Raw genomic sequence first — 121,896 nt, 5'->3', positions numbered from 1 at the left:
TTAGTTTGCTTATTTACAAAGTCTAAACCAAAGTTGCTTGTCAAGCACGTTAAACAAAACTGAACAGTCAAATCAGACTTAACTGACTATTTTAAGACATTCTTAGAAATAATACCTACTGATAGAATGCAAACCACGTGCTTTGGGCAATAAAATATATTGCATTGATCTAAACCCGTTACATAAACAAGCTTAACCAATCACTGCACGCTTAATAAATTTCCAAACCCCATGACCCCAAATTTAGTCCTAATTTGGAAACAGTACGTACAAACTAGTTAACTAAATTGTGATTTAATTAACAACTGAGTTTAATGTAATTAGCTGAATTAGACACCTTTTCTCTTTGCAAAACTACTGAACACAGCAGCAAGAAACAAATTCCATTCTTATAACTGAACAAATGTGGAGAAGTAAAATACATATGGGAGGAGTGTGTATGTTTCAGACTGCAATAAGTACAGTACATAATTCACATAGATAGAAAAAAAAAACCCAAGCCAATTACCCAAATGTTTAATTGGTAAAAGTTTAATGTCAACTTACTTATAAAAATGAAAAAATATTTTAACATTCACCATACAACTGAGCAACCTGGCCCTACTGACTATCAGCTATAGGAAGGCATTTAAGGAAATGATGGTTGTGTCAAAATAAAGGCTAACTGGCTAACTTCAGGCATGTATGCTGCTTTTTTTTTTAAAAAAAAAAAAAGAAAACAAAACAAAACTCAAAAAACTCTCATTTGCAGGAAGCTAGATGCTTAGCCTAGTTTTTAAAGCTAATTACAAAATCCTCTTTCATACTGGTCCAGATGTCTTGACAATTTCTTCTTCTAACAGAACTGTCAAAAGAAAAGAATTTTTATGAGATCTTCATACAGCTTATTTCTAAATCTCTGCAAGAAGAAACAGAAACACAACACCATATTTAAGAGATGGAAATCACTAGTTAAAGCACTTGCTTATATCATAACCATTCCTTCATTCAAGCATCTCTATAAGGACACTTTTGTAACCACCACCTTACAGAAGGTTCAAAGGACAAATAAACTTTTCCAGGTACTGCATCAAATGATTTCTAAGCTTTATAAATTATTTAGTTCTCTTGGAGTATATATTTGAACAATATTCAGTAATCAGATATGTAAAAAGATGCATATTTGCTTTTTTAATGCAGTAATTTTAGCATAGCTGTGCAACATGGTTCTGCAGAGCTGCAGCATCTTTACACACACACACCAAAAAAAAACACCGAATGAGAGTATCATGCTTCATATTGCATGCCATCACATGTTAAGTTGTTAATTCTACAGGCCTTAATTTCAGTGTTTCTCCATTTTACTGGACTACCAGTGTCCCTCAGAATCTTTTATAATTCCCATTTCCTGAACTTAAAAAAAAAAGTAAATTTCAGTCAAGTTATCACTGCCCTACACTTATCTTGACACAGGAATATGGCAGCAGTCATCTCTTTTTTTTTTTTATCCACTCTTATTCTCAGAGTAAACAAAAAAATTCAGATAAAATACAACAACAAAAGGTCTAAAAAGGCCTATTCTACTCATCGAAGCAGAGACTGAAAATAGTTAGAATATCTTTGGGTGAAGAGAAAACACAGTGACTAACTTGCCACTGCTTTGTATGGCAAAGCAGTATTGTAACTTAATGTCACAATGACTAAGTCAATGTCCTAACTTCTCTCCCCCTTTGCCACCACTCTACTTGCGTGATCTCACACCTTCAGTCAAGAATAATTTTCTAATCTCAAGGTATTTTGCAGTATCAACATGTAATATCACTAATGTGCTAAGAAATAACCAAAAGTAAACAGAAACTCATTTGTCATTTACTGTAAAACAAAATTAAGCACAGAGCCTGGCTGTCTGCTACCAAATATGCAGAGCAGTCTAACAGTCTTACCTTCCATCTGTTTCCACATTCATTACAGACAACAAATGTTGTCATGGGTTCATCAGCACTGCGGGTTTGAACCTTTGGCAAAGGCAAAAGCCAGAGTGGAAAAGGAAAATTAGTATCCTGAACTTTTGTTAGTATGTGTTCAATGTGAAGGTTTAAAATCAAAGTTTAAGGAAACAAGTTAAATTTCTGAATCAATTGAAACTGTTTTTTTTATCTAGAATATAAAGCAATCATAAACTTATGTTTTGACAGATTTAGAAGCACTAAAATATCAATTCCAGCATAGAAACTGCGCGCATACTTGCAGGAAATAATTCTGCAGTAGAACTACATGTTCAGTACAGCTTTACATATATTTACTGATGCAAAGGCTTAAAAGTCTCATGATTGAAAAAGTTTTTTACTTAAAGCATCTGATGCACAGTATTAAATTATAAACACAGCTGATCCTATGATCAAAATTACGTGCCCAGAAGCACTACAAATCAAATTAAATCCTTTCTTGCACATTTCTTAATTAAAATAGAGAGTTTGTAGAAATTATTGTATATCAGTGTCTATTGTTAGTCAAATAGTAGGTTATATAAATACGTTATTTTTGTGTGTGTATCGTTATTTTCTGCTATTTATTCCCTCTGTAAAGAAAAGTTTTCACACACTAAAACCAGTATAGTAGCTCTCCTTCACATAAAACCACGTTAGTAAGATGTAATATGAAGAATTACCAAAAACTCAGCATTGCAAAGAAACTGATGTTTCAGGCTATATAGATACTCAGCTAGGATTTACATAAAATCTTTGGTAATTTATTACAACAAACATTCTTTACATAAGCACACCTATGTAGATCCAGCCATCTTCACATATTTTGTAATTGGTTGGCATTTTGTTAAAAAGGTCAATTTGTAATTAAAATATCTTTTCTCTGACAGTTTTTATACAGGATTTAAGCTTTGAAAAAGGAAAACTAAGAGTCTGGATAGCCATGTACCTGGGTATATGTACAGTTCTTCTTTTTGCACTTGCCACATGTAAACAGATCAGTTTGGGTACCTCCCGTTTTAGCCATCTGGTGCTCTCTGATAGCTTCTTTGGTCAGATTTTTCCGCATTTCTTTCAGCTCATCACTTGCCATTTCCTTTTATGGACAAAACCCAGACAGTTTACTACAGAGTTTGTTTTAAACAAGTCATTACCACTGTGTAAGCCCATACCATTTTTCATTTAGAATTGATGAACAACAACTCTATTGAAAGGCAAAGTAATTCTACACATTTTTATTTTTGTAAGACTTAAGTTGGGATATTTCACAGCACAGAAGCTACAAAAAGTTTTTTTGGTTTTTTGTTTGGTTTGTATCTGGGTTTTTTTTTTTTACACAGCTGGAAAAGATCAGTAAAATTTATATTATCACACACCTAGAAACATTTCTATGTGGATGCATTTCTGAAATTCAGAAATGTAATACCAAGACATGGTAGAGGAGGATTTAAAAGTTCTCCAGAGAGAAGGAAAATGTCCTCTCCCTAGGTTAGATCCTTGCATAATTATCTAATTCACCTACAAAAGATTATTATAGGAAAAATTTACACTATTTTGACTATTTCTATATTTCTACTGATAAATATGGTATAGCCATAATTTACCATGTTACCAGAAGTCATATACACTTAGTTTCAAAACACTAACCAAAGAGCTCAGGCTCACATTTTCTTTTTTGTTCAATACAGTTCTAGCATGCAGGATCTCAACAATGTATAGTAATCAAGTGTGCACAGCAAAAACAAGTTGTTCCATTTTTCTTCAACAAGGTTTTACTCCACATCCCATGTAGATGTGGAATGCAAATCCTGTATTATTGCTGTTTCACTTAAGAAGTAATTTTAACACTAAGGGGGTTTTTAGCCATTAAAATTTTAATCCAAGACATTAATTAAAACAAAGAATGGGCACTGAACAACACGAAACGTATGTTTGCGCATATGTACTTACATACATGTAGAACCAAAAAACTCAAAATACATACTGAAGATACAATCTACATTTCTTTACACATTCCTTTATTGGCCTCAGTTTGCCCTAAGCTTTACATAAAGCTGGGGGGGGGGGAGGGAAGAAATAAACCAGAAAACCAGAAATCTTTCCTTTAGAATAAAGCTCATCATAATTTTCATTACTCAATCATAAATTTAATTTCTTTCAGTCTCCAGGATAGTCCTTTACACCTGATTTGGCGGGGCAGAATCCAACACATCCAAGCAGAACCAGAAAACTGAACCCAGATGTTAACCATGCTTTCACTTTTCTCTCCTATAAAATCCAATCAAGAAATAAACGCTGAAAATGCCAACAAGAGCGGGAATGCTCTTTAAAACTACAGTGCTATACCTTGCATAGGAGTATAACAGCAGAGGTTAGTGTTTGAAAAACACTTAGCAAGACAGGCTAACACTTACGCATCCAGAAAGGTGAATGGGTAAGAGCTTGGAATCACTAGCCCAGTCATATTTAGATCTTCCTAAACTTAAAAAACTATCACCGATATATCATGTAGCCTTTTAAAAACAGCAAAAATACCATGTTTCAGGAAATATACATGCAACAGCTTACCCGCCTTCTGACTTACAGATAAAACCAGGTATTTAGGAATCTGTAATTCAGGCTGTGTAAGCCACAAACAAGCCAGTCTTTCAAAAGTGCGGGCAGCTTACAGGAATTATTTTTACGGCTAATAAATACAGGCCCAGATGTAAGACCAGTAGGGAAAAAGTTCAAGACTTATGCTTTACTTACCTCTGCTGTCATTTTGGCAAACTTGTCAGGAGGAATGTTCCCACATAACACATTTTTCCTTAAATTAGGATTCTTTGCATCCTTCAAGTTTGCTATTCTACTTCGTACCCTATTTTTGTATTTCATATCAGTGTTTTTTAATTCTTGAAAAATAGGTGCTTTGAATTTAAGGAACAAAACATTAAAACAGCAGTATAAAGGATTCACTTTTTGGGGCAACTTCTCTAAAGCAACATCTACACTGTTAATCAAGTCCTCCCCCTGACCCCAATCAACAGTTACTTTCACATTCAACACAGCAGACCTCATGTCCTCCTGAAGCCTAATCACAGTTTAACACATGGTCAGTGAAATCTGAATTTTTGGGTAGTAGGATCTCAAGTTAAATTGTGACAATTCACCCATAAATAGATGTCCAATTCCTTGACCTCAACTTGAGGATTAACTGGTTTCTAAATCAGATATTCAAACACTGGCAGCTCACTAACAGATTTTTAAAACAGTTTTGCAACAGAGACAGGAAATTCCTTAACACGAACGGTGGCTGACTGTAACTACTGAAGGACATTAACATGTTAGAATCATGAAGTTCCGACTATTTCTATGCTTAAGAATATCTTCCTGCCCTGTCCCCCCAAAAAACCTAAAATAAAAAGAATCCCAGACATCTGCTCTGTAACAATTAAAATACTGCTACCTGAACGCTTTTGAAAATTTCAAATTCATTTAGAAATGATCTTGGAGAAAATGAAATAAAGACATTAGGAAAAGATTAAAACTGTTAACAAGAAAAGATTTAAAAATAACACAGAATAGCCCAGGATTTAATGTCAGCATTCTTCAGTAAGGTATAACATTGCTGCTGCAAGGAAAACATACTAAACTGAAAAAAAACCCACATGCACTCACCTACACACATTCCTACATGTTTTAAGGCAAACCATTTAGGTTGTGCTAGTTTTTTAAACATTAAATTTCTGCACTGATATGTTGAATGCAGTTTCCTATTTTTGTTTTAAATGAAATTCAATATATAGATCAAATTAATTTTAACAATGCTTTTAATAATACTCTTGTTCTAGAGCACATAGATGCACAACAAAGGATATCTTCTTCAATCTGAGAACCCAGCTCTTCTTCATCAGCACCAATAGCAATGTAATCATCTGAGGAAAACAAATATTAATATATTAGCAACCTGATTATGTCATCAGTGTTCTATATTCCTGAGACCCCATTCAAATCTCTGTAACCCAGCAACTGCAGCAAGTTTTCCTTTTGTATAGGAAAGTTTAATCTATTGTATACTTACCCTTTCAAAACCTTGTTAACTTATTACTTGGAAAAATAAAAATAAGTGAAATGAAGAGCAACGGAAGTTTAAAAAAGTAGAACCAGCCTAAGTCTTTCAAAAAACCAAAAAATCTACAACTAGTTGCAAACAAATAGTAACAAAACCCTCTATTATACAGAAAAATTTCAAATATTCTAATAGGCTTGGCAAATACCCATCTCCACAGAATATCTGTGCATAGAATAGACTATTATAAAAAGAAAATGTTTTCTTCTGTGTTTCATCAATTCTTTCAGTCCACAGAATGCAAGCATAAGTAATTAATGTTTTGCATACATGAAAGGGAAAGACTTCACTAGAAACATAGTAATCAAAGAACAGAAACAACATTATTGGATATTTTTAAAAAACGCAAAGCAGAGACATGTCCTAAAACACTTAATTAGAAGAAAAATCATAGCAATCTTGAAAACAATGCAACACTTGACCTAAAATGTCTCAAGATAGTTGTTTACTCTTTCTGACCATATCCCTTCCTCATAAAGACAGCTGCCTTTCAAAGCCAGCTTAGGACAATTAGATGCAGTATGTGTTTTCCTCCTCATTTTAACATGGGTGTACTTCAATGAGTAATCCAAACACAATTTCTACTTTAATCTCATGCAGGAGGCCAAAAAACCAGAAAATAACCTTATTTTTGAGACTGACATTCAATCCATGGGTGATCAGCTTATATGTGCTGTAGAAAGTAACATAGCAAAAAGTGTTATTGGAAAACTAGCTGAAAGTAAAACTACATAGAATCATGAATACTAAGATGCTATATGCAACTTCCTGGTCACAAATTATTTAGAAGTCTATGAACTACATATCCAGAGGAACAAAAATTCATGTCGTTATTCAGCTTCGATTACTGTCTGTATCTCAACTCATGATTTATGTGAATTAAAAGAAAGAGTGAAGAGGGTAAAAATGGATGACTCAAATCTGCTTACACTGGGTCAGGTTACACTAAGCTAAGAACAGAGGAACGGGAGCTGAGTCATAAGTTCTTGTAGAAGGACCCACATGAAAAAGCACAGGTCATTCTGAGGAGTCCAGCTTTCAGTTTGCTTCTTACCTAGCATATAATTTGATTTGTCCGCTTAAAGACACCCAAGTGTACATGAGGGGGGAAAGGAAAAAAACCCCAAAACTCTCAAGGAATTTACAGATGCTCAAAAGGCATGAGGATAGAGCAATGCAAGACTGTCTTATTGCAAGCTATCTCAATGAAACTTCAAGATTAAATCAAAACTGAAAGGCAGCCTTCAAAAACCAAAATCTGAAGGCTGCAGGATCTCTGGTGTAAGAAAGGCAAGCATGTATATAGTGGCACTCTCAGTCAGCTATTAGACAAAAAAACCAAGGAGCTCCCACACAAAAATTTAAATGAGGCATTAAGGAGGCAATAACCTTCCTGAAAAGAAGTTCCACTGTAGGCATGATATCAGATGAACAGAAGCCATAAAATGTCCCTAGAATCAGCAACAAAAATGTACTTCAATACACTCCTATGCTGTCAAGGTCACTCACTACTTGCCACTTGGGTGAACTGGCCTATGGGTATATACACACAAATGGGCACAAACAGGATTTATTCTACCCTACAGGACAGGATAAAAATAGAGTGGGAAGGACTGAAGTACAGAAGGAAATAGTTAAACGTGAAAATACAGTCTACAAAGCTCACCTCCTGTTCTCAGAGCTGCAGAGAGCATTTCTCTACATTTCACTCGTACAGAATCCGAAGTGCTTGGAGCCCGGGGAAAAGAAGGGATGAAAGAATTTGAGGGAGCACTACCCTCCTCCTTCCTGCTGCTGGAATTGCTACTTGAACTGCTAAAAAAAGGCAAAAAGAGAACTAACATTAAAGGGTTTTTTCCCCCCCCCCTTCAAATAACTTTGTTCCAGGGCAAAACACAGGTCTTTTGTTATTTTTGATGGCATTCCAAAAAAAGAACATAGGCTAATAGAGAAACAGCAGGTATTCCATTCCATTAGGTGGTATGTAAGTTTTAGTTCTCAGTTCTCTACATTTACATGAAATCTCACCCACCCGCCCCCATCCCCCAAACTTTACTTTAACAAAGTGAAGATACATCACACTAACAGTCACTCTGAAGCGAATGCATTGCATTTGGTCTGTTTACTGTACTTTTGTACTAATTACTTGATGTAGCTTTGCAAACTGTTGCATCAGGACAAATGGTTCAAGGTTAAATTTCAATTTGAACATGGCTGCTGGAAACAGATTCACTAAAACCAGAAGCGTACAGAAGAAATGGGCTTGCAGGTATTATTTTGCAAATGTTCTCAGTTTCATGTCACTGTAGTGTCATTGACATGAGCTCATTTCTCTGACAACATGTATTTTGGGTCTACCAGAAAAAGTGCAGAATGAGATTGTTTATTAAACATAAAAGCTAACAGACAAAAGAAGTATTCTAAACCTCTAACATACGCAATTTCCACAAAGCTGTGACTGAAAGTTCTTTTACAGTCCTCAAAGCTCAGTGCTAGTACTGAGATGGAGTATTTGACTGATGAGACAGATGGCATAAACAATAACTAGTCTAGCTATATCTTGACCCATGGCTTTCATCTTTTTTGTAATGGCAGCAGCAGCATGATTTACTTCCCTAACAACACACATTTCTTGTACAATTCTATGTAATTCAGAAAAGAACGTGAAAGCTGTCTCTAATATGACAAATCTGGACCAAATAGTTTAATGTTAATTTATGCTGAGTGAGGTTATTTTATAGTCATGAAGAATTAAACACCTTTCTTCTCTTGCTTCAGGGCTGTTTTGTGAGGAAGATGCAGGCTCCTTTTTCTTTTCTTCAGAATCTTTATCCGTTGAAGGTCCATCTGGAAATACAAAACACAAGAAACACTTTTACCCAGAAATAGTAACTGATTTAAAGCAGTGGTAAAATATCTTTGATGAGTTGGAAATGTTATCAGCTCCCACTCTCTGCTTTGACCTTCTCTTGCAGTACAGCCTTCTACTCCCCAACACCCTCCACAACCCAGCAAATGGTAAATATGACAACACTTCAGATCCTTTGAGTCAAATCCAGCATCTGCTTAAACTGGTAGTGAAGACATAATGAAAACATAGACATTTATAATTTATTTTTGCCAACACTGCTGCATGAGGTAGACAGTAATTTCTTCAGCTACTACATCAAGTCTCTGGAGTTTGTCTTCCATGTTTTAAATAAAAGTTCCTACTAAATGCATGCCATTTTTTAAAAAAATTATTTTCACAGTATTTCTAACAAGAGACTGAACCAAACAAAACTGTGGTGTGAAAGCTACCATGATTGCCAAAAAACATGAAGATAATTTTCATATGCTTTTGAAGGAGTTTAAGACACGCACAGAGTATTTTCTGTGATAGCTTCTTAAACTATTTGCCTTAGTGTTTAAAATATTTGAATTTGCCTTTACCATCCAGGCTATGTTTAATGATTATTTTATAAAGAATAGAAATGAAAGCCTTTATTAAAAAGGGCAATGACAACATTAATTTTAGCCTAGCAAGAACACTACACCCTTTTATTGTAAAATGGAATTTGCAGTGGCTAAATTGAACTCCTGCTTTGATTTGCTCTCTAGAAAGGCTGATTCTCCACTGCCTACAGAGAAAGCCTAGCGAGATTGGCATCACTCACCAACAGATTTTGTGAATTCCTTCACGAAGCTCTTACAAAGCTGCCATTACACTTCTAAATCTGTAGACTATATTATTGGGATAAGCACGTACCACAAACTTTTAAAAGAACAGATCAAGAAAAGGGAGGGAAATCTGATAAGTCTCAGTCTTTTTAAATCTACATTTAAAGCTACACAGAAAAGATATGGAACTGAACAGGATTTTGATCCTTCCCTGAACTTCTGAGTTAAGGAATCTATCAAATCAAATACCATTCTGTTAAAAAAATCCACATTACAAAAAGGAGACAAGAGACAGCCATACTGGATCAGATCAAGCACCCATCTACTATCCTGTCTCCAGCTGTACCTAAAAAGAGATGCCTACAGCACAGTTTAGGAACCAGGCAAGCACACAAAGATACTTCTGCAGAATATTTCCCCAGCATTCAAGGTCTTAGAAGTTCAGTGACTTCCTCACCCACCGTTTGTAACCTTGTATTCAATCCTTGATAAATTTCTCTATTAAAGGAAAAAAGAAAAACACAGTAGATGAAGCACTTGGACTGTCTTTAATAAGCTACTGTTCAAAAAAATCCTAATAAACATACCAATTTAACAGCTATTATTTATAAAAAAGTAATTTCATTAAGAAAGCAAACGAAGCTATAAACTGAATGGATCACACAAGTTCTTTACTATGATACCAGAAGTGCCCAATACTAACAGAAAGAAAACAAATCCCATTTTCCACATGCATATTCACATGACTATTCTCTATGGCAACAAATGCTTATATGATAGATAATTTTAAAAAATATTCTAAATATGCATGTAATTCTGCGTACATTCATCATTCTTTAGGTACATAACCATTTTTGTCAGAAGCTTTAAGCAAACTGATAGGTCAAAAAGGTATCTTGGGGTACAGCTCAGGTTCTGCAAAGCAGCATAGCTGCCTTAGAGCTGAAGTCTGCTTCAGCCCATTTACCTCCATATTTTTTTCTAGCACACAAGTTGTCAAATTCAGAGCTGACCTAGGTATCTCCTGCTTATTTTGCATCAAATACACCGCTATGGTATAGCTGTCAGCTAGTTTACCAAACACTTCCATTTAGCCCAGCATCATTTCCTCAGAGAAGACAGGCACCTGAGAACATCTGCCAATACCCCAGCTGCTTCTTTCCCTTATGGAGGGCAGGATATACATTAGGCATGGGGATAAAGCAAGATATAAAAGCACAGCTCTTCCTACACCTGCAGACCAGTCTACACAAGCATGTCTCAAACCAAGGTCAGACTTCGCAGCTGAGACAACTGGACAATCTTCAGCAACTATGTCTTCAAAACTACAATTTCTTTAATCACTTCAAGAAGTGTTTATAGATACTTTTGTTTAATCCAGTTGCAGAAACCCAAAAATAATGTTAACAATATTCTCTACTTGCTAGAAATATTCTCCTAAGAATTTAAGTCATTCACTCTTATGGATCATAAACTGGAAAGCACCAAGGAAAGGAGATCCAGTGTCAAGTGGTACTTATTCTTAAACTCACACGTTAATAAGGATTTCTTATTTTATTAAAATACTGTACTGACAACAGAAAATGCAATTAACAGCCTGCTAGACAGTGTTTCAACTGTCTTCTGGGGAAGGGAGAAAAATTATCCTTGAGAAACTAGAAGTCCCTAGTAATAAACCTATTTTACATTCAATGGCCAGACACTAATGGAAAAGAAGAATGACAACTAACGGGAACTACAACCAAACACATAAATTCTAACAAAATAAGATGGAAAAAATGGCGCTTTGTGAAATATATTTAAAAATTCCAATGAGCAAGTGATTCACATCAGGAAGTCCACAGAACATCATAAATGTTTATATAATATTAATTACAAGTTACTTTTAAGAGGCACAATTACTTTTTCAAGTTTATACAGCTATTAAAACTTACGAAAACTTTTTTCAGAAACAAGTTGAAATTGTCATCAATTTTAGGACTGCAAACTGTAGCTTCACAGTTCTAGCTACTGCAGCTTCAGAAGGCCATAAAAAAATTTTGAAGCCTTTTTTCCCCCCCTAAATAAGAGAAGCTAATTTATATTAATGCTTCGTCTTAAAAATACAAAGAACATGCTAGTAACATGAATTGACTATTAGCCACTGGAGTAAGACTATCAAATTCTGACTACTTCATTGCAGTTCTGTATGGGACTTGCAATTAATTTAAAAGATACTTCTAGCTTTTCCAGTGAAATAAACTCTCCAGGGTCAAACACAACACGACAGTGTTCTTCATTAACAGAACAAAATTTTTAATGTAATAACATATGGCCAGATAACATAATTAATCTGAACGTTAGAAACTATTAACAACATCATCATAAATTTTTCTAATTACAATTCTATTACAAGTGAACTCAAGACACTTGCTAGTAACAAGAACAAATTTAGAAAATATAAAATGCAACATTATTAATTTACAAATTTGTAAGAATTTTTAATTAAGAATTTTTCAGAAACATTAATGAAAGGTGGCTAGTTATTCCCTGGAAGCACATGAGAATTTAATTTAGCGGATTATCGTACATTACTGATTCAGGTATCACCACTAAAACTTGGAAAGTTTTTCAAGTATTCAATTTAAATAAGTTAAAGGAAAGAGATACAGTAACAAGTAACTGACAGCATAGTCATTAATTTAACAAAACCCCTCATATTTAATAATTCTTTAAACCCCATTTTCCAGACTCTGACCAAAATAATCTCGAGACGCACAAGCAACTACACATCTCAGCAATTCCTCTGCAAGATGTAGTAAGATATGAAGGTAAGATCATAAAAGTTTCTTCCTAGGAGTAGCATAGGGAGGAAGAATATCTAAAATGTATAAATAACATAATCATGAACTGTCTGCCTCTTTCAAAGACTTTTTTATTATTATTCGTAAGTCACAAAAGAACATGACACATGAACTTCTTTGCTATATGTTTTTCTCCCGTACAGTATGAATTTGTATCACGTGTTATTATCTATTGATAATCCTAACAAATTATAGATCTACTAAAGGTACATGGAACAGTTCCAAACATACATTTCACAGGAGGTGATTGCTACAGCTCATACCTGACATGGAAATGAAACTATTGAAATTATTTTTCCACTTGGTAACTTATGAAGACATGTAGTCTTCTGTCAAGAGTAAAATCTTAAACACTATTAGACTGCAATTTAGGAACTTGTTTTGCCAATAACAAATTTTTTGAGCAAAGCCAGTAGATTACTAGATGTCCTTGAACAACTTCACCTAATGCAAGCATTAACATACCTGTAAGACAGTCCTAGACCATACCAGCTTGCTCCTGTGGCATCAAACCCAGGTTCAAAATAACAAAGGATTATATGAACAAAGTAATCCAAGTAAAACACTTCTGTGAAGTCTGGCTGCTGTTATCTTCTCCTGACAACATTAAGCACTTAAACATTCTTTTAAAATAAATTTTTTCAGGCATGCACTTTCTTGAAATAGGCATTTAAAAATGTTTATGGCCCCATTATTAGTTTTTAATACTGGCAATAAATGATCACACTTGCATTTAACATTAAAATTAACATCCAACCATTCTACAACTCCAGTTCAGTGCATAAACTTATTAGACTTAATTTTACTTAGTTAGAGGTCTGGACATTCTTTTTCACCATATACTCTTCAGAGTTCAGTAAGTAATTATTTGTTATGGAGAATGTTAAATTCCCTAAAGAATTTTTTGCGGTGTTTTTTTAATATAAAGGAATACTCCTTACAACCTAAATGGGTTTGCATAGATTCAATATCTGCATAGCAGGCTCTGTATACTCAGCTACTTGGAACACAATCATTATTCGCAAATGCCTTGTTATAACTGAACAATAGTTTATTCTGAAGGCCAAATTTGCTTCCTTATGTAAATTGCAACCAACTTGGCCATGTGGTTTAACGCTCTTACAGCAACATCTGAAAGCAATCTTCCGCTGTAGGTCGCTCAGTGACTCACCTCGGACAAAGACTGCAAGCCCTGTGCTGGGCATCTTCCAAACCCCCTGAAGAACCACAGGTAACCTGGCATGGCTCTAGTCAAGCCACAAACATCTGGTGATTCACAACCTTACTTTGATTTCTTTTCATGTTTCCCATGCATTCTTAAAACCTAAGTTCTGATAGCACTGAGCTTAAACAGTACATGCAGCCTGAACCGTCAACAATTCTTGCCTAAATTCAAAATGTCATTTATAAAAATAACTCACAAAGACTTCAGATCTCTGAGTACAATGCTTGGTACGATTAACAGCTGTCCACTTCTGTTTCCATCTTTGATCCATACCATTTTACATGCACTATAAACAGCATAATCGAAACTGATTTCTCAAGCAGCTCAACATATGGTATTTCGTATTCTTCTGAGAAAGTCAAAACTAATGATAAAACAGATAAGAGTACTTTGTAAGATTCCCACCCATACTTTGCACACCCGAGATACCCTATCTTCCACAGTTATGAGATTTTACGTTCTAATGAATTACTGAGCAATGAAATGAGAGATGAAACATTTGCCCTACTATGCTTTATTATAAAGATTTACATTACAATCAAGGAGAATTTAACTACGTATATTTTGAACACAAGCAAAAATTATTTTCAGGATTAATTTGATTTTATGCAATAAGTGCACAACCACAACTATACTAGACCTGGCACAATAATGTACATGCAATATCTGCCCTATAACAAAAATTAGAGACTGATGTCAAATATTTGCTATTTATTTTCCAGTTCCTCATATGTTTGACTTCACGTGATGCAAGAAGCCTTAGCTAGTCTCCCAACTGTCTTAAAACCACCTGAATGTAGCAAGCCATCAAAACGAAAAGGTCCACCTTGCCACAATATGTTACTGCCATAATCCCTGTGCAAGAAACAGTAACTGCAAACAGGCTGGGCCAGAAAACTAATACAGTTGAAACTTAAGCCAGAAGAAATGAACAAAACAATTAGTTTCCAACTGGTCAGTTCCCAGTTCTCATCTCCTGGATAGCCACTTGAGCACTCGTGGTAGCACGGGAGGGAGCAAGAGCGCACCCATGCATATGGGAAACCAGGACCAGTCCTTTCCACAGCAGCCTACATCCAGGTTGACTTGCTGTGACCATCAGGCACCACTATCTCATTCCAGGCTTCTACAACATGAACTCAGGTAAGAATAATACTCCCTGTGTTTCACAACATTGGAACACTTAAAGATCAGTCAGCTATAAGTAACAATATATTAAGACAAGTTTGACTGACAAGATGCTTGCACTAAAAAAAGAATAAATAAAAGATGACTACTTTTACTGTCTCAACAAATAAACAGCAATTCCTTTGCTCAAAGGACAGCAACACCCAGAATGGCTAGCTCCCCCCCAAAAAAGTATCTGAGGGCACTCCCAAAAATTCAGAAGCCTGTGGGGTAAAATAATAAAAAATAAAAATAATAATAATTAAAAAAAAAATAAAAGAGTACTTCCTCTACTTTATTGACTACACTAAGTTGCAGTTGCAAAAATTTTGAACTTTTCAGAAAAAAGAAAGCCAACAACAACCATCTTTGATAGGGGCTTTTTTTTTTTTTTTTTTAACCTAGATTAGTAACTTGAGAGCTAGGTTACTCAAACCATCTGCTGCTTTTAAGTCTTGGGGCAACTCAAGTTAATATGCATGTCTAGTTTTCCACTTCTGTATCTTACCACTTTTATACATGGATATAATACAGTTGGACTTCAAGATCTAACTGGAAATTTAAACCTAAAAAAGTACATAATTTTCACTATTTACCAGCAAACTCTGATAAGATCCTTTATAAAGTATGCATTTAATTTATAATAAAAATAATTTCTTATCATATCTAGTATTACCCAAATTTCATTACTAAAACTAACCTAATGAGTATCATCTACCTTTTTAAAGGTAGGTCAAAAAAAAAAAAAAAATCTGCTGCAGAGGCTGTTGTCTCTTACTAGAACACAGAGGTTGAAAGCTGTGACAAATTGTCCACTTCTATACACATATACTGTCAAATGGATACAAAGTAATTTCTACACCACTTACAAGAGAGCAATAAAGTATCTGATAAAAAACTTAATTAGATACAAAGAAAGAAAACAGAGTACCACACAGTGTATGAACAAAAATACCTGGACACCGTTTGAAATTTGAGTATTTTCAAATACATTAAAATTAAGTACTATAAATAACCCTTGAATAAAACTCTGCTAACAGAAAGGTTTCATTCATTCTATTCACTGCTTTAAGAGAAATTAAACAAAAAGTATTAACTAATTAAAATTTGTTTAAAACTATGATGGTTTTAGAAAGTGCAGATCTATTTCTCGCTACCTGTAAGTCCTAACAGATTTTTAATGTCAACTTTTTCCTGTTTTTTTCTTCACAAATCACTTTAAGACCAAACTTCAAAGCCTCCACAGCCTCATATGAGATTTTGCACAAGTTCTGCAGAGTACCTGTTATATTTAACAGAGGAAATAGTCAAGAACAGGTTCGTTAGTGCTAAGTACTGCAGTACAGTCACTCTAGCTCAACAGCAGGCAATGAGATTTCAGAAATGAGTCATGTCACAGAAGCTGGCTTCCTACTGCTTGCCAGCCCCAATAAAAATGTATTCACTTTCTCTCTGAATACACTTTCACAGTAATGCACTGATGATAGTCAAAGAGTAAAAACCAACTACATCAGTGCAGAAAGTTTCAATACTTGCACAGGAGCACAAGTGTACCTAAAGCAAAGCTGTGTCAAAAATTTGCATCAAGACTGCATACAGTTAAAACATGCAAGAACAGGGAAAACAAAGTTTGTGTTGCCATACCTAACAGTTTCTTCCAAGACTTGATAAGAGATTTTGCTAAAGATGTAACTTCTTCATCTGTGCTTTGCTTGCGTATGGCATTCACTGACATTCCAATTCTGGTAGACTGCAATAGAAATATTAATATATACTATAAAAGGTGATACAAAAAACAATTTAGTAAGTAAGCATATATACGTTTGTACTTTGACATAATTTTTTTAAAGTTTTTCATTGTTGTTTTTGTGGGGTTTTTCTAAGAATATCAGGATGAAATGCTGCAAGCCTTTACAAAACTTATTTTAACACCACATATTTTTAACTAGGAATACAACAGTATTACCATTTGTCTCCATTACAGAAGGGGGGGGGGGGAAGGCATGGCAGGCAGGAGGTTCAAGGGGAATCAATCAGAAGATTTTTGCTCCTAAACTGTTACAAAAACCTCTGCAGAACTACTAACCTAAACTAAGTACCACATTCAAAAAATCTATCAACATGAAAATCATATATACATCTTAATGTTATATAATTTTTTTAGCAAAGTTCTAGCCTCAAAACCTTATCTTTCTGTGAAGCAATGACTGTATTTATATTTTGGCATGATGAGAAGCTTGCCAATTGCTTCAGTGACTTCGTACTCTTAGAATTCCCATTTAGTGGCTGTGAAAGAAGCTGTAATAGCAGTTGGGAGCGACCACATTTTAGATTCCTAACAATTTCAGCAATACTGAGATTCTCTAAAGTCTCAAGCATAGAGCGTTCTGCTTTTAGATAGAAACAGTAAGACTAGCCTACCTCTCAGTCAAGATAGTGGACAGGCTTTAAACCTTTGGCACTACTGCCACCAATAGAGTGAAAAGGAGATTAATTTACAGTCCACTCCTTTTACTACTCAGAACATGAGGACATAAATTTAGCTCAACAGCAACAAATTTCACTTTAGAAGACTTTTAACACGCTAATCGAAGAAGCAGAACATTTCCACACTTTTAGTTTCACAAGAGAAGAAAACTGTTTAACAATACAAATAAGTATTTTATCATAATTTCATATTCTGATGACTAAATTTTGTTAAGATGCTCAGTTTTGTTGCATTTACCATTTATGGGACTCACCAAATATACATTTTCTATTTACTTTTGCAGTAGTTCATCATAAATTTCCTTCTCCTTCAAAGGAAAATTTAAATTTTTGTGGCTTGCTAAAAATGGAAAGTATTTGTTCCTGTAAATTACTGTTACAACCCACGCTAAACTTTCTGGGGCATGGATGTGGTACATGACTGGAAATGTACTGAAATATTCAGTAGATATTTAGCAAAGGAAGCACATCAAATAACCTCAGGTCTGAGTGTCAGCTCTAAACACCTATTTTGGATTAAAGAAAACAGACGGTTACTCACCTGTAACTTAAAGTGTTTCAAGATGAACTCTGCTCACCCAGACTAAGAGTACTGGCCAACTCTCTTGACATTTTAAACACATACTCCTGACATTATGCTCAGACAATAATGAATAACATGTGCTTGGAACTCCATAAAATACTCACCATACCTGAATGAGAAAAACATAAAACCAACCCTCCATTGATAACTGGGCACAACCACAGCCTACTCTCATCAGCAAAAAGACAAGACACCAACTTACAGACATAGGTAAGTAAAACTCAAAAACTCAAGTAAAACTCAAAATTAATTGGATAAATTAACTTCTTCTTCTGATCACATAAGAGAAACAGATTCTAGTAACTGGCTAAACTGCCAGCTTTATTAAGGTAGTACATAAACATAGTTCATTTGTTTGCTTTTACGGAGCACTTGATATAGCCTCGCCTAAAGAGAGGGGAAGGAATGACCTACCAATTTATTTGCCAGAAAACTGACACGGGTAATCACATAAGACCAGTGTTATATTCCCAAAATGACTGTGCTTTAATGACAAACCAGCTGTCAACATTTGAAATTTCCTCAGTCTCTCAGCCTACAGAGCTGTTCCTGTGAGAGCCATTTTAAGTGGAGAACTCTGGTGTTTTCGCTCAGCCCAATGTAACCTGTAGAACTGCTTTATCTCTGTGCCAGTTTATAAGAGTGCAGGCATATGAAAACCTTTCTCACCCTGTCCAAAATGCATTTTTAATGGATCATTCTTCCCCACTTCAAATTCTACACCACTTTTTATCTGCTTTCCAAGAATCAAGAGGCTCAGACACAGCGTAAGACAGCTGTTTTCACCCCTGAAGCATTCAAGATACAGGCCAAGCAGCCTTCAGCTGGTATGAGCAACAGCTAGCCTAAGTATCCTATGACTGAACCCAAAACAAATCATACAGTGGCAGCTAGTCTTCTCTAAACCTAACCAAATGAGAAAACATAAGGCACATAGTTGGTGAAAAGCAGCTACCCCTGAAGCAAGCAGAGCTGTTACCAACTTTAAATTCTACAAGTTTGGTCCAGGTGAGCACCTGGACCAAAGCAGAGCCAAATCAACCCGTGAAGAATAACCACCTCCAGGTTTCCAGGTTTCCCTGGCTCACCAGTGAGCTGGCAAGGACTGTACATCACAGCCTAGTTCTGCATACGTACATTTAATTTCCAGTAAAACCTGTCTGTTAAAATTAAGATGGTCTGTCTCACTCACTGTTTAGCTGGGCACTACCTACAATTAGCACCAGGGGCAGGATGCCTTTAATACAGTGTGGCTGCTAAACAGATTTGCAATTCTGACCACCGGATAAATCATGTGTGAGGAAGGCTTCTGGCTCCCTGCCTAGCTAAGCAAGGATAGCTTGCTTACATAGATCTCATTAGATGTAACACAGTGGTATTATAGTCTGTAACCACTTCAGTTTTCTGTGACAAAAATCAGGCAACAAGCACACGCTTCTTATTCCACATACCTGTAAATTGTTCAGAGGACCTCACCAGTTCAGACTGAAGGAACAGTTGTATTACAGCAAAAATCATCATTTCTCTTATTACACAGGAATAATGGAACTATCGTATCAGCTAGCAGTGCTGTTCAATGTAGCCAGCTTTCAAAACTCCTTTAAAATGGGAGTGGAAGTATGTTTTTCACTTGTGTCCTGCATTCCATCAGTTCAAACACATCAACAGATATCTCAGTCTACATAGAGGAAGCTAGTGCTCCCACTTTCTCACAATTACCACCCTTCCTAACATCAGCACACTACTGATCCACTACCAGAATGACACATATGATTACTCTGCATTTCAATTGTTGCTCTGAGTCCTCCACTGCTTAAGCAAATTTGGGAGACAACATAGAAAATTTATGGCAGACTTTACATATTTGTAAAACTATCAACAAAAATAATGTAAAATTGAGTCTAAATATGTTGCTAACTGTAATCTTAGGCAGTGGAACTGTTGAATACAGCAGTGGATACTTCAAGAAAGACTTCATTACTAAGCTACAGTCAATCTACTATGCAAGAGTATGCTGAAACACCTGATCCCTTCAGACCTACTATAACACAAGGAAATCTTTCCAAACTCATGTAGTGTCTACCTCAATACAGATTAAAAACAATCTTTTACTGCAAATATTATCTCACTCTAAAAAACAGGTACCTGTCATATGGATGGAAATAAGTAAGCTTCTTTCAAGCAGGATAGAAAACTGGGCAGAATTAATATGCGTGTGTGTCTGCGTGTCTGCGCGCGCGCGTCAGGGTCACACAAGTGCCCTAAAAGGCAAACAGTTCAGTTTGTTTGTACTTAGCAAGACATAGTTAGTACTCTTATCAACAGAGTCCTCCTCTGTTGATAACATTATGAAGGTTTTCATTGCAACTAAGAAAAGATTAAGTTATTTACTTATACATTCTTCAGATCCTTACGGTTCTAGGTAAAATTTTCTACTGTTCTGTGTAAAGCTTCTCCTAGCCTCATTCTTCATACTACGCAGAACAGGGTTGCATAGCAACATTTACAGAATTTCTGGAGTACTTGCAGAGATATTTTTCTTTCCAAAGGCAAAAAACATTATTATACAAATACTGTGTATTAAGACCTGCACAAAGAACTTCAAAAGAATAAGGTTAAGAGAGGTTTTTCCTGGGTTCTGATGTCGTTCTGGGGGGCAACTTCAGGGGTTTTTTTCGGTGGGAGAAGGCTGCAGCATCATATCAGCCATGCTTATTCACGCATGAAGGTGACACTTTCAAATTCCTATTTTAGGTCACATACAGCATTAGTAATACTGTACTAAGTACCTTCTGCAAATATATAGGATGCATACATCAATAATGACATTGCTACTTACACTTAAGATTTGAACTTTATAGCCAATTCTGTACCTGTGACAACTGTCACTTAGAAAAAATTCACTTTTCAGTCTCTTCCAATTTAAGTGGCTACCACAACAAATCAGGTCTTACATTTACCTCTGCCACTTGAAAATTTCACAGAGATCTAGTTACTTTGGAACAAAAGGTGTTCATTGATGAATTACATGACAAACTCTGGAACTTGACATGCAAATAAAGTTCACTGAGTTACTTTTTGAAAGATTTTATAAAGAATATATATAATACTATGTTAGATACTCTCTACTAAATTACAAAGAGTATGCATGTGAGAGAGATTGTACCAAACCATCACTCCTGTTCAGGGGAGTAAAAATGGAGGAGGAGGAGTATAATTATCTATACACTACCCAGGGTCAAATACAACTTGCCTGAAGGTATGAGCTATGTTTTTCTTCACTTACAATCCAAAACAACAACAAACTACATGAGAAAAGAAGGTAACAGCTGTAATCACTTGCATATTTCTTCAGAAGGAAGGAAACATCACATTTGTGTTAGTAAGAGCCTAAGATTATATGTAAGGTGAGTATAAGCAGCTCCTCCCCTTTGTTCTTGACAAAATTCATTATTTTCAACTTAAACAGAAAGATAAGCTTTAAAAGCTTGCTACTGGAAGGAAACACTTAAGGTAAGTGCCCTAAATCAGGGTGAAATAAGACTAGTTACCCTGTAATAACACTAATTCTTCCAAGGAGTTTCTACATAGGAATCTACTTTAATAGTGCAACCTTCTTCCAGATTTCCTGGCTTCACCTTCATCATTGTGGTCTTAAAATTTAGAACATAACAACAATAAGCAAATAATACCTGTAACAACTCAAGGGTCATGGGAATATTCTTAAGCTCCTTCAATAAATCAAGAGCTCCAGCCTGCAAAAAAGAAAAAAAAAAAAAAAAGTCAATTTAGAAGCAACCAGATACTTAACATAAAATATCAACAACATATTCTTATCTGCCTTCAAGGTCCCAGCCCGCATTCAAACCATCAGTTCCCAATTCATCCACTAACAACTCTAAGCCAAGGAATGTTCTGCATCACAAACTCTAAGCGTTAACAGGCCTTAACCCAGAAACAAACCTATTCACTCAAAGACCAGAAAAGTTTTATCCCTTTTAATTCAAATGTCAATTAAAGCACACTGTCAATTACTACTTAACCAATATACATCCTCAAGAAAACAACCTCAAGGGTACTTGACAGCACCAGAAACAAGCCAGACAACAGCAGTGATTTTCAGTTCAGAACAGCCTCATCTGTTTTAGCACAAGAACTTGGGAGTTGAGGAGCTCTGCACAGTCCATCAATAATGCATATATATATATGTATCCGTATATATAAAACATATAGCCAACATTCTTAACTATATTCGCAGTGGTGTGGTAAAGCCAGAAAAGTTCACTGGTTCAAAAACTGTCATCACGTTACACTATTTTACTAGGCACTGCTATAGTTTCTCCAATCAAAAAAGACAACTTTGCAAGTGTGTCTACCAACAAATATCCAAAGAAAAAACGCAGAACAAGACATGCTTTCAAGTCTTATTTTCAACTGTTAAGTATTAACTCAATGAAATATATAGATTAGGCTGCATAGATTAGTGCAGACAACACTTCTCAGCCTATACCAGGCTAGCCAAGCATCAGCATGTTCCAAACCAGAGGCCAGAGCCCATCCTCATGTGCTGTAACACCTGAGCTTATGCACTTGTTTATTATTCAGTTGTTGTGGGTTTTTCTTTTTTCCTTTTCCCCTTGTAAGACTACAAGGAAAGGTACAAACTAATACTGTGTAACCAGATGCTTTCCAGATAGATAAGTTAATTTCAGAGATTGTACTGTCAGGTATTAATAAACTCTATACACAGCTACTCTAACAATTCATTCCTTGGCAATGTTGGCCATACGTTAAAAACCAAGTTTTCCTAAACACGAGCTCCATAATTTACTTTAACCTCTACATCCTCGATGATTTACCACCTCTACTTCACCAAAGTTCTGCACTATCCTCTTCTTACTGTGCACAGAGGTTGTCAAGACTATAGCAACATTCTAAAGGCTGAGATGACTTTGCAACAGCAAACATTCAAGTGCATATGGTTCTGAACCTGTGAGCTATGAATAGCAAGAAGGCAACTGCCTTCACATATAAAGGCCACTCAGGCTAAGCCTCATACCTCCCCATTTTGTTTGTTTTTTTTTTTCTTTTTAAATCCATGAGATTTGGAAATAAACCCCACAAGATTTCCATCTTGCAGATCTTTGGAATGATTCCTTTCTCTTTCCTTACCTCTCTCCCAACTCATCCTATTTTGTTTACTTTCATATGTATTTTGCTTGCCTTTATTTTTAAATTCTCCCTAATCAACTTCTAATATGACACCTGTTGCAAGGAAACTCTTGTAACATCCTGCTGCATCTGCAGGTCTCACAACATAACTACTGAAGATAGCACATAAAATAACCACCAAGAGGCGAGAAAGATGAAAGTGCAACTTCTGTGTCACATCCAAACAGGCACAGCTCTGGACACTTGCAAACACCTGCTAAAACCTGTGTTTCTTAAACACATTTGACAGCAAAGACGCCTCTAAAAACAAAAATTTCACTACATCCCACCTTACACAAGCCAAATTCACTTATAAAACTAAAGTTTTACTATTTTGCCATCACAGCAAGAAGTCTTATTTAACTTTTATTCATGATACACAAAAATTCTCCAGTTTTAACCACAGAATTTTAGCAGCAGTGATGCAAGACTGGGAAATATCATGCTGTTTTCAGGTGCTAAACTGAGTTAGCACACTAAATTATTTCCTTCTCTAAGCAGCCATAAGTGGTTTCTTCTGTGCAAACACAGATTCAAGTAAAGCAAGTTAATTATCTTCACTGCTACAAGACAAAAATCAAATTCAAGGAAATTTTCTTAGCTGAAACAGAACAAATTACAAAAGTCAATGTGCTGTTTTCAAAAATATAATTCAATAATACTTACCTCCAAACCAATTAAGTTATTAGCAAACTGCACACAGTATGTGATTTCAAAATAAACACAGGTTATTGTAGTTCGCAATTTCAGCATCATGATACTGTAAAGCAAAGTAGCACTCTCTTCACTTACTTCATCTTAGAAATACAGTCTAGTAAAAAATTCTGTGCCTCTGTAAAATCCCTTTCCAGTTGCACATGGCAAAACAACTTTATTATTCCCAGTCTAAACATTGTCCAAAACTAGTAACTTGACACATAGGTTAACAAACCATGTAACCAGTAAAAAAACACAGGTACTCTCTACAGAGATGTTACCTATGTTTCATATTGTTTTCTGTACTGAATTACCAACATTTCTAATGCACTAATGCTTTCTAAGCCTTCACTCTAATCAATTAAGTGTACCAAGAATTAGACACTATAAAATTAAATTTAAACTGAGTTTAAACTCACAGCAACTGAACTGTTTTTTGTAACCACTTTTCTTAACATAAAGTCAAATGCCCCCTTTTTCTCAAAACCAGAGTGGAAGTAAAACTTTTAATTCCTATTTTTCCAATATAAGACTTCTCTGTTTAAGAAAACCCAACCATAAAGAACATTATTATAAATTTTCTTTTGAAAGCATTTCTATAATATCATAGAAAATGAAATGCAATGCCCCGTTCCACTAGGCCAGTTAGCTTCCAGTTTACCTTGTAACTTCAATTAACACAAGTCAGCTTCATACAGATTTATTACTCCACTTCTCTCAGCTGATCAGATCGTAACACAAGAATGATGTTCTATATTCATATTTTAAAGCTATGCTTCAAGCAATAGAAAATGGAATACATTTCTGAAGACAGCAGAGCTATCCAGCTCTAATTCTGTCCTACTGAAGGAAGCAAACATTTAATAATGTGAAAAACATTACACTTCCTTCTCTCAACTTACTTAACAGTTCTTGATTTTTTTTTAATTCATGGGTGCAACCTTTTTCTTCATACCTATTCATTACAGCAGCTTAATAAAAGTGTACTTACATACAATAAAAGCTATAAGGAAGGCACTACATGTGTTTTAATCCAATCACAGTTATTCTGAAGGAGTAATACCTATTTCAAACATGCAACCAATATTTAAAATAACATCAGAAATATGTATCTCACACTGTATTAAATGCAACATTGCATTATTATTTTGTCCTTCAAAACAAAAGAACTACATATATCACTTCACTGAAATAGTTACGAAATCTGCAGAGCTACAATTAAGTCCTTAGTCAAGGCAAATCACCAAGACTCTGACTCAGGATGGGTGTCTGCACAGCCTGCCTTTTCAACTCATCAAAAGAAATGCCAAAACAGCACTTTGCCACAAGCCACACAGTCACCTTCCATAGAAGAGATGAAGCATCTCTTGCCATCTGAGTCTTCCTAACTTCAGAGTAAAAAGTTATGAAAACTATTTTTTTCTTTTATTGATGGTTTCATCAAATCATTCCCATTCAAAGACATACACCAAGTACCTGTTCTTGTATTCTTTTCTCCATTTTTACTCAACAAGAGATTGTCAGCAGCATCATTATCCAGCAGATAGTTATGTAAGAATGCATTTCTCAAACCAGCTTGATCATTGTGAGACAATGTAGTACCTCTTCATAGACATGATCTTAATAATTTCACTAAAGTTAGCATTTTAACTGCAGGGCATGATCAGGTAGGAAATCACATTGTGCAATTAAAGAAGAAATACCTTACATCTGACAAAGCCTAGTATGAAAAACAGAGACACCTCCTGGGTTAAATAATGATGTACTTCCTCTCCTATCATACAACTAAGTGTTTTTATCAGGGTACACATATGTGCTTTGGATAAAGCATCAGTTCTCCACTATCAGCCACAGAGGCAGCCTTACAAGGTTTTTGAGACTGCGTCAAGCTAACAACAGAGCCACCTGTGTGCGATAATAAGCTGGAACAAATGAGTTCTGTTCCAAAGTACAAAAGCACAACTGCTTCTGGTGCTGCCCACACTCTGGTTTCTGGGATGGGGGTGAAGGTGAAGACCCAGCTGCTGGCTCCAGTCACACACAGCCTGGCCCAGCTGTGCATGCTGCATTTGGCCACATCAGACCTACGCTGACCCAGTGAAGACAATGCACTAGAGCTTTGACAGTTAATTAGGTTACACACACGTCCCCAGCTGCTGCTAGGAATTACATCCGAATTCCTAAGCCTTCCAGATCACAGAGAAATACACCGTAGTCACTAGGTGCTTCTGTAGTCACCAGGTGCCTCTCTGGTATCGCTGTAGTGCTGCTCCACAACATCAACAGCCATTCCCACCTTACCTGGGAGCTGCTATTTTCTTTCTATTGTCAGAAGTCTTCGAAATAAAATTGAATAGACTTCACTTTATGATTCTCATTACCGTAATATTTAAACGTTTCACAGTCCACACATTTTCACCTTTTCAACACCTCATAGGAAAGAGACACCGCTTCAGTTTTAGAGTCAGGAAAGTGAGACATTTAATTAATTTGTGCTGAAAAGCATGGGGAGTAGAAATAAAGAGGGAGGGGACAAAAAGAAAAATATAACTAAATGAATAAATGCTGGTTGTAGAAAATTCTTTCCACTAGACAAAGCTCCTGTCTCCTCAATGTATCATTAGGGAGTTCAAATGTATCAGACCTAAACCATACAATATTATGGAACAGCAAGCATTGTGAAACACAGCAAAACACGGCCTGTGTGTACTTGCACTGAATTTTTTTGGATTCTGAATGAAACAGATTTCATTGGTTTAATACAATCAGTATTTCTATATGCATGCAAATCTTCTTTAAAATGTTATTTATAATTTCCACCGTCTTAAACAGCAGAAAAGAGACTTCTATAAATGGAAATTCCACACTGCTCAGTTCTGAACTACCACTAATATTGAGCGTTTAATGCACTGTCATAATGTTATGTATTAAGTAGTAGTTGCAGGAACAGCAGCAATGACAAATACACAAATTAGAAGAGAATAACAACGTGCCCACCCGATAAAGAAGTAGTAAACAGAGTTTACAATTGTATGCTATTTTATGCGTAAACCATCAGGCATTTGGTGGCTGCTGCACACTCTGATTTTACTTAGTTTGATGTTTTTGTAGGGATAGTGTAGACATTATATGGTAACTGAGTAAGTTCTATATCGAGAGTATACATGAGAATAGCACTTGAACTAAGCTCAGTGGAATTTACCTATATTCCTCCTCCATTCGGAGGCAGAAGTCATTCCCCAAATAAACACACTTGAAGTGATACTTTGTTTCAGGTTAAGAAAACAAACAAAACGCAAAGTGGCTGCCATCTAGTATCCGCTTCAGCAGTTTGTCCACACAACCCCGGGCACCCTGCCGGAGGAGCAGGGCCAGGGCTCCTCGCTCACCTCCTCAGCTCGCCCGCCCGCGTACGGCGCCAGTTTCGGTGCCCGAAAGCGAAGACAGCCCACCGCGGGGGGGGCCTCTCCTCTAGGTCCCGATCACAACCCGCTCCCGAGCGACGCCAACATCGTGACTTTAACGCGCGGGAAACGGACAGCAACGCCGCTCACAGCCAGGGTCGGCGCTGCGGCAGAGACCCCCCCTCGGCCGAAGCCGCGGGGCTGGGCCGGGGGGTGCACCGCTCCCCGCCCGCCGGCGCTGCGCAGGGCGCCCGGGGGCAACCCGCCGGTGAGCAGGGCCGGCTGACAGGGCGAGGCCCCCCCGCAGCGGGCGGGCCGCGCCGGCCGGCGGCTCCACGTCCACTGGCGGCGGGGCGGGGGGAACCGCCGGAGCCGCCGGGCAGCGGGGGGGGAAATGGAGGCGGGCGGGGGGCCCGCGCGGCGGGAAGGAAAAGGCCCCGCACCCGCCGGATGGGGGGGAGCGCGGGGACGGCCGGGGCCCGCGGGGGCTCCGCACCGCCCAGCCGCCTCCCGTCCCGTCCCCGCTCACCGCGTTCTTCTTCTGCACCATCTTGTCCATCTTCTTGGCGATGCGAATGATCTCGTCCTCCGTAGTCATGGCTGCGGCGGTCCGAGCGGGGCCCGGCGCGGCGCTTGGGAGCTGAAGCCGGCGGAGCAGCCCCGCCTCCCCTCGGTGCGCGGGAAGCGGCCGGGGCCACCGCCGAGCTCTACGGGCAGGAGCGGGGCCAGGCCGCGGCGCAGCGCTCCGACCCAGCAGCCAGAGCGGCGGCGGCGGCAGGCAGCGCGCGTCGAGCGCCGGCCGCAGGAGCCAGGCAGCGCTGCGGCAGGCCGAGCCCGCGGGGGCGGGGCCGTGCGGCGGCGGGAGCGGCCTCGCCCCCCGCAAAGCCGGACACAGCGGAGGCGCCGTTAAACGGTCCGACCTCGTACAGCGCCTCGCCCGCCCCGGCTCGCCGCGCTGCTGCTGGCGCTGGCCTGCGGGCAGCGAGCGCTGCCGGCCCGGCTCGGCCCACCACCCTCTGCGCGCCGCCGGAAGGCTCGGCTCACGGCCGCCCTGCTTTTGCTAGCTTCACATGGATAGAAGACCCCCTCTTCCCCGCAACGGAAAAGGTTTTCCCTGAACGTCTGTCCCTAGGAGAGTTACTTCTGTATAAAATGGAGCGAGGATCCCCCTTTGCAATCTTAGAGCGAGTGTGGGGCTTACGAGTTCAGAGCCAGCACAACGGAGTTGGGGATAAACTTTTCCAACGGGCAGGTGTCACACTGTCATGTGCTACAGTGCTGCTAAGTCTTAAAGCTAGTCTAAATCTCGTATATGTTCCAGCAGGACATAACACATTTTAAAAGTTAGACAAATTTATATTATGTACCATCAATTAAATTCTGTTCATCGAGTTATATGCCTTGTTACTGTGATTGGCTGTTGAGAACAACAGCGTCATTAAACCATTTTCGCTGTAAAATAGGCATGTTTACTCCACAAGATGGTAAGCATATCTTCAAGGTTGCAGAAAGATTATCTCCTACTAAGATCCGGGACGGTGCTTATGCATGCTGCTCAAATCTATTATTAGCAAGCAGCAGAATGCTGTGGGTGCCCGAGTTGTAAACTGAGGACTGTAAAATATGTGCACTTTGGAGAACAGGTGAGATAGGTGTTTTCCTTGAAACGACACTCAAAGAAGTAATTACAGCAAGAACTGCCACTGCATTTATGTGTCACATACTTCACAGGAAGACTGTCTTGTATTTTGAAGCCATATAGAGACAGGTGTGTTTCAGGTACTTCTACATTACACTCAATGCACACAATGGTCACAGCATCTGCCAGCTGAAAGGCCTGCACATACAGACGTACTAGAAGCAATTAAAATTATTAGGGACCTAGACAGGATCTTCCCACAGGTTAGATCTGGGCCATGAACTGGCCAAAAGCATACAGAAACTTTTGTCTGCAGCTTTTTTGTTTCTTCTGCCCAAAGGGGGAAAAAAAACCCCAAAACGAAAAAGGAATGATTCTTTAAGGAAAAGAATACCTTTCAGGGACAGACTTTGGGGAGAAATAAAATACAAGGGATCATGCCAGTTCAGGTTTAATTCCATTTTGTCTAGATGCAGTAACCTAGCACCTGTAATGATCAATTCAAGTTAAATAAGAAGCTAATCTCAAATGAAGGCAATCATTTTTCCCACAAGCACATCAATGATAACAGCAGTACACAGTGTATCAGCCGAGAGCTGTTGCACACTAAACTGTAAACAAGCTTGTACGTGTTTCTACAGTAGGTGCAAGTTAGGTCAGGGATAAAATTATCAGAAAATTAGAAATCTCAAATCAGTCAGTATGGTCAGTTTGAACATAATTAAGTTCTGGAATGAAGACTTCCAGTATTAATTTATTTTAAAAATACAGTTCTACACCTTCTTCATTGGATATGCCTGGAAAGAGTTTAAAAATGCAGATCAAATGTATTAACATCCAAAATATATCAGGTAAGGAAAAAATAATTGTAAATTAAATGATATATAGCACTAGTAAAAGGCCTGCTACAGGACCATAAGGGGAAAGCACATCATGATTGTTTAAGACCTAAACTAATAAAAGTAGCATCAGAGAAGTATTTCAGTAGGGAAATCAAAAACTAACTAGATGGCAATGCATATCCTTTCTTTGCGAATGGATGCATTAAAAGAAAACAAAATACAGCTCACATTATTTGTACTGTATGAAAGAATATCTGAATGATTAACTGAACCCATACTAACCAGATTCTTTATATTAGCTGCTCTATCATCCTCGGGACAGTAATTCTTTATTCCAAAGAAATACACAGCACTCTCCATGGTTATTCTCTTTCAGCTGGTTCTAAACCAAGCAGCTTTGTACAGCATCAATCTCTCCTGTAACATGCCTCTGTAAGTCCGAAGAACAGTAGGAGAGGGAAAAGACACCAAACAGAAGTTAAACTATGCAAACTTTTCCTTTCTGTTTAGCTTCTCTGATAGAAACCCATTAGTAAAAAGAAAAAACACACTACTTGTTGCACTGCATTCACCCGTTACAGCATGTTCTCACATTTCTTTTGTAACATTTTCTAAAAGGTACCATATACCTGCTGCTGCAAGGAGCCTGCATTTAACTCAGTAGAGTCTGTCATTTGCTGGGCCACAGGACCTTCCACAATGGTAAGGCTTAATAGGCAGAGAAGGCTTTCTTAAGAGGGTGCACATACTACATGTTTTGGATTTTTACTGACTAGTCTCATTTGACATGGACAGCATCTTGAGAAACTGCGGGGGGAGGCAAACAGTAGCAGACACAAAATTTGTAGTGAAGGATCTCTGAACTCCTATCAAGGCACCTGAAATCCTCCATTTCCAGGACTAACACTCTGTATGGAAAAAGCTTCTCTAACCAAGTGTTAACACAACCATGCAAAATATAACATTCACAGCATTCCAAAAGGTTTTATGTAACCATGCATTATACCTATTATGCCTCTCCTCTTTATTTGAGCCCTCAGCGTAACAATGACTTAGGTCTACCAAAACAGAATTTCAGTTGGTTTGAATCAGCCAAATGATCCCCAACCTTTGCAGGGGAAGAAGAGATGAGTCCAAACACAGATGCATAAGGGGAGCTGCAGTAAATGGAAGTTCTGATTCCTCATTAACAGCAAGATTTTCCTCAAAAATTTCTGAAACAGTAACATGTATCTTGATTAGTTGTTTTGATGGTTATTCAACAGATGGGTTGAGGGTTTTTTTATTTAATTCCTCACACTAGCTCTAGATCATAATGGTATGGCCTGAAGTTATACCAAGTATCATTTTCAATTTCTGGTGTTTGCAGTATGTTATTAATTTTCAAAGTGTCTTCACTTCTTTCAACTTAGAAGCAGTATCTGGAGGCATTTAAATATAAAAAAATACTTAAGAAAATGTTTTGGTTTGGGTTTTGGGTTTGTTTAAGGTCACATTATGAGACTATTCTGGGGCAACCTCTACTTGTTTTTTGTACATAGCCTGAAAATATTTAAGCCTTTTAAAGATACCCCCAAATAATTTTAAATACTATGACATAGCAAATGATTTCACACAGAAGCTACTTTAAGAGTTTAATCACATTCACAACCAGGGAACATTCAGACTCCAACTTTAGACTCCATCTGTTAACGCTGACAAGCAGCCTTAAAAACAAACAAACAAACAAAAAAACCAAACCCCTCCACAACCCCTGAGTGAAGTTTACCTTCCCCACACAGAAGCTAAACCTCCCACTTATCCTGAAGCAAGGTTCCACTACACCTCAGCAAACTGGCTAGAAGTTTTAAGTTTTACCAGCTTTGCAGAGAAAAAAGGAGGCAATGGGTTGCTCTATTCTAGTAATTGGAACAAAGAGAAAACCATTATCTACCGATTCACTGTGTGGGTGCCCATTAAATTATACTTCATTTAAATCAGCTTTAATCAGCTACAACAAAGGTACTTGTTCCACTCAAAGATAATTAATAAAACCTGTTATCCCAAATCCAGAGGTAACAGGAGAGTGGCAAGCAATGAAAATGGGGGGGAGAAAAAAAGAGAGGAGGATCTGTTCTACAGCTATTATTCTTCAAAGATTCCCATTTCCAAGTTAATCAACCGACATTCTGAAAAATACTGAAGAGTCACCTTCTTCATTTACACCAGTGGTCTCATACTATATTTGACAAAGTTTAATACAATAGTACATTGTAAATTTTTTTACTATGCTAAATCCAGCCAATGTTTCTCCTCACAATTATCTCCCCAGGGATGCCAGGGCTGAAAATAAATAGAAACTGAACATTACTCAAGAAGTTTTTCATAAAATATAAACTGACAAATTACTCTGTATAATATTGCATCTTTATTATTACTAGCTATTCTTAGACTCTTATTTTGCCATAATATATTCACATACAGCACTGCATCGATCGTGTATTTCCACATGTTCAGGAACTTCCTAAGTGTACTCCACAATGACTTTTAGACACCACATTCTATGGAGACAAGCAGCCTTTTAGTTGCCTTAAACTGCTTAAGGCAGGAAGTCTACCTTTACTACGTGTACACCTCATTCCCTCTCAGGACCCCTTTACAGATAATCTCAAATTTTTTCCCGAGTGCCTCACACTACGTATACCCCTGATCAGCCTCAAATATTACTTAACCTAAAGAGTGTACATAATGCCTGACATGAAAACTGCTTGTTAAACAAATATGTTAAGTGGTATGTATGCCAAACCTCATGTAACTTCAAAGGCTGTCCGACACAGCAGAACCTTCAGAGCTTTAAAGGTGTAGCAATACACAGTGAGAAGACTTTGGCTCTTTAGCGTCCTAGAGTAAGGCTACTAGAAAATATTTTAATTTCCTCTACCTTCCAAGATTACTGCAAATACCAAGAAAGCAAGTTAAAATAAAATTAACCCAGAATATGAAAAACAATGAGATCACACTTAGCATTCTCTCAACAAGGCAGCAAGACATAACATTTTTTTTTCCTTTTCAGTAACTTCAAATCATCATTCCTTCATATTATAGAATCATGCATACATTACCACATAACATATTTGCAAGAAGCCTCTAAAGTGCCTGTTTCACAGGACATGAAAACTCGATTTCTTTTAGGTAAGTATTGAGTCTTCAGTACTTGCCCAAATGCTGATTGAAATTTATTTCACAATGATATAAATTTTCACATTTTCCCTACTACAGAAATAATTTCCAAAATTAAGATTTCTTACAATAAATAATATGAGTAAACTAAGTAATTACATCTTAAATGTCTATATTAAATATAAATGGCTCATATTTCATAACACAAAGAGTAAGCGTTCAGTATTTCTTTACAAAATTTAAGTTACACAGGCCTTGTACATATGGCTTCATTAACATAGTTTGTTCTCAGTCATATCCATGAACAGAAATAGCACCTCTACATAAAAGATGCAGCCTAATGATTTCAATGAAGTGCAGTATACTCCATTAGAGAGAACATGTTTTAATTAACAGTTCTAATACCAGTTACAGTGTACAGTATTTTTACCAGTCTACTGTGTTGTAATTATACAAGACAGGAAGAAGAGACCAAATTATACACCCCTCACCACAGTATGGAACCCAGCACAGGTTCACCCCAAGAATGGCTAGAAGATTTGGCTTATAATACATAATTCAACACGTCTATTAAGAAGTGGGCAACATATTCCAACAAGAAGTCAGACTTCTGACTGCACAAAACTACAGTCAAATTTAAGTACCATTTTGAAATTTAAAACGGATTAGGGAGTTAGATACCCATTGAAACAAACCAATCTGCAAGCAAGGTATTTCATATCAATGCTTTTGCAGGTTTGACAGACATCATCCCATTTTGGGGAAAGTCTAACGTTACAAAAACCAAACTTAATTATTGGACAGTTTCAAATTGTAGTTTACGAAGATAGGACATTCACATTTAGAACACTGACAATCCAACTTCTCCATTTAAACAGAGTATTATGAAAACCACCACACCAGGCTGAGCCATCATTCAGCCTAAAAATACATGCAGTTATGACAACAATCCCAGCATCAAATCACTTCAGGTAGGGAAGCAGTTCAGCTACAAGATTATACACACAGCCTTCCAAGCAGCCAGGAAGTTAAGGACAGAAGCTGAATATACACCCTGTAATATGGAAGGACACATTCTTGACATTTCCTCTAGCTTCTGGGCTCTTTAAAAACCTCCAACTACAACACACACATACACTCCCCTCAAAAAAAAAAACAAACAAACCAAAACAAACTTGAGGAGACTTTTTCCTAGAATACAGAAATTCAGAGTAAGTTGTAACATTTACTTACATTTACTTTGGTTACACAGCCCTTTCCAGATAAAGCAAGGAGCAAAACAACAGTATAAAAAAGAATCTGGTTATGATAGCTGAATATTTGAATGAAGTCAGCTTATAAAGCATTTCTAGAAAAACATATGAAAACGTCATAGAGATAGTTGAAACTGACTTCAATTAAAATGTGTAAATACCAGAAACTGACTGCAAGTTGTGAACACATTCACCAAACCGAAGAAACTGCTATGAAACTAACACAGAATAAAGCTAAAACTGATTTCATTTTAACATCTCAGAAATATCTTTTTAAACTCATTCTAACAGAAGAAAAAAAATATGTGAAATGAGCACAATTAGAAGTTGAACAAGAGAGCCAAACAGCATTATCAAACAATTTACAAACAGAACAAGGAAATAATAAAGGAAAAAATTAGAAGCTTGTGCAAGAACTCTGGAAACATGCCAATATTCAGGGAACCATTTAGACAACAGGAATGAAGATAAATCTAAAAGCTAGGAGAAATAACATATAGTTTGCTTACCAAGTTTGCAAGTCAGCAGGACTGCAAAACTACCTAACGTAATTTGGGAATGACTCTAAGGTAGGACATATTGTTTTCTCAACAAAACTTTGGCACAACTACAATAAGAATATTATGCTTTCTTCTGTGAACTAAATTAACTGAAACACAAATTGGCAGGTCTATAGAACAGAGCGACTGAGAGAAAAGACTAATTAAAACTTCAAAGTTAATAAACATGCCTTCTCAACCACACAGATGGAATTCCCAAAGAATTTCAATACCATTTAGAAATAAACTTCTTTTCAATTTTACATATTGAGATGTTTGAGTTCCAGAGAAACTGGATTACAAAACAAAAACAGCTTCCAAAAAATGAAATGCAATACATATGAAAAAAAAAAATCACTGAAAACTGAAACTCACACTAAATGAACAAGTCAGATTTCTGGCAGCAGTTGTGTTTAAGAAGGGATATAAAGGCATAATTCTCCATTTATGCACTTGTACTGTTAGATGCCTCAGATGTAAATTCATAGACACTGTGAGAGGACCGCTTGATTAATGATTAAGCTGGGAGAGGAGAAAGTACCTTAAAATGCAGGTACAAAGCACAGTGCTGACACCACAGAGGCATCCCAAACAGGAATATTCTTTGTTTGCAAACATATTATAGTATGGAGCACTGTTATGCAGCACATTATGTAGTAATAACTGCTGTGTATTTTTTAAACATTCCTAGTGTGTGACAACCTCTGAACTCTACAGAAGAACAGCTGTTTCCAGAAGTAAATTATGTCTCAACTGCAAAAAACTCTCGAGTGTGCATCAAATTCTGTAATCCAGTGCATCCTACAATTTTAAGCTTCTGAGATAAAAGACATTCTATATCTTGCAGATTTACTTTTTTCCTATAGTAGGTCTTCATATTACTACGCTATACTGATCTAGGGAAATGTAGAGTGATATATTTGAAAATAAAATGCTCTGTTCTTTTTCAGAAAAAACTCAAGTCTCAACATGCAATTAAAAAAAAGTATTTGAAGGGATCAATTTAAAGTTTAAGTTATATCCCAAATGCACTTCTATTTCTATTAATAAAGAATTCAGATTAGTCAACGTCTGTGTTACAGGCAAGACTTCAACAGTACACAGCATTATTTTCAGTTAATAATTCCAAAACAGACAGAAAAATCAAAACTATATGCTGGAATTGCTCACATGAAATGTATCAACATTTCTGCACAAATGAAAGCTACAAAGACTAAAAGCACAAGATGAATATTCAATATGAAAACAGGAATTTTTAAATGAAACTCAAATTAATCCTATGCACTTCCTCAGAATTCTGTTTCAAGTCAGCATTTGACATGAGTTTATGGTAGTTTTTAAAGAGACAGACAATAAATGACAAATGACAGTTTAACAAGAAATAAGTCCCTTTAGAATTTCCAAAAAATATCTACCTATACGAAAACAATTAAAGATTGAGGTGGTTTAAATATAAGAAATACTTCCACTGACTTCTAGCCATTACAGCAGAACAACCTTTCTTATCTGGAGTAACAATTCACATTTAATTTTTAAAGCTTTGTCCTTGGTAGCATTTATTCGACCATCATATGCCCACTACGTTACACATTGTGTACTTCACGCATCCTTTACATAAAGGAAACATTTTAACGTGTTTTCAGTGAGTATTAAGAACAAATCATGTCTCAAGTATACCTAAACTGGTTGCATTTATGTTGCTCACCTACAATTAGAATTTAAATTGCTTGTACAAATACTCTAAAATTCTGCAAAAAAAAAAAAAAATCAGACTTCTTAAAACAGTATGCTTAGGTTACATTCTGCCATTGTTACCTAGCTGCCGCATTCGTGTAGTCCCAACAGTGTATGATTAATACTGAAAAGATGATCAGATCATTTCTTGTACACGTGTATTATTCAACCCTCATCTTAAGTATAAATTTGCAACACAGTAGTAACACTGCAGGTATAGAAGTAATGCTTCTTATTGGGCATATGAAAAGATTAACACTCTACCACAGTTGATGCTGGTGTATTTATATAGAAGGCTTCTCACATATCATTTCAGTCTACGGGAGGTAGATGTTTGTCTATGAACTGTTTTACATCCATCATTTCCTGTTTAAAGATAAAAGTATATATTAGTTGAAGTTCCCTATTAATATATATTCAGCTATACAATCATGTTTCAACATTTCAGTTATAATGTGCAGCCCAGCTACAAATATTGAGTAATTCGATACTTGATAGAGTCATACCACTTTGCACACAAGTCAAGGCTAATAACTCCTCTAGGTACTCAGAAGAGGCAAAATAGAGGAAAAAGAGCAAAGACTTCTATCCTTCTCTCTCTGAGGTTCAGCAGGTAAGCTACATATTAATCATCAAGTGATCTGAATAGCAGCAGGCTGAGCATGGATAGGATTGAAATGTAGCTACACCCATAGCTTAATCTATACTTCAAACTTCTGCAAGTTAGCAGCAGTGTGAGAAGCCAGCAGCTCCTCTTAACTATTCCGTTTCACCCTTATGATGCTTCCTTCCCTAAGGAAAAGCAATACAGCTAACTAGACTGGGAAACCAATCCATGTTAAAAATATTTTTTTTTTAATTAAGTCAATGTTGTAAGAAAGAGCACGTTATTAATACATTTGTGAGACAACTCAATGCTATCACTACCTAAATGCAATACAACTGTGTAAATGTCCCAAAGGGGCTGTCCAAAGGTACGGCTCCCACAAGATGCAGCAATATCAACAAATTACTGCTGCTGACAAATGGCAGATCTGTTCCTTGCATGCTCTTCTGTTTCTTGCTCCTAACACTTTGTGTGAGTTCTGATGCTTCAGCTCACTACAGCTGCAAAAACTGAAGCCAGCAGCTTTTGCCATTTTAGCAAGTTCAATGGTTGAAAGAAATTTCTGATCAGTCCCAGAGCTGATGCAAGGAAGAGGGCCACGGGGTCATGAGCAGAGGGAACTGATCCACCCCTTTCTGGCAGGAGCAAGCCATTACATCAGCTCGGCTGCCTGCTGAGCCAGGACTAGAAATACAGGTTCTGAGCCTGCCTCTTCCACAGTGTCAACCCTCTCTCCCAGTTCCTTCAGTGCCTCCATCCACAGAACTAACAGGATTCTTCTCTCCAAAACACCAAGCTGGATTTATGCTGTGAGAATGTGCCTTCCAAGTCAGTGATTTTTATTTTTTTATAGTAAGCAATTAATTAAAATTAAGTGGGAAGGGGGGGAAAGAGCAATTTATAGACTAACTAGTCTAGTCCCAAAAACACAATCTTCTGAGGACATTCCCACTAGTCATGCAAACTTTTGCCTTGGATGCTTTTTCAGCCATGCATTCAGTTACTTACGAAAATAAGTCAGTAGCATCAAGGACTTATTAAAAAAAAAAAAAAAAACCCCATCAATAACAACAACAAAGCACAACACCTAGCCAACCCCCAAAACCCCACACCTAATATATATGTTTTGAGAGGAAAAAAATTAAAATACAGACCCAGCTAAAACACTGTATCATCAGAAAATTACCTCAATACATGAGCTATGCATCATGCCAGAATAAGTCCTGAAGGTTATGTTGGCTGGATTTATCATGCTCTTTAGCTTCTCAACAGTGAGAGAACCAAACATTAAAGGAACCAATGGGTCACAGTCCCCGTGGCACTGAAGAACAGCAATCTCCTTGTTGACACCACTGATAGGACCCTGTTAGGGGTGGAGTTAGAGGGCAGAAGAGAAGAAAGAGAATGTAAGTGGAGGTAAGGCTAACATCTTCACAATAAAATAACCCCATGGCACTGTGCCCTGTGGCATGACAAGTAAGTAGAATTCTTAAGGAAAAAACCCCAATGTAAAGTCTGCAAGTTCCTTGTGAAGCAACCTCTGTGTCTGACAACACAGTTAAAAAACCTGGAAGTAAAATCTTGGCACTAATTTCAGAAGAATTTAATTTCTGGCCAAGTAAAAAAAATCTGATACTTTGTTTAACCTAGTCTCTAATAAGATAGAGCCTTGCAGATGGAACAACTGGCAAATAGTAAACTTATCTTCCAGGAAAATCTGCTATATCCTTTAAGTTTCCTAGGAATGTCATTTTAAGTAGCGATATCTACAGAGTATTTCCTCATTTTCCCTACTTGCCAAACTCTAAAACTCTAGTGCCCTATTTTAAAAACTTTTAAGTTATCAAACAACTCTTAGTATTTGGTAATAACTAACGATGGCCCCTAATTCCTGCACAAGATAGAATCTGCAGATATACCCATTCCCCAAGTGCAAATTAGCTTAGGAAAGAAACATAAATACCTGAGGAAAAGAAGCCCGCAGAGGAAGCCAACAGCTGAGGGCTACAACACCTGCTAATTTTTGGTGTGTTGTAAGAGCTGTATACAATGATAAAGCACCTCCCTAAGATGAAGAGATGCAAGTATTAGAATGGTAACATTCCTTTTAATGCTTGTTTCAAGATATCTGGTTCTCCTTTAAAAGCCTATTTCTATTTCAATCTATTCTTCCTCAGAACCTATACTAAAACCAGTATTCCTGTATAACATTTATTGTGCCTTGTTTCCCTCTTCAAGCCCACGTGATCAATTCAGAAGTAAACCAGCCAATTTACTGTAACTAGCAGCTGGGGAGGGGGACCAAAAAACCATTAAATGAAGCATGATCAATTGTAACAGTATTATCACTGCTTTAATATTTTAATTTATTTGCATGCAGACTGGGGAGTTGGTGTATGGACCCTACCACAGATGTCTTACAAGTATGAAGAGAAGAATTTCCCAAATAAATCCAGACCATCAAATATCTATCAAATTAAACTAGAAATACTAAAAAGATTTTCAAGCAGAGCTATGTATGTTATATGCATAAAGACTTTACATAGACTATTAATTTTAGTACTTTTTTCCACACACATGTTTATTTTCCCGTGAATACTAATTATTTGCATAAAAAACTTCATTTGATAAGGCAAAGGAAAATACCATCTTACAATTTTAGAAGCACATAACATCAGCTCTTTTCAATTCAGGTATCTGGGTTTCCCACGTTAGGAAAGGTAGGTTACTTCCTTAGAAAGACACAGTTCTTTCCAACCATACCTTACCTGAGAAAAGCCTCCCAGAATAATTCGATTAGAAGGAATTCCATTTTTTACTTCTTGATCTATCAGTGCTTTAACTGCAACATAAATAAAGGTCCGTAGTAAAAAACTACTCCATTCTGTAGAACGTCTAGAAGAGGAAAGAGACCCTCTCCCCGATGTCAACAGAAAGTTAGCAAAAGGAAAATCTAGTTTGCTATACATCAAAAAGCTTCAAAGGATCTAGAGCATGATCAGAAATTCCAGTGCCACTGCATCATTTCCAAAGAGAAAAACATGCAAGTAAGTCTCACAAAAGCCCCACTGGCAGGAAGATGGTACCCCTCTCCTAACTATCCAGCATCATAAGTGGATGCTCATACAGCTCTAACCTGCTGTGTTACTCAGGTGGTCTTAAAAACAAAAATACACTAAGCTTACCATGTCCCTTTCTTATTTGAGATATGAAGTGTTTATACTGGTGAATTACTCTACTTACTCATGAAGTTTAGAAGAAAACAAAACAACAAACAATGCACTTAGCTAAAGTTTGATCAACAATAATACAGTATATACTTATTACTTTCCCTAACAATTCTGTCAATGACAAATCTGTTTCAGACTGATAATTCATCTTTAAGAATGCATGGAAGTACTTTTAAGAGATAAAAAGCATTCCTAAGCATACCATTCTCCGCTGCCTGCTTGATCCCAACTTCATCTTCCTGTGAATCTGGAGAGAGTCCAATGATATCAAACCTTACAAAAACATCAACAAGAGCATTACTCATTAGAGCATCCATTCCACTTAAAACACAAATAATAAAATTGAGATAATTTCCACACAAAAATGTGTAGCTAACATCATTTAGTGCCAACCATGCACAGATTACAAGAAATAGCGAACAATCTGTGAATGTGGCTAAAAGGCTAGATCTAGTAAAAAAACCTTTTCTGAGTTTTATCTTCTGTAATTTACAGATTAAACAGCTCAGTTTTGATATTTGCTCCAAAAATATCAGCAGGAATTTCAATTTATCAGTTGCAGGTACAAAATTAGAATACCATTTGAAGAAATATATGAAAAACAAGCACAAGTTACTTGATGGGAAAAAACCCCACAAACCTAAGGAGGACTAGTTTAAGACCACTGAAATCTACCATATTTTTCTTGTTCTCTATTCAGAATAGATGTTCTAAAGAACACTTTCTAGATATCCTACTGCCCCACCAAATATTACTCACTAGTAGCAATAAACTCTACTACTACTGACTATGAATTCATACACAACACAGACTCCAGACTATACTTGTAAAATAAATTAGGGTTTATATTTTAAGACATACAGATTAGTCCTGAGGAATAACCACTACCACAGACACACAAGTAGAGAGCATACTCATGAAAGCCCTTTTATAGTAACAGAACTAAAGCAAAAAGCTTTTATACTTCCATGTGATTAAAACCAGCCCTTCTGGTTGTTCATGATTTTTAATTAAGAACAATGAGTTCAAACGCCTAGATATCTTTTCATTAGAATCATCTGCAACTGAACAAATACTTACCACGATGGCATAGCCATGTTCATGTTCAAAGAAACTGGCATAACTGGCCTAGAAATGAGAACGAACACCACTGACTTAAGACATATACTGAAATTTAATAATGAATATGCAGCTATGTCATGAAATTACATATCTCTAATTTTGTCTTACTTTTAAACCATAATTAACATTAGGTACTTAGTAGCATCTTTTCAAGAAATCTCTCTTGAAACCTGCCAGCCCAAACACATTTAATATTCAGGATTGAATTACCATTCTATGGAAAGCAAGCAAAACATTAATGGACAGCTCATATATATGTGTGTGTGTGACTGCACATATATCACATACATATTTTATATATACATACATATATATATATCCACCTCATTCAGTTATTTCTAAGTAACAGTTACTTATCACAGTTCCATACACATGCTCAGTGGATGAAGACACCTTATGCAGCAGCAGCAGCAAACCTAAGGAAGCAGCCAAATGCAGCATAGTGGTGGATCAAGTCTGGCCACACGTGCTTCTCACAACAACTGAATCTGCTTAAGGCCTGCCTTCACTGCAGGACACATTCCCACCCTTATGGTGCATTTGTCTTACCAAAACAACATCAATGGACCATGCCATGGATCAAATCCAGCTATAGTTCTAATCTACTGAAACTGAGGAACTTATGTTCTGCGGGGAAAGAAAGAAGACAAAGGGCAAGCAAAGAGAACAGCAGATATCACTAAGCTCTTTTTGTACGGCTCAGCAAAGCGTGGCCATGTGGTAAAAGAAAGAAATAAATCACAGCCCAGTAATCAGTAATACACCAAAACATCGCTTACTTATCTCCCTATTATCCATGCTCCATGTCTCCCAAGACTGTTGGAGCAAAAGACAATCTGAATTTTGTGTTAAAATAAATTCAAGATTATACTTAATTAGTTTTTCTATCATTAAGTAAATACCACATAGATCTTAATTTATTTACTGATTCCTGACACTGCTCAGAAGTATTTCACTTCTCAAACTGCACGAGAACAGCTCAAATTGCATTATTTGCTGAAAATACAAATATTCTGTGAATCTTTGAAACTTTCTGTAGGTAACAGGGAAATTTCATCTACGCACCTAAGTTTAAGAAGTACATGTATCTAATACAAAGTATATTTAATGGTCAATAAAATACAAAACCTGCTCCTTGTAACACTGGCTTTTCACAATTGAATGTTGGAGGGAAAGAAAATGCAACAAAACAACTCAATCCAGTGAAAACAAAGTCAAAATAATCTAACTTTGCACATAAAACTTTCCAAATGTTTTCATTCTGAAATAGTTACAAAAGCAAAATATGAATAAAAATGCAGATTTGACCTAAAGTAACTCACACACTAACAATATTATCAACATTTTAGAGTATTTTTTTAACATATAAACAAAATGCAGAGACATCCAAATCATATTTGACTTCATCATCTGTGCAAGTGTGTTAGTGCGTAACTCTACAGAAAAAGGTAAAACAAGAAAAATTACAAACTTACGCATGTGGGCAAATGTATTTCACATGGGGGCTCTTGATACCTGCAAGCGCTTCTGACCATCCATGCCTGTTAACAAAAAATACATTAAATGGCATTTATGTTTTGCCTCAGCTCTTACTTCTACGTCAGTGCAACAGCACAGACCAAGTATGAAATGTGCTGGATTAGATCAATCAAAACACATTTCTAGAAAAATTTTATATGAACTGTAGCATGCTACGAATATAGTATGAAACTTAAAAGGTTTGTTCTGCTTCTGAATATTTGTTGCATACACAAAGCCAGGGAGACTTTATCTAATTTGACCGTCATAGTTGCAGCACAGCTGTTTTGCTGCTCCTGTGGAGTTGAGGCAGCTTCTTTCACAGCCAACTTTGCTTATTCTGAACCACATTTCTTGATATAAGAGAGTGGCGAACTGACATCTAAGCTAACTCTATGTGGAGCCAGCCTACTCAATCAGACCTAATAACTTTGGCTCAGTTCAAATGCTCTTAGATTCATGCAGTCCTGAGCAATGCTCCAGATTGCAGCTATCTTTTTAAACTCAAGTACACGCTGCATGAATACCCAGATGAATGTGAGATCAGCATGGCAGATGAGTTATCAAGCTTCCTACAAACCAGAAAACTGGAAAGCATAATTTAAACAAACAGCTCTGAAAGACTCACTCCAGGGCTCATACAGAGATAAGCTGAGCTGGACCCAAATCTGAACCTGTGCAGAACCACTGCCTGAGCCTGTATTTGGTGTTCCAGAATGCTCAATAGTACCTGTATTTCCTGATTTTTCTCCCTGCTCAGTATTCTATTCCAAACTCACCCACTAAACTAGATACTGGGAAGTTTATTCTAAGCAGAAAACATGTTTAATGACTTCATAAGTGACACAGCTGCACCAATCAGACCAACAGCAGACAAGCCACAAAAGCATGTTTGGTTTAGTTTGAATTTTAATACCATCCTGAAAAGTTAATGTATGCTACCTAAAGTTAAAGATATTTCAAGCACACAGACAGAACGGACATTTGAAACACTGGCTGTATATCTCAGCCTGCTTCCTACCAGTACTTTTATACATACAAATTGTGGGTGATATTGCATGGTATTTGCAGTATTAGGAGAAGGCCAAATAAGAAACTGAAGCAGAAATATGACTGACAAAAAAGTCAGATAGGAATTTGGGGACTTTTTTTAGACAACTGTAAGATTAATCTGACAAATTTGGAAAGCAACATTGTATACACATTTACGCAGACTCCTTAGAACAGGGGTCCTCAAACTTTTTAAACAGAGGGCCGGCACGCGGATGCAGTGGCAGGCAGTCATCTGCGGCTGCTTGGTTTCCCCCCCAACCCCCGGGAGGGGTGGTGGTGGGGTTCTGTAAATACTGGGGGCCGGATTGAGGACCCTGGGGGGCCGTATCTGGCCCACGGGCCGTAGTTTGAGGACCCCTGCCTTAGAACAATCCTTTATGTTGTATATGTTGTACCTTTTGTTCAGATTTTGACAAGTATGTAGCAATCTTTAAGTGCCATTTATATAGGAGCTAAGAGAGAAAAAGAACATAAGCTCTATTAGACACTTCTCAGAGCAGAAAAAATACAGTTGGTAAACCGAAGTGAGCAATTTAAAAATTCATGTGAAGTAGAACTGGTCAGTTTAAACTGTGGGAGATTACAAAATTGCTAATTACTTCTCAAAATGGCAGTACGTCAAAGGACGTTTCAGCTAATCTGATCTGCAGTGGACTAAAGGAACAAATATAGCTAAACCACCATAATTCCACAGAGGTGTTATGACTTGTTCATGCATACATTCCAGTACACTCAGTGTATTTGCAAGCTTGAGACTGTGAGTTAGCTTTGTCATCAAAATGGAAATACATTTGTATAATGAATACAGTTTATGTTAAAAAAGCAAATCTCTGTGGTTTTTTCCCCTTGCCAAAGCCACATCAGCCAGACTTACAAAGACCCAAATTCCAAAAGCTCAAAAAAATTCTATAATCACTTGCTGAACATTTGGTGCCAAGATGCAGGCAGTACTGCTGCTTCAGCTGCATCCAACCAGCAGAAAGGAAAAAGGATAACACAAACAGGGTGGTGTGTCGGCACAACAAGTGAGAGCAAACATCCTCAGTTGTACAATACTGTCGAGTGCAAGGACTTGACCCTTTTTAAGTATCCCAGTTACACAAGTTTCAATTTTGACAGCCGATTTTTTTTTTAGCTCTTCAGGAAAAGTTTGTGCCTTAAGCATTGCAAGTTCCAACCTAGAGACAATATTCATGTTCCAGGTAACAAAACCAAATTTCTTTAAAAAATATTACACAATTTTGCCCATAAGGGAGCTAAATAGACGAAACATTAACGCTACTTATTTGCAGTATCTAAGTGCCAATTCCTTTAAAGTCTCCCACAAAAAAAGGTTTCAACACACTCCTAACTTGTTAATGTCTTTAATGAATGTGTGCTTACATCTCGGCACACACAAGCTTCAAATGGAAACATTACGCCACTCTTAGAACACCTCCCAGAAATTCCCTACTCTCCATCTCTACTCAGATGTGGAAGTAACAGGAACAAGGCAAACAGGGTATTTCGCAGCTATTGGCTGGGAGTGGGAGGCGCAGTCAGAAGATCGCATTTCAGACACAGAAATTCATAGACATCCGGTGACTGCTTCGGAGCTCGCTTAGATAAACCGAGTGAGTCTGGATTTTAATGTATGTATGATATACTGAAGAAACCATGGATTAACTGCACCTAGTAGCAAAACAGCAATCCACAAGTCTGGGGGACGGGCACACAACACACCAAACAAACCAACCCCAAAAGAACTCCCAAGTCTAGACAAGCACAGGAATAACCAGGACCCCACTCTCATGAAAGCAAAAGATCTAAAACCCACAGACTTCTTTTCCCACCAAATTTGACTCAAGAACAAAAGAGGGATCACATTCAGACCAAATTAGGTAAATGATTGAAAAACCCGAAGAAAAAGCTTTTGAAGACATGCCGGAAATTTTAAATGAATAGCTGTCACCATTATTCCAGCACACATGAAATTTCATCTGTCGTTAGCCGCTGCATTCAACTGCAGCCGAAGAAGCTCAAGTAACTTTTAACTGCTCACGTCTTTACAACACGCAGCCTTATATCTGAAACTGTAATAACTATTAAGTATGTAAGGGATCAGAATACACACCCGGTATCTCCCAATCCATGAAGAAAAATGACCTAAAGGAAAAAAACAAAACCGTAGCGGTGTAAGATCGCTACCCAACAAACGCGCTAACCCACGTACCACAGCCGCCCGCACAAGACCGCGCACAGTTCGAGCACGATACGACTTGCTTGAAGGAAATCTCTGCCCCGTCCCGTCCCTTCCCGATCCCGCTGCCCGGCCTCCCCGCCGCCATCAGCGGCCGCGCCCGCCCTCGGCCGGCACACGGCGCCGCGGGCCTCGCCGGGCGACACCGATGACCTTCCCCGGCCCGGCGCAGACTCCAGCCCCGGAGCGGTCCCAAGCGCGGCCCAGCTCCGGCAGGCGAGTAACGGCGAAGAGCTGTCAGGCGGCACGGGCCGGGCCGCCCCGCCGCACCCCTCCCGCCAGGCGCCCGCCCGGCGGCGGCGGCGGCGCCCGCCCTCAGCCGGGCCTGCCCGTGCGCCTCGCCCCCAGGCCGCGGGGCCGCTGCGACCGGCGGGACCGCCGCCCGCGGCTGGGACCGCAGCGGAGAACAAAGCGGGGCGGGGGCCGCTGCCCGCCAGGGCGGACCCCTGACGGCCGGCGCCTCCCCGCTGCTCGCTCCCTGCCCGCACTCACGGCAGCCGTCGCCTTCCTGGCGGCCGGGACGATGGCGGGGAGCGGCGCCGACATGTTGTTGCCGCACATACACCGGGCTGCGAGGCGGCCAGTGGGACGCCAGCCAGGAGCGAGGAGGCGGGACGGGCGCCGGGCCAGGAGGGCGGAGGAAGGCGGGCGGCGGGTGGGAGGGGCGCGGGCGGCAGCCGCGGGCGCTGCGGCAGCCGGGGGCGGGGGCCCGGACTGGCGCCCACCGCCCGCTGCCCCGCTCCCCGCTGAGGGCAACCCCGCACCGCAGTGGCGGCCGCCGGCGGGCGGGATAGGCGGCCTGCGGGCGCGGAGGGCTGCTGCCGCCAGCGGGCCGTGAGCCCGCCCGGGGGCGGGAGCCGCTGAGGTAAAAGATGAACGTGGAGCTGGCGCAGCCACCCTTGATTCCGCCCTGGGCTTTGTAGGCGGCCTCCCGGGCCGGGCTGCTGACCGCGAGAGGCGGCGGCGGCTGCGACTGCGCTGCGGCCTGGGCCGGGTGCGGCCGCTGTAGGCCCCGGGTGTGCCGGCGCCTGCTGGGGAAGCCCCGCGGGGGAGCCCGGCTGGAGCCCGCTGAACTGGAAGGCGCCAGGCTGCGCAGGCTGGTCACAAGGCAGGCTCTGCAAAGCTGCCTCTGCCTTTGGGTTTCCGGCGGTTTCGAAAGGGTTTGAACTAAAAAACCCTTCACTGTTAAAGGTATTTTTCAAGTAGCCAGACACATCTGCCAGATTATTTTGCACTTTTATAGTATAATTTTATGTGTCTGTGGTTTGAGTGTTTTCTGTAAAAATAATCTTTATATTGTATTATAAGGCCTAGGGGAAAAGGGATATGACAGTATTCTTGCATAGGTAAATATAAAACAGTAAGTCATGGGAAACGGGAAAACCAGCACAAATAAACCAAAGTGCATTGTTAGATGGAACTCATTTGTTCTCATCAGATCAGATGCCTTCATCACCAAAATAAATCTCTTGTCTTACGGCCAAGGAGCTAATGATTCTTACTCATCTTGAAATGTATTAGGCTATTCAGGCACTCTGTATTGAAATTACTGGATCATTTCAGTCTGTTCCAAATACGCAGAGCAACTCTGAATGAGTATGGGAAACACATTTCGATCAAAATGGAATACTTTGTTCTTTGTCTTCTATCCCATACATCTTTGTCAGATATTTACTCACAGAAAATCAATCTACTCATTGTATTTGCCAGGCAGTATCTGGCTAGCATGGATGCTTTTTTGGCAGCTCAAACAGCAGCTGAATGCACGCTATGCTTCTTTCACATCCTTCCCACTGGCATGTTCCATACCAATCCGGGTCATTTTTTCACAAAGCTTTTGCTCAGCAGCTTTAATGTATTCATCAGTATGCATTCATGAAATACATTGGAGAAGCCTTTGCACCAACTGTGTAACATTAAACAAGCAGCCTCAGGCTGCTTGGATACATAGTATTTATGCCAGGGGATCCCTTTTATTGCTAATATTAGGTCATTTTCACAGGTAGCTTTTTGTGTTTTATCTCTAGTGTGCGTTCTTGCCTCATGTACTGTACCCAATTCAAATCTGTGTAAGAAAATACAGTTTATGCATAAAAGATTCCTAATTAGGAGCTTCACATTATGCCAGGTGCTTATCAAGTATGCTGAACCTGACTCTTGCTGTAGAACATCCTTTTGGGACACGAACAAAGTTTTGTCTTCCCTCTCTACCGTGCTATTAACCACATAAACGTCAGTTCCATAAGGTGGCGTGCTGATGAACCTCCAGCTAGGAGATCAGTAATCTGCTCATAATTAAATCAAACTTTTAATCTTTTAGCCAATATAGCTGGAACCATGTTACCTGAATTCCCAGTGGCTGCTAGCATGGCTCAGGGTCACTGGAGAAATGCGAGTTCTGCATGGATTGCGCACAGGCGAATCACACAGTAGTGGGATGGCCTGTGCGGGCATGGGGCAGTCTGCCAGTTACAAATGTTCAAAGAACTGAGCTGCTGAAATCCCGAAGGAATTGCTGAAAACATCTGAATTATGAATCTTTCAAAGACCTGTAAGTTGGCTGTCTCTTTACAGTGAGATATCTATCTTAGGAATGATACTTTTCTACCTAATTTCAATGTTCTGCTTAGTGTAGTGACAGCTTTACAAGGCAAAGCATACTCTAAACTTACGTATTTTTCTCTGTCCTAGTGACCAAAAGGGACTTGGGTAAGATGGTTGTGCATACCAGCATTTCATGTGTATTGTTACATTGTAATTGTTAGTAATCTTTTCTGAAGGGGGTAAGAAGCTATACAGATTTCATACTGAAACATGAATTTCTGCAACGTGATTCCCATTTCACCCCTATTTACTCTCAGAACTGGCAGAGCTATTGGCTGACCTTTTCTCCAAGATGAAACCTGAAGCAGACATTCAACATGGAACTTTTTGTTCATCTTGTTTTCATCAAACAAGTTTCAGGACTGAAAGCAGGTATCACACTTAGGAGCATCAAGTGACTTTCACAACGGGAACCAGCCTTTCTGCTCTGTAACTTCTCAGCAGCAGCTTCTAGAATTCAGTTCTTCGCTCCAGTGAGCCTACCTCCACCAGCGGCATGCCCCCTCCACCAGAGAGTACCTGACTTCCCACCCGACCAATGTACCGATTGAAGCTGCTGTATGATTTTCCAGTAGGTCCACTTTTTGGATTAAAATAATTGAAGTGATCAAGTACTGCACCAGTACAAGGAAAAGCCTCTAATAATAATGCACGTTTCCAGTGAGTATCCACCTTCAAACGTTTTTGGTTGACGCAGGGCACGGTGGTTCCAGTTGCTCTGCGCGCTGCCGCCAGCTGTGTTCAGGTGCGGGCTGGCGGTTTGCGAGGCCTGGCGTTAAAGTACTCGGCTGAGATCTGTGTGAGGAACAGAAAAGCAGATACGGGAAAACGAAATGCGGTTTGGGACCTACGCCTAATCCGTTGGTATTCTTAGTTAACGCACGACTAAAAGGACGGATCCGTGTTCACCTGTAACCCTCCGCGCCTTCCCCGTTCTCCCAGGACGGCGGTGCGTGGCCGTCGGCCGGCCGGGATGCGGGAGGGCAGCCGGGCTCCATCCCCCCCCGCCGCCGGCCCGCAGGACGCCTCAGCCGCACCGCGCCCCTCGGCGGCCCCGGCCGCGCACGCCGCGCCTCTCCCCGCGCCGCGCCTCGGGCGCCCGTGAGCCCGGCGCCGGCTGGAGCGGCGGAGCCAGCGCCCCCCTCCGTCCGCACCCGCCCCGCCGGCGGGGCAGGCTGCGCGACACTGTTGGGAGGGCGCGGGAGGTGCGGTTTACGGTTCTGCCGTAAAGCAGCTCGCCCGCGCCACCCTTAGTGCTGCCCTTGGGAGGTGAGCGGATATGAGTGGGAATGGCGGGACCAAGGCCTTGGAGCTGCTGCGGTCGCTGCCCAGAGTTAGTCTGGCCAACCTAAGGCCCAGCCCGGGCTCCAAAAAGCGGGTGAGTGCCTGCAGCTTGTCGGGTGGGTGGCGGGCGCGCTTTCCCTGCGGCGGCGGGCCTCTACGTCGTCGTCGGGCATGCCCGGCCCCGGTGGCGGTTTCTTCGGGGCCTGTCACAGGCCTTTGGGGAGATAGTGGCAGGTCCCAGGAGAGCGGCCTGTGGCAGCGGGTGGCACTGCAGTGTGTGTTGGCCCTGTTCTTGCCCTTTGCGTGCCCTACAGCCGGTGCGTGTGGATGTCCTCTCGGAGGACTTGGCTGATGGGTGATCCTAGCGAAACCTCGGGGCCGTTGTTGGAAGGTGGGTGGAAATAGGAAAGTATGGAATAACGAATGTTTATGGGATGGGGTAATATGCCAGAAAAGGCAAGGAAGGTTAAAAGGTTTAAAAGGAAAAGGGTTGTGGTGCCAGCCACCGTTTCTTGTTACTATTGCTTTCTCAAAAACAAAACTAAATCTTCCCTGTCTCATTGTAAAGTGATAGACAAATAAAGGAAAGAAACCAGGAGGAACCCAATCTGGGGTGTGTGTGTCGGATATCTGTGTACAGGGGGATGAAGTTAAAGGGCTAAAGTCGTACGAATAGGGGACTGACAGGGGACTGTCCCTGCAGCACTTCCCTGTCAGTGCTCAGGGCTCCCTAGAGATGCCAACAGAGCTGGTGAGTGCTGCATAGTGGTAACCCCATAAACCTGTGACAAGACAACAGAATGGAAATTCTTCCCCCTACAGCTGTTGGGGTTCTGCTGTCAGGTTACTTCACTTGGAGATGTGAATGTCCATCTTGGCCAGGATCAATTTAAGGTAGAAGTAGCACTGTTCAGTGCTGGAGTGGTGATTCTTAAGGTTTTTCAAACTAATCCAGCCTCCAAAATGGTATTTTCAAGCTTAGCATTGAGAAGTTGAGAGATAGTCTGAACTTGCGATTTACTGGAGCTGATGCTTACCTGCCAGTGTCTGTCCTCGGGACTCTGTTTTTCAAGGTATCTGTTGGGTTTAGGAGAACATTATTTTTTTTTTAATCTTGAAAGTAGAAATTTTTGTACACTCATTCAGCCTTTAGCAAGTAACTTGCAACTCCATCTAAGAAATGAGCAATGTTTTCCCCATGCTGCTGCTGTTTGTCTTCCATTAGAAATTGTACAAGTGACCTCAGCTCTGTTTGTCTGGTTGTTTTGATTTTGGTGTCAGACAGCCTTATTCTCAAATAAGCAGATTTAACAGCATTTGTCTTCACAAACAGAAGTTGTATAAAAAAATTTTGATTGGCTCCTCCAACAGTCTAAAATCTGGTCAATGTACTGATTACATTACTTGTCAGTGAGCTTGTATTTACTAAAGTCATGGTGCAGTCTGGGGGGGGTGATGAGCAACTGCCAGAAAGGGTGGGTGTCCCTCTGCCACCAGGTGGTCACACCTGCTGTGTATTTCCTACCACTGCTAGAGGTTGTGCAGTGAGCCGAAGCAGGGAACTAAACCAGCAGAAAAATAGTTAGACAGAAGTTAGGTTTCATCTAGTTTAATTCCATTACCTGTCCAGCACAGGGCCCCACAACTGCTTGTGTCAGCACAAGAGACACTGAGTAAAGCAGCATAGTGCGTGGGCTGGGGACAACTCAACTTCCTTTGGTGACTGGGATAGTCTAGTCTAGCTTCTGATGTATGTCTGTACTGACTCTTGTACCAATATTTCAGTGCACATTAAGTACTCCATAACTTTGGAAAACCTACGGACACAATAAAGAGCATGAAGCATCAAATTTTAGGTCTTTACGGTGTTAGGCTAGTAATCAAATACCATGTTGTAAAGAGCAGTTTTCAGACCTGAGTTTTACTCAGTATTCTGGCTGCAGTCTAACTGCATATAGCAATTTGTGGGATCACGGTGCTTGAAGTTTGGTTATTTGAATGTTGAATAAAAAAAAAAAGAGAAATTGAAGAGGCTTACTGTAGCCTGTTTAATAATTATTTACATTGTTATTGATCCAGCAGTGACTGTGCTGCAACTTAACAAAAGTTAGCTTATAAGCAGTACAAATACTGTTCAGAACGCATTGCTTCACATATCTCTAGTGACTGATTCACACTGAGGAACTCTGGAAAATAACAAATGTGTGAATTGTGTTGTGCAGATAAGAGACTGGTTAGCAATGTGACATTGCTCCTTCCACATGTGTTCACACTCCAGTAAATGGTAGCTTAAATGGGAAAAACTTTGTAAGATCAAATGGATCTATCTCTTAATTTTTCCTCAAGGATCAGCATTTTGCTTAGCTGTTCATATCTCTGAAATCATGTTTTAGAGATGCTTATCTCCAAAATCATTGACTAAATGTATCAATGTATCATTGATTGTTTTCAAGGAGAGAAGACGTGGCCGTGGAAGATATGGAGGTAGGAAGTGTGGTCGAGGTCATAAAGGAGAAAGACAAAGAGGAAATCGCCCCCGATTAGGCTTTGAGGGTGGTCAAACTCCGTTTTACTTGGCCATACCAAAATATGGGTTTAATGAGGGACATAGGTAAGTTTCTTCACATTTACCTGGAAATTGATCATTGTCTGCTTTTCTTGATCTTCCTTCTGAAGCTAGAAGCCAATATGCCAAAACAGGCCTAACTGAAAGTGAGCTATTCCTCTCAGATTGTTAGCTTCCTTAACAACAGCATCTCCCACTTCTTCTGAGATTATTTTTTTAATGAATTCACTCATTTTCTGTTACTTCACAGCTCTGCTTATTTGTACTTTTCTTTGCATAATCCTGCATCTGTAGCAGGCTACCCTTCCTTCTACAGCTGAGTGCGATTCTTCTCTGAGACCACTCCTCTGTACATGTTTGTTTCTCTCTTTGCCTGCCTGCACAGCGGGTAACATGCTGAACTGACTGGGAACAGGCCCATTGACTCAAGTGAGCATGTTAAGCATGGAAGTGTAATGCAAAGCCTTGCTTTGTTATTTCTGTTAGCTTTATTCATGTGAAGCTCTGATCTGCTGCTAGCCAAACAATTCTGCTTCTTTTCATGACTCTACTTTTTTAGTCCTGCAACACTGCAGTCTTTGTCTGTACTCCACCTGTTCCACCTAGGATTTTAACAAGCTCTTTAATATCAAATCTCCTGGATGAGGCCATGAAGTCATCTTTCACCATTGTTCTCCTCAGGTGCTGGGACTGGTTTGACGCTTTTGTCCTCTTTTCACACCCTGTTTGTTTGTTCTGTGTCCATCTTCCAGCTTTTTAATTTTTAAAATTATTCATCTAACGTGTCTTGTCTGCAGTCACTGTTCTTAGCTGGAGAGCTGTATGCTGGTGTTTTATTAATTTCCTTCACTTATATTGATGATTACAAAACTGGTTTTTAATTTTTTGTTGTTGTTTAAAGCTGGTTTTGTTTCCTAGGATAGCATGTATGTTACCTGGGTCAGTAATCATTTTGTTGCTTTTAGGTATGATCGTGAAAACTTCTGTACCTGTATGGTGCTGTTACAGGCAAAACATGCCACACTTAGCAGACAGTTCAAGAATAAAAAGATAAATATGTGTGTGTTTGTGAATTGTTAAACTTGCAGGTTGATTTCATGTTTCATTTGCTGATATAACTTCATCAAATAGCTGTGCATTTTTATATTTGCATTCTTTATGCATGCAGTATAACTTGCAGACCTGTACTGGTTGCTAAACATTTTCTCTGTGAGTCTTACTAATTTTGAAGTTCAAACTCTATTTCCAAGTACTGTCATTGCCTCCTGTTTGTTTAAGTTACTCTCAAGAGTAAATGAGAAAAAATTTCCATAGCTGAAGACAAGAGTTTAGATTTGCAGTCCTACAAAGGAAACACTGCAGAATGCAGACACTGAGCTTCTTGTGTTAACAGTGGTTACGAGTTCATGAATTACCAATAGCAAAAATCCAGGCTTCTGCAGTGACAAGAAATTAGTAGGGTCTTGCTGTTTTTAACCAGATCTGACAGCATTTGGAAACAAAAAAAAATACTCCAATTTCTTTTCAATGTTTGCAGAATTTCAGTGTCATCTATTGTAAATGTTTGTCTAGTGAACATTGAAAGTGTACTTCAGAGGCGCTATCATGGCAGGATGGGAGTATGCTGAGCAATGTCCCTGCCTGTTTATCTTCACCTCCTTCTTTCTGTCTACAGTAGTGTTCCTCCACTTCTTGAACTTCTCCTTTCTTAAGAGCTGTCTGATGGTGTAAATTCTGTTGTTTTTCTTTCTTATTTAGCTTGCCAATAACAGAGATAAGCTCTCAGTTTTTCTGCTACCACACACAAATTTCCTGTAGTGGTGGTCAAACCGATTGTATGAGAAAGCTTTGAGCATCAGTGTAAGTTATGTGCAGTAGCTATAGACATTGGGATGGGGAAAACTGTTCTAAGGATCGGTTTGTGTAGTAAAGTTAGAACTTCATAAAATGCAGTAGTTTCTGCTGAAGCTGATGGCTATTGACAAAATACTCCAACTTCCTTTGGGGGTATGGGTCAGTATGCATTTTCTCGATACTTCTCTTCCTTTGTGGTATTTTGAGGAACATTCCATTCGGTACTTGTGAGATGTCAGGTACAGTGGTAATAGACTAAAATATCTTGTTGGATATAGGCAAACTATGCAGGAGCACATACAGGGTTGGGCAGATAGTCTTTGACTAAATTTGTATGGGAGGAGAGGCTATATTTGGTTTTGATTGTGGTTTATTTAGGGTTTTTTGCTTGGATTTCCTGAATGAAATTTTCAGTGAAGCTACCAAGCTGGACTCACTTTGAAGAAGGTAGTTATTTACAATCTAGTTGAGTTACCAAGAAATGCTGACGTTTTGATTTCTTCATCTTTTTAGCTTCCTTAAACCAGTCAACAAGTAGAGAGGTATTCTGGAGTAAATTGAGCTCAGCAACAGCAAAATAATTAATATATTGGAGGGGGTGTGTGTGTGACCAACCTGAAGGCATAATGGAGTCTTGGCCTGTGACTAGGGCTTGTATTTGCATTAAATTAAACTTAAAATTTTGGTTTATGGATAGGTGCGTTTTAAACACTTACTTGGTAATTTTAAGAGTAGGTAGAAAACAAAATATTATGTGTTGTGCCTTGGTTAACTAGTTCCTGTTGACGCTTCAGTGTTTGAAATTTTTCATTGTTTTGTTTGTTTTCTGTGTTCCTCTCCCCAGCCTCAGACGGCAGTATCAACCGCTCAGTCTTCAGAGGCTGCAGTACCTGATCGATTTGGGTAGAGTTGACCCCACACAGCCAATTGACTTAACACAGCTCACTAACGCCAGAGGTGTAACAGTGCAGCCTCTCAAAAGGGATTATGGCGTCCAGCTGGTGGAGGAGGTATACATGCAAGATGCTTATTACCTCGGGCAGTATAAAAGCTTGGGTTTTCTGTTTTTCCATGCCAGGCAGTCAGGTTGTCCTTCTCATGTTTTGGGAGCAACTTTGCTTTTCTAAATCGCTTTGCTGTGGGATGTTATGATGATAACCCCGCTAGAGGGCACTGTGGATTTGCAAAAAAAAAAAACCCAAAAACAAACCAAAACCCAAAACAAACGAAACCCCAGTATGATGTTTTAAGACCTGAGACACTACAGAAATTGCAGATAAGAAGCATGTAACAAGAGGTTAAAGTATTTGACAACAGAAGACTAGAATATGCTGAAAGAAATGTGTGAATATTTTTTGGACAGGCAAAGGGTTTTTTTCATTCAATCTGGGTGACTGAGCGAGAGCAGTTTGGTTACCTGTCTTGATGCAGGGAACAGACAAATCATAATACTTTGCAGGATTTCACGTTTCTTAAAATTTTGCAGAGAGGAATAAGTGTATGTCCTAAAATACTCATTTTAATGTTACTCTGATTTGTGTTGAAATTTACAGGGCGCTGATATTTTTTCAGCAAAAGTAAATATTGAAGTGCAGAGGGCATCTGAATTAGCAATTGCAGCCATAGAAAAAAATGGAGGTGTGGTAACAACAGCATTTTATGATCCGAGGAGTCTGGGTAAGAATTCCTTTCCATTTCTGCCTCTCTTTCTCTCTGAATGTGCAAAGATTAAATGATCCAAATAAAAGTTTCAAATATAGTTCTTCTGGAAAATCATCCACTTTTTCTCTTCTAAAAGCTTCAACAACACACTGTTACACAAATGTTGAACTGTAATGCATTCAGTTTTGCTTTTATTAACCATTTGCTTGTTCAGCCCTACCAGTGTTAGCAGTCATTTACCAGTCAGCCAATTAAAGAAATCCAAGTAGCTTTATAAACAGAGTAACTCATAAAAGATTGTTTCTTTGAATATTTGTCTTCCAACTTTCTCATGTGTTTAATAATACTTAAGAAAACTGGGGGGGGGGGAGGGGCAGAATTAGGTTTAAAACCCACTGTGGATATTTCTGGTTTTAATTTAAAATAATTTTCTAGTTGAAGTGAGGAAATAACCGAGTTACAGAAGCTCAGAATCATTCCAGTCAAAATGGCTATTGTTTTCAGAACACTTTCACTGAAGAATGAGGCTTTGCTTTGCTTGAGGCTGCATCCTGCCTAATATTCATTCATGCAGGTTTTATTGACAATAATGGAGCTTTCATGTGTGAATGAGGCTGAGAACAAGAGGAATAGACATTTTTAGTTTGCAAAATGTGTTACTCTGGAGTGATAAAAGTCCTTTTTTTCCAGTCCAGAAAACAATAAAAATACTAAGGTTAAAAGGATCTGGAGTGTAATTTGCCAAATTCAGTAAAACTTGAGGAGAAGATAGTCTTCACAAACGGCTAGATAGATGCATGTGCCATTGATTCTTCATTTAAAAATATTTATAGAAACACTACATTTGACATTTGTTGGTACACTATGTAAATAGCCGTGCAAATGTGTTTCTTCTAACCTGGAAGTCAGTCCTTTAAATATATGAAGGCATCTATTTTAGTTATTGTATCTTTCCAAAGTAGGTATTCTAAATGCATTAGAAGTAACGATTCATCCAGGTTGTCATTATAAATACCAGTTAAAACAGAGTTGTTTGTTTGGTTAAGTGAAACTTATGAACCACTATCTTGTTCTGAATAAGAATAACTTAAGCCAAGAAATACAGGGTTCTGCTTGATACTTTTTAATAATAAGAGTTCAATAATTTATGTGGCACAAAGTACTAAATAAAGATATTAAATGACACCTTCTTAAATATGTATTGTAAAGCATACTATCTAATTTTCTTTCATGTTTGCCCACAGAAATTTTATGTAAGCCAGTAGTATTTTTTCTGCGTGGCCAGCCTATTCCAAAGCGAATGCTTCCACCTGAAGATCTAGTGCGTTACTACACTGATGCCAGGAATCGTGGGTACCTGGCAGATCCATCTAAGGTTGCAGAAGCCAGGCTTGAACTTGCCAAGAAATACGGCTATGTCTTACCAGACATAACTAAGGATGAACTCTTCAAAATGTTAAGCTCACGCAAGGATCCCAGACAGATATTTTTTGGTCTTGCTCCAGGATGGATCGTGAACATGGCAGACAAGAAAATTCTAAAACCAACTGATGAGAGTCTGTTAAAATACTATAGCTCATGAATTCAGCACTGGAGACAACTGCAGGTGTACAGGAAACATCTGGGTATGAAATAATGGATATGAAGTGGTGTTTGGTTTTTTTAAGACTCCTGTTATACTAGGCAAAACATAAATTTTTGTTTATGTAATCTTCTGGTGTAGCTCTTGACTTCTTTATTTTCATAACACAGTGTATGAAAAGTTCACATTTGGAAACAGCATAGACTCTGACATAAATGTGTGTTCGGGCACTTTCTCTTGTGATTATTTGCCAGGGTTTGGAGACTGTTTTTTTCAGACAGAATGTTTCCAAGTTGCATTTATTTCAGGGGATGATTTGACCTACAAGTTCATTCAAAGAATAACTTGACCTAAAAATTAGTTAATATCTTTCCCTCCCTCAATTTAAAATTTGAAACATGGCTGTATAAAATTAGTATTAGTTTTACAATCATATTACATAATGTTACAATTGATGTTTTGGAAAATTATATCTTGATATACCTCTAAGAGATAGACCATCTGGTTTTGGATGGGGAAAATTACAAACCCAACCAGAAATAACAAAATACAGAAGGATTCATTAACCTCTTCAATTCCATAGCAATGTTTTGGATTTTGCCACTACCATCAATAGCTCTAGAGCTTAAGAAGTCTTCATTTTGTCTTACTCTTTCAGATGGAATTGAGAAAGACAGCAGTTTTAGTTTAAAAGAGACTTTGTTTAAAAAAAAGTTTAAAAGGACTTTTAAACTTTTTGTGCAGTTTAAAAGAACTTTCTATCTAAATTTGGAGGGGAAAAAATGATGGCCATCTTAAATCAATGGCTTTTATTATTCAAACAAAATTTAAAACTTGTCCAGACACAAATATAATGTCATTAATAAAAGTGCATAGCAGAATCCAGAATCAATGAATATTAAGACAGTGACAGTAGATTGTGGTGGGGATTGTAGATGGGGATGTGGTGGACAGAGTGCACAATTAGGATTCAGCTTTCAGCTTGATCACAGTTTGCATATGTAACAGCGGACAAATGAATTTAGATTTTGCGAAAAGTTATGAACAGATTGGTTTTATGGGAAGCAGTATTTTAATTAACTCTGACTTGATATACTCTTGAAAATCATTTTCCAGCAAATGTTTGTTTTATCAATCTCTCCAGAATACTGTGTTATTACTATGCAAGAGTATTCTAGGTTTCATGCAGAAGCTTAGGATTGGGCACTTCGGATGATAAACCAAGCAGTAAATTGAAAGATGAGAGAGGAAATTAATTACCAGAATTTGCTCTGATTCCTCAGAAGTTAATGAGATGCTTCATTAAAGTTCATGTAATTGTGGAAGCTGAATTTGGCTTTAAAGTAGGGATAATTTGATTATTAGGGTGCAGGAAACAGGCCGGAAGACCAGAACACAAGAAGTCTTGCTTTGCAATTTTTGTTTGTGCCCTTGGAAGTGCTACTGACAGTTTCCTGTAGCTGCCAAACCGTCCCATCTCCTAGGGAAAGCCCTCTGAGTGCCAGAATCTCCTGTTTCTCCTGTATGACACCTGTATTTTGCTGGTGTGCCATGGAGGGGGAGGGGGAAAGAAAAAAAAATTACAAAATAACCTTGTTTTTCTTTCAGAGAATAAGAAAAGGCAGATGAATTTTTTTGTTGGTGTTTGTTAACCAACCCAGATTTTTGCTTCATTCAACAAACTACCTTTTCAATTAACATGAACATCTGTAATCACAAAACAAAATAAAACAAGTCTTCTATTCTTGTGCTGATTAAATAACCTGAAATCCAGAGATTAACATTGGAAAGTCACTGATTTTTGACAATTTTACTTTTCAGCTTCTGTTGTTTGTTGTTAATGTGTGTTAGATGCTATCAGCAATGGTTGTTCTCCTGACTTGTGGTTTAAGTATAGGTGAAACAGCAAAACAACACCAATATAAAATTGGATTGTGAATAACAGGAATTCAGTCTTAGTGGCGTTAACATTCATATTTTATAAGGTGCACAACACTGTTTTGGCACATTAAGAATAACACCATGTGCCAAAAAAAGTATAGCTAGTGCTAACTTGAATGTGAAGTAAATAACTTTCTCACTTTAGATGTATCCTGTTCTGCATCCTGATGATTGTTGGTTTGGAACCTTAAATGACAAGCAATATATTTTTTTTTAACCTTTTTTTTTCTTTCTTTTTGTTATTACAATACTACTGCCTCCATTTGGGAAGGAGTTGGAGCGGGGGGAAGAGTATTTATTGCCTTCCCTTATTTGTGCCATAATGTTTCTGTTTTTATGAATCAATTCACAATTGTATTTTGTGGAGGTGGTGGTACTCAACAGGAAAGCTACTTAACTGGAAGTGAAGAAGGAAGTTAGTCATATTAGTGAAGACCAGAAGACAAAAGTGTTTATGTATCATTGTGTATTTTTGGGAGGAGAAGAGGGGGAAAGCAACTTTGTTTCCACTCCTGCTCTTTGTATTAAAATGAACAAATTGGTCTTGGCAATTTTTTTCCCTAAATCAACTTCTTTGATACACACACGCATGCATGCGCTGGTTTCGGTAGGTTTCTAAATGGTTTTCAGGTGAAAGGGTAACTTGGATAAAATGATAACAGTGAAAGAAAGAATGAAAACAGGAAACAGATGTCTGGTGACGTTGAGGGATTGGATAGCACTTATTCAGTGAACGACATCTTAGTCACAAGGCAGCTGTATCCTGGCTCTGATACTATAACACTACAAATACCTTGGAGCCGAAACAGCCACGTTCCGCAAAATCCGGTCATTCTACTTTATAAAGGTGATCTTTTATCATCTTGTAATTGGAGAGGGCAAGAAGGGCTATATGTTGCTTTATTTAAAATATGCAATGCTTGTCTTTTTTTTTTTTTTTTTTTTTTTCTTCTTCTCCTTCTCTGTTTATGGTAGCTAGTATTTCATAATGGTTGTTATGATTTTTATTTACTAGTGAAAAAAGTGGCAAGGCTGTAGAGGATTTCCTGTTCATTTTATCTTGTCAGGAACACAAATCTCCTGGCGACCCAATACAGAATTATCAAAAACAGGAGTTATTGACAAGGTTTCTAATAAACCCCTAATAAGCAGCCTCCCAATGGACTGATGATTATGTGAGGGTTAGGCTCATTGATGCAAGACTGTAAGCCAGCACTGGCATCTCAGGCCATTCTCTTCACTTAAGAATATGTATAATGTTTTCATGTTCATGAGAGAAATGATTGCCTTGGATATCCTGTTTTGATAGGGGGTTTTCGTATGCAACAGTGTATTACACAGCAAGAAACACCTAGTCTGCTGTAAGCAGAAAAGAATTATCAAGTAGCTGAGGAAAAGAAATGTTATTTGTGCCATAAAATATTGAAAGCCATATCAATTTTTATTGACATCATACTTTTAAATAGTTCCTTGATAAAACTGATTAAATGTGAGACTGCAATCAAAATAAAGGCCTCTGAGCAAGTATATACCTTGTTATATCATAACTTGATAATTAGAAATATTCTGTTTCTTATGACAGACTCTACTAACAGCAACCTTCCAATGCTATACTTGCAGGTGACTGACTGCAGACTTGAAATAAAGCAAGTTAAAATAGATGCATTTTCCATTTCACTTATGTACAACAAAGTCATGCTAGTGCTTAATTCATTATACTTCATATTTAGTGTTCATGTTTAACAACCAAAAACTGATCGTACCATTCGCTGATTCCTAAACAGGAATAAATGAATAAAATGGTGGCCCTGATCTGAATCTTCACTGGCAGTGTGCCAACATTGTTTTGACATTCAAGCATAATTGATGTTAGTGCTCCAGGAAGTCATATAAAAGTGATCAATTACGAAGATAGCTTCCCATTGCTATTTTGTGTTTTCTGTTTTATTGCTAAAATGTAAAATGGTAATGCAAAGCCAATTTTGCACTGTTGGACACAAGTTCTGTAAGAATTTCTCTAATTTGCAATTGTTGCAAAAATTCTGTATTTTAAATACTTATGTGTTTAGTTTGCATATATCTAAAATAAGGCTGCTGTGTCTGCCCAAAATGGCCATTTTAATACTCCATATGCAGACTTATTTCTTAAAATTTCCTGCTCAGTGATCAGGTGGGAATAGATTTATGTAACTCAGTCTGTACATCAGCGTATTGTTATGGTTTAGTCTGTGAAAAGATGAAGTCAGAAGTCCAGGCTTGACAGAATTCTTACCAGAGGAAAATTACAAACTTTTTAAGCTACTTCATCTACGAGGCCAGATGGTTTGGGCTTTTGTAGCAGAAATACGTGGCATTGTCTAAAGAATTACTGGCTTCTCAGTGGAAGCAAGCTACCCTCAGATCTATTCTGTCTCCTTTGGTTAATATTCCCTCTGTTGCATCTGCATCTTTCCGAGGTCTCTTCTCACTTCTCCTGTTGTAGTGGTGGGAACTGCAAGGCTCAATCATTCTCACAGTGTCATCCTGTCTGGCCCACTCTGGGTTTGAAAATCTGGTTGTTTTATGTGCCTCTCGAGCAGGAAAAGTGTTGATCATTCCTGCATCTGTTTATAAGAGGGGGTTTTTCGTGGCTTGAGTTTCCTGGACTGGTGTTGCTTTTGTTGTTAAAAATGTCAACGGCAATGTTGTTTACTTGTTAACCTTGCACATTTCAAGACGTGCTGATCAGGTTGGAGAGCCCTTTGAGCAGTGGATTTGGAGTTTATTCAGAGTCAAGGAGCACTCCTAGAAGGGTGTCTGTGCACTTAACTCAGATTTACGCACACTAGGTACAAGTCTGAATGGACAGACAAGTGTGCATTCCATGCATCAATGCCCAGAACATCTTTCCTTGCACTTCTGGAAACCTAGCCTCTGTAAGATTCATCCTGTCTCCTGAAAGGATTGTCCTGTCTGGTGGGCATGTCAGCCTGAAAGTCTACAATTTCCTGATGCTAATATATTTATTGTTCCTCATTGGGCAGGTGATTACAGCTAGGGGTTTGTGTACATAGAGCAGTCTATGAAAAATTATATGTAAATTTACAGTAAACTAATTCTCTGTGGATTTTCTTTGGATTTTTTAAATTTTTTTTTAATTTTTTTTTTTTTTGGTGCTGTTGTAGTTTGCCTTGCTCCCAATGTGGACTACTTTAAGAAAACAAATTCACTCTAACTCTCTTCCGAGGGAGATGCTTTCTTTACTTGTTGAATGTAGCTGTGATTCAGAGCTTCAAAAGTTGGAATCCAAGTTCCGTATAAATAACAAAATGTTGTCTTAATTTAAAAATTAACGCAAGTCTAAATTTACATTGCTCACAGGCAGACAGTTGTTTAAGCTCATTTCATACTCAGTAGTATTCTGGTTGATACGGTCCGTGGAACCTGGGGAATCGCAGTTGTTTAGCCTGAAGCAGATGATAGCTGAGCAACTAAATTGCATTCGGGGTGTCACTGGCTGTGATAATAGATACAGCACACTTGTGTACACCCAAAACTCAAGTGTGTGGTGCTGAATCCCTCTCACTGTTTTCACTGGCCCAAGATGCTTGAAGTTGGCGGTTGGAAGTTCTCCTTAGGGATCCACGTATCGCCAGTGTGGATTGCCTGGCTCACCATTGGGAACTTCTGAAGCTTGATGTACTAGGTTGTATTTGTCTTTGAAAATAAGCATGCTGATTTAATAAAAAAGAAGTCTTGGTGCCACAAGAGGTGAAATGCTGGCAATTGGACAGTCAGTGTTATTTTACAACTGTCAGAGACAGCAGCTTTTCCAGGGTCCAGAAATCAGGGGCATCCCTCCTGGAAGCCTCTGACTTTCAAGGTGAATGACTCCCAGTTCCCAGCCCTGTGCTGGTATCGCCTGCCTACCTTCTGTGGCTGTCATGTAATATGTTGCTGATATTTGTGCTAACTAACCTATGTGTTTCCTTGTGTAAGCGAAGCGTGGAAATCGGGGTCACTTGAATTTGCAAAAGGAAAAATGGGAGAGGAGGATAGTGCCCCTCTGAGGTGTCCGCTTCAGCAAGCGGCGCTTGTAATGGTTAGAGAAGGTGACCAAGATGTTTAAACACCCACTGTCTCACTGCTCTCTGAGCACATGCAGTCCAGTGTACTCTTAGGGTCCCCTTTTCAGCTACTGTGATGAGTTGTTTGTATAAAAGACAGATTTGTGACTGATCCTTCTACAGAGCTGGACTTGCAGTTTCTCCTGTTTTCAATGATTTCTGGGTCCCTGAAAACCTCATAGGTGTGTTTGGTTTTTAGTGCACAGGCAATCATTTATCCCTTCTTTTTTTTGTCAGGGTGACTGTGCTAATGACCACAGCAGGCAGTCTGGGTATGGGACATGTACTAGGCTTGAGACTGTTCCAGTCAAAATATTTCTACTGGTTTTATGTTGGGTTTGGCTGGTATGACATTGCTGCCACCCTAACTTCTAGGACTTGTGAAATGACTGGCCTGATTGTGACTTTGTTGTTGAGTTTTGTTGTTATTGGAAGGCTCCAGCCTCTCGAGGTTCATCGTTAGACAGGTGTTTACTGTGGAATAATCATTAAATGAATTACAGTAGTGAGGATCTGAATGTGTCGCAAAATTCTACCTGTGTCAGGTTTTCTGCATTTATTTGTATGTATGTATCTGAGTGAATCGAAGCACTGGGATGCAATGATTTTTGTCTTTAGCATGGAAAAGCTTATCTGTTCAGTAAGAGAACCTAAGAAGCAAATGGGCGGTAAAAAGCTTTCAAGTAGTTTTTGCTCTGTCTTGTGAAAAGTGCCCGTTTTGCCACTTTGAACAGTTGCTCTCAACTGAGCTGGATGACTTTGCTTGCAGCATATTAGGACACCGCTATGGGCATGCAGCTATGGTACTGTAGTTGGTCCGAGTGAAAGAAAAGATAATCAGCACAGGCTTGAAAACATGAGAATCAAGGTATGAAAGTCTCCATCTGGAGAGATTCCAAAATCAGAAACGTATGAGTATTCTGTAGACACCACTGAAACTCTACTGCATGTTTAATCACTTTGGTTTTGCTGACTGTACTGTTATGAACTGTAACTATTCAAGAAATTATTTAAAGAATACATTTTAGGTTTTCTTTGTTGTCCTTAGAGTTGCAGCCCTGCAGGGATCTTTTTCCAAGCATTGTTCCTGTATCTAGCAAGGCTAGAAGCAAATTTAAGAAGCGGGAGCCAGCATTTTCACATTATGGCATTATTCCAGGGACTGATGCTTTAGGATAAACAGTAAATACTGTGAAGCGTGCAGAACAGTTACTGATTCATTGCTTATACCCTGCCGAGTTATTCGTTGTTTGAGAGCGTAACTCTCCTGTCTCTGCAGTTAACCTCCAGTCACATCTCCTCGGCATGAAAGAAACACGTTGTTTCCAGCATCCAAACCAGAGGGTAACAAATATTATATTACCAGGTACAAAAGCATCCCACACAGGTAACAGCCTCCTCTGCTCCTTTCTACAAATTACATCTCTCAAAGATGCTGAGAGTCGCATCTGCTGGCTGGGATAGGGAGAAGGTCCAGCGTGTCCTGCTGGTGCAGGCAAGGCTGACACCTAGTGACCAGACACATTTGTTCCTATGGGAATTCACAGAATTCTGGTTCGAAGTCTGGAGGGTTTAAACACCAAAGTGAGTCGTTAATTTATTTCATCATCACTTTCAGCCTTTGTGTTTGGTGTTTCTAGTGTTCTAAAGATGAAGTTAAGGTAGCCTGTAAGGTTGTTCAAGCTTAGTATTGGAGCCATGAAGGTTTGGCATGGAGTCTCCTGGGAGCTGTGCAGTGCGGCCGCTCTGAGCGATGGCGGGTAAACTCAGCATACGGTTCTCTGTGGGTTTTCCTTAATAAAATCATGGCTGACCTTGGCATTTGGATTCTCTTTGCTCATCCTGTTTTAAAGAAGCCAAAATCAAACATAGTGGGATATTCTCAGAGTAGCAGAATTTTCTGCCTGCCGATCGTCTGCTGACCAGGAGTGGTGTCTTACAATGGCGCTGCCACCTGGAAAGTGCTGCCTGTGCCATCGTCATTGCAGATCCTGCTGGAAATGCTTTTGAGTTCTGTGCCTTGGCAAACTGCGTATTAAAGAGGAACAGTAAAACCTAGCTAAAATATTCTGCCAGAATGCTTCTGATTTTTCTTCGCTTATCTTCAAGAGTATAACAACCTTCTGAGAATTATGTGTGACCTTTACCAAAAGGAGCAGCCATATAGATTTGGGGAAACAACCCCCCTGCAGTGTGAACCAAAGCAGTCTTCTCTTTGTAAGAATAATCATTGACTCCAAAAGTAGGCTGCAGAGGTTCTCAGTGGTTGCCTGCATTAATGGGTTTCGCATCCAACCCTACATAGAAGCCCTAAAGAAGCCTCCTTGGAGCAGTCCTTGGGACTGGAGGAATTTTTTGTCTTTTGAATCTCTCTTGTCATTTAAACGATTCTTGAAATATTGGAAAGAAACATTTTGGTTGATTCAGCATGACTCTTTGCTACCAGCACTGCACTTGGCTATACGAAGACTCAGAGCTCAATGTTTTTGTGTGGCTGAAAGGAAACTTTGATTCTTCCTGAATGAAATAACTAGGAACTTGCACAAGCCCTGTGTTGTTGAACGGAAAAGGCAGGCTTTTTTCCCTTCAGATAATCTTTTATATCTGACTCGGAACTTTATGTATAGCTCTGGTTCTGTATCTGTAGCATGTTTCTAATTAGCCTGTGAAAAAATACAGGTTCTGTATTTTAAAATCCACTCACTTTCCATCTGCTAACTGCCTCTGATAGGATGTGCCTCTGGAGAGAGGGCTAACAAATTCCTGAGGCTAAAATCTCCTTCAAAGGCAGCAGCTTCCAGTCTGAGCAATACAAGCCTCCATCATAGCCACCACCTTTCTGTAAGTCTGGGATTCGGGTGCTCAGACACTGTGTACACGCAATTTTTTAAATTTTTGTGTGTGTGTGTGTGTGCGCAGGCTAGTCCACATCATCATGGCCTATTTTCTTCCATCATCACAGCTTTCACAGTTTTGTCCCAGGGCTGCAAGGGCACCACCGGACCTGACCATCCCTACCTGACCCACCAGCCAGCGCCCTGTTCCCATGCCCAGGTTGCCCTGGTGCCCCCAGCTGCCCTGCTCCTGGTTGGGGCAGTGGGACAGGACGGGCTGCCAGCCCCTGCCCTGCTGCCCCCTCACGGTGCTGTGGCACTAGGAACAAGAATAGCAAAACTGTCCACACACGCACATAAAACGTGGTTCTTTTTTCTCTGCCTGAAAACCTGACAGTGCAATTTGGTGAGTGTCTGAAAACTGTCACCCAGTAACATTTGCCTGAAGGGAAAGCAGCATTTTCTCACTGGTGTTTGCAGCCATCCTTGGTGTCTGTCCAGAAGGAGCTCACAGGCAAGGTTAAAAGGTGTTCATTTGCATAGTCAGTTTGAATAATTGTTTTAAAAATTCACAAAACGTGACTTCTAAACTTAAATTAATTTCCACTGCAAAGCTAATAATCAGTTATGAACAAGAGTCACAGAACAAGTAAATATGATTTTGACCAGGTGTGAGTAATAGACTTCAAATTCTTCATTTTGAAAGCTAAATATTGGGGACCCTGAAGGCCTTGAATGTGATCTTTGAGTTTGAGGAATGCAGTACATAGTGATTCCCTGTTTTGGTGGGGTTTCTTTAGGTAACGGGAGTTTTGTTAATTTGGTTAGATTGAGCCAGTTGTTTTCATTATGTCAGACCACAAATGCAGGATTCCTGCCTTTGTTCAAACCAGCCTTGTGGGGAAAAATTAAGCTCTCCAGTATCAAAGTAACTTTTTGTGCCTACGAGGAATAGCACAGGAATAGTTACAGCTCTGTCTCCACGGACAGATAGGTGTCACTTCTGGGAAACCTAATCAGAGCCTCAGGCAGCTTGAATAGTCCTTGTTAATCCTGTGCTGCTCTACTTAGACTGGTAGTAGTAGTACCCAAGTAGCAGGTGCCTTAGGGTAAAGCTAGGCCCATATGTCTGCTTCAAAATAACGTATGGTATGGAGCTCCGGCAGGGCAGGTGGGGGAACATGTGCAGGCACAGCCAGGGGAAATCACTGAGCAACGCTCCATGCTCAAAACTCCCCCTGAAACCCCCATCGCGGGGTGGCTACAGTCCTCCAGCCATGTCCTAGCCTGGAGATGATGGCACAGAGTGAGCCCCCTGACCCTATATTTTATTCACAATGCAACCAGATTCGTCGTATACTTGCAAATATGAAGTACAAAGGCTATTCCTAACTTCAGTCACAGCCAAAGTTAAAACTAAATGAAAGTTAAAGCTAAACGTATCTATGTGATGTTAGTTCTTGTGATTCAGGATGTCTCCCCACTTACATTCACTTGAATTTTACACAGCTGTGTTCTAAAAATACTAATTGATGAAACCTTAGGTAAAATATTTTACGCTGTTGAGATTGTTTCTTGGGGTTTTTCTACAGAAAACCACCAGGGAATGCATGATTCTATACTGAAACACTCTGTGTCTCTATCCACTAATACCAGAAGCCATCCGCTGTTTATCGTTCTTGCCTGTAGTGTTACTGGCTCCTTTTTGAATTGTGAATTTTTGAAAATTTCTGGTTCCACTTCCCTATAAAATCTTATCAGCTAGTCCAAATAAAGACATCACGGTGAAGTATAGGCTCATGCATTAAGCTATACAGCACAATGCCATTTAAATGATGGAACTTTTGTGCTCACTGAGAAATGACTGAATTTCTTTTTGCATGTTTGCACAACTTGTTCAAATGATTAATGAACAGAAAATGCTTACTAAAACGAAGAGGTCAAAGGGAGAATATAAAGGTCTCATATGAATGAAAAAGTTAACAGCACATGGAAGAAACTGTAAAGGCTATTTTGTTTTCCTGTGATTCACATGTTTTCCCTCTTCTCTTTGCCCATTTCAACTTCTTCTGTGCTGGATGCTAAAGCCTCTGACCACATGAAAGACATGTCTGAGGGTCCCACAGGACACAGGTCATCTTGAATCATGGTACAGGTCTTCTTTGGTTCTTTTCACATCCAATTGGAAAACAAATCTACACCAACGTCCATTATTTACTATGAAAATACTGTAATTTGTTTCTCCTTGACCGACAATCAGAAAGCCGCTCCCTGGCTATAAATTTGTTTTGGTAAAAAACATAGTGAGCATAAACTGCTGATTTCATAAAACTGCACACCATCCCTGTATATAATATGAAAAGTAAAACTTTAATGTGGATGCATGACAGTCTATAATATTTCTGGAGGGATGACAGTAGTAATCCATTGGTCACAAAATTTGGGAGGCATAGGTAGGGCAAAAGCTGGTGATGCTGGCATAGCCACTTCTTCTATAGGTAGCAGAGCTGTTGACCTCAGGCCCACCCAGATAAATATGATTTGGTAGCTAACACTTATGCCAGCTGTCGTTCCTAGAATGTGACGGCTTCTTATCGTAACTGGATACGGTTGGAAGATGATTCCCTTAATGAGATTCAGGGAATGCTACAATCAGGTTTTCCTGTGGTTTAGCCTGATTTCCTAGGGAAAGAATCGTGCAACAGCGCACGCTTGCCTTCTGTGTATCCATTTGGCTCCTTCACCGTTTCTTCTGAAACCTGTTGAACTGTTTCAGCTCTCCTTGACAAGGAGTGGAAGTGTCAAAGAGAAAAAAGTCCCACAAGTCCCATGAAGACAAGCAGGTGGACTGGGAGAGGATGCTCATGTGTCCCCAGGGGTAGATGGGCTTAAATATGAATTCCTCTCATTAAGACACTAGAAAATGTAGCTCCCACGCTTCAGCTAGAGAAGCCAGGCTTCAGCAGGGGTGCTGCCCATAAGCCATGGGTGAGAGCTCGTGTCTCCTGCCCCTGGTGCTGTTGGAAACATGCGCATGAAGGTACTGACTGGAGAGGGAAACGATGAATTCAAGTCCACGAAATATCTTGTTAAAATGAAAAGAAATATTTTTCCCCAAAATATTTTTTAGTTGCAGCAGTCTTAATACTGCCTTTAATAGTAGTAAGAGCAACCCTTTCAGTTGTGGTGTGATATACACAAAGTTGACAGCCCTTTAAGGTTAGAAAATGTAGAACTATAACTTTCTGCTTTCACATCAACAGGTCTAAAACTTTCAAAACTATTCCAAGTGTATTTAGTTTGAATTCAGCTCAACAAGTTGAATTTTTACATGCTGCTTTGTTCCAGTTCTGTTTCCACATACTCTCTGTGGGTTTTTTCACTTGCCACTCCCAAACAAGGGAGACAGATTTTGTTGATCCGTGTCAGAAACATAGATGTCAAGCACAAAAAATACAGAGAATAAAAAATATTGGAAGCTGCTATCAGCCTAGCATAAGATTTTCATTAACAAGATAATGTCCTAACTTTTTGTGAGATGGACATTCACCCTTTTTCCTAATTTATGCCATGTGTGACTTGGCAGTGACTTTTATTGATTACTCAGGCAAGCATAAAGAACAACGTTTTGCACAAACTTATTTTGCAGATGTGGACCGTCTTTGAATTGCCTAAAAAATACCTCTTTCTGTGCTGCTCGTTTTCTCTTGGAGAGGAACCAGCTCCTTTTCTGCCCTGGCTGGAACTGGGAGAATGCACCTGCCCGTGTGACTCAGCGGGAAACAAGGAGGTAACTCAGCTACGCTTGGGGCCAGCAGGGCCAATGCGTGTCCCGCTGTTCAAGAGGGAGGCTGGCTGGTACTTCCTGGCATCTCCCGGGAGGATTTACCCACCAAAATATGCTCGTTGCTAAAACACCAGCACCAGCGAGGTTCTGCACAGTCTGGGGCCGAGCTGGCTGCCTCCCCTGGCTGCACGGACCGAGGGGCAGCAGCAGCCGTCTCCAGCTTGTGGCCGTGTTCTCCAGCCCTGTGGGGTTTGTGCCACCGGTGAATAAAGCAGTCGATGCCTGTTTCTCTCTGACTCAACAAAATCCGTCTCTCTTGTTTAGGAGTGGCAAGTAAAAAAAAAAAAAAAAATGCAGCGTGTAAATGGGGACAGGTACAAAGCTGGAACACAGCAGCGTGCAAAAATTCAGCTTGTAGGACTGAATTTGTGGTTAATCGACTGGGAACCGTTTGCCAGCCGCAGTGGTAATCTCCAAAGCTTTGTGAGTAGGGCAGCACGCACCGCCAGCGGCAGGAGATGCGTACAGAGCTGTACAGCCACAGGTACACCCGGCACCTCCGCCGCCTTACAAGAAGTTAGAATGACGGCTGAAGTGTGTGTGGCAGGGCCGTGGTGGGTTTCCCCCCCTCCCCGATGTTAGGGTACAAAACCTTGGCAGGGCAGCGGCAGCCCAGTGGCCGCTGGGGGGAGATCTTAGCCCGGCCACCCGGCCCGGGGCGCGCACGGCTGCCGAGCGGCGGGGCCGGTGCGGGGCCGGTGCGGGGCCGGTGCGGGGCCGGTGCGGGGCCGGTGCGGGGCTCCGCTTCTGGGCCGGCTGCGGAGGGAGGTGAAAAGTCTCTAATGGGGGAGAGAAGAAATCTCGGGGGTGTCCCGAAGCAGGAACACTTCAGAACGGGCTTTGCCCCACAGCAGCGCGAGCTGTTTAAAACGCTGGGAGATGGCCCCAGGCCTCTTTTTGTAATTAATTGCTCACGAAAAGCTTTCAACGCTTTCAGTCGCGCGCGGAAATGAATGAGGCAACAGCGCTGGGGTGAAGGAAAGGAGAGTTTTGAAAGATAATGGTTAGTAAATGGGAAAGCCACTACTCTATTACCTTTACATTTCCTGGTGTTAAAACCTGCAGTCTTTGAGAATACCTGTAAGTCAGTAAGATGAATACTCTCATTACATTGAAATAATGAAGTGGGGGTAAACCTTTCAAAAGCACCAGGAAAAGAAGTACTAACAGGTCTAACAATAAGCAAAGGACTCTTGTAAAGACACTTTTTCTTTCTCTTGATAGATTTAAACAGTGATGGGAAGTATTCATTAAGCATGGTATGTTTGGACCAGTTTTCAAGGGGTTTAAATTCCATTATGCTATATCACTCTACAAAATGCCCCAGTGAGCTGCCTATAAAGTTTTTGTTTAGCGGGAGTAAACTTATTTCTCTGGTGCTCTGCTTACAAATTCAAGAACTGAAGGTATGCTGAGATCACTAGTGTTCCAGGTAGGAAAGCAGCAGGCAGCAGTCAAATACTGGAATAAATAGCCTTGGGAAATCAGATGCAATACAAATACACAGCACATTCATGTTCATTTCTCCAACCAAATTGTTATGGGAAACCAATTTTGTGAGGTGCAGTCCATGTTTGTAACATGGCACTGTGTTATACTGAACGGGAAAAGGACATTTATTCTCCTTTTCACCCTAAAATTAAGTAACGTACCATTCTGTGGAGCCAAGCACCAAGTGGCCAGTTTGAGGATCACAGAGTGAGAGCAATGTATTTCTGCTGTATAAATGTGTCACCTGCTGGTTGTCAATAGACAGTGTTAAACTAGGACAGAAACCAAACTATCTTGCTTTTACCATCAGTGAGCCATCTAATTCTTCCTCACCTTGCATTAGAAAAGATGTGAATGTATAGTGAAGTAGGATCTTCAGATTTCCTCAAGCTTGGGAAATTTTTAGAACAGTATTGCGACGTAAGTGTATTACAGAAGGACCGTCTTGTTTGTAGCTCTGCTGAGGACAAGATTTGTGTTTTGGCAACCTAGTTGTTCTATAACCTCTGCTGCTTTTCTAAAGCCCGCTGCTGTCAGATACCTTGTTAGATGGGAAATATGCTGCTGACTCTGGGAAGTTCTGTTGTCTTCCAGAAAGCACAGCAAGGGCTTCAAAACTGGTTGTCCTCAACCCCCTGATTACAGCCCTGAGGAAATAAAACAAATGTGAAGGAGAAAAGCGACCTATGTAACATTAGACAACAATCACCGCTGTCTTCCGCCTGTGCCCCAACACAACTGACATCTCCTGTGACATGTTAAAGATCTTTCAAAAGAGATCTTCCACCCACAACAAAACTAGATTGAAGTTAAACAAACAAAACTAGATTTGAAGTTAAGAATAACTTCAATAATGTTCAAAAGCAAGAGCCATTTTGTTTGGCACCAGTCTTTTTCCCCGTGCACACTGAGTGTAGTAGGTGCAGGAATCAAAAGGATCATAAAGCTTATTATGCTCCTTTTTGATGGAAATAGTAATTTACCGAAGTCAAGGTATTTACTTTCTCCCATGACGCACCCATGGAGTGGTGAGCCAAGCTCCAAGCCAAGACCTCCTTTCCTACACATTCACTTGGTGAAAGCTTTTTCCATAAGTCTAGCTTAGATTCTCAGTGGAAGTTTTGTGATTTAATTTTGTTAGTACAAGCAGGGAATCAGTATCTGTGTTTTTTCTCTCCTGCATGGCACTAAGAACAGACTTCTTAAAGTTTCTTGTCACATGCAAAGGCAAAAACCACTGACTTCAAAGAGTGTTGTCTGCTTGCACCCTATGAATTGCATGAAGCTTCAGGAGACATGAAGCCATCTTGGATCTTATTCTGGAATAAGGTGAACCAAACTGCTCAAGAAGCCCCTTTGACCCCTGTGCCTCTTAATTATAAGACTCAAATGCGTAACTGAGGTTGGATTATTTTATTTCTCATGGATGGTAGCTCTAATTTGCCCAAACACATCACAAACAATTTCGGATAGAAAATTATGTTGTTAAGCATACTCAGAAGATTCTGTCAAGGCTTAATTCCAGCCTTGTATGCTAAAGTCAAAGAGCAAGCATAGTGTCCACCTTGAAGAGCCTTTTCCATTCTGTTTTACCTTAAACATCTGTGGAAGAGAAGAACAGAAAGGGGTCCTGGCATGTGGAAACGTGTAAGCCCCTTCTCCAGCATAGAGGAACTGGATAGCCATAGGAAATATAATGTACTCTGCCTTTATGTGACAAGTCCTGTGTGAGGTTTTTGTGTTACACTTCAGTAAATTAATTTTATTTTTTCAGAAGGCAGAGGCGATTAGTGCAGTTTCTGTCATCATCTCTTTGAAAAGCTCCATCAGAATAAAATGCTGAGCAGACTAATGAAGGGCTTCTCAAGCTCTCCCACTACCTGATGAATTTTTTATGGTTTTGAGGTAAAACTATGAAACAGCACATGAGATATGGCCTAGATTAGGAAAGGAGTTCCCAGATATCAGTGAACCTGCTCCATGAACTAAGCTGAGATCTTACTGTTCAATTGCTCTGTTCAAGTGTGGACAAGAAAATAAAGTCCTGTTAATTTCAGAGCCCTCCTCAGCATTTCCATAGGCTTTGACATACTGTGCAGTGGATGGAGACTTAGAAAACAAAAGCACAAGGGCAAGTTCAGCTGTTTCTGAATTTAAACCTTTTTCTATGCAGTCTCTCTTGTAATATAAAGAAAATCCCTGCTGAGGCAATCTTCTGCTTATTTATTTCAAGATCGATCACATGAACTGGCAGAGAATGTCCTAAGCTTTGTTCCTAGCTCCCATTTTGACAAGCTGTCCAGAGTCAGAATAACCCTGGCCTCATACTTCTTCCTCGAGCCTCCTGCTGAGTGTAAAATATGGCTGTCTTGCTTTTGAATAAGGCTTTTAATGTGCCATGGGATGTCACGGTCCACAGAAATGGAATACAGTGTTCTGCTTGCTGAGAAACAGAAAAAAAGCTAACCAAACTGGTTTCTTCCTCCTGAGTACATAGTGACTGACTGGAAATTCAGTCACTGAGACTAAAAAGATCAGCCTCGATCACCAAAAAAAAAAAAAAAAAAAGTGCTTGACAGATGGATTTAGTCTTCCCTCAGCACGAACATCTATTTGCCACTAAAAGTTTGGTGAGTACACTGAGGCCAAATAATGTGGTCTTGTCTCCCCATGCATCATTAACAGACTGTGGGGTAAGGCGGATGTTATTTCTTTGAATGAAGCCCTCCAAGAAGGAATGGTCAGAGCTCTCGTAGAAATCATGCTGTTTTAAAGGTTGTACACGTCCAGGGGGAAAAAGAAGAGTTTACCTGAGAATATAAGGAGAGAGGACTCTTAAAAGCAAGGCTTTGTTCCTCCCCACTGCTATGCTTAAAGGAGCTGAAGTGCTGACCCCCTGGTCCTCACACTACATGCGCAGGCACAGGCTGTTCTGACCAGGCAAGTCAGCAATTTCAGGACAAATGTCAATGAATATAGGAACACTTCAGGAACAGCAAGCAAGGAGTGCAGCATCAAACATCTCCAGTGTTGAATATTCCTACAAGTTTCCTACTGCGTTTTTTTCCTTTCTTCTTCCTGATGTAGTGCTATTAGTTGCAGAGCAAGGCGAGATTTGAGATACCTGTTCTATCCAGCTCTGGTGAAGACTCCACTGCGGAAATGGCCACTAGCTGATGATGAGATTTCAGATGCAAAATTTTTCAGCATTGCTTGGGGTTGAATTTTGTCCAGTGGGCAGGAAACCTGCTCAGGAAGCACACGGTGAAGGCCATGGCTGCGGGCTTTGTGCATAAGTGCGGGAGTATGTGGAGGAGCTGGTGAGACAGCTTAAAGATACCTTCTGGAAACCTCTGCTCTCTCTTGCTGCCTCCACCAAGGAAGACCCTGGCATGGCTCTTAATGAGGATGCTATTACTTTTCAGCACTTCCAAGCCAACGCTGAGCTGTATTTTCTTCCAAGCTTTCCAGCATGCTGTTTTACCATGCTGGCCTCAACCAAGCCTAGTCTCCATGTTAATAGATGTATTTTCCACAGGAAATTAATGTATTGTTTCCCCAAAGCTATTTCAGTCTGTAAACTTCACTGCAATCTGCCCAGTTACACGTTATTTCAGCCAACCAAACGATTCTAGTACCCCTGACAGTCCTTTCAGTCCTTTTTGCCAAAGGAATTGTGTCGGGCTCGGATTTAATGCTTGATCCTCCAAATGACAGTCCCCTGCAAGAAATCTTGTGGCTGGATATCCCTGTGCTTGTTTCCCCAAGGAAACCTGTGTACAGAGGGAGTATGGTGTTTTCATAATTGTTCTGTTAGTTCTCTGACTGTACGCGTACTACAGTACCTATAGATACCAGGATACATGGTATATATGGACTGTATGTGTATCATGGTACCTATAGATACCAGTATGTTCTGTCTTCGACTGTGGATTTGTGTATTTTTAAAGTCTTCTCAGTCAATATCAGTGGGATTTTTTAAATTAGCATGGGTATGGTATCTTGAATTCTTCCTTTTCTCAGGAGGCATTAATAAAATGGCAGTGGGAGTGCAGCTTCACTTTTAAGGTGGCAAATGCTTACGAACGACGATCCCTTCCCTGAGCCATTCTCTGTCGGGATGACAAGTAGCTGGCGGCTGTCAGGTCTGTGTAGGAAATCTCCACAGCGGCACTGAGAATGTTTATTGTAGGGAGAGAACTTTTGCCCTGTGAAGTCACCTCCTACTAGTCACCAGTAGGTTTCTGATATTCTATCACAGGAAATTCCTGGTGGACCACAAAAGCAATCCCCTGAGTCCAGCTGCTGGTGGGGGGGAGAAGCAGTGCACCACACCGCCGGGCTGAGCTTCAGCCTCCAGTGTGGGGCAGAGCACCTGTGCCCTGCAAAATGCAAACTCTGTGCTCCTCAAACAATGTTAAAATGAACTATACAGGGGGGCAAAGGTCAAGTGAACCGTTATTGTGCTGCATTTTATGCAAACAAAAAAAAATGTATTAGAGGATGTGCTTTGTATTGTAACAAGGTACTGTAAGATTATATTTAGGCTTCATTTCTTTGAAGCCCTTGGTAACAAAACTGTATAATCACAGCTCTTGATGTTAATGAGGAAGTTATATTATAAGGTACTCCATCTAACTGGGAACAGTGTAGGAAGAATTAATAACCTTTAGGGAAGCGTATAAAACCAGCTATCAAGACCTCAAATGCTAGCTGTATCAGGTGAATATATATACATTTCTGCAAAGAAGAAGAAAAATAGCAACTGGCAATTATTGTTCTCACCTTTGAACGCAAAGCCTTGCTTGTCAGACACCAGTTCTTTTTCTTGTACACCTTGGAGGGCGCACCCCTCATTAACACTCCGTTTTCCTCTGCTCTTCTGCTGGGGTTTCAAGCCTTCAGTCACAGTAGCTACCTTAGTAAGCAAGCAAGACTGAATGCACCTTTACCTGCGAGACTGAGTGCACAAAAGGGAAGCAGCTTTGGAAAGGACAAGCACCGTGTGTGTGGTTGGATGCTATAGGGCAGTGGGTCCTTTAACTAAAAGGCATCTAACTCCTCCTTTCTTTTAAAGATAGGGATGCTGTGGAAGCAAAATACTGACCGCTGCTAAAGATAGATCACGCGGTTCCAGAACGGTGCTATTATCTTCTAACGAATGTCTGATTTTATCTGTCTGCAACCTCAGGATGTGTACATCTTCTGAAAAGGGCGCTCTCTGGGGCTTGTAGGATTTTGATGCCACACTCCTTGTTTGCTGCTCCTGAACTGCTCCTCTATTCATTGCCTTTTGCACCACCACGCCATCGCTGACTAGCCTCATCAGAGCAGCCTGTGCCAGCAGGTGTGGATGCGAGCAGCAAGGAGCCGCCACTTTAGCAGTCAGCTCCTTTAAGCAGAGCAGTGCCGTGGAACAAAATTGCATTTTAAGATGTTGTGTGTTTGAGGGGGCTGGCAGTGATGGCAGGGGTTTTTTGAGTTAATGAGTGTGGCTGTCTCCTTTTTTTGCAACCAATATTCTGGGGAGGAGAAAATTAGTTGTGGCTGATGACAGTACTGTGGCAGCCTGCAGCAGCTGCACCAGGTTCTGGTATTCCCAGAACATGCAGTCTCTAGGCTTAGGAGTAAAGCATTATAAAGGCGTTCTCTAGAGATGCCCATGTAGCTTACTTAGGAGCATATGCACCATTTTTAAAAAGGAACTTACTGATGGGCTCAGTAGGGCCTGTGGAGAAGTCAGATGGGCATTTTTGAAAACTGTACCCCTTATTTCAAAAGAAAGGAAAACGTGAGGCAATCGCAGCTGATTCAGCATCCGGCAGTCTCAGCCAAGTCATATTTTACCTCTTCCCTTCCCTCCCTGCAAAAAACTTCCAGGAAAACCTGCAAAGAAAAGGCATATGTGGGTAGGAGGAGACCTGCTTTTAATTTCTGTACCTCCTATTCAACACAATGCCACACAATGCACAGGATGCGAATATCCCAAGGCACCTTATACAATACAAGTAACAAAAGCACACACACATGCACAGGAGAGGGGGGAGCAGCAAGCATGATGGGGTTATAAAACAAAACACAGGTAAAGCTGCCTGTAAAATGCTTATGTAAAGAAGATTCATGAAAAAAATCCTCTTTAGAAAGGGGGAGAGCTGAAGAAATGGTCAGGTGATCATGAGAATTTGATTTCCATTTCAGAGCAGGATTTATCTGGTTTTCTCTATCATGTTGAAAGCAGTGACCAGATCTTCATTATCAACAGAACAGGAGTCTGGCGCAATGTGTCCTCAGTGCAACATCCACTGATGCTTCTATGATACCTATCTATAGAGCAACCTGGAGCCAGCACTGAGTCATATAATGGCCATAATGATAGCAAGTAGCAATTGCTGTGGTTAGAAGCATATCATGGCTATTCCTTATCTCTTTTGGCTGTGGAGAGGAGAGCTGCTCACTCCCACAGACCCACCATCTCATCTGGACAAAAGAGATCATTCAGAGGACAGGACCAAAACCAATATTCTGATGAAGTGGTGCAAAGTATTTGGAGAAACGCCCAGCATTAAGGCTACCGTCAGCCCTAAATGAGTGCATCAGAGCCTGATCAAAGAAATCCAGGTTTTCTTCAACTCTCTTGCTGATGCATTGCTCTACATTTCCATTAGAAAGACAATGTTGTGGGTGAAGCACCTGAAGCCTTGCCTGGCTTGCTTCTGCTTGCAGGCTCGTGCACAAATTACTGGTGAATAAGCTCACAATATCTACAAAAACCCCATGTAGCCTCGTAGAGGTTTGCAGCAAGAAAGTGTGCTCTGGTTTCGAACAGGAATAAAAGCAAAACACTTTGAATAAAAAGTGAGAGACAAGATCTTTGCATACTGTATTAAAAGGACCATTTTTGAATGTAATGGGCTTCAAACACTAGATGATTTTTAGTCACAGCAGTGTTAGCTGGAGCATCAAAATCAAATGTGAACATACTGAGGCAGAAAGTAGAAACCACAGGAAACCTGAATGGGATATAGCCATGAATCACTTCTCCCTATGGAATGTGGTCACTGAAGTAAACTTATTACATGTTATTTCTGTGTTTAAGAGAAAATTAAGTTGACGCTTTTTTATTACATTTTCATGTCGATGGACAGTTGCTATTAGTATAATGTAATTATAGTGGGCAAATAGGATTGTTTGCAATATCTTAGCTGCCTAATTCTGAATAAAAAAAAAATGAGCAATACAAAATGCTCCCTTAACAAAGGTTCGGTTACCACATCAAATCTGTGCTGGGTGTAATGTTACCTGTAAATTCACTAGGAAGGAGGAAGAAGAACAACAAAAATAGCAGAGAAGTTTGTGGGGTTTTTTCATTACACAGTGAGGTAAGGCAGAGATTTTGTGTAATGGCTCTTAAAATCATGACTGGTAGAAAGAACGAGATGGCCCAGACCCATCAACAGGCACGGCACGGCACCTGTGCCTTCGGTCGGTTGTAGAGCTGAAATTGCTGTGTTACTTAGTGTTATCTCAGTTGTGTGCAGTGGCATCTTTTACAGTGAGAAGATATTTAGGGTTTTTAGAAGGTACACATAAAACTGATTTTGTGTCAGGTAAGTAAATGTTACTTTAAAAATTAGTTTACCTTTTGTGTGTGTTTGTGCGTTGTAACCAAAGTATTGTGTTTTAATGAGAGATGGGATAAATAAATAGCCCCTCCTTCAGCAGGGTCCAGCCCAGCTCCCTGGCAAGATCCTCACCTACTACTCGTGTCCCGTTCCCACGCAGCGCTGCAGAACCTGGCCTTGGCTGGCACCTCGCAATCCTGACCAGCTCAGGAAACGGAGTCATTTACTGCCTGGACATTGGGCTGAGTGGTGAAAGTGATCAAAAGTGAATCAGTAGGTTAGTTCCAGTAAGTGGTTTCTTTTTTCTTATATTTAGAAGATTTTACTTGGCTAAAAGCCAGTGATTTGCCTAGAAAGACGCTGAACACAAATGATGCCTGCTCTGTTAAAACTAGCCGATACCATTTTAGCATGTTCTAGTATCTTTAAGCGTGCATTTATAGATCTATCTTTTTATAGTAAAATAGCTCCCAAACTTATCCCATGGATACTTCTCAGATAGTTTTCTTGCAGAAGATAGAATTCTTATCTGTGTGTGAAATATGCCGATACATTTCCAGTCATCCAGAATCCAAATTCCTCTGTGGACAAGCAGTTAGATGCAGTCAGTTTTTGGAGGGCCTTGGCTCTTGGACAGGGATTGGGTCGACTGCATGAAAAATGGTTTGCTTACCACTAAACTTTTCTGCAGTTTAAAATTATTCCTATTCTGCACTGATGAAACCAAGACCTTGTGGGGGGACTAGAATTGCTGAGTTTTGTGTATGTAAAATCAGAAAGACTAAACCACTGTGAAGCAGCCCTAAGATATGAGATGAGGAATTTAAGGAGTATTCCAAGAGTCTGGCCTGACCAACAGTTTTGGCTGCTCTGTAGGGGAGCTGCACCTCTCACTCATGGGCTACAATACCAGTAAATTACTTGAAGCAAAAATGTATTTTGTTGACCAATTAAACCTGTTATTTTCCATGAATCTGCTTTTGAATGGCAGGATAGTCTTACTCTGCACAGAGTACGAGCTAAACTACAGCTGCTAACCTATAATTCCCAATTTCCTCCATTGGATTCTGGGGGAAAAAAGGAACAAGCTACACAATGTTGAATAAAATGTCTAAAACCCACATAATTAAAAGCTGATACATTTAATTTCTCCTCTCTTGAGGGGAGAAAGGGTTTTCTGTTGGGGCAATCTGAATAGAAAGGAGGAAGCTTCATGTGAGCAAAGGTACAAGGAGAAGCTTGCTGAGGTCTTTGCGGTGTAAGAAAGCATAACCCAATCACAGGTGACTACTTCACACCACAAAACAGGTCTGGCACCCCAGTGTTCTGTGGCACACGCAGAGCTCTGATGGTCTCCCTGATGAAATATAGTCTCATAACCCAGATGGACAATAACCACCAATATTGACAGCCTCAGCCTGGCAAGGTAGCGGGAAATGTTGCCAAACCCCAAACTCTAATTTTGCAGTTAAGACTTCTCTTTCATTTCACAAACACAAAACACAAACAAACAGCTCGATTTTTGTGTGTACACAGAACCTGAACTGAAGATCAGAGCCATCTCCTTCTCCTCCTTTTCTTGTCTGCAGTGGGCTCCACCTGAATCTCACCTAACAGTGACAACAGTGATGCTTTCAGCTATCTCTAATAATGTCTTCAAAGTAGAAATACCACATCGGCGGCTTGTGACCCATATCCAGTTTTGACTCAAACTTGTATTTCTAACTAATCACCTAAAAAAACCCAAAACCACCTAAATCCTTCTATTCCTACCCCAGCACTGCAGCACAAAGAGGTCAGACAAGTGACATGTTCTTCTAAAGCTGCTGGTAAAGCATCAGGCGGGCTTACGCTTAGAAGCAATACACAACACAACTGGTTGCTGCCAGGGGTAATGAGCAGGTGACCATATTACTGACTCCTGCATCTTCCAGAAGTAAAACTTATTTTAACAGCTATGCTGTGAATTTGAATCTCCTTTCCCCGGTCCTGAATTTCCAGCAACAATTTATCTTGGGAAGTTGGTATAAGAACACCGAGGTATGTCTCTTAACTGCAGGTGGTGAGCATGTACCACTCTGTTTTCAATACAGGTTTTGGCCAGGAAGCTTCATATCCAATGGACATTCTCCTATTTATATCATTAGAAAAAAATCACACTATCTATCTACGAGTGTTTGAACAAGACTTTCACGTTATTGTCTCAGTGCAGCAGGAATGTCAGCTATGAGGACAGGAATTCTTTACATCCCACCCAAGGGAGTAAAAGGGAATCTCTGGCACATCCCTGTGCACAGTCCAAGGGCAAGACAGCTTCCAGCCATTGGACACAGCATGACTTAAAAGTGAACTACAAAGTGGTGGTGGTGGGAGCATGGGTGTGTTGTGCTTTGACTGTGCTGTAGTACACAAAGGATGGCTAGTCTTCCTCCTGATTTTTTTTCCCCTCTCTGCTTGTGTTTCTTTTGTTTGTTTGTTTTTTAACATCAGGAATTTGGATTTTGCTTGTCCCTGGAAGACTCTGTGACTAAGCTGAAATACTAATAACACAGGAGGGAAAGCTGAGAAATCAAATGGAAAGGATTTAGTGGTAGACGTGGTAGTGTTAGGTTAGTGGTTGGACTCAATGATCTTAAGGGTCTTTTCCAACCTAAATGATTGTATGATTCTATGATTTCTGCAACCGGGGCAGCATGCACATTCCTCACAAAGTACGGTACAGCATATAACCCAGCCATCTCTGCCATCGCTAACATCGTATTGACAGCTGAATGCTAAATTTCTTGGCCATGTACCTGTAGGGTGCTGGGGTAGCCAGTTCTGGACACTGACAGTGTTAGGTAACCCATGCTGGATCTATAAGGCATTTTTTATTCATGCATCCTAGTGTTGGACAAGAGAGATGAGCATTTTGGGTAGCTTTATATGGATCAACTTCCACCTTCAAAATTCTTATAGTTGAGTGTCCTTAATTTTCCCCTGTCTGCTGCTTGCCCTGCACTTGAAATGCTGATTTACATTTAGGGAAGCCAGAGTAGCTCTTCTGCATCGAGCTTGCCACTGCAATGCTTGACTTTTCTGAGAGGCACATCACCACTTTGTGGGGGCTAGACACCATTTCCCTTTCCCTCTGTATTTATCTCTCAGAAAAAGGATGGTCCCAAGCATGATGTCCAGCTGCTGGCTCTCACTAGAGAAATAGAAACAGGGAGTCTTGGCATTTCTGATGCCTGCGCTAAGCCCTAGTGTACTGAGCACAGGGCTGTGTGAGCAGGGCCCATCGCAGGGGCTGTGGGGGTGGCTGGCTGGGAGGGGCAGTGCACCCCATAGCAGCTGCCCCCCAGCCCAGATGCACTGCAGCTAGGGCATGTGGCTGAAGGAATCCTGCCACATGGTCTTCTTGCTGGCTCTTTGTGGAGATGCCAGGGGGTAAGTCTGGTCTCTGGGATGCAGACTGTTTCCACGAGAAGGAGGTCTGGGTGGGGGTGGTCTGAGGAGCAGCAGACACCACCTCCAGATTGATGGGGGAAAGAAAGCCTGGACAGGTGACATTGGAGAGGGACCAATTTCCAGAGTTTTCTTTCTCACAGCTGTAGGCTGGTAAGTGCCATCTGTTGAGGGGTCATGGGCTTCTCCTGCAAGTCGGTGCACTGCTCCTGCTGGAAGAGGTTAGAAGGTTAGCTGGATAAAAGTGTGTGTGCCAGAGCAGCAGGAGCAAGCAGTCTTGTTATGGGTGCTGGACACCTTTATGCAAAGAACAATTTCCTTGGACAGATCCTGGGGCAGCCAAATCTGTTGCATTGCAGCCTGGGGCAGGCACCAGAGTCCGTAGCACTAAACAGGGTAGCAGAGAGTCAGCGTTGAGGTAGTGACATGGACTCAGCTCATGTGTGGGTTCTGGAGCCAGGCTCAATGCATGTGCCAGTGTGGATGTCTTCAGATAGTTCTCCGTTCCTCTTTAGGGCCTTCATTATTAATTCACCCCTGGAATTATACACTAAGTGCTCAGGGCAGGGGTGAAGCCTTTACTCTTTGCAGTACTACCTGGCAAGGTGATAGAAGGTAAGAACAGCAATATACAAACATAGATTTGGAAGGGACTTCTTTGGCCTTCATTTCAGGCCTCTGAGTTTGCAGGTATTCGTCTTGTAAAACCCCTTTCTAGCTGATGTTCGTTTCTCTGCGGGAACATTTAAGCCATAATGAAAATAGAGGCATTTTGGTGATCCACTTTCTATACCAAAAGAGAAGAGACAAAAAGATGATGCAAGTTCACTTTAAAGAAAAATATGTGAAGGAGTCTAATCGATCTCTGTAGCCTTAGAAGTGATTATTAGACATAATAATATATTTTCTGTTTCTGCATCATTAATTGTAGGTCACAGCAGCACCCATAAGTATAAATCTGGCCACAAAACTCTGAAAAGCATCCCACAGCAGGGATGGCAGATGTGAGGAATCCATGGGTGAGCAGTGGCTGAACTGGCTCAGCAGTTTAATGAGATAAGATCGATTAATGCTTCTTCCTAATGCTACCTGTATGAAGCAAATAGACCTCTGCCATTTAATTTGGTGCCCATTCACTTGACGTTAGTTTAATGTCAAATTTAAGCTTTCCCACTTCACAAGCACTGCCTTTATTTATTGTATTTTTTTATGCCTGTGGATTTTGTTGTTTTATGTACCTCCAGGTATAATGCATCATATCTTAATTATTTTCTTAAACAGTGCTTCAGGAAAACTTACAGATCATCTGGAGGATGGGGTCTGTCACAGAAATATCCAGCTTCCAAAATCCTTGCATATAACCACCATTTGAGCTTTCTATGTGGTTTTTTCAAAGTTTTAGCCATGAGATTTTTCAATTTTAGCCCTGCTCTTTCTGAAGGTACTTGTTGATCTCATCTACCAGGAGTGAGTTGATTTGGGATCTTGCTTGCCCTGTGCATCTTTCTTATCCTGATATTTCTCTTTCTAATTTAATGTCTTATGTAATGTAAAGCTCTGAATACAAACGGCATCTCATTAATAGATTATTTTTTTCTTTCCTGTACCCTGTTTTTAGCTTAAATATGGTAACTGTGGGTCACTACCTCTAATGAATGAATTCATAGTCCAGAATATTGGTTGCCAGATTCAGCTGACAATGTATCTGTATGGTTTTTTAGATGTGAATCAGTTGTATGGTCATTGATGACATTTGTGACTAAAAAAGTTAGGGCTAGAGTGATGAGGTAGAGGACACACTTCCTAGTGTCTTGCTGGTTTTCAGTGTTCAAACTTATAATTAGGGGTACCAAACCCATTATTTCTTCCAGGTACAGCATTATGCAGTTGAATAAGTTATCGAGGGAGTACTAATTTAATAAAATTTATTTATTGCCAGCATCCAAAAAGAAGTTATTGAAGGGATGTATGGTGTCTGCTCTATGTGTTGGGAAAAGAATCATGTCCCCAAAAGAGAACAACCTTAATTTATGTAAATCCAAAATACACCACTCTGCCATATCCCTTTGAATTCAGTTCAGTGGTTTCTGTCTTTAGTTCACAGCCATGTTACCGCATCCCAAGCTGGCAAGGTTGGGCCACCTGGGAACCAGTGGGCGCTGCAGGAAATGTTGGTGATTCAGTGTGGTGGGTGGCACACTGCCCTCTGACTCACTGCGGAGAAGTCCTTCACCACCACACAATGGGCACCATCCGCCGAAGGAGGTATCTGTCAGATGAGGTATAAAACCAATCCTTGGAAGCTCCAGGGTGTTTTCTCACTGGAGGCAAAACAGTGTTCTACCTAAGGAATATTTTTGTGAATATTTCAGCATTTTTCTTTAATGCCTGAAATATACACCAGCATGCTTCTCAGTAGCTTCGCTGTTCTTGTGAAGGCTGAAGTCAGACAAATGCATAACGCTCCTGTAGATGCACATACTTGCAAACCATTTGACGGTTTAGCACTATTCCAACAAGTATCATTTCGGTTGTGAGGATATACAGGGCAAAAAGCTTTGTCTTCCTCTATAAGAAGAAGCAATTGAGCTAGGTTTAACTAATATACTAATAAAACCCAACCAAAATTCCTCTCTTTTAATCAAGACAATATTCAAGGGCTTAGATTTTAAAATGTATCTCCTAACTGGACTGCTGTGAACGAATGTCAATAATAGGTAACGGGGCTCCTTTTTATGTGTATTCAGTAGTGAGCTTGTGGCAAAAATTTGAATGTCCACAGCACATCTCAAAGGGACTGGCACAGCTTACTCCCCAGTTAACTTTTGCAAACTCTTTAATTTTTGGAAAGTTTGGGTTTTTGGTTTTTGGTTTTGGGGTTTTTTTTCAAAGGTTTTGATTTCTCAGCCTGCTCTGCCAAGGGGAGAAGGGCACCTCTGGTCCAGCCCCAGCCCTGTGCCTGTGGGCCTCCTCCTGCACTGCTCTGCCTCTGTCCCCATGGGCTGGCTAGCACAGAGCATGGTGGTGGCAGGGAAGAAGCAGGCAGGGGGTCATGGAGAGGCAACCCCTACCACCCCCCAGACCCTTCCCTTCTCTGGGGAGTGCTGCAGGCAGGAGCTGGGGAGAAGAGAAAGGCAGGAGAGGGCAGCTAGGGGAATGGCTGAAGTTGGTTGGCTTTTCTGGCTCGTTTCCCTCTCCTTTACTGACTATACGTGAGCTTGGAAAACCTCCTGCACCATGGTAGGCACAGAAACACGAAGGGGCCGGCTACAGGGGCAGCCTCTGTAGGAGGGAGCAGTGCTCTTTGCATGAGTCAACAAAGAAAAGGAGGAAGGTCCTGCCCCCTATGTAACGTGTACATTTTTCAGGATGTTTCTGAAGTGTACACGTCCCAAAAGTTGCATATTAGAGCTCAAAAGTTAGAATAAAGATTAAAAAATTAGATATGTGAAATAAAAGCAAACTTAACACATAGAAAAGGGGGTTGTGCTTTTTATTTAAGTTTTTGCTTTTTATTTCAATTTTTGCACAGTATCTGCTGTGCAAGTACAATGAGTACAATGAGCCGAGAGATACAAAATACCTGAAAAGGCAGAACCTGTGTGACCCTATATTTGAAACGGATTCTTCTCTCTTTTATCTGAACTTTATTTATCTGAGTTTGATGACTCCTGTGGAAATAGTCCTCTGGACATCAATCCAAAGTGAGAGAGATGGTCCCGATTCCTCTGTGCTGCTGGTAGATACAAGCACGGCTTCTGAACTGTAGTCTGGCTGTTGTATTGTGGATAATACACCTTTAACCCTACCTCCGCAGAAGGGGTTTGCATTATTCATTATTACTTGTCTCTATCCAGTTCGAGTTCAAGATGATAAATCTAGCTTATAAGGCACTTACAAAGATGGGTGTGGTGTGCTGATAGCATTCATGATTAAGTGCTTTCCTGTGTCAAATATAGCCCGTAATATACTACAAACAGGCAGTCGATTTTTATACAAACTGATCTGGCTGCTATCAGACTCTGACATTTTATACTAATACTTAAAATAAATCTAGAAACAGGAAAGAAAGTACAGAATTATTGTTTTAAGCTAACTGTGAGGGCTTATCTTCAAAGTGGCAGAGTTTCTATTGTATTTAAAGAAACTGGTCAGTATACTGGCGTAAAGGTTAGAAGTATGCATGAAGCTGGAGTTAAGTTCCAGCCTCAGTTTTCACTTTTTATATAGAACCTCTAAGATGCTTTTTGTTCTAACATGAAGACTTAAAAATACTTTTGCTTTATTTTATTTTTTTCCAAGCTTGCCAACTTTGTGTAAAAACCTACTCCTATTGAAATCACTGGGAGTTTTGCCATGTATTGTGAAAAGACTGGGATGTGGCAGCATGCACTAAAATCTGCATGATCTGCTGTACACTAGGCAAGAACTAGGACATGTGAGCTAACAGAAACAGTCTTTTCTTTTCCATGTCTTATCATCTGTAACATTTGCATGTCTTTTTAAGTTCCCAGTTTTGAAGGCCAAGAAATTGCTAAGAGTTGGGTCCCCTTGAAAATGAAGCAGACAGTTTTCTGTCAGAAAGTGCTTATCTTAATGTATTTCTAGGCGCTTGACTATAAGCCAAAAGTATAAGGACTAATGAGAAACAGAATCCAAAATCAAGCTGAAAGCAAAACTGATTGCATAGGGAAGATTTTAATGAAGTTCACAAAATGGACATCTGCTGAACAGAGGACACATTTCATAACCATGTTTGAGTTTACCAGCTTGAGGCTGCTTCCATTGCCAGGGAAGGCTGTTTCCATGAGCCTACCTGAGGCTCAGCTTGGCAGCCACCCGTGCCATGCATACCCACGTTCACACTGTGTGTAGGCTTGGTTTCAGCTGTGGTGTGCTAAGGGGAAAGGCAGATCACACTTGCACTGTGATGTGATCTGAGCTTCCTTTCCCACAGTCTGGACAGATCAGGTGTGATATTACAGCCCCGGAAGATGTCTTGAGTCTGGCTCATCATAAGCACAATATGGGCATTTGGAGTTTGAGTTCCCCTTGGGCAAAACAGCAGTGGTATGGACGGGATGAGGATCAGAATGATGGAGTTTCCAATCATGAGCCTGTCCTCAGGCCGGCTGATAATTTTGCAACGTAGATGTTTCTCTTGTCTTCTTTCCTACAAGTGAAAATGACTAACTGTGGCATCTTAATGTCAAATTCTGAATATAAGGAAATGTGAGACTAATGCAAAATGATGTTTCTATGATGGAGAGATAAAAATGAGTAGCTTCTTCAAAATGTGAAAATTTGGGGACTTGAAACAATGGAGTGACAGACTGTTCAGGAAACACACAAAGTGCTAAAAAGTCTCTTGAATTTACTAGCCATAGCCTTTTCTTGTTGCAATAAGTTGTTACTCTTCTCATAGGTTCCAAACCTATGAAACATGAGCAGGGAGCAACTAAAACCCAAGAGAAGCCGCATTACTAGAACTACTTGCATGTGCAAAGTTGTTCATTGGTTTACACGTCCTTGTTAACAGCAAGAAAATCCAAACTCCAATAATTTTTGCTAACAAAAGACAGCTTTATTGGTCTTTGGGCAGGTATTATCAGAGAAAATGGTTTTCTTCTCTGACTAGTCTGAAAATAAACTTTTTTTTTTTTTTAATTAGTGTAAAACATTTTGTTTCTGTACAGGTAAGGGGGGTTGTGTGTGTCAGGTGAGAGGCTGATGGTGGAGTAAAGCTTTTTTTCTAAGGAATGTATCAGGACATTTTTAAAATTAGAAATCAGAGTTTACATTCCACCAGTTTAATTACCCAGCATGAAAAATGTTGTCACTCCAACCTTTTGCTTTCTGAAGTCATCTGAATAATTAAATGTATGGCTTATCTTAAGTAGAATTATTTTTGGCTAAAAGAAGGAGAGGAGAATATTTGTAGTGCAAGTCCTTTTGTTTCTTCTTGCTGTCTAGTGTTCTAATCCAGGTTAGAAATAGGAATTTATGTGTAATGGGTGCATTTTAGTTGCATAACACTTCTGCCATCAAAGGCACAAATTATTTCCCAAGAAATGAAAATTGTACTTAAAGAAAATCACCCTCCTGTTCTCGGACTGTGGAAGTTTGGAGAGTCCTTTTAACAGGCTGGGTTTAATGCACTGCAATAGCAAGGGGTGAGGCAAAACTGAAGGAAAAAATCCCTGACTGACAGCACTCCACCCAGATAAGGCCACTGCTTAGAGAAACTTGGGAACGGCTCAATGCAAGTGCCGTGCCAGGAACACACGCTTTGCTGCATCCAGGAGTGATTTTCAATCATCCAGCCCTTAAGAGGTCAGCGGCAGCAACAGCCTGCAGGCTTGTTCTCTCCTCTCAACACAGGAAAGACTCATGCCACTCCTGAATCTGATTTAGGTCCTTTTCCTTGCAACCTCTACCTTATTTTTAGAATCACAGAATAATTTAGATTGGAAAGGACCCCTGGAGGTCGTCTTGTCTAACCCTCTGCTCCAGGCAAGGTTAACTTAAAAACGAGATGAGGTTATTCACGGCCTTGTCTAGTCGGGTTTTGTAAGTATCTGAGGGTGGAGATTCCCCAGCTTCTCTGGCTGGATTTAAGGACTTCTACCTGGTTGTTTTTTTCTTCTCATACTTGCTGAGAACTTACCTGGATGCAGCTTGTGGCCATTGCCTCTCACCCTCTGGCTGCACACCTCTGAAAGGAGTCTGACTCCACCTTGCCTGTAGGAACCCTTTAAGCAGCTGAAGACCACAATCAGATACCCCCCTCCACCCCCAGCCTTTTCTTCTCCACCCTGGGCAAACCAGGTTTCCTCAGCCCTCCTTGAATGTCATGCCCCACGGTCCCAGTGGCCCTCCACTGGACTTGGCTCAACATGTTAGTGCCTTTTACTGGAAAACCCAAAAGTGGACATGGAAGAGTACTCCAAATGTGGCCTCATTGGAACTGGAAGGGAACAGCCACTTCCCTCAGATTGCTGACTGCTGCCTTGCTAATGCAGCCTGGCATGTGCTGAGCTTTCACTGCCTCAAGGGCACACTGCTGGCTCATGTTCAACAGCTTCTCTACCTCAGGTCGTGCTCTGCAGAGCTGTTCCAGCCCCAGTCCTAAGCCAGCTTGTATTGTTGCAGGGGCTTCTTCTGTCCCATGTGAAGGACCTTGCATTTGTTCTTTTGAACTTTATGAAGCTTCTGTCAGCCAGAAAGGATGTATAGTGTATGCAACATCAGCAAATCCATCACCCCTTTCTCCAGAGGACAGTCTTTTCTATGTGTCTGTCTTTGAGTTTTAACTTTCTGACTTTTGCCAGAAGCCCGTCAACAAGAAACTAGCCTGCATCTCATAACTTTGGCTCTGCAGCAGCTCTGCACCACAGAATCTCCGTGCTTTACAATCAGTCTGCATATGAGTGGTTAGTCTCAGATAGGATTTATCTGTCTGGTGGTTCACAGATGAGGCTAGGTCTAACTCTTTGAAAAGCACAGTACCCTGTGTCAGGCCAAAAAGCAGCAGAGAGGATTGCAAATGGTTGGCCCACTGCCCAAAATGAAGAAAGTACCAACGAACAGAATGGACACAACCCTAAATAAGTTATTTTCAGGCCTCTGGAGAAAGTATTCAATAATTAGGGAAAATTTACAGAACACCAGAAAAAATACAAGGAACGTCACACAAGAAACTGGTATATGAGAAAATGTCACCATAAGGGATCAATTAGTTCATCCTGATATTTCTGGTATCATCCCATGGAAATGTGCCATAAACGGGACACTACTTCAGCTCTTGAAAGTGAGAAAGGGTGTAGTAATAGCTCTTTCTCCTGCTATTGGAACACAAGAGAAATTTCTGGACATATGTGCATAAGAAATTAGGAAGCATTCATTATCTGGAATTACTTTTTTTTAATCACAGGTGGCAGAAAAAAACCCTGAGGCCGAAGTTTATACTGAATGCCATGTCTCCTTTTCTGTTGATATATCCAGGAGAATGCCAATTGAGTCTATTGAGAAGGCAGGACTTTGAGGAAACCCAGGACATTTACACACCTGGTGGAAGTTCTTCCAGGCTTCTCCCTGGAGAATAGGTAGTGGTTTGCCACAGGCTCTGTGTATCAAACAGCTGAATATACAGACCGTGGTCCCTGAAAACCTTAGTTTAGATCCTAAACTTTTAAGCAAATCTCTTATAATTTGTGGAGAACTTTTGGCTTTTCACTTGAAATGCTGAAATGTCCCTCACTGTCTGTTCACATGTGACATGTATATTTGCTATTCAGTACTCTCAAAAATGTGTGGAAATGTGTGAGATTTTCTTTGAAAGACTTTTTAAAAGGCTAGATCATCACCTGTTGTGTCAGCAATATATGATTACTATCCTAATTAGAAAAGGGCTGATATTCATACTAAAATCTGTGAGAGTTCTGCTGTTTAATTCAGGTGGAACAGATTCCGTTTCTAAATCATAACTAACTTCTGCAAGGTCAAGTAAGAGAGGCAAGCAGAGATTAAATTATTCCCTCCATCGTAATTATATCAGTGATTGTGTGTTCATCCTGCAGAATGGGAATACCTTAGAGCAGGAGATGAACATGGAAAGTGCGCCAAATCCTGATGTCCTTTGTTCATGGCACTGTGAGGAGGAAATTAGGGAAACCCTCAGTGTCTCACTCATGGCAGACCACCAGTGGCACTGAGTTTGTAGTGAAATGAAAAATGTAGCTGCGGATGGCAGTAATGAGAGATCATGGCCAAAAGCTTTAACGGGGCTGGCTTCAAGGGTCAGACTCAGAGGTGATAGACTGATCTAATTTCTGGGATTTGACAAAAACAACACAACTGGATTTGAAAAAAAAGGGAGTGGGGAGAGGGGAAAGAAACTTACGTGAGAAAAAGAAAAGATAGCTCAAAGAGTCTGAAGGGCCTTTGCCAGATGTCCTCAGCAGTGCTGTTCTCACTGTTCTGGATCACTTCTTTACTGCTTATCTTGAGTAAAACCCTTTGTAATTAAGCTAATACTGATTTAATCATGACAATCATAGCTGGTAGATATCCAAGGCAATGACAACAAAAATTAAGCAGTGTACAGATTGCATCTATGGCAAGAGATTTAGGAATAAAAGAACACTGCAGGGGCAGGTCATACTGCAGTTTTCCTATTGTAACTGCTGTTAAAAACAAAGCCAAACAAACCAGAAAGCTAGAGCTGCTGCTTCTGCAAGTATTTAATCATGATTTGTGCAATAAACTTAGACTAGTTTATTAACACAATCCCGTGTAGTGGTGAGGATTTGACAGCCACATTATTACGTTGTAACTTGGCTTAAAGATGGTGGGAGATGCCCTTGTGTTTTAGGTCATTTGTATTCATTAGCAAGTGCAAAGTCATCAGAGCCATGTTTGCCTTGTGCTAAGCGAAGCTGTAGCTCTCTCACCTGGACTCAGCATCGTTCAGATATGCAGCAGGGTTGTCCCATCTAACGCCTCACCTCCTAGAAAGAATGAGTTGGGATCATGAGGCATTAGGCACAGCTCTACTATTTCTTCAGGTTTTTTAATTACCTGGCGACCTGTCTGCCCAACAGTAGCAGTGGATTGGAGTCTTGGGGGCAGGTGATGGAGCCACTACCTGCAGTGCCAGTACAATACTTCATCAGGCTTAGGTCTCCATCTTTAGACTAGAGCTTGCTTAGATAAGGTAGCCAGTGCTAGCAGAGGAAAACCCTTTAGCATGATTCATGTGTTACCTGAAACAATGTCACAGCACCATTTCAGATTAGAAAATGTAATTACCCTGATCAGTTGTTTACAAAGAAATTGTTTGAAGCTTTCCAAAGACATTGTTTGCAGTCAGGGCAGTATCACTTCCATTGTGTGTTTTGTGTACTGGCCTGATAGATAATGATGGAACTCCCAGAAAATGACCCTCCCTCAGAGCATCAAAGTTTTAAAACTGTTTGTAACCCAGCTGTAGAATCTCATGCAAGATGTGAAATTTAACAGCCTTTAAATCTATGACTATTAAGTTCATTATGTTTGAATTTGAAATTTGGACACTCAGCTTTTCAAGGATTTATGGCCTTATCCTGCACACACTGAAATCAATGGGAGTTTTGTCCTTGGCTTCATTTGGAACAGGATTAAGTTCTTGCGATGTAATGTTTGATCTCCAAGCAATGAATTCAAGAAATAACTAGATCTGAGTAGTTATCAAGATCGCTTCGAGCTAATCAGATAAAAGCCCTACAGTTTTGAGGGAGAGAAGGAGAGTGCCAGAAATTCAGGGCCACTGAATGCCATGGGAAGACAGAGTGGAGAGCATTTCTGTGTTGAAAAAATTTAAATCACAGACAGAACCATTCTAAGCTAGCCCAGGCTGGAAAAATCTTGGCTGACTTGCAGAGCCCAGCGGCTCTAAAGGACTGCCGTTTCTTTTTAAATTGCAGCTGAAAGCTGATGCTGAGTTTAAATGTTGTATTGCCCTGGGGCAGATTTAAGAGTCAGATCTCTCACCGATTATAATCTGGAAGTAAAATCTGGTCAGAAACATTTGAGCACTGGGGATTGCTATGTTTGAACACGGACAGGTTTGGACTTTTTTTTCCTTCTTCACACTAATGTAAGGCTGCTGGGAGAGGAGAAAGGGGGAATTGGCTATTATATTTATTTTCTGGAATGGGAAATTTTTCTAGAAGGGAGGAGCTTTGTAAATTAATTAGCTTAATACAGTGACCAGAGCACTAGAACATGCAGGTGAGGAAAGCATCCTTAACCTTAATTAATTGTGCTTTAGCAGGGCTCATTTCACAGCTGGTGTGACCACATTCTACACTGACTTCTAGTGCTTTACAGATGTGCCTTTTGCACTTTATTTTATCCTTATGTAGACAAACACTGGCTCCCCTTACCCTCTAAAGATGCTTGAAAATGGCAAGTCTAGCACATGCAGGAACTTGTGAGACTTAATTCATTAGTTTTCAGTTGTTATAGAGGAGCTTCATGTATGTGTAAAACATACAGATTTTGATTAAAGGGATGCCTTTATTTTGAAGGATGTGCTGAATGCAACATACACTGCTCAGCAACCCAGCTGAGCTCAGTTAGCTCAAACTGCCAGCAAGCCGATTTGCTATCCAGTGAGAAAACTGGATTGTAATGTTTCCTCTTGTTATGGTGCTGGTGGCTAATTGCATGCCCTGCATTGGTGGGGTGCTGGCACAAAGCTGAAGCAGAGATTTGCAAAATCTGGGATACAAACCTGAAAGTAAATAGCATGGGAGACAAGCCCAGGGAAATCTTTCTGTCAAACTTGCTGCATGGCATTTATTAACCACTACTTTTCAATGGCAAAAGAGAGGCAAATACCAGTAAAAGGACCAGTGGTTTTAGTTTTCTCTGAAACCCACCAGAATCCCTGTACCCATGCAGAGGTTTAGAGAGCTGCTCGAGTCATGAAAGCATCCTCCTGCCACCTCTAAGCAGTGGTTTCAAAGATCTCCTCCCCTTTCCACCCCCCCCCACCCCCCCTGCTTCACTCTGCCTTCTTCCTCCTTCTGCCCCCAAGGGGTGTCTTACTGGAGGCTGTGCCAGAAGGAAAATTCAGATCCTTATTTGAATAAACCTTAATGGCTGGAAGAGCTGTTGACATCCCACCTCTACCACCTGTGTCAGAGATTTGCCCCATGAACATATCTCATGTTGGAATTGTTGAGAATTAAATGTTTGCTGCAATTATTACGGTGGGTTTACAAATCCAGAGCTAGGTCTCACCTTCTCTGCAGTAGAGGTGTGGAAATCTCTCAGCTAGCTGGCACTTCTGCACCACGATGCTGCTCTGATGTTGATTCTGTCATCAGTCTTCCACTCATTTTTGGTAATCAGATTGCAGCGTTTTCACATACTTTAGTTGTCAATAAGGAAGCAGTGCTTGTCTCCCTGTGCTGGTAACAGCGTTGCATAAAGCTACTTCCTACATACAGCATCATGAACCGGAATCTCTCCTCCTACAGAAGGCCATATCCTCCCTCCAGCTGCATGCACAGAGCCTGGGCATGTAAATGCATGTTAATCCATTGCCTTACACGATGCTGTTTCTCCTGGTCTCCATCTCAAGTAGCCATCCAGGTAAAATCATTCGTGAAATCCATCTTTTTTCACATGTGCAGTAGCTTTCCAATATCCCAAAAAGGAGATTTCTTTGGAATGGGACAGAAAAAAATGATTGAAGAACGGAACCCATTGATTTGAGCTATTTCTTCCATTCACAGAACAGCGTAGACACAGCCAATAGATGAACATACAGGTATGAGTGTAGCAAGAATATCCGAGTGTTTGCAGCACTAGAAGACACTGAAAATGTGAAGGAGTCTGAAAAACTGGTATTTAATGCACTGATCTTTGGAGCCTTCACAATGAGGCATTGTTAGATATAGGATCTGCTAAACAATGAGTCCTTGATAGGACATAATACCTATTCAGAAGCTCAGCTTTGCACACTTGCTCTTAAAACATCCTTAGCTCAATTTAAATTTACCTTTGTTGCACACAATGAACATGTGACAGACTGTTGCATTCATTCATCTGCTTTATTTAGATCTCTGACAGGCTTACCTACTGTCAGCTGTAGAGCTGAGACTGTTATGGGGTTTTGAATCAATGCTATTGATAGCTAGTACCTTTTGCAATTATCACTGTCAGATGCTTCAGGTGGCACTGAAATAGCACTGAGGTAAAGCTGAGACCTGGAGCTCTGTAAGCATATCCTGGGTTTGCCCAGTTGCCTTTTGTGCATACCTTATGTGTCCTGCTTGCACAGTTTCTCCTTTTGAATAAGACATGCAATTTACAGCACATACTGTACTTTGTCTACCAGCCATTAAAGATCCAAAAGTACTGTTTGTTGTTAGCAATTAGTTGAGCACCTCCTATTACTGCAGGCTGACAGCCAAGCTGGCAGGTCTGGAAAAGACATGAGAATCCAGGATGCAGTATCCTTACCGTACGTAATGTACTCTGTCAGTCAAGCAGAGGCTTTCCACAGTGAGCACCCACACTTGGTATTTCTCTAGTATGACGGCAACTGACAGTGACAAAAAATGGCAAAGATTTTCACCAGAAACACTTTGTACACTTTGGTTACTTAACCTGGAACTGCCTTGTAAACAAAGTTGTTTTTATAAGCTTGCAAGCTCTTTCAAATTTTGCCAGTGCCTCCTACAAACACCAAAACAAAAGCAACCATTTCAAAATATGTTACTTTTGGAAATCTCATACATTGAAAAATGGAGACTGCAGGCTCCAAAACCTATAGAAACCTGTTTGTATGTTTGTTCAGCTGATTTTAAAAGATTTGTAACTATTTCTGAAATTTAAAGAAAAATTTGAAAATAGTGGTGGTTTTTATATAAAATGTGTGCTTAAATTGTAGCTGTTTACAGCAGTTTCTGAAGACTCGCAACTGGAAAAATACTTCTTAGACGAAGGAAGTGTTGAGATGCTGCAGTTCCAATAGAGCAAATCCATAGTGTGGCCAGACAGTCCCTTGCAGTAATTAAGAGTTTAATTGGAGGTAAACACTACTTAGCTCATCTGATACAAATTCTTCCCAGGAGCTAAGTGGTTCATGATTCAGATTTCTGTCTGCCACAGTGAAGTGCAATGCTAATGGCAGAGAGGAGGAGGAGGAGAAAGGAAGGACTGCTAAGAGAACAAGTTTATGCTTGTCCCTTAGACAAGCCTGTTCTTGCCACCCTAAGAAGACAGCTTGCACAGTACTTGAAGCAGGAATGCCAGGCTAACCTTTCAAGGAGGGGAACTTATGTGGTAGAATTAATTGCTGGTGTGATTGGCTAAGTGACCATCAGAATGATTTAAAAGCCCTTCAGTGTGACTGATTTTGATCAAGCACAAGGGTGAGGAGGAAGAAATGCATTTACCTATGATGTACCTAATTTAACAGTTAACAGAATAGATGGAAATTCCAAGTAGAGGCTGTGGAATATCCTTGAAGCAAATTTGTTACCTTCAAGCCTTAAGGAAATGAAAAAGAGAATCTTAGCTCAAAATCTGAGCAGAAGAGATTTTACTTACTGCTCTGGGGAGCCCATTCATTGCTCACATTCACTGCTAATTTAGGTGCTGTGTTCGAGAGACAGCCTGCCCCAAGTTTTACAGCTATTTCTAGTCCTTTGATAACTCCCACTTATTCATCCCCTCCTACAGTGCTTTAAAATTACATTGCGTATTTACGTTTTTGATAGTGGAAAATTATAGGCCTGCCTTTCAAATGGCCATCCCTTTCTGTTACCAGGAAGCCTAATTATCTGTGATTGAAGAGGGTGAAAGCTGTTGGCATGTAAATAAGGTGCTTGGTGAGGTGGCAGACGCAGGGGCTGTGGATTGGCATGCACAGCCACTGAGGTGGGGAGCCAGTGTGGGACACCGTGACTCAATAGCTTTGCTTGGAAGCCTCAGTCATAGAACAGTACAATCACAGAATCATTTAGGTTGAAAAAGACTTTTAGCATCATCGAGTCCAACCATTAACCTAGCACTGCCAAGTCCACCACTAAACCATGTCCCTCAGTGCCACATCTACACATCTTTTAAATACCTCCAGGGATGGTGACTCAGCTGCTTCCCTGGACAGCCTGTTCCAGTGCTTGACAACCCTTTTGGTGAAGAATTTTTTCCTAATATCCAATCTAAACCTCCCCTGGCCCAACCTGAGGCCATCTCATCATGTCCTATCACTTGTTACCTGGGAGAAGAGACTGACACCCTCCTCAGTCCAACCTCCTTCCAGGTTGTTGTAGAGAGCAGTAAGGTCTCCCCTGAGCCTCCTTTTCTCCAGGCCAAGGAACCCCAGCTCCTTCAGCCACCCCTCATAAGACTTGTAGTCCAGACCCTTCACCAGATTTCTTAAAAAGGGCTTGTTTCTCTTTGGTCTCTGGCAGTCTTTTTTCCAAGTTTAGGAGATTATTCTTGGAAACTAGGACATCTTTCCTGTTAATTACTTATGTATCTTAAATGTCATTCTTATCAATTTGTAGGAAGACTACAATTTCATCCAGCTAAGGATGAGACTAAATGCTAATATCTGTTCGTTTTTAAAGAAGCTAGCTGCATTAGAATTGCCTTTTGATTGCTTTGTTTACACAGTGTTTTCAGACCTGTTTTCCTAAAGGTTAAGGGAGAGAGTCACGCTTTGAGCATAAATCTCAGCCACCCACCCTCTGTGCTGGGCTTTACCAGCTCTGTGGCACCATCTAACAGGGATGCCTGTATTATCACCACACCCATCTTTGCCTTCCAGTCTCCTGGTGCAAACTGGAAAAGAGAGGCCCAGAACTCACTATGCCCAGATTTTACAATGCTTTCACCCTGCACTAGATATTAAAGGCAACTGGAAAAATTCTGTTCAAATTAGCAGAGCACAAGTCCACATAACCAACAGCTTATCAGATATCTGTATTGTGAAAGAATCACTTGGTAGTGCTGAGGAATATCACTGGAGTCACATATTTCATATGCTTTAGGACTCGTTTTTCAGCTGTTATATTTGAAATGAAACCTTCAGTGTTTTGGATCGTTTCTTCACCAAAACTGCAAAAAGCTTTGGGGAGTTCTTTAGTTGAAAGGTCTGATATAGATCTATGTTATTTGTTAGGGGTAGTTAAATAGTATTCTCATACACTGAAGTACATAGAATTCGCTGATTCATGGCTATAGCATCCCCTACAATTCTATCTGAGCACCTCGCAGCCTTCTGTTAATTCTTTCACAACACCTTTAGAAAATAAAGGCAGTTCTTCTGTGTCATTTAAAAAAGCTGCTGTGTACATGCAGCACAGGGAAACCTGGCAAAGTCACACAGGATGCCTGTAGTGGATGAGAAACCCCAATGTCAGTCACTCGTGTTCTAGATTAGTCCCTAGGGAAATGCAAGCTTTCCAGTCTGGGATCTCATTTCTTTTCTCCAGTTTGGCACCCCCTCACACCCTTCCAGCTGTTCTCCCTGTGCATCTGTGTGTGACTGCTCGTGTCATGCTTGTGCACCTCCAGACTCCCTTGTACCCAGCACTGCCTTCCATTGCCAAGAAAACCTTGTGACTCCAGCTGTAGCAGCTTTGCACCCTCTTCCCAAAGCACCACATTGCAACATGGTGGGGAGATGCAGGCTTAACTGATAACCAGTTCTATGCTTCCCTGGGGGCCAGGTCAGCTCAGTACGCCCAGGCTGCCTGCCTGCCTCCCCAGGTGCCTGCAGTCACTACAGCAACAGGGCTGTCAGCATTTGCTCCCAGCTCCCCTGGTCACTGGGCCGGTTGCTTATGTCAAAAATCTTACAAAGAGTCACTCTTCCCACAGCCCCATGACCTGTGATGATGTGGCTTGATGTCCTGTGTTATCCTGCCTGACCAGCCTGAGCATCCCCTGGACAAATTGCTGGCCCCATGGGGTGAAGGCAGCTGCTGCCCTTGGGTTTCCTGACCCCTAAAGAGGTGATGTGGGGAAAGGAAAGAGAGGTGAAAGAACGAGCAAGCCAGCTGCTGCCAAACCCATGTAGTGAGCATCCTCTGACATAACTCACCTGCTACTCCACCACGGACACTGCACCATTATTGTATGATGGGAGTGCTGTAGAGCCAGTGGAGATAGTGCTGGCAGGCCAGAGGGGAGGGGAAGAAAGCCGAGAAAATTAGAGTGGAAGTGAGGGGAGAGGCAAAATCAAGGTGAAAATGCTCAGTTTTTCTGTTGCAGTCCATGGTCTGATTCAGTCCTCCTCGTAAGAAATCTTATCTCACTTTAAATGCTGCTTCTGCATTGAGGAATGGCTTAAAGAACAAGAACCATGAGGATAAGGGCCAGAGCATGCAGAGACAACTGGCTTATTGTTAATGTGAGTCACTGTCCTATGGGCAAAGCCCATTTTGTCTGGGGAAAGTGTTTTCCTTTGGGGTAGAGGGTAAAGAAGAGCCGGCTTTATTGCTGGATCTTGCAAAGCCTGCAGAGTTAGGCATAGGGTTAGAGAGACCAGTGTGAATTACTCCATAGTTTGTTCTGTGACTGCTAGAAATCTCTATGGTGCAATTAAAATTAAGTATTGGAGTGACGAGTAGGGCCCACGATGCTACAGCTAAGATAATAAACCTAGAGCTAGTTTTTTTTTCTGGATCCTATAAAAGCTGCAGGGTTTCAAATGACAAGTTCAGACAGTGACTTTTGGAACTGTATTTGGGTCACTAGGCAAAACTGCTGCCTCCAGCCCTAATAGTAAACATATTCTGGGTATTCTTGTAATTGTATGTAACTACTTTGTCATAGCCGTAAACCAGAGACTTAATCCATCTTTACCTTTAGTCACTGCTGTGAGGTGTTCATAGACCTCAATCTGTCCTTGGATCCTGCAACCTTCTTAACTTTTTAGCTCGTAGTGTCCTAAATTCAGAGTCCACCTCTAATTCTAAGCTTAATTTAGGCTTGTGACATGATCGACAGACTCCCCATTGACAAATCTGAAGCTCTTTGCTACTGCCTCCAGCCTTTGCTGGGCTTTGCACGCTGACTTCTGCTCCAGCCAGTTCTAGCCCCACTTTTATAGCCCATTAACCCCAACCCTGTCAGTGCTGGTTGTTTCAACACCAGTTTGCATTTTATCCACTTCAGGCATCTCTCTTGGTGCCTGCCCTCATCATAGACCTCCAGGTATTGTACAATTCAGTGATAAAGTGATCTTTTAATCTCATGTTGTGCCCAAGTGGAACATAAACCCAGCTGTAACTGTAGGCTAAGGTACAGCACAGCAAACTCATATTTGTGCCAGCAGAAAGTCATTCACCCTTTTTGGCTTAGCCTTCATCCTATTACCATAGCTTTGCACATCCAGCAATAAAATCAGCTGTGTCCTGGACACAAACTCTAACCCCAAGATGTGGCTGTAGCCTGGTTATATTTATAAGGATGATGGCAGGACTTAGAAGAGCTATATGCTTTGAAGTACGCCTTTTGTATCATTGCTACACAGGGTCACTCAGCTATGATTAAGCCTTAGCCCTGAGTATCACAAAGGTGGTGACAGTTCACTGCTGCATCTTACAAGCCCTGCAGGGCTAGGATGAAGGTTCAGTCTGACAGGTAAGAATATTTTAAGGAAAGTTTTACGATATCTTGTTTTCAAGCTAGGGCTGGGTAAAGTTTATCATAACTAAATATGGAAGATGTGTGTTCATGTTAGGTCCTGCTAGAGTCACAGCTCCTCTGGGTGCTGACAGAGGGAGATTTCTTGTGGATAGAAGTCCTTGGACTACCATTAAATTATGGTTAGTTTGAAGAGTCTGTAAAAGAAGAATGAAGAATTGAGGTTGTTACTGGATGCTGTATTGTTGGTCTTGTTGGAGAACTGAGACAAATAACCAATTGAAGAATTCTGTGATAGCCAAGAGTTACTTGGGCTTTGGTTGGGTTTGGGCTTAAGTTTGGGATAACTCCAACAGATGTAGCTTTACAGTTAGAGCAGATAAGCCTCTTAGAGATATAAATGATGACCAGAACCATTAACATATTTAAAGAACAAGTATGTGCTATTTTCATTTCTGCTGTAGGAAGGATTTCTGGGCTGCAGTGAAGCTATTCTGGGCAGTAGGGTAAGGATTCTGGACAGCCAGAGCTAGATGTATTTCTGAATCATTCAAATCATTGCAAGGATGTGGGTTTTGCTAGTCATGAGAAAAGCCTGCTGATTATTGCTGGGGCAGGTACAAGTCACTGGGATAAGGTTCAAGGTTAGGGTATGCCTAAACACAGCTCTGTTCTTCCATGTGCCTGTGGACAGCAGCATATGCACTTCCTGTTTGTGACTTTTCTAAAAATGAGTCCAAGCGGGAACAGTTCTGGTCTGAAGGGTCTTCAGGGTTGGAGAAAACTGGGGTCTCTGTTTGAACTATGAGGTTCTGTTCCCATTCGTCTGGAATTTGGAAAAGTTAAAATGTTAAGTGGGAAAATCTCTAGAATGCGGTGCCCTGCTTAAATGCTTGGTTTTGATTTTTCAAGAGTAAGTGTTGCAGCAGAGCTGTAGCTGTCTTTCCTGGTGCCTGTTTAAGCCGTGCTTATTTTGTTAGAAAACAGCTTAATTGCCCAGGGTGAAGAGTTAAAGTTTATTTTTATGCCGCTCTGTTTTTAGATGCAGATTGACATAACTGACTAGTAGTGGAAGCCCCTTTGTATGAAACATCCCTTATCGTATTTGTCCCTCGAGCATATCGTGTGCCAAATTATCATTCCTAATAGGCTGGTTGACTTTCTGGACAGAGGAAACATCTTGATAAGTTTGCTAAATATGTTATGTCAGAGAAAGTGTATCATGGATCTTTTATCATTAGCATAAGGACACGCTCGGTTCAGCTCTGAAGTGCCAAATTCCCTAAGCTCACCTGTTGAGTAGCGTGTTATTCACAGCATCTGATTACCCAACTGTGTACACTTGGCTGCCATTTTTTTCAGAGACACTTACGCAGTGGCGTTTTGCAATGACGTCAATTCTTTTCCTGTCTGACCTAGAAGACTACAGTGACTCAATGTTGGCTAGGCAGCCTCAAAGATTAAATCGAGGACACTAGCTTAATTACTTTAACAGTCCCTTTAAAGGATTTCCCAAGAATGAGGATCGTGATAAATTGTAGCTTAGGGGATTTTAGTAATTCCTGAAACTGAAGGTAATGATGCAACCCAAGATACAGTCTGTGTTCCTGTTGATACACTATGTCTTCCTTAAAAGAATTATTAGCTTTGGGAAGACTTTTGTGTTACAATTCCTAAATTAATTTGGAGCCTAATTCTGATGCATGGATTTGTGAGATGAGTCCTATTAGCCCAAATGGAATACCTTGCCCAAGTAAGAGTTGCAGGATTTGGCCATAGTGGAGTATTTGCAAAATATATTGAAAACTTTCTTATGTGTAGTTACAGTAACTTATGAAAAAATAAAAAATAATTACCACTCTTAAATGTTTGAACCTTTCATCTAACACTGTCTTCAAATTTTATTTTCATCTGCAGAGCTTTGCCATGCAAGGAGAAGCTGTATTTGCAGTTGTTACTAAAGTGAGTGCCTCTGTTTATCCCTTTGCTAATAATAAGCACAATAAACTAGATTCTGATTTCTGCTACTCCTGCACAAATATCAAGTAAAGCCACTAACTTTCACCTTGTTGCTCAAGCAGTACTGTAGTGGTTTTTTTTAACTACATTTAAGTTTGTGTTTACTATATCTGAGCAGAAATACTGTGGGATTTTTAACTTTTTCATACTAAGACATTCTGTATTGGTGTTATATCATCAAGAATTGGAGTTAAACCTTCGCCTCAGTTATGGTGGTGTATTTCCAAAATAACTTTGGCATAGTGACTGAATTTACTCTACATTTATATAAGAGCAAATAAGAGAGATTATTAGCAACCTATTTATCATTAAACTGGAAATGAGAATCCATCACAAATTTTATATTTGCTAATTCTGGATGGGTTCTCACTATTTACAGCCCACTCCAGCTTACAACACCAGATCTGCAGGAGGAAGAGGATCTGCTCTTGGAGAGCTGGAGAGAAAGGAGGCTGAGTAAGCCAGAGGAAAGTTTTGGGACTTCTGTGGAATGCTTAAGACCTGCTCATCATCTCAGAAAAGCCTTCTTCCTCTATTGTGTAGCTCTCCTAACCACAACTGAATTTTCCTTTCTGTAGAATGTAGAACTGTTGGGGGAAAGAAGCTAAGGCAATTTCCCTAAAAGTACTTTACTGAAGGTAAATTAAGATGGAGAATAATTAATGGTGATTAAAATATAGTATGTCTTGTAAAAATACTGCAGGTATTAAGTCCTCAAATCCAGGGAACTCAGGGTAATATGCACTGAAGGGAGATCCCATATGCTTGAAGCTGAGGTACCAAGATTCAGATCCACAAGGGGGAAAAAAAAAACCTTTGAGAGTTTTTTAGATTTCTGTGGTTAGTTTCAAACTAAAACTTTGAAGGTGTTTGGCTTTTTATTTAATAGTAGGTATTATCTGTGCTATTTAAAGCATAGCTTCCTAAGACAACAAACCGAAAGGAGGACACTGGGTGGGAATGCCTGGCCATCAGCTGCATTGCCTATCCATAAAAAGGCAAAGGAAAACCAGTAGTTTGGTATTATCAGTTAAATGTGCCTTTTTCCCCTCTCTTTTGTTAAATTTACTAATTTGAAAGGTTGCAATATTGAATTTAAGATAACTGATCTGATACTGAAATGAATTACAATAGTTATAAAACCTAGATAGGCATATTTTAGCTTGGTATCAAACTACCTCTCAAAACTATCTGAAGAAGAGATACCTTTTACAATGTGTTCACTTAAAAATAGCCCCCCCGAGCCTGTAAAGAGAACAGCCTCTCCTCCCTGGGCTGGGGTCCTCTGTTTTGAACCAGGTCTTTTAAGAATATGCTCTAAAATCCTTAGAGTACTATGAAATACCCAGCCTATTTACCTTTGATAAAAGCAACAAGAAATGCAAAGAGAATTGTTTGCTCTAGGGGAGAGGCAGAGCTGGATGATCTGAAGAGTTTTATAGCCAGCTGCGTGTATGGCGCATCCTGAATTCCACAGTAGCCCAGTTTAGCAAGGCTGGAGGTTGCTTCTTTCCCAGTGCTGAAAGCTTAGTCCTGCTGCCTGCAGCTTCTTTCATCCAGAGCAATCACATTCAGCTCCCTCAGTAACATTTTTAGAAAGTATACTGTTAAAACAATGTGGTGATCCCATTATCCTCATTACATCCAGGCATCTTGGACTTTTAATTGGTTGTTTGTTTTTTCAGTTAAATTACTTATTTTGAAAGAAATAAATATGTGACAGTATAAAATAAGTGCTAAGCTTGGGTTTAACTTGTTTATGTTCAAAGCAACAGGTGGAAAAAAATTTCAAAGATGCTGTCCTGAGACTCAAAGGAGTTGCCTTGGACTTCTGTGGGAACAGACGTAGAGGAAAAGAGTGCTTTTTAATAGTTTAGTATCTCAGGAGCACACTAAAGTTTGAAAACTAGCTTTGAGGAAATTGCTATGTCCTGAAACGCAGCCATTATTTCTAAGTAACATGAAAGAGTCACAAGGAGATGGCGGAGCACTAAGTCATGAGGGTAGCATGCACGTGTCATCTTGGGGGAAAACAGATTCTGTCTGAAAAGATCTTTGCCTTTCTTTCTGACTTGTCATACAGATGTGAGGTATTAACAAAGAGTAATCAAAAGGGACTTAAATCGGGAATAAACTGATATATGACTTGTCATGAAATATTCCTATCTTCACAGCTATTGTGCTCTTTATCTAATTTCCCTAGCTATCTGATCAGAGCTGTTTATTTCACTGTTGAATTATTGCTGAAGTCTGAGAGGGTGCTGCTTTAAACAATGGAGCTGGTCAGCAGTGTTAGCAATTCATTTCCATGGTATCTAGCCCTGTATGGGTCTGCGAAGTCTGGATTTGCCCTTGGAGCTTTCTCTCATACCAGATAGCTTCTGTAGATATGACCAGAACAGCACCGGGGTTTCATGACGGCAAGACACACACTGTAGTGAGTTTTTTTGTGATGGGTACGCTTGATATTGCTTTGGAATATGTATTTGTTACTGGTGATTGGTAACTGTTAAATTTGAACTATAATGCTGCTTGGATCCCAAGGAGTAAATGAGAAACTTCCAACATCAGATTGCCTCACGTGATTTTCTAGGCATTTTATTGAATAGTTGTCTCCTGGTTTAAGCAGCAGGGAGTTGACAATAGGGAGCTCTTGTTTGAAGCATCATTTCTTACTAAGTTGGCTTCCCTAACTCCATCTCCAAAGCCTGTATTTACTAGATGTGCTACTAAAGCTGTTTTCCATGGTGACCACGGAAGGGAGGGACAGGCGGAGGTCGCCCTTCTTGACTTTGTATAGATACAAATAAGTAATGTCACTCTCACCTCATTTAAACCCTGGACTGTCTGAGGGTTAGGAAATTATTGGGAACATAGCTGTATTTCCATTTGCAACTTTTTACCCTGTTATACTGAATCAGGAAACAGCCATTTCATAACTGGGCCTCCTAATTAATGATAAGAAATATGTCCATGCTGTAATTACATGCACGATGGCAAGACTGCTCAAGCTGCAAAAGGCCCAAAGAAACTGTGTCACACAGGGAAGCAGTGACTCAGCCTTCACTGTGAGCCGTCCACCCTGAACCTGCAGTCAGCCTGGGCTGAAACCCAGGCTGCCGGGGTGGGACTGTCCTTAGCCCAACTGCTCAGCATGTGCTAGTGCAACACGCTCACGTCTGATGGTGAGGCACCTGTGTGCAAAGGGCATGGGGAGCTGTGACAGGGCTGAGGCTGCATCTGCTGCTTTTGCCTGACCACAGTACTATATGGCATGATGCCCAGGCTATTTTTTTTAAACCTGGCAGGTCTGAACAATATTTCTAGTCATAACTGGTTGGTGCCCTATCATTACTATTCTGAAAAAAATACAGGCACTACCGTATGTGGTCTGAGTCTTTAACCTGCTGCAGATAAGGAATCTAGCAGATAGCACCAGGGATATTCCAGGTTGTTCTCTGTGCTGATTAGCCAGGCCACGAGGTATTGTCTGCCTGCAGTTTCCCAGTTTTCTGTGAATTTGAAACTGCTGTAACAGAGTAGCAGATCCTCACAAAGTGTGTGCATGTGCGTAGGGGTACATGCTGCTGCTGGTTTTACACCTTATTTTATCAAAGGCAAGCCCACCGAGGTTTTCATGATGATGCAGATGGGCCAAGGCAGTTGCTGAATACGCAGGTGCTGCATATAGTAAAGCAAGTGTCAGCTGCAACCGACCTCTGGAAACACATTACAGGAAAGCTGTTGGCCTGAGGCTGCATTCCTGGCCACAGAGCAGGCTCTCAAACCGCTGTCCCCAGTGAAGGGATGTATGACAGCAGCAGAGAGCTTGGCCTTTGGGAGCAGCAAACAAGCTCCTGGAGGGAGGTGAGCCCTGCCAAGCAAGCTCAGCTCCCTGCCTGCTGTGCTTGGAGAGATCCGCTGGGACTTTGTCCATTTGTTGTTTTATCTCTGTTGATCTGACACCAGAGCCGGGCTGGGAGGCACTATTTCTCGGATATTCTTAGGGATTTTGACACCTGCTATAATTATCCAAACAGTCATTTGCAGGGGGCCCAAATACTGTGTCTTTGCGCATTGTTCTCACAGGCAGTTTCGGCTTCTTCCCTGGACACGTTCGAACCTAGTGAAAATAGAGGGGAATTTCCATGAATGCCAGTAAGGCTTCATCCTAGTTAGGCCGGGACTGGTTTTGACACTAATTCTTTCTTGAGGAAACTGTCAGTGATAATCAGTGCTGATCTGTAGTCAGCCTGGTGCCCTACCCTGTGCTATGCCCACACCTTCTCTGGTTTTGGACAAAAATGAGGCTTTAAATACTATGAGGAAAGAAAGTTTAATTGGATCTACTTCGCAGATGAACAGCTCTAGGTGAGTTTATAATAGCTTGGTTTGAAAGTCTGATTTCTCAAAGAAACCAAAATTCCTGAAGTTTTCCATCAAGGAGATTTCAAAGGTGCTCAAACTAAAACAAAACAGGTAGCTCCTGGCTCCTGTTCATGTGGGTGCAGAATTATTTCTGTACATTGTAAGCTCAGGGAGATGGTCACACTATCTATAAAATTACATCTTTGGGAATTACCAAGTAATATCACTTGTTTTTCATCCTGAACATTATACAGTACAAATAGGAAATGAAGTATTATTATTGGCAGTGAAAGACGACAAACCTTGGTTTTTTGCTTGTACACAAATTGTTTCCATGTTTCATTAGCTTCTGGAGGTATTCGGCTTCTTTCCTCTCCTTGGGGATAAAAAGAGGAACTTGAGCAGAGTGTAACCCCTTCCATACCATCCTCTCACTGACTGCAGAAATCTTTCCAGAAATTTAAAAAACTGTCATGACTAATCTGTTGCTTTACTTTATATTTATGCAGGATTTAGGAAAACATCAGGCAGGATGGAGATAATTGCAAGTGAATGATTACAAAGAATAGAAAGGGATAGATGGGTAATTACAGAGCTTCTCTTAGGGACAATATTACTTGTCATTAAATTTGATGGACTGATTTTCTTTAGGATAAACAGGCAAATGTGCCTTCCTAAATACTTAAAGTTACTTCCTAAGAAATCTACATTTTGTTTAGGTGTAATTAACCCTTCCTGAAAGGAATAATAAGCTGTTAGGAGTAAAATCCTTGACCGAATTGCTGCGTTACATGTGGATTATAGAAAGTCAATCACATAAATTTTCGATCTCTCTCTTCAAGAAACAGCACAAAAATGAACCGATTTATTATTTTGATTTCATAGGACTGTTACTTTCCTTATATTTTGGTAAAATTACTTGTTTTGTGATTATTCCTAAGATGGGCCAACCCCAGGCTCTTGCATCTGAACAATCACAAATGTCTGAGGAATCTAAACCCTGATGTAGAACAGTATTTTAAATGTCTCCTTTTGGACTGACACCAAACCTGAACATTTCCCTGAACTTTAAAGAAGTTTACTTTCAAGATGGGATGTGAACCCAAATACTGCAGTTCCAGCAGTGGTGGGCAGCCTAACAGCAAAGAAAAATAAAACTTCCAAGGTGCTTATACTTGTGATTCAGTCAGTTCTCTGTTCTTTGCCTCTGAAACTGATAAAAATCCTGTACTAGGCACTGTACTACCTGACCCCAGGGGAACCTTTGTGGATTGCTAAGAAGGTTGGCTTGTCCTGTGCTTTAAAGTTGGGCTCCGTGCTGCATCCCTGCTGGGGTTTGCTGTATAGTCACAGCTGGGGGCACGAGATGTTGGGTGCAGACCCCGCTGATCCAGGCTGGCAGGCCCTGCTGCTGCTCTCTGAGGAGGCAGGGACTTGCTTGGAGTAGTGGGACACCCACATCTGAGGCCATAGCAAGGTCCATACAAAACAGACTCACTGGGGATCAGGACCATGAGTAGATCAGTTGAATAGCGATGCCCTAAAGCATGAAGGCTTTCATGTGTTCTTGATGCTAGATTTATTAGGGTGGATATCCTCACCCACATAAATGTCCAGTCCTTGTAAATCCTGGAAACAGGAAAAGATAGCATCCCAGAATTGTCATTTACAATAATAACCAAAGAAAGAGGTTAAAAAAGCCCAACAAACAAGATAAAAATATACCATAAGGCAAATCTGTTGCCATGCTGCCATCGGGCAATGGAGTTTCCATCAAGATTCCCTTGGCAGTGCTGACTTGTGAATAACGTACACGTCCCCAGTGCCTGGCAACACCACTGCAAGGGTACGTGTGTGTGCATGCACCATGCCACACCACTGCAGTCTGTGCGTGAAGATAATTTTTTCCCCCTTCAGGGTCGCAAAAAGCAACTGTACAAAAGACTTTTTTTAATAGAATATGTTCTTATCTTTCATAAAACATGGACCCACCCGACACTTGGACTGGTCTGTGAGCCCCACCCTTGCCCTTTTGTTTGGAGCCTGGGATCATATGATGAACTGGGTTATTACGTTGCTGTTTATGTTCTTCAAACCTCATCTATTTTGTTTTACAAGAACACATCATGCTGCTGTGGACTTACTTGTGCCGTGGTAGGGAGTATGAACGGGTAGCAGGGAGCAGGGTCCAGAAAGGGGAAGGAGGATGTGACACATCTGTCATGGTCTGCTGATGTTTCCAGGCTAGGGATTGGTGACAGCATGATGTTGGCATTTTAAAAATTAAAGGGCTGGAGCCTGAGCTCATAGTTCTAAAAATCAGGAGCAATTGCGCTGAAATCAGTGGCTTCTCAGAAGTGCAAAAAATCATGTACCTGAAATCAGAATCACGCTTTTGAAATCCTAGATTTTCAAAGACCCTTCATGTGTTACAATCAGATGGTTTGTGGCATTTAGCAGGCAGGCACCTGGGACGTACAAAGTGGGTATCCTTTGCTCCTGATGCTTTCTGGTTTGATCCATTCACTTCACCAGCCTGATGCCCAGTTTGCAGGGCTGCTGTCAAGGTGTCCCTGGTGCCTGAGGCCTGGCATTGAAGCTCTAACACAGACTCGAGATTGTGCATTATTGATTGTGTTCTGGTATTTGCCACTAAGCACTTTTCCCACAGGACAATGGACTACTAAATCAATACAGTCAGACTCAGTGCCAGACACATGGAGGCTGATGGCAGGGGCTCTGTGGAGCCAGTCGTCACGGAGGAAGATCCAGGAGGAACCTTGTCTCCAGAGATATGACCCTGTCTGTCACAGAGGACAAATGATCCAGCCCTACCACCCCAAAGAAGAAGGGCTTTGTCCTCTGGCACAGACAACAAGAGGAGGGTAATGAGGTAAGTAATGGCCTTTCTCGCCCTCTGGCCTCTCCTGGGCAGCTTGCAGTGAAAGGCAGCGCGGAAGGAAGGGCTTTCACCCAGTGTTGAGAGCAGGGTCCAGCATTATGCCTGACACGTCTGCGTGAGGGTGCAAAACTTACAGCAGTTCCCCAGGCATGCAAAGGAGTCCAGGAGAGGGCCAGACTGCACAGGAAAGTAAGCTTTTGAGTTAGCACCGACATTCACTTTGGGCTGGTTTTGTCCACTGGTTTGTGAGTCATCCTTCATGCCGTGTTTTCCACCCAAATCGTTTCACACAACATCACAGCAGGGAGTGTTGATGGGGCCAACACCTCGGCATGAAAAGCTTCCTCACCTCCTGCCACCCCTCTCCTGCCACTCAGCCATGACACTGATCATCTTGTCAGCTTTTCTGAGGATTTATGGGACCCCGGGGAGGGGTGGTGGTGGTGGCTTTTAGTAAGATGGGACACCCAGAAACTAATGGCCTGACTGCGGATCCAGGAAGCAAATAGCGGTTGATGGGAGAATCTGAAATCTCAGTCTCTTCACACTATGGTACAGGACCAGAAAACCTTGTAAAAGTTTTGGAGGCAGCACAAATGAGCTGGAGGTGCTGTAGCCAAACCTCAGATCTTGGAAGCACAGAGACCTCTACTGATGGAGCTAGAGCCAAGAACCCAAGAGACCCCTAGTGTCCCTGGCTCTAAATTAGCATATAGAAGTGGCTGGAGAGTTTCATTGGGTGCCTGTCTCGGGTTTGACGAAGTAGAAACAATACACATGAAGCACTTAATGCTCTACAAAATCCTCAGTCAGTTCTAGTGCTGATACACAAAGAAAACCACTTAAATTGTTTTGCCAGATACTGGGCAGCATAGGTGATACTACATAGTCCTGCCAAATCCTAAATCCAAAAGTATGAGATTAGTTTAGAAAATAGCAAGATAAAGTACATTGAAAACAGATATCATTAAAACTTGCTTGCAACTTGTCTGGTCCTACCATAAAAGGATTTGCAGAGTAAAACGGAATTATAGACCAGAAAGATAGAAAACTGTAAACTACGTATTGCTGTGTCAGTCCTGTGGTTACCTGTTTCAGAGGGCATTGGTTCATCTTTTTAACATTTGTTCCAGATTAGGCTATACTCGATTTCGGTCTGGTAGGATAGCCATGGTAACAGTGTGCTTCCAGGTATTCATCTGGGTGGGGTGAAGAGCTGGACACCTTCCAAAATTCTGCTCTGTGCTTTATTAACACCCTGAAACCTGACTTGCAAGTGCCACAAAATGAGGGAAAGTAAGGGTTGGAAGGGGCTGAGGGAGAGAGAGAGAAAAGCTGCAGTATTTGAATCTTTACCATAATAAAAGTCTAAGTGAGGTTTCTTGTATCTTGTGTAAATCCAGTCTGCACACAATCCTATGACTTAAAAGTTTTCTGCAGTGCAAATGAATATGGCTCATGGAAGAGGACGTAATGCTTGTAGAGTAAAAATTTTGGGTGGCTTCCTATATGCATAAAATCGAAGATGATGGAGGAAACATAACTTTGAGAATACAGAGCCTGCCATAGATGCTTCTCATTGTTTATTTATTCATTTATCCCCTTTTGACTCTTTCGTGTTACCAAACAGAAATCTTCTACACCTGATCAACTATATTGGAGATACAGTCCCTGCATCCTGGTATCTCTGTACTCAATGGGACTGTGCAAAAAGCACACTGTAGCTGGAGCAAAGGGACTGATACTTAATATACGAAGGGCAAATTCCTGTTTGTGTCTCCTTATTCACCTTTTCTTTCTTGCAAGAAATGGCAAGAAACAAGAAGCTTGCCAAAAAAGAAACCATCCATTTAGAAAAAGCACCGGCTATTTGCAGAGTTGAAGCATCAAAAGCCAAACTCTGCTTATCATCATGTGGGCCAGTGGAACTGTTCCTAAATAGTGTTGGGGGAGCAATGTGAAAAACCCCCACCCTAGGTGCAGTCTCCCTACCAGAACAGATGTGCTTAAGAGGGATGATGGTTACTGCTACCTTGGTTGACATATGAGAGATTACACTGGATATCTCAAATATAAGCTCTAGAGCTTGAAATAAAGATGAAGGGCTTATATATCATATACTGCAAGAAGTATGTACTTTTGGTTCTATACACATCAATGTATGTACAATACCTGTTTCTTGCAAAGTGTCCACGTATCTTCTTTCCCAGTGAGAGGAACAGGGCTGGTTGGACTACCTGGCAAGAAACACCCCCAGTGCACTGGATCACAGAGCAAAAGGGAGGGCATTGTAAATGGGTAAAATTCAGGGGGGGTTTGTAAGTAGCTGTGGGGCAGATTTTGACTGGTCTGCTGTTAGTATGTTATAAATGCACTCTGATTTAGGATCTGTCCAAATATTCTGAAAAGTAATTTCATTTTTAAATAGCTTTACTGCAATGATTGCTTTCTTTCATAGGCAGATTTATGTGTGTCAAAGCACTCGGAAATGAAGGTGGGAGGAAGAAGGTCCAAACTTGCTCATGGGCAACACAGATACATCTTACCTAAGGGTTTGCTTCACAGTTTCTTTTCTTAAATTTCTGTTCATGTTTTCATAATGCTGTATGAATTTACATGTGGAATAGATTTTAAAAAGAAGAAAAATAAGGAAGGCAGAGTATTTTCATAGGCGTGACATCAGTTTTCTTCTCATTTTGAAGACACTACAATGCTTGTCTCACAGACCTGCCCTTTTTGGCTACCTTAATCCTGTTCTGCTACAAGGCGATGTACAGACTATGCCTGTTACTAATCATATACTGAGTTCTGGTTTACCTTTTGTCAGTAAACAATTTGTGGGCAAACTGTAGTGACTCAGAAACTGCTTTGGAGGCATCTTAGCTGTGTGGGCAGTGACAATCACCCCAGTAAACATGGAGCAATCCCATCCACCAGGAGCATGAGCCAGGGGTTTGAACCAGGAGAAAGATAGGGGTAAGATTTCGGGGCATCAGAGCTAGGTAAATAGCAGTGCACCACAGATAACACCTTCTGATGAATTGCTCACAGATAGGGGTACATGGTTGAAAGTGAATGAGTTAACACGTTTAAAGAAGTCACCATCCCTTAGCAGGAAGTTATTATCCTTCAGCTGAGGAACAGTAGCTCTGTGTGTTCTGCTCTATTGTGGTGTTAAAGGACAATGGGTTAGTTTAAATCATCTTAAAAGAATACTATTTGGATAACTTGCTTCTGTAGGAGCAAGCCCAGATTTTCCACCAATTTTTCAAGGAAATCTAAACTACTATAAAGTTTTACCAGGTCTTTTGTGAAAGATGTCCCACTGATTGTCATAGGTACTTTGACTGGATGGTCTTGTTTGGAGGACTAAGCCCCATGAGGCTCTCAAATGCACGATGTTTTGAATTAACCTCTTGGGCTTAGCTAGACAGAATTTTTTGTTTTAATGGGACTTTTTATTCTTGCATGACTCTGACATAGTTGAAGTGATTTCCTAAGAACTTAGCAAAAATGTCAAAGTTGTTCACTTTTGAATACAATGACAAAACTATCCTGAAAATGGTAACGCTTTCTAGTGAGAAGCATATGAAAGGAGGGATTTAGAATAGAAAATTTTTCAGAATTATCATTAATTGTAGCAATCACTGTAACTTTGTAGGATGAATAATTTATTTTTTCACATTCAGAGTATCTGTAGTTTTAAAAGCCGGGGATTTTTCTTTATCTCTCATTAATTAATTAATTTGCCTGGGGCAAATCATATCCCAACTCCTTTGCCTATCCATTGACCTATACAATGATTTATTGTTTGGATTTTCTATATGCATCTATCCCAGGAAGCCTAACTATATAACCAAAACAGTTGTTTCCAGGACTGCCCTACTGAATCTATCATCTGTAGATATGAAAGAAAGAGAAACAAGGTTATTAGAGTGCAAAAAAAGACCATGAGACCTCCGAATTAATCATATCTGTTCATCCATCTAATGGGTATACTTCTGTTTGTGTTGTCCGCAGAGAGATTACAAACATCTCACAGACTGCAGCAGATCAAGGTTAGAAATCTGTTCTCTGTGGCTCTTACTAAGAACTATAAAATATAAATTTTATGTGAAAATACAGAAAAGGTACCTTTCTGGGTAGAAATAAGATCTTGTTTGTGCACATATACTTCTCTTCCGGTAGTAGGGTCTCTGGTAGGGATTTTGTGAGATGGAGTGAGACAGCATATTGCATAAGCCAGCAGACAACATTTTCAAGATAGAGCTGTACAAGCCATTAAGGACAGTGCAGTAATATGGGGTGGAATTTTAAAATTTGATCTTCCTATCTTAAAGTGAAGAGCTTGATAGTTGAAAAAGACTTGTAGAAATAATTTTTTGGGTGGACTCACTTGTGTGACAAGTCAGACATGAGTTTATTAGTCTTTAACAGATAGCAGGATGTCATCTAACTTGGGTTAAAAGGAGAGGACTGAACAATACCATTTTTTTTTATTTTCTGGTAAATCAGATACAAGCTATGCTGTGTCTGCCCCAGTTCCTGCCATGCCCAGTGACTTCTATATTGCTGTCTTCTCCCTGTTCTTGCTGTGGCATTGAGCTTTGACTGAAAAAGAAGTGCTGACCTTTGGAAAAAGCCCTTCTCCCATCCTGCCTTCAGTCTTTCCCTTCCTTGCTCAGACAACAGAGGGTGAGGGTGATAGCAGTTCTCTCCAGTCTGCAGCTGGAGGAGCAGCACGTTTCCAGTATCAGTCCCATACAAGTATTGTTATTTTTCCTTTAATGTTTGTTGGGGTACAGCTTTTCATTTATTTTTCTTGCAGAAAGGCAGGAAAGCCAATCTGGAAAAAATACATCTCACATGTCATCAGTAATTACTTGGCCGTTGTGCCAGGCATTGGCCTGCTGACAGTTTTAAGGCGGAGAGTGGGTGAGACCCAGCTGCTGCCAACAAGAAGAAGGAGGGAAAGAGATCTTAATCTGACTTGGGCTTCACTCACCCTCCCTTCTTTTCCCCTCCATCTTTCTTCTCCTTGAAGAGCCACAGCTATTACTTCACACAATTAGCTCTCCCCATTCTTCACAGGATTGCCAGTCTCTGGCCTGTGTAACTTTCTGTCCACTTTCTTTCATTTGTTAAGTGCAACATCTAAGGAAATAACTTACCCTTAGGAGGGAAATGCCTTCTGGGAATAGAGGCCTTGCCCCACCTCCAGGAAAAAAGATAAGTAGTTTAATCTACAGAGCGTGTGACAGTAGCAACAAGGCTCACGATTCTGCAGATGGTTTTCAACATCTATTTTTAGACTTGGGCAGTTTCTGAAATTAAATCTATAATTTACTTGATATCTTAAAAATCATTTAGGTCATTGCCTGGAAGGAATGAACAGCGTTCATACAACAGCTCCATATGCCAACCTCAAATAAGATATTATTTGATACAGAAACTAAGAATGCCTAACATTGCTCAGGTGGGCGATACAGGGCAGGGGGGATTGTGTGCAAAATGTGATGTATGGAGGGTTGACACACAGGACTCTTCTCTCCCTGACAGCACTGGAGAAATGCCTGAACCAAGGTTTTCAAAGCAAATACAAGACGTGTGAAACAAAGCTCAGTGCTGGTACAGGACAGGCCTCCAAACTAACCTTGTGCTACTGGGTGAGGTAATTGGTGGCCCTTAATACAACCAGGCTGTGAGATTTTCAAGATTTTCAATTTTTCTTTTTTTATGGTCACCCTCTTTTAGTGTTAAGCCAGAACCCTAGTGTCTTCAGCTGTAGTGTTGTTGGTTGACTTCTGCATTCTTCTTTGCTGTAGCTCTTAAGTTGTTACACTGTGGTGCTGAATGCTGCTTACAGAAGGTGAAAATGTAGGTGCTGAGGTCCTGCATGTGGTAGAAACTAATGTCATACTTGCATTCTGAAAAATGTGACAGGGGCAGTAAACCAACACAGTCAGCACATACAAGCAGTTAGTGCAGTCTGTAAGGCTGCAAATTCACAGTCTTCCCCTTCTCAACTGATCATCCAGCAAATCTATCCCAGAAAGCTGCACAGTACACTAAAAGAAGCAGTTTCCCCCCGAAAGTCTTTTATGAATGCAGGCTAAGATCTGGGAGAAACTGTCATTAATTTTTCCACTCCTTGCTTTGGTTGGCACAGCTGTGAAAAGTTATACTGATGTGCTGCTGAATATATAAAAAAATACACTGGAAGGACTGTTCCTGTCCTTTTCTTCCTCTTCACTCAAATCCTTCACTCCCACAGACTCTTGCACAACAGAAATCTCTCACTACTCCAAACTGATGACAACATTCCTACTGGCTATTATAGAGCATGTTCTTAGAGAAGTACCGCAAAAGAGTTTGCCAAGAGCCTGATTTTAACACATACATTACATCTTCACTTCTTCATTCAGGTGGATGACATCTTTCTGATTGGACTCTTTCTGCAAATTAAGAAGCTGTGTTCAAACAGTGTCCTCTGAAATCTGTTCCTGCATTGACTTTTTTGTCTTCATCATACACAGAGATTTACTTGAAATTCATGGTTTATTGATGGGGGGTTTGTTGATGTTGTTATAGTTTTCCATTTATAAAAGAATAATTTCTGTTTTGAGGAAAAAATCTAAATAATTCAAGGGAATTTACAAGGAGATCTGAGAACACCTGACAGCATCAGTTCATGGATACTTTTTTATGAGACAGAAATGAGTGTATGTTTCTTTGGGGTATGTGCTGAAAACTCAGCTCAGATTAAGAAACCTTTTTCTCCCTGGCTTTTCACCACCACCAAACTGTCTAGCACTTCCAACATAGATTTAGGTTGAATTAATCAGCCTAAAGAACAAGACTGTTATAGGAAGATGCTCTCCACTCTGTGCAAACTATGCCTAGGTTCAGCAAAGAGGAGATCTGTGGAGCCAAGCATGGTTAACCTGTGAATTAAGTCCATGTAGACATAATCAATAAAGCTGAGAGTTAGGTACATCACTATTGATCGGCAGTGCTTTGATTTAAGAATCCCACATTAACCAGTGATAAAACATGCTGTGCTGTTTGTCTTGGTTTTTAAAATGTACTTTTTTAAAAAACTGATCAAATACTTTTTTTGGGTGCCCAGATCTTCATGTGCTCTGCACAGTGTTATGCTTCAGCCATGCAGGAAAAATCACAAGGCTGAGTGAATATTAACATGGGAAAAACCTTTCAGGCTTACAGAAAGGGAGGTGTAAATTTGCAACTGTTACTTAGCAGCAAGGGGGACTCAACAAATCTCTGTCAGCTTTCCGGCAAATGATATAGCTGATAATGTAGATCTGTTGCTATCAAGCTGCTATCAGTATCATGTCAGTACCTATCTGTCTCAGTATTTATAACCTGCTAACAACAGGGAAGTGATGTGGTCTAATGACCTGAGGACAGGACTAGGAGCCAAGAGGAAGTGGGGAAAGGAAGCTGCACAGAAGAACAACTTCTCTGAACAGGATGTCTGGTCCTGCTGCAGCCCAAATTTTGTTGTATTTTCCTTTGGATTTCAGTACATCTTGGAGGGTCATTCTCCTGATTCATTAGGCGTGTTTACCAACTACAAAATTACATGGTTGACCATGATATTAATTGATCAGAACTGCACTTTGGCTAGTCACTTCATAATGGTCATCTGGCATAATGCTAACTGTAGTTGCTTCCCTTGGCAGAGCACTCAGGTCACAAAGTTGCTTTCATTGAAACTCTTCAAAGTCCTGTTTTACCAAGACAGTTTTCCAGTGTGAAGATGGAAACCTTCTGGTCCACTTCAGGTTATCTTGAGAGATTCACTAGGATATCTGAAAGGGAAAACTTGGGTGTTTTCCTCTTTTCCATCATTTTCCTATAGTTTCTGAGAAGTATGGGTTCTGGGGAGAAGAGACTTAGCTGTATCTGAACTAGTAAAACTCATTGCCATTGAAACTCCCTGTTTCAGCACAGGTTTTGTTCATATAAGTGGAAAATTAAAGCCATGTCTTTCATATAGTTTGGAAAAAGCTGTATAGCTAGAGCAGCTCTAGGTGAAGACAAGGCAGGCAACTACTAAGGCAGAAGTGTGACCATATATGTAATGGTTTCTTTGCTTGTAGTGGACATGTAGAAGACCAAATTGGAAGCAGTTGCTGGTCCTCTACCCAAAAGAGGGTTTCATGTCCATGGAGCAGTGGCAGCAAAGAGAGCCCCTTGCAGAAGCAGAATAGCTAGCTGAAATCTTTGGGCGTCCTCTTGCACATTCTAGATGTGACCCTTCCCTCTTTCCTGCTGCCTGTATCAGGAATGGTTGTGGCTTTGCCTTCTACTTCAGAGTAGCAAGACTCAATACTTCTGAGAAATACTGAGTTGGCTCTGTATATCTACATCCAATGTGAGAGATGCTACTTTGTGCTGCTGGTTGCTTATGACAGTACTTAAAACATGCAACATGAGTCACAGAATGTATGGAATATGACTCCAGCCCAACTGAATGCATGCATCGCTCATAAATAATGAACTTGACAGGCAAAGGTAGACAAAATCAGCAAGTCCCTACTGAGGATTATTATATTATATCCACTCACAGCAGCGGGGATCTGTGGGCTTTAATTAAGCTATTGCCAATATACAAAAGAACAAATGGCAGAAGAAACAGCCTCAGGAGAGTGTCAAGCAGTAGGGATGAGGCTGTGGTATAGAAATAGGTTTAGGTTTGACCATCTTAGTGTGAGTTGTTTGATGAGTTTCTGTCCTCCGTATACACAGAACTTTAATGACGCAATGTTGTAAAAAAGTTCCTTTGGCCAGGGTTTCTGTCAGGTAAGGGTGAAACTGGGCAAATAGATTATGGAAGGTCATTCCTATCTGCTAGAAAGAGCAGCATGGAAGAAGGTGCGGATATGTTTGTGAGATAAGAATGAGAAATGAGTATTATGTGAAGGACAATTGATGTCACAATGAAAACATTCGCAGTGATGTTTTTAACAGATGTAGGAAAATGTGAATATTTTTTTTATTGGTCTTCAATTTAAATTCCTTTTGTTTTCTTTACAGTGCCAATAATTTCTTAGCCTTCCTTGTCCTTATACTACATCGGATTCTCGCAGAAGGGATGCTTTGTCCTACATCTCGCTTTTATGCTGCAATCCTTATGTTTGTTAGATTCTGGAATGTGTTTCTGGCAACTTGCCAGGCATGGGTGGAAAGGGGCAAGGAAACCCTTTTTGGAGGGATGAGGGTTAGGAAAAGGACTGGGGCTGGTAAGCATGGGCATGGAACATTCTTTGCTACGAATTTTTGAGAGTTTGTAAACAAAATGGGGTTCCTAATTAAAGAAACCACTAAACCGTTTAACTTGCATAACTAGAACTGAGTCAATAGATTAGCCCAGGTCTCACTGACCCTGGCAGAGTGACAGGGCTTGTATTTTGTGTGGATGAAATGTTTAATAATTTCTCCAGAGCATTATGTGCAAATAGGCTTTTCTTTAACAGCAGGCATGCATGTCTTTTCCTTCCACCTTCCTGCTTATTTTATCAGTCATCAGATCTTAGCTAGACAATGTGAGAAATCATTACTTTCTCTTTATCTTTTTGTTCCTACATGCCAAAAAAGAGATCAGATGTTTATACAAAAAGTATGATCATGTTTTTCTGCAAGGGAGGCAAACCTTGCCATATGATGCCTCTAATTTAGAGGTCTAAGTGGAAACTCTTTCTAGTGTATACACTGTGATCAGCTGGGATGTGTTTCATTATTATTTAAAGAATTTGGTTCTCACTTCCTTTCAGAGGCAGGGTTCTGGGTGGATCCATGCCCCCATCCTATGTGACATTTTTGAGAGACATCTCAGCTCCTAATAGTCTAAATTAAATATTAGTACCCTTAAAACCTAGAAAGAGCAAGCAAAAAGTGAAAACAACCACCATGTTGCTGGTGAGCTTGGCTACCTATCTTTATCCTCTGTGTGTTCTGGACTTCAGTAATAGGATGTGGAGTTTACATAGCATTTCTGCGCCAGCACTTCAAAACCACATTGCAAGCATCACAATAAGCACCTTTAGAACAGTAAGAATTTTTATGTGCTTTCTTCATTGATGGAGAGACCCTATGGAAGTTCTGTAGCACACTACATATTCCAGTTAAGGCCTTAATTCCCTTAATCCTCTAACTATGCTGGTATGAGGAATGAAAGGATGAATGAAAGGTGAGACAGGAGAGGACGGAAACGTAAGGGCAAGCTTTTGCTTATTTCAGTAACAAGTGAAGATAAAAGATAGGAGAGAGACATCAATTAATGCAAGTGATGGACTACTTGTAATAGGAAGCAATTAATGATATTTTGGCTTGTTCCTTCGTGTGTTTATCTGTTATCTTTCTAATGTGAATTCTTCAGGTTCTCTGTGTTTCACAAAATAATTGAATGCCAGATATTTCAGGTACACATGTGCTAAACTTCAAACCTGTGAGACTGGTCTCATTGAAATTAGCAGAATTCCTAGTGGTGTTTAAGGTTAAGCATGAGTGCATCCTCTTTTGAAGGTAGCGTAGAAAGGAAGACTGGATGATGGATATCAAACTTTTCCTGTCTGTGTAAGACTCATGGTCTAAGTTGAGAGGAACAAAGATTCACTGACTGGAGAATATCCTATTCAGTCCTCACGTCATAACATGAGAAATGCCCTGCAGGGTCAGAGCATGGTCTGTGTCCACAGTCTGACTCCAACAGGACAACAGGAGATGCTGTTTGGAGAAAGGCCTGCAAGCCCAGCCACACTATGTGTTGCTTTCCCCTTACACTTCCCAACAACCACAGCTGTTGTATGAAGGACGTCTGGGGGTATGTCTCTGCCTGTTCCCTTCAGAACCTGTTTATGGACCTGTTTTCTATTAATTTCTCTAACCCCTTTTTCAACCTGCTGCTACTGCCTCCTATGGCACCAAATTCCCAAAGTTTACTGCCTGCTGTGCAAATATTTTACCTCTTTAAAAATCATTTTCTAATAGTTTCAATAAGTTTCCTCTTGTGCTACTGTGGAACTGGTGATTAACAGTCTCACACCTTCATCACATGCACATTATCCACTGTCTTTGTGATGGTCTTGACCACATTCCCCTCAGCCTTCTCCTTTCCAGCCTGAAGACACACAATCTTTTTTCAGTTTCTCCATGTAGGACTATCCAGGTTTTGATCTAATCTACTTGCACTACAGCAGAAGTTATTAGGCCTAATCTCAAGGTGAATTTTGCAACAGTACAGCTGGTGGATATTAATAATTATCATGGCAATGAAGACATTGCTTAAGTATCTGTGAC

General features: G+C 40.5%; 3 protein-coding genes across 6 annotated transcripts; 1 reads left to right on the top strand and 2 right to left on the bottom strand.

Moving 5' to 3' along the window:
* Nucleotides 1–504: 504 nt before the first annotated feature.
* TCEA1 (transcription elongation factor A1) lies at nt 505–28,080 on the bottom strand. Of its 2 annotated transcripts, none has more exons than XM_037379941.1 (10): nt 27,881–28,080; nt 21,733–21,795; nt 16,615–16,720; nt 8,835–8,922; nt 7,742–7,887; nt 5,825–5,881; nt 4,716–4,870; nt 2,914–3,060; nt 1,923–1,994; nt 505–844 (listed from the first exon to the last, which is right to left on the bottom strand). In XM_037379941.1, exons 1-10 carry the CDS (start codon nt 27,947–27,949, stop codon nt 836–838), a joined length of 912 nt encoding a protein of 303 aa, XP_037235838.1. In that variant the 5' UTR covers nt 27,950–28,080; the 3' UTR covers nt 505–835. The 2 variants fall into 2 exon arrangements, with proteins under 2 accessions (XP_037235838.1, XP_037235837.1); XM_037379940.1 differs by having other exon boundaries at nt 7,742–7,890; nt 27,881–28,077.
* A 4,140-nt stretch (nt 28,081–32,220) lies between these two features.
* On the bottom strand, nt 32,221–46,902 carry LYPLA1 (lysophospholipase 1). Of its 3 annotated transcripts, XM_037379943.1 has the most exons (9): nt 46,779–46,902; nt 46,161–46,192; nt 42,952–43,017; nt 41,435–41,482; nt 40,557–40,627; nt 39,893–39,966; nt 39,088–39,189; nt 38,311–38,487; nt 32,221–36,883 (listed from the first exon to the last, which is right to left on the bottom strand). In XM_037379943.1, the coding sequence occupies exons 1-9, from the start codon at nt 46,845–46,847 to the stop codon at nt 36,830–36,832; spliced, it is 693 nt and encodes a 230-aa protein (XP_037235840.1). In that variant the 5' UTR covers nt 46,848–46,902; the 3' UTR covers nt 32,221–36,829. The 3 variants fall into 3 exon arrangements, with proteins under 3 accessions (XP_037235840.1, XP_037235842.1, XP_037235841.1); XM_037379945.1 differs by lacking the exons at nt 46,161–46,192; nt 46,779–46,902 and adding an exon at nt 46,260–46,349; XM_037379944.1 differs by lacking the exons at nt 46,161–46,192; nt 46,779–46,902 and adding an exon at nt 44,443–44,504.
* Nucleotides 46,903–50,111: 3,209 nt separating this feature from the next.
* Nucleotides 50,112–61,306, top strand: MRPL15 (mitochondrial ribosomal protein L15). Its single transcript, XM_037379942.1, has 5 exons — nt 50,112–50,268; nt 52,628–52,785; nt 55,439–55,604; nt 56,148–56,271; nt 57,501–61,306. The coding sequence occupies exons 1-5, from the start codon at nt 50,170–50,172 to the stop codon at nt 57,836–57,838; spliced, it is 885 nt and encodes a 294-aa protein (XP_037235839.1). The 5' UTR covers nt 50,112–50,169; the 3' UTR covers nt 57,839–61,306.
* Nucleotides 61,307–121,896: the final 60,590 nt, after the last annotated feature.

Source organism: Falco rusticolus, chromosome 3, assembly GCF_015220075.1.
Source record: "Falco rusticolus isolate bFalRus1 chromosome 3, bFalRus1.pri, whole genome shotgun sequence".
Taxonomy (NCBI): Eukaryota; Metazoa; Chordata; class Aves; order Falconiformes; family Falconidae; genus Falco; species Falco rusticolus.
Note: the sequence above shows the minus strand (reverse complement) of the source record. Positions and strands in the feature narration are given on the sequence as shown.

Coding starts and splice junctions, on each gene's coding strand:
- TCEA1 (XM_037379940.1), bottom strand. CDS start 27,949: ATGACTACGGAGGACGAGATCATTCGCATCGCCAAGAAGATGGACAAG. Junction 16,721..21,732: donor TGACCCTTGAGTTGTTACAG/GTATTATTTGCT, acceptor TTTCTATTGCAG/TCTACCAGAATTGGAATGTC. Junction 3,061..4,715: donor TTGCCAAAATGACAGCAGAG/GTAAGTAAAGCA, acceptor TGTCCATAAAAG/GAAATGGCAAGTGATGAGCT.
- LYPLA1 (XM_037379943.1), bottom strand. CDS start 46,847: ATGTGCGGCAACAACATGTCGGCGCCGCTCCCCGCCATCGTCCCGGCC. Junction 43,018..46,160: donor CATGGATTGGGAGATACCGG/GTGTGTATTCTG, acceptor TTTTGTTAACAG/GCATGGATGGTCAGAAGCGC. Junction 36,884..38,310: donor TGCATAGCTCATGTATTGAG/GTAATTTTCTGA, acceptor ATCTTTAAACAG/GAAATGATGGATGTAAAACA.
- MRPL15 (XM_037379942.1), top strand. CDS start 50,170: ATGAGTGGGAATGGCGGGACCAAGGCCTTGGAGCTGCTGCGGTCGCTG. Junction 52,786..55,438: donor GGGTTTAATGAGGGACATAG/GTAAGTTTCTTC, acceptor TCCTCTCCCCAG/CCTCAGACGGCAGTATCAAC. Junction 55,605..56,147: donor GCGTCCAGCTGGTGGAGGAG/GTATACATGCAA, acceptor TGAAATTTACAG/GGCGCTGATATTTTTTCAGC.